Source organism: Apteryx mantelli, chromosome 29 (genome assembly GCF_036417845.1).
Source record: "Apteryx mantelli isolate bAptMan1 chromosome 29, bAptMan1.hap1, whole genome shotgun sequence".
In the NCBI taxonomy this organism is placed as follows: Eukaryota; Metazoa; Chordata; class Aves; order Apterygiformes; family Apterygidae; genus Apteryx; species Apteryx mantelli.
Window position 1 is genome coordinate 6,622,284 of NC_090006.1, and position 138,461 is coordinate 6,760,744.

Genomic DNA, 138,461 nt, shown 5'->3' on the forward strand with positions numbered 1-138,461 from the left:
CAAAGCAGGCCCTGAGATAAAGCAGCCGTGTACCACTGGAGTCCATCTGAGGGTGCTCCGGCAGGAGAGCAGCGAGCTCAGCAGAGCCTGGGTAAGCACAGATGGGCTCCCAGCTCCGCGTCCGGCAGCTCCCAGAGGGGCACACTGCCGACTGCCAGCTGGCTGGCTGACCAGTTTCCCCAGAGAAAAAGAACTGGGGGACAAGGAGAGGATGAATGACCCTCAGTAACCTGATGGTCCCCAAAAACTTGTGTGCCTGAGACATATGCACTGTCATGCCAGAATCCACAGGTGAGATCTTGGCCCTCCTTTGCTAAGGGTATGCCAAAGGCTTCTGAGGATGTGGCCTCTGCTTTGAAAATGTTATTGATCTTATTTGTAGTTCTGCTAGAAAACGAGAGGATAGACACTATAACTGGGTGAGAATTTGAGAACCGCTTTTTGCTCCTAGAGCATATATTTTGTAGAGGAAAATGATACGCTGGAGTGCAAACCTTCTGTCTTCAGGCAGTGTGCATCCTCACAGCCTGAGGTACGAGTTTAATTGCTGATGTGGTTGAGAAGATAGCTCCAGCTGTTGTTCCTCTTGAGCTCTTCCGTAGGTAAGAGTGCCTCAATAAAACTCTTAGTTTAAAACTTTTGTTTTTCTTTAAATATCACATTTTCCAGTACGAGTTGGGTGAGCATGTTTCTTGTAAACATATGCAAAGTGTGCCATACTGACCAAGATCAAAGGATGATCTTAGTTTTTTATGATTACTTGAATAAATTGATGACTAGACAGAGAAGAAGCCTGTAAAATCACTTTCCTTTTAGATTTGCCTACGAAACTCCCACTGAGACCATTTGCAGCTAGGGCATAAACACCATCTAAACTGAGATGGGAGTAAACTTCTCTGACTTGTTGTGGACTGTAAAACAACTCTACAAAGCTTCACATACGTAACTTGCGCCATTTGCCAAGAGAGCAAACAATGATTGCCAACACTGATTAGTAGAAGCATTCCTGAGAAATGTGGTGCAAAATTTTTCTTTTATTAAACAATCTTTTGCAGAACTCAGGACTATTAGTAAAGTTTCCATTACTTAAAAAAAACAAGACAAAAAAAGTTTCCTGACGAGTTTCCAGTGCAAATACTGTAGTGATGGCTTCTGAGAGTTAGAAAGTAAAATCGGTAGGAAATGGAAAATTAGAAAGTGAAGTTGTCAAGTTTTCGCTAAGCTGGGGCAGCTAAAATATTCCTAGCTCTTTTTGGTTCAGAAATTATAGCCCTAAAAATACAGGCATAAAGTTGGTCACAGGGAGTTCTCTTCAAAACCTCGCTTGCGGCTTTTAGTTGCAATACATACCAGTGAATTCAAACCAATGAAACTTGCGTTGTGCAGAACACCTTGAACCAAGAAGTTCCTGTGTCCAGGATTCGTTGTGTCGGAGCATGACCTGACCCTCACCAGTGGGAACCAGTATGACGCCAAAATCAAGGATGTTGACCACAAGCTGGACATAGCACTGATAAAAGTAGGCCCTGATGTAAGTACGGCTGATCTTGCCAGATGTGATAGATAAAGAAACAAACACAAACTGTAAGTTTAAACGTGGAGCTAATATTCGGTAGGCAGGCATCTTCCACCAAAGGAAGGCGAAAGGAGGCCTTGGGGGCTAGAGTCCCCACCACCACCTTCTGCATGGGTTTGTGCGGGCACCTGAAGAGAAGGCTTCTCTTCAGAAACTTCAGTAATGGGGATCAAATCGTTCTTTTCTTCCCTCTCATGAAGCTGCCTTTCCTGCCTCCCTCTGCTCCCTTTCCCACTGTGTGTGACAAAAAATGAACTCCACAGGCTGGGCAGTTTGTTGCTGGCATGTGGAAAAGCACATGACATAAATGTTGCTCTTCTGCACAGAGGTGAGTCTTAAACACAGAGTGGGAATGAGTATCATTTTCATTAAAAACAAACATGAAAATTACTGTTTTTGAACCTGCTTTTAAAAGCCTAGCCAGTAGCCCCCCTCCCCCCAGATGTTTTGTAAGACTGGTTTTCAAGCTAAATTCCCCATTAACTGAATCAGAATTCTACTTAAAATGAGTGGGCACTCATTAAAAATGAATGTATTACACTGAAAACATTAGAGATGATTCATACTGTACACTGATGTCTAATCACACCTATAAAGGCAGCATGGTAAAGATTCTTCCTCAACTATAAAGGGAAAGAATGGATAATATTTCTGACAGGTGTCTGAGAGTTCATAAATAATTCTTGGCATGTGTTTTAAATAGCAGAGAGAAGATGAATGTCAGGTGCCATGAACTTTAGTCCTACTGCACGATCAGGCAAGCCATATTGTGAACAGAAGTGCATTACTCTCACCTTGAGAGCATGAAGAGATTATTTTCAAAAGCTCTCCCTTAAAAACAGGTGATGCTGCTTGCATGGAATAAGATGAGGAAACTGGACTTGCTATATCACAATTTGAAAATGTTTTGTGTGGTCTGAGCTGTCTGCTAGTTCACCCTGCATGTTTGTACCCAAGTGTATTTGGTGATGGGCTCACTGGCACATTGTGTACATGCACATAACTGAGCTTACTTCTTTCTCGTGATGTCCTGATGTTGCATCCCTACAGCAGCTATTTGCTGCTTCCTGTAGCTGGACTGGTTAGCTTTCAGAGAGCTCATCCTCAAAGATTCAAAGAAAGTTGTGATCTGAAAGAGCCCTGCAGTGTAAAGACTGCTCCTCCTTTTAGAGTTCAGTGGCTGAACACTAAACCCCCTGGACCTGAGAGGTCTTAGGATTTTGTTTCAGCCTCGATTGGGCTACTTAGCTCCTGTCCCGGAGCCTGTTGGCACCAACGATAGCTGGAGGGGTTGGAGTTTAGTGACTACCCGGCCAGCCTCATTGCTCTGGCTTGTCCCCATCCTGCTCTGCCTGTGCTGCTGCTGGGAAGCTCCTCCAGCCCAGCCTCCAAGCTGGAGAGTTTGCTGTTGCACTTGGCAGTCCTTTCTCCTTGCAAAACACCATAGTGATGGGCATTGGGAGCAGCACGCAGAGAGGTGGTAAGGAGCTTGGCCTGAAGGTCTCAGACACGGAGTACGCTCAGACGGACGCTATCGTCAATGTAAGATCAAACTCCAGACACTTTCCCTGAGGGCAGGCAGCACAGAGTTCTTTGGTCAGATTTAAGTGGGATTCCTTGCTGCCTAAAGAGCGATGCCCCAGATATTCCCAGGTCTGGGCTGTGAGATCCACTCTGTAATTAGTAGCAATTGTCTCATGGGCGCCTCTCCTCTTTGCATTCACGTCCATGCAGTAATCACAGCAATACTGTACAGGGAAGTCGCATCCAGGAAGTGTTTGGTCTTAGCTGCTCTTACTGTAATTGAGCTTCTGGAATAGAGGAGAACCAGCTACGCTGGCCTAACAACAAGGAGAAGGTTTATTGGCTTAGTTTGGAACTGCTGTGACACAAGTGGCTCCGCAGTAACCACAAACTTGTCTCCGCCTGTCACTAAGGGGTGGTATGGCTCATGAGCAAAGGATCGGGATCTGCTTTGTGCCCCTCTGGAGGAGTGTCACGCTCGCCTCTATTCCCTTACCTTCTGCGAACCTCGCAGCACTCACTGTTGGGGGTGCTCTTTCTGATCAAAGACTATAGCCTCAGATTCTGGAGAATCTTTTTCAGGAAGTCAGGTTTCTGATAAGATTAATAATCTTTTTGCAGTATGGAAGTTCAGGTGGTCCCTTGGTGAATTTGGTAAGTGTCTCTCTTTACTAGCCATCTTTTGACTATTTCTTAATAGTCAGTTCCTCTCATTTCCATTTAAAATTTATTATAGTGCATCCTGATCAGGTTTTTATTGCCTCTACTGCAGACATTGATAGAATAAGAATAAAGAAGTGACGGCACTGTCACCTAAATTTAATCTTAATGTGGCACGGCCAGTTTTATCCCTCTCCCCAGTGAGAGATTTTCTACAAGAAGCAGCATGAAATTCCCCCCTCCCAAATTATCTTTGACATATTTTCTATCAATCAGCCCTGTAGACAATGGGGATGATAGCAGTGAAACTCACTTTATGTGAGAATATAATCAGATCTTATGCACATATAATCTAACTCCTCACACAATGCAAAACTCTACAGAATCTAACAAAAATCTAAATTTCTGTATCCATTTGTTGTTAAGTGAAGAAAATAACTGCACTGAGCATATTCTTTTCCAAATGCTGGGGAGCCTTCTTTTAATTTCAGAGCAATTTAAAAACTATCAGTACCTATCACAGAATGTTATTTAAATCCTGGAGATGCTTTTATATTGAGACTCAGGGGGCAACTGTGAACTCAGGGCAGATGGGTGTGAGAGAACAGGACACTATTGTGTTTCATCTGTGGAAGGGATATATCAACAAGCCTCACAGGAGGTATTCTAGCTTTGCAGGCTGATGTTTATAATGCAAAGTGGACAATATACAGGCAGGGCCAAACTTGCTAAAATGCTCAGCACACCCCAGCTGCCATTGTGACACCCAAGGCCATGTTCTGACTTGAAACTAAGCCCTTTTAAAATGTACAGCACAATAATTCAGTTTTTGGTGTATACAACTGTATATAAAAAAACTTGCACTAAGCCTTGCTCACAAAAAGTTATGGCATAAATTAGTTATGCCTCTGAAAAATACTCCCAAAGATGACAGCCTCAGTGTAGGAGGGGTCTTTTAAATGACTATTTCCTGAAAAAATTGGAATACATTTTTTGCTTCTACAGATACATAGACTTAAGAGCTCTTGAGCCTTTTAATCTGGATATTGTAACACAATACTACTGATTCATTTCTGTCAACACCCTTCTGTTGTCTCCATCAGCTACCAGTATTCAGTAGCAGGAATTTCCTTAGGATCCTGTACCATCAGAATTACACAATAGTGGGCTGATAGTAATTTTTACACAATGATAAAACTCCTCTTTTCTTTTCTCAGTCTCATCTGTGAACTGATAGCCCATGATAAGAATTTCTCTGACCTGACACTGGAGTTTGTTTGTTTCTGAAGCGATTCAAGGAACTGCTGCAGCAAGGTAGGAACCTAAAAATGACGGCTCCGGCATCGGTCTCCACATGGGTAGTGCAGAGGTTTCTTCAAAGCGTCTTTTGCACTGTTTGGAAGGAAATTTTATACAAAGGTTCACATCTCAACGCAGGGTGAATGTGCCTTGCATAAAGGACACTGCAGCAGCTGTTAGAGCATTTCAAGTTGAGACTCACATTACCCTCACACTTTTACCACAAAAAAGACACAGAATACTATCAAAGACCAAGTGGCTTAAATATGCACTTATGAAAGCCTCATTTTGCTTTCTGGAATTAGACAAAATTCCTTTCTGCTTTCAATGGGAGTATTAGCTGAGCATGATTTTGTGCCTTCTGTTAGGGCAAGATCTATCATGATTTTAGTAAGCAGCCAAGCTGTAGGTGTAAAGCAAATATGTTTTAAGTGTAACATACACTGTGTTACCAGTGCTGAGGTCAGAGAAGATGTAGGGGAAGCAGAAAAATATTAAGTGTCCAGGTATCAAGGTGGTTGAATTCTGATTATTTCAAGCCAGAACAGAGAATTCTTTTGAAGCTTCAGCTTAGTTTTGAATTAAATGGTAAGGAAGTTCTGATTCTGGCCTCGACAGACTGATACTATGTGTGGTGGTGGGGAAATGACGACTACTTTTGCCTTTCTGAACGTGAGAGCAGGAGGAAAAATATTAGACCAATACCCGAGCATCCTCTTCCTCAGTTTAATCAATGACAATCTCATATACGGAAGGAATTTGAGATCCTGCTGTTAGTTGGCAGCTGCTAGGCTTAGAACATGGAGAGATGTTAATGAAGATGGGCTTATGCATACAGGATTATTTTTTCTTTCTGACTTGCACCATTTTTTTTTTTCCATGATGGGCTTTTCAGCCCTGTTGTTCCACTGGTCTAGAGAATGTGGTTGTTTTATGAAGTAAACTCCCCACACACTGCCCTGAGACCAAATCAAAGCTGCCAAATTCAGATTGCTTGTGACCTAAATGGGATATAAATCCCATTCCCCAGAGAGGAGGAGTTGTTGCAAGAAACCACAAACCAAAACTGGAACGGGCACAATTCCCTGACAATTTGAACCTCTTTGTAGTTCCACTGAAGACAGAAGTACAAGTAATCCAGGCAGAAATTAGCCAAATGCAAACTGGAGGATCCAGAATTTGCAGAACTCTGTGAGAATGGAAAGTGTAAGTTTGCTTTATTTTACATCAAATGCTACTGGACTTTTACACATGTGGATTTTATGTCTGCTTCGGGGTCTGTGTGACTTACTGTAGCTTCTTTTTCCCATTTTTATTCAACTCACTGAGTTTTCAAACTGCATCTGGTAGGGCTTCCTCTTTTGTGTATGTGGCTGCTTGAAACTTCTACTCATTTCTGCACTGCATGCACTGTATATTGTACTCTGAAACAATGCTTTGTGCAGAGGACTGACTAGCATGCGGACGTACGAGATGTGGGATTTACTCTTCTCCAATTCTACCCCCTTCCCAGCCCTTTGATGGCTCCCGTCCATTCCCTGCAGCTCATGGGTGGAACTAAGGCTTCCATCACTAATGAGGCAAAGCTTGTATTTGGCACTTTTGTGCATTTGCCATCAATTAACTGGGGCAGAAGCTTATGAATCAGGACTAATCTTGTCACTGACATAAATATGTGCAATACCCCTAACTCCTCAGGTGCTGAGTTGATCTGCTTCATCTAAGAACATTACCAGAGTCTGCAAGTAAAGCCATCCGACAGAATAACTGTAAAACACAAATGGTTGTCACTGAATGCTTCTGAGTTTTAAAGAACATGAATATCCAACAGCAGTGAAAAGATACACAGGCTGCTGCCACAGGCATTATGATGAAATACCTTTTGAAAAGCAAATGTTATCTAAGCAAAGATCATCAAAATAGATTTCAAATGTAGCTAAGGCTTGCATGGTCAGGAATCTTGCAATTCCTGAGGATCAACTTACAGTTACTATAACTTAGTTTAGATGGTTCAATCACAATTGTACACAGTAGGCCACTGTGAAACTGCCACCCTGTGGCTGTAGAAAGTATTGGCTTTAGCTGTCCAGAAGTGATAGATTTTTCCTCATCTGTTACAAAGTCTCTGGTTTCATTACAGTTCTAGTATGAGAGATGGTGATGTAATTATTGCCATTAATGGGAAAACAGTCACTTCCACTGAGGATGCAAGCGAAGCCATTAAAAAAAGTAATGTCCTTTCAGTTGTGGTTTGCCAAGGAAACAAAGATGCCTTCTTGACTAATTCCAGATGAAATCGATGAAGAGCTTCCTTTTATTAGAACTATTTTCACTCAGCTAAGTTGGACTTAAGTTTAAGATTGAATATTTAACTGTCTAAATTTTTCACTACTAGAACAGCAAAGAGTTCATAGACCCTAATTTTTGGAAAGCAGTGAGTACAAACCTCATGTCATACCTCTTCATAACTATCCAAAGAATGAGGCAACATGAGAAATGACAGTAAGTTGGAAAAACATTTCACCTCAAGCACATAAGTAGGAGAAAAGCTGATGTACAGCAGTGTCTAGCATTAACAGTAGCTGTGTTATGTAGAGATTATGAATTTTACAAGGTGTATTAGAGAGTATTAAGTCCCTTTTATGCCATCAAACATTTCTATTTTGCCTTTCTACACACTTTTAATGGCTACCTCTCAAATAGTTACTATCACATGTCTAATCTCTGCTGTGGTCTGTCTTTGTCCACTAGCTCATGCTCTGTGACCTATTCCACAGAGCCAGCATGTAGCTATAGTACCACACAAAATGCCCTCGGCTGTGAAGGGAAGAGGACAGGAAGAAGAACAGGTAATTTTAACACAGTCCATGTACAACTTTGGAATAGTTGCAATACCTGAAGATAATGCTTTTAGAACACTACCATGCTGGGGAAGATAACAAATGGAAATCAGTGCTTCTTTCATGAAGCCTGAATTGCAGCTTTATTTGCTGCACCGTGCCAGCCTGGAAAGAATGGAAATTTATGTTCTCCAAAAAGATGCAGTCTATACTAAACAATCTAATCCAGCTTCCCTGCTTTCAATGAATAGTGAATATCGTCTTAAGCAAACAACTTGGAATTAGAGCTTATCATTTTGCCACAGAGGCTCTGTAACACCGTTAAGTTACAGAACTTTAAAGGTTTGTTTAGTCTAGTAACACAAAACCACAGGCTAATGGCCAGCCTTCCACCTCTAACTGCACCTCTTATTTGGCTGCATGTACTTTAATATTGAGAATAAGTGGAGTCATATGCTCAAACCATTACAGAAACTAAGTTCAGTAACAGCTCTCTTTCCGCACTTTATTTTAAGATTTATTTGTGTTTGTAAGGCCTAATTTTTACAGTGTTACCTGCTGAAGGGGAAAAATTCCAGATTATTTTAAACAAGCAAGATACACAGAAACGTTCAATATGTAAATTCAATCCAAGGTATGCACAGAAGAGTTAGCAGGAATAACTGCTCTGCAAATTAATTTACAGCTTTGTAAATCCATGTTTGTATATGGTAGAAACCCCCCAGAGAAGTCTGTTCCGACGCTACAGAACATGCAGAAGTCTGTCTCTAATCCTGCAGAGACACTGTTGGCTTCTTTTGGGATCAGCTCTCAGAAATTGCCTTCGCTCCTGTCAGTAAACTGTGCACCAATTGCTGCCATCACTAGGCATCAGCCCGCCAGTGATGAGAAGAATCAGATCAACAAACCACCAGATGCCAAGTCCTCCGAGCGTCAGCAGTTTTCCCACAGCTGTCCCCGTGTGGCCCAGACAGAACCGATCCACTCCAAAGCAACCCAGGAAAAACGAGTAGAGTAAAGTGGTTATAAAATAGTGTCCAGTGTACCTACAAGTGATGTGTTGAGAAGTTTGTCAAGCAGGGACTGCGGCCGGGGACGTGAACCCCTCACCCCCAGGTAAGCTCTGCCTCCGGCTTCACCCCAATTCTTACAGCCTGGCTCCCTCCAGCGGGTGCCGGGAGACTTTGCAGCCCAGCAGCCACCCAGGAGCAAAGCAGCGCCGGCAGAGCGCGGCCGCGCTGCGGCGAGGAAGCGGGCGGGTCGCCGCGCGGGGCAGGCGACGTTAAAGGCCTCGGTTCGCGGGGGAGGGGGGGGCAGCAGCGCGCCCCGCGCGGGCGGCTCTTACTTGATGCAGGGCTTGCTGCCGCGCAGGAAGGTCCGCGGCTCGGCGCACTCGATGCCGTCCAGCGCCCGGCACTGCACCCGCGTGTGCTCCACGTCGCCGTAGGCCTGGCCGCCGAGCTGCGGGGGACGGCGGCGCCGTGAGCCGCTGCGCGGGGCGGCCCCGCGGCTCCCCCCCCCCCCATCCCGCCCCCGCCTCACCTTCACGCAGCCGTGGCCCAGCTCCTGCTGCGCCGTGGCGTTCCCGCCGTGGTCCACGGGCTCCTCGCACTCCACGAACTCCTCGGGCCTGCGGCAGGGAGGGAGCGAGGGAGGCGGTGAGGAGGCGGCGGCGCCGCGGCCCCCCGCGCCCCCCCCCCGCCCCGCCACCCCCGGCCCCGCTCACAGGTAGGTGCAGAGCACCAGCGGCGCCCGCGGGTCGCTGTAGGCCCAGGCGGGCGCGGCGGCGGCGGGCGGCGGCGGCGCGGCCTCGGTGGCGTTGTGCTGGTGGCTCCGCGAGACGCCCTGCAGCAGCAGCAGGTTGGCGAGCAGCAGCGCGGCCTGCCCGCACAGCAGCGCGTAGCTCAAGGGCCAGCCGCGCCGCGGCGCCATGGCGGCGGCCGCCGCTGCTAGGAAACGCCGCGGCCCACCCGCGCCGCCTAGGCCGCGCCGCCGCCGCCCCGCGGGCAGCCAATGGGCGCGCCCGGCCTGCCGCGGGGGGCGGGACGCAGCCGCCCGTAGCCAATCGGAGGGAGGTGGGGGAGACGGTACGGTGGCGCAGTGGGGAGGCCAGGCGGAAATGCACGGGAAGCCAGGAGGCGGTTGGCTGCTATCCTGGCCCGCTAGCCAATAGGCGAAGACAAGGGGTCGGGCCAGGAACCAATGAGGTTTCTCCTGGGATTTAAAGCGGCCTGGCAGCGGGTGGGTGGTGGGTCCCTCGCCCAGTCCGACGCCATTCGCGCGCCGGCGGTGCCGGAGCAGCTCCGCCGCGGCCGCGCGCAGCCCCGGCCAGGCCGCTCCCCGGGAAGGGCGCGGGCGGAGCCGGGGGCCGCTCTCGGTGCCCCTTCGCCGCCGCCCCGGGGCGGGAAGGGGCGGCCCCGCCCCGGGGAGCGGCCGCGAGGGCGCGTCGCGGCCGCCCCGCGCCGCCTCCCAGCGGCCGAGGCCCGGGCGGCTCCTCCGGCGGGCAGCGGCCTCCGCGCCGCCCCGGGAGGCCCCGGCGCCCTCGGGCCGGGCGTGCGGCCTGCGCGGGGCCCGGGCGAGGCGGGTGGCGGCGCCTCCCCTCAGCGAGGGCGCCGCGGCCGCCGCCTCTGGCTTTGGCTCGCGCGCTGAGGAGGTGTCGCGCGTTTGCCGAGTTCTCTGCGGTGCCGCTACGGTCGGATTTTTTCTCCGACCTGTGACAGAAAGTGGTTTGTGCGTTAGATGTGGCGGCAGCTGCCTCGCTGAGCCCTTCCGTAACGACGGAGAGGCTCGCAAGCGCCTTCAGTAACAGCTCAAAGGCCCCATGGCGTGTGGGGTGGGGTGGCAGCGGGTGTAGTTTCCAACGCTAGGGAACGCAGAGCAGAAATCGAATCCAGTGCGTGTTTTTCGTTACCCTGTCCGTGTAAAGCATCTCTGAAGTGGGTATAAAGCTCGTGCCTTAGGGCCTGCTGTTTCAGAGTTTACCACATTAATTAATTGCAGTCTGCTGCATAATTTTCTCTATTAGATGCCAGCTAGTAGCCGTGCTATGAATATTTACAGGTGGGAGCTTTGAAGCAGGGGGAAGGAAACGGCTGTTGCTCAGGTAACAGAGCTGCGAGGAAAAGGCTGTGTCCTTTACAGCACGAGGTGGCCCAGGCGCGGGTACGTACCCGCAGCCCCGCACCCTGTCTGCAGCAGGCTGCTGCTCTGCTGAGAGGTCGCATGCCCGAAGGGAGATGTCACGGGTGAGAGGAGGCAGTAAGGAGACACCAGCCCAGCAGCGCCGAGGTCGCCGCCCTGAGAAAGCCCGGGGAGCTCTGCAGCCGAGCGCTGCCTGAAGGAGGCTGAGAGCCAGGAAGAGCCAAGCTGTATCTCTGTTCCTTTGAGCTCGCCAAAGTGCAACTTCGGAAGTATTTTGTAAATAAATGGGACTCTACTTCTTCAGCAGATTTCCTGTTAATAGGAAAACAGGGAAGGGATTTCAAGGGTTGTCTAGTGCATCTCCCTACCCGGAAGCTGGGTACTAGTCCTGCTTAGGTAGTCGACTAGCAAAATTGGTTTAACCTTCAGAGGCAAACGTTGCACGTATCTTGTAATCAAATAACACCTTTTCTATCCTAACTCCCACTACCCCTTATACAAAGTGATTGGCATTGGGAAACCCTATTGCCTAATCTTGGCCCTATTCTGTGCTCAAAGACCTATAGAGGTCTAACAGACTGTTTTTTGGATGGCACCCAGTGATTAAGTGAAGAGGACAGTCGACTTGGCTATATAAAGGTAGGGGATTGGAGGTGTGGATCCTACTATTGACTTTCTGAATCTGGACAAGCTGCTGCCTCTTTTCCACCAGTTTGCTTAAGCAACAAAAAAAAAAAATATATATATATATATAATTTCTGAATTTAATGGCCCCGTAATGTCTTGATGTCATCAGATTGAAAATGCCAAGCACAGTTTGAGACAGGTATGTGGCATTCATTAACTCCTGCTGGAGGCCAGGCAAAACTTGTAATTTGATAAGAATGCATTTGGAAAATGGCCATTAACAGTATTAGTAGGTGCCAATCAGCCAGCAATCACTTGTGTAGCATTAACAAGTGTGTGCTTCAGAAGCCAATTGGATTCTTGCTGGTGATGTCAGTGAAGTCCTGACTGCATGCAAAGTCCTTAGTCTGGCATATATACTGTGTTTATAAACAGACACCATGAAAATGGAATGTGGAGAGGATGTGGAAGCAGCAGGGTTGAGGTTGGAAGGAGAACGTGACACACCTGATGTTGCTATTTAAAAAAAACCTGTTATATATTTAGCTGGATTAGTTTTGAGTCCTTATAACCCTTCAGTCTGGCAAAGAGGTGTGTTCAGCTTTCACTGGAGAAGGACTGTAAGCCTAGCCTCATCATGAGGATTTCTGAGAAATTTATTCTTGCTGATTCTACAGCTTTGTTACAGGAGAACTGTGAAAAAAGCTGACAAACAGCAGATATCTGTTTGGGGAATTCATTCCTTATCCTCTCCCCTCCCTGTTTGCTTGAGCACAATATGACTCACTAAACCGCAGTCCTGCAGTGTGTATCTTCCAGCCTCACAAAGTCTCAGTGAACTTCATGCATGATTTACTCCTGATACATTGGACCATACTGTCCATGTGTTATTTCATCGGCCTGACTTCCTTTAGAAACCAGTCTAAAAATTTAAAGCATGTGGAGGAGACTGACAGTGACAGGAGAAAAAAAAAAGAGAGGAGACACCTATTTTAATAAACCTTCTTTACCACGGCAGAGTAGATGTAAAGGCCCCTATTATTTACTGTTCATTACATCTCTGGTCTTGCAGTGTCCTCTTCACCGCATCCCGTAGGATATGTGGCTGGCGTCTTGTGGTCCTACCATCTACTGTAGGCAAGAAGACTGAGTACCTATTCTGTCAAAGGATGCTGGAATGCTTGGTTTTGGAAAACACCAAATCCCCCCTGCCTTCCCCAGATGCTGCGTGAGGTCCTGTCCAACATCTACCACATAAGCCTTTGGTGTAAGTAGTTGTTGCATCTTTTTGTCTCACTGGCCCCATCATCTTCAGGAAGCCTGGCTGTGAAATCACATGGGTTACTCCTGTGTTGCCAATTTCCTGTGGAAATGAGATGTCCAGCATGCATATTTGGTTTCTACATGTGTACATTTTTTCTTAATAAGTTCACTTCTTTGAGATATTTCCTGTTTCTGTTTTTTCATAGCTATTTAAGAGAGTATCAATCATATTCAAGTCTTCAAAGAGATGAAACATCCTGATTTTAATATCCAGTAATCTCCAGTGCTCTTGTGTGCAATGGATTTTGTCACTTGGTCTTATTCTAGTCATAAAGTCTGTGCTGAACACAACTAATTGCATGAACTCCCTGTGCTTGCCTTTGAGTTTTCATTTGTGATTTAAGACATCGTGATAGTTCTGGGATTTTGTTGGTTTGTTTCACCTGGTTCTTTTCTAAGAACATCATCTGCCATATCTGAACGATAGCAACTTATATGGATCTGCTTATATGGGAACTGCAGGTGTATTTCAACTGATTGATCAGATAAGCAATGCTGCAGAGTGTTTGCTTCCAAAATTGGCGGGTTCACATTTGACACAGAATGTGTATTCAGAAGCTGTAGCAGGTTTACTGGCTTGTTTCTGGTTTGTTTTTAGAGTTTGGGACTTTGAGGTGTGTTGTCTTAAATTCCTTTTATTCCAAGGCTGGAACAGTGGTGGTGAGTGGCAGGAGAGGTAACAGGAGCATATGGCTCTTGCTAAATGTGAATCTCATGCCCCTCAGGCAGGAATCACTTATTCCTTGGATGATTCATGTTTATGCATTATTTGTACACTGCACGATAATATCCATGTTTGATCCATGGCATTAGCATAATCCATGGGAAGCCTTATACATCTTGGGTAACAGCTAGCTTCTGGGAAGCACTGGTACTACCTGACTCAAAAGTTATGTGCAATTTTCATATGGGTTGAAGATAAATAAACTCTATCCCACATAAAGTTGTTTCTAACATCAGACAGGAATACCATCCTATGTCTCACCTGCAGCATTATGTAATTTAGTGTGTCTGCTTCCTGTATAGCTTTATGGTTTGCTCCATTAGGTATGTAAAAAAATGGCTCATAAGATGGAATTGTGTTTCCTCTTTCCAACAGAAACTGGAGGTTATCTAGTTGCTGGAGCCTGGGAGGAAACCTGAGTAGCAGGTATCTTCCTATAGCTCCTGGAAAAATGGATGTAGAGTTTTGGAATGCTGTGTGGCAAATGACTGTTTCCTCTTCAATTATTCACCAGAGCGATAGCAATAAAAAATTCTTAGAATATCTTCAGAAAACTGATGGGCAGGGAGGAAGAGACGACTTGTGCCAGTTGTTTAGCCCACCATGTGCTTATTAATGGCTTTTTCTATAAAATATGCATTCAAAAGTAGTTTCTAAAACAATGTAGGTGTCAGTCAGACACCTGTGAGTGTGAGAACCTGGGTGTATAGGGATGTTTCTTGCTAACAGCCCTCAAAGGGCACTAATGTTTAGTCGTCTTTTGTTTGCATTTGTGCTGATTAGATGTATGTGGCCTTTGGCATAAGTCTGGCTCTTTATCTGCAGTGAGATACTTTCACTGAATTGGTTTTGTTCAACACCAGCACCTGTTAGGAAAAAGAATGCAGATGCTAAAAAAAAATAAAAAACCCTGAATCCATGGTGTACCACCATCAAAAACCAGAGAAGGTTATCAGTATCGAAAAGTTGTCAGTAAAACTTGATTTGCTTTATAAAGGCTCTTGTACTCTGCATATCACTGTAGTATGAGAGTGCTTTTCAATAACCTGTTAAGTAACATGACTAATGTGTCACATGTTGTTTATTTCCTCTGCTCCCAGAGGAAGACATTGTGCTCCATGTACTGTTTTGGAAAGGTGTTTAATATGTTGCTATATGTTGTTAGAGGCGGGTCAAAGCAACGTGTATGGCACTTAGAGCGGAAGGTAGTAAAGTTTGAGATGATCTTTCATTCCAGAAGGAGTTTATTTCTCTATTACTCACCTGTATCCCATGATATTACATAGTGGAGTGTTAATGGGAAGTTGTATCTCCAGATGCTTCAAATTTGTAAAGCAGTTTTTGGAAGGAAGGGCCAGGAGAATATTTTTTTCTGTGATCTGTGCTGATACCAATTCTTCTCAGCAATTTTTTTCTTTAGGACTTGGAATGACAGGAACAATAAAGCATCCTTTTTTTTTTTTTTTTTTTTTTTGCAGTTGATTTTTCCTCTAAAACAATAGTGGCAAATCTTAAAGCTAGATTCTTGCCAGTGTTTCTCAAGTGAGGATGTACTGTTTGGATATTTCTCCTGAAATAACAGGGCTCTTGCTGAAGTGTGGTGTTTCTCCATGGGGTTGCAGTAAGCCCCAGCTTAGCAACCCTCACATAGGACTCTACTAAATTTCTCAGGTGTGGTCAGGGATGGTTGATGTTGGACCGAAGTTCCTGCAATGTTGCCACTGCTGTGGGTGGCACGCTGTGACTCTTGTTGATGTCCTGCGTCTCCCCCTGAAAACTGACTCACGTAAGCATTTGTGAGCATCTTCTGCTCTGGGAGTTGCACAGCTTCTCGTAGGACTGTCCTTTAGTAAGCGTTCGCTTAGTCAGAACCAAAGTTACTGCAGTTGTTCTTGGCATACGTGAGTGCAGCTCTCAAATACATGAGTGTCTTCAAGTAGCCAGCTGAAGGCTTCGTCCAGTGTGACTTTGAGAGTCGGTGCAAAATGCTGACGTCCCCTCCTGTAGACTTTGCGATTGTTCTCCAGCTGTTCAAGCGAGACACGCGTCCTGTACGTATTGACCTTGTGCAGAGCTGCCTTTCCCCCCACCCTTCGCATTTCTTGAGGAATTTTTCTTGTTACCTGATCTGCAAGGTGATGGACAGAGCTGTTTTCGTAGGGAGCCCTTCCGAGGCTGTGGTATTTAGCGTACGACAGGCGTGTTTTGGACGTCATGCAGCCCCCTGGGCCTGCGGCCCCGACGGGAGCCTCGGCCGTTAAGGTGACAACCGTGCTGCCGTAGTGAAGCACCTGCTCGCGTTTGATAGCGGCCGAGTGCTGCCGGAATAGCGTGCGACCGTAACGTCAGGCTTCCGGGGGAGACGGCAGGCAGGAGCGGCCGGTGCCGCTGGCCGCGGCCGTGCGGGTGTCCGCTAACGCGCGGGGCCCCAGGGCGGCGGACGTTGCCGTGCGGGGTCGTGCCGCCCCGAGGGCCGGGCCGGGCCCCTTGTCCGTGGTGCTGCTGCCGGGCCGGGGCGGGCCGGGCGGCTCGGGGCGGCTCGGCTCGGCTCGGCTCGGCTCCGCCCCGGGGCGGCGCGGCGCGGCCTGGCGGCGCAGGCTCCGGCTGCGGCTCCATAAGCCCGCGGGCCGCCGGCCGGAGCCGAGCGGAGCGGAGCCGAGGCGGCGGGGGCCGCGATGCGGAGCCGGAGCGCCATGGCCTGGGCGCGGGCGGCTGGCAGCTGCCTCTGCCTGCTGCTGCTCGCGGCGCCGAGCCGGCAGCAGGGCCGGGCGGGTGAGTGCGGCGCCGCCGCGCCGGGCCGGGCCGGGCCGGGCCTGACGGACGGGACCGCGGCACCTCGCTCCCCTCCCCCGCCTGCCTCCTGCCTCCGCGGGGCGGCGCGGCCGTGCCCGGCCCCGGGGACCCCTGCCCGACCCCTGGGCCGGCTCACGGGGTGTGGGAGCCCCTGTCCGGCCCCGGGGACCCCCGTCCTGCCCCTGGGCCGGCTCACGGGGTGTGGGGACCCCTGTCCTGCCTCGGGGACCCCCGTCCTGCCCCTGGGCCGGCTCACGGGGTGTGGGGACCCCTGCCCTGCCTCGGGGACCCCCGTCCTGCCCCTGGGCCGGCTCACGGGGTGTGGGGACCGCTGTCCTGCCTCGGGGACCCCCGTCCTGCCCCTGGGCCGGCTCACGGGGTGTGGGGACCCCTGTCCGGCCCCTGGGACCCCCGTCCTGCCCCTGGGCCGGCTCACGGGGTGTGGGGACCCCCGTCCTGCCCCTGGGCCGGCTCACGGGGTGTGGGAGCCCCTGTCCGGCCCCGGGGACCCCCGTCCTGCCCCTGGGCCGGCTCACGGGGTGTGGGGACCCCTGTCCTGCCTCGGGGACCCCCGTCCTGCCCCTGGGCCGGCTCACGGGGTGTGGGGACCCCCGTCCTGCCCCTGGGCCGGCTCACGGGGTGTGGGGACCCCTGCCCGGCCCCGGGGACCCCCGTCCTGCCCCTGGGCCAGCTCACGGGGTGTGGGGACCCCCGTCCTGCCCCTGGGACCCCCGTCCTGCCCCTGGGCCAGCTCACGGGGCGTGGGGACCCCCGTCCTGCCCCTGTGCCGGCTCACGGGGTGTGGGGACCCCCGCCCGGCCCCGGGGACCCCCGTCCTGCCCCTGGGCCAGCTCACGGGGCGTGGGGACCCCCGTCCTGCCCCTGGGCCGGCTCACGGGGTGTGGGGACCCCTGCCCTGCCCCGGGGACCCCTGTCCTGCCCCTGTGCCGGCTCACGGGGTGTGGGGACCCCTGTCCGGCCCCAGGGACCCCTGTCCTGTCCCGGGGCCGTGAGGGTGGCGCCTGGTAAGCGGGACTGGACCCCCTGCCCTCCCCACGGCTGCGAGGGCAGCGCCTGGCCCCAGAGGTCCGTTAATGCGGTCGGGGACCCCCCTTTCCCTTCCCCGGGGCTGCGAGGGCAGCGCCTGGCCCTGGGGCTGGCAAGCAGGGTCCGGGTCCCCCGTCTCTTCCCCGGGGCTGTGCGGGTGCTGCCTGGGGTTGGGGGACGGGAGGGCTCTCCCTCTGCTGGGGCAGCCACGGTGACACTGCCCACGCCGCGACGGCCCGGCCGGTCACGGCCAAGTGCCCGAGGAGGTACGGAGCACCGGGCGTCGAGGCCCTGTCCCTGACGCGGGCACCTGGTGTTCAAGTTTCGCGCAAAGGGAAGGTGTCCCCCTGCTCCGCATGCGCTGGAAGGATCCCTGGCATCGCCGGCTGTGACACCATACTGAGGGGAGCGCTGTGCCCGCTCCCCATCCAGTCGTGGCGTAGCGTGTCCTGGACTTCTGGCTTTGGGAGCGCTTTTCGCGGGCGACCCTGCTCCTCCCAGCTAGTCTCTGTGCTCTGGGCAGGCGGTGTTCGCTACCCAGGACACTGCGTACCTCCTGGCGTGGAGGTCATGGTGTCTAAAAATCACAAAACAGGAGAGTGCTGTGGGTGGTGACACAACCTGTGTCCTACCCAGAAGGTTCTCTGCAAAAACTTGTGTGTGGTCAAAGTGCTGTAAGGGACCTAGAGGACAGCAGGCCCTTTGTTTTAAGAAGCCTGAAATCTGAGGAAAGCATCTCAGACCAGTGAACCTGACAAGCTCTGGCGGAGATCCAGCTCCACCTGCGCTTGCTTGTGGGCATCCAGTGAATACCATCTCTTTGCTTTCCAGCAGTCCTGTGGCGGGCTAGGTAGTGCTGTTCTTACCGATGCTCTTCCAGGCTTTCTTCTGTATTGATTGCCACCTGCATAGTAGAAGCTGGGTTGGGGTGGGCAGATATCTGTGTACCGATATCCCCAAAGTTTGGGGGTGAGCATATGCTGGGTATAACCGTGTAATTTCCATGTGCCCAGAGGATATCTTGGATGCTGTATTTCTGTATTGAGGTGGCACAGCACCCAACATTTCCACTGCATTTCAAAAGAGCATGTTCTGTGAAGAGACCCATATCTTCCCTCTCTCTTTTTAGGTAGCCTTACTCTGCATTCAGGGTATGGCAGGATACCCTGGCAAAAGCAGGCTATCATCTGCACTGAAACAGCCAGACATTAGCAGGGACTGCTCTTCGTAAAGGAAAACAGAGGTTGGCAGGGACTCAAATGCAACACAGTATAATCACTAATGACAATGAATTGACACCGTATGTTATTTTTAGGTTTTTATGATGCTGGCTCTGGTGTTATATGTACATGATAGGCTGGAAGGTCTCATTTGTCATTGTTTTCTTTCCACTAAAAAGATGTGACATACTGTGTTAAACTTGTGTGTTTATCATTAATGGAGAGTTTTATAGTTAGGACTCATTAATTCTTATTGAGTAGTATTTTCTAGCACTGATGCCTCGTGCTGAGAAAAAGCGCTCTTGTCGTGGTTACCTCACTCTGAGTGATTCTATGCTGTGAATTTCTTGCTTTTCACTTGATGTCTTGTTACTGGCGGGTGTAAACTGTGTGCTAGACAAAGGCTGAGTTTGAAAGCTCACTGTTGGCTTGTTGTGGAGGTAGGACGGCTTGTTGGAAACTGCTTTGCCAGAGCTCTGAGGAGCGAGCAGAGTCTTGAGTGATGCATCTTCTGGAAATTGGATCTTGTGCTTCGAATAGAATGGTCACTATTTTGAGGACTGAGATTTTAGTTCCTACCTAAGCGTGGGAAGAAATACAGGTTGATGTAGATGCTAATGGCTGATGGGCAATATTTCTCTCTACGTGTTGAAGTTTCTGTCTTAGCTAGTAATGCCAAATCACTGGTGAAAGATGATAAACCTTCTTTGCCTCAGATGTGGGGAGAACAAGGGGGGAGAAGCAAGTCACCTGCTTTAGTTGATCCAGACTCATCCAACTTCTTGGTTTTGGAATGTAACTACTTTGGACACTCCCCAGTAAATAGGCATATGAGACGGAAACTGAGGTGTTACCGGAAACGTCTAATTGAAAATTACTGAAAGAACATATCATATAATGATGCATAGCCTTGAGAGATGTGTATGTGTTGTAGATTTTTTTCCTCCTATTTGTGTCTGTAGGAGGGCTCAGGCTTTGGCTATATAAATTCCTGGAGGAACAATCTGGCATCAGTTTGGCAGGTACTAGGTTTTTTTACTAGTTGGTTTCTTCTCTGATACTTGGTGTGCTGTATACAAATCAGGATGTTATAGCCATACTTTACCAATTTTTAAAGGAATTTTTAAAATGTGTAAACACTTTGGTTTGAATTTTCTGGGGAGATGCAATGTTTGGTTAAGATAATTCTTTTGTGCAGCTCATGAAAAACACAGCCCTGCCTCACCCATATTCCAACAAATCTGGGACAATCATTCAGCAGCGTAGAGAGAGGTTTTTGTGGTTATCTCCTCTCTGTGAAGAATAGAAGGAGGAAAGAATTTCAATGTAGCTTCTCGTAGTGCTTTGTTTTGGGGGAAAGGAAATTTGAAATGTGACTTTGTAGTTTTTACCTGTTTCAATCATTTCTCATTTCTCAAGCTAAAACTTACAAAAAGGAAAAAAACAGTTTACTTGCTCAACTCCACGGAGTTCTGTGATTGAACTTGTATTGCGTGGTTTCCTTTGGTAACCAAATTTAAAGATGGTGACACCTCCAGGAAAGAAACTTTCCCATGAACCTTCACCGTGTGAAATGAGTTGACATCTGCACAACTGACTAGATTTGGAGGAAGTGAGTGGGCTTTATATGCAAGGAACTCATCTTAAAAACAACACGGCCCAGACTGTGGCCATTCATAGATGAAAGGGCAGAGATTCCTGGGCCACTGGCCCCAGGAGAATGGTGTCCAGGGTGAGATTAATAAACTTGCACTGGAGGAGGATAGTGTGGCTTTGGTCTGTTTCTCCTTGTAAAATTACATTAAAAGATGGAAGGATGTTAGTGATAATACCAGAGAACAAGAGTGATGGTCCTCTTTGTGGAGCAAGAGTATAGCTGGTGTCTTCCAGGCAAATTAGGGTATGGCTTTAGAAAAGGAAGAAGGAATGGTAAGAGTCTAGACAGGAAACACTTACAGCATAGGTCAGGATTTCAGCAGGAGGGAGGTGAGCATATTCTAGCAACCATTGCTGTAGAAGAGCTCAGTTTTTTCTTTCTCCCCCCTTGCTCCGAGTAAAGTACTAAGAGGATTTAGATTAAGCTTACTTGCCAGTTTTAATGTTAAAGAAGTATTCCTGGTGAGTAATAAATCAAGTATGAATTTGCTTCTTTTGCCATGATAGTTGGTCACCTTTTCCTACCTTTTAAAAAGACACTGTGACAGAAGGAGGCCCGCATGGTCTGAAGATTTAGAGCAAGGGAGGGAGGAGACAGAAAGAAAAGTAAAGGGAAGGAGTGTGCTCTGGAAGAAGAGCTTGGCTGATGTTCCCAGGTGCTTTGGAGCTGGAGAACCACCATGAAAGTGCAAGGTACTATTTAGTCCTTGAGGTATCAGAGGAACTGAAACTGGTGGCTTCACAGGAAGTGTTCCTACTTTTTGCAATAGATTTGTTAGCATGGTGTTTTGGGTAAGTCTCTAAATATTTTTAAAAGGACTTAGATAATATTTACATAGTGAAAGTGAAGGAGTTTTTCACTTCCAGTAGTCTGGAGAGTAAATCTTACTACTGCTGTCATCTTAGAGGAAAGGTCAACTGCACTTAAACATGCTTTCTCTAGTATGCAATTCATTGAAGAAATATACTGAAGGAGTAATCAGCGGTTAAAAATCATTCTGGAAGGATGTATGTAGTGCGGTTCACAGAAGTTTCTCCACAAACAGATACCGCTTGGCAATGTCCTTTATGATTTTGGTAATGGAATGCACAGAATGCTTGTTGAAGTTTCAGATGATGCCCGTCCAGTCAGAAAGGATGCAAGCACCTTGAAAAAAGGATTAGCAATCCAGTTAATGTGAACACATGAGAGAAATATCTGACATAAAGATGTGGTTTTGAAAGGACAGGTGCAAAGTGCTTATACTACTAAGATGGGCATCATTGTCTGCACAAATATGAGAGGGTGAAAATGGGATGCAAGAGCACACTGGCAGAAAAGGAAATGAGCGTTAGGGCAGGTTAAGCTGCATGTCAGTCAACCGTGCTGTCTGTCATGACAAAAATAAACCTGTGGAGATGCATGAACACATGAAGCAATCTTTCATGCAGCTCATGAAGCTTGATACTGGTGAGGCCTCACTTGAATATTGTGTCCAGTTTTGGATTCTTCAGGATAGATGTGGTCTAACTGAAGAGTCCAGTAGAGCCTAATGTGAACAGTCAGAAGTCTAGAAAATATGATCCACAAGGAAATATTGGAAGAATGGGCTTTACTTAGCTGAAGGAAAGGAGAGGGGATATGACAACACCATATCTTAAAACGTTGCAACCAGAGAGAAGGGGAGTAAACTGTCCACCTCCTTTGTGAATTGGATAAAATCACAATAAGGGAAATCTGCTGGACATCAGGGAAAACCCTTTATAAAGTGAGGAGAACAAACCACTGGAGTAGATGGCTTGCGGAGGCTGTGAAACTCCTATCAGTGAAGATTTCAGCACAGGTTAGGCAAACATTTGTTGGAGATGCTTCAGGTGGAGCTGATCCTACCTTGGGGCAGGCAGGTGGACTAGACTAGTTCATAATGTTTTTAGCACTTCTTCTAGTGAACAGCGTTCTGCATAACTGTAAAATGACTGGTGCAGTTGACTTCATCTATTAATTGTAATCAATTAAAAATATAGTTAACTTAATGAGTCAGTGTATTTAATACCTTAGCAATGTGCATCTTTCGATTCAAACATGCATATAGCTAATAGCAAATTAAAACTCTTTGCAGCTCTCTGATATTTGCAGAGTTCCTAGGTTTAATATGGTTTTGTCCAAGCCTTTACATTAACAGTAAAATGGCTAGAAGTCGTTAGTTTGGATGCAGTCACAGAATAAATTTGAAGAGAATATTAGCATTACCTTCTGTGCGATACTAAATTTTTTCCTGGCTCGGTGGGAAAGTTTTCACTCTCACTTAGGAATTCAGCAGAGTAAACTGAAGCAAGCAAACACAACTATATGGTCGTAGTGGGTATCCTGTGTGTTTAAGTTCACTAACAGAAAGCTGTAAGCAAATTTGGGTAGTATCGGAGGAATTTGTTTTGCGTAAAGAATGGGAGACACTTGTGATCCTGAAAGCAGTACGGGATCCAACAGGCTTCTGGAAAGGGCAGAGCAAAATCAAACCTCGCAGGCATTGCTGACGTTCCCAGTGTCCCTCTGTGGTGCTGGGGGGGGTGGGTGGTTTTCTGATGTTTGCCCCGCAGAATCCATTCCTCCCGTGGAGGCAGGGTGGGTTTTCGCATGTTCCCTGCTGTAGCTTGTCTGCAGCCTGAGCTGCTGTGCTGGTCACATGCCAGATGAGCTTGTTTTTATGAAATGAGTTTGTTTTATGGTGGAATAGGCAACAATCTAAACCTTTTTCCTGTTTTTTTTGTTTGTTTGTTTACACTGAAGAGTTTATCTGTGACCTCACTTTAAACAGGCCTGGGAAAGAGTTATTGAAAAGGAAGGGTGATAATTGAGATGAACTGTTTTGTGTAGGTGGATGTAGCTGTATGCTGTATTTCTGCAGCTGAGGCAATGATCTGCAGGCATGTCAAGGTGTATAAATGTAAGGGCTGCAGCTTGACTTTTGTGTCAAATATAGATCGCATCCGTAGGGGAGTAGGTACCCTAACAGCTTACCTCAAGCGTCTGAAAAGCAGTAACACCTATGACTTATTTTGATGGTTTTCAAGCTCCCACATGCTGTGGAACGTACACAAAACTCTTCCTGTGAATTCGGGACAGGGAGGGGAAGATGATTCATATCTTCCTAGTTGCCTCTGATGCTTGGTAATTAAAGCAGTCTTTAATGAGACCAGATAAATATCGTGGATGCAGTTGCTTTGTTCTCCTTGGAAATACACTCTCAACTGACATAACACCCAAGAATGAATGATAAGAAGCATATTCTCGGATGCTGTGGTGGGGAATGTGGAGAAACTCGGCCAGCAGTCTTGGCCAATGGCAGGAAGCACCTGCCTACAACTCCTGTAGGCTACTGTAAAATTTATTGCAAACTACTGTGCTTGAGATCCATCCTTATCGTATTATGATGTATTTTTTTAAGAAAGGGGGTGAGGAAAAAGCTACAAAAATGAGCTTATTTTGGGAAATATAAGTATCTTCAAACATCTTATGTGCAAGACAACTGAATATCTGAGTTTGTTTTTTCCTATCGTTTCTGCTTTTCTTTCAGAATTAATTGATATGAATTAAACCATTTTTATCTTGTACTAAAATATGTGGATGAATGTTCACAGTGACCATCTTGACTGGAAGGTAGCAATTTAATACAGATTTGATTGCGGAAACACATCTGGTAATGCCTTTGTAACATGCTGGAAGCTAGCATTTAGCTAGAGCTAGACTGCTACAATAGTTGCGAACTGCCTTGTCCTTGCTACAATTTTGTCTTGTGCTAATTAGGTCAGACTGAGTACATATTTTGCTCCCTGGGTGAGATAAGGTCTGACTGTGTTAGTCACTGGAAGGGCAGTGCATGCTAGATGGGACTGAAGATGGCCAATGTGTTGTGGGGTTAAGGTCATAGCTTTCAAGCTTTGCGTTTCTCTCTAGGAAAAATGTCAATCCCATATAGCTAGCCTTTGACAGTAGGAGGAAGATAGAGGCAGGATTATCTTTTGCCTGTCTTCTCATTTCTGCTTTGTTTCATGTGTCACTTCTATTTGACTTCCAAATAACAGGAGTCTGGTGCCCTCTTTGAGGGTTGCTAATGATGGACGAGTTGTTGCATGGGGCAGTCAGCATGGAAATCGATTCTTTATGAAGCGAGAGTAAATGCAATGGAGATACCTGCTAGAAAGAACGCTTTTGTTCTGGGGGATGCCAGCGATGGAGCGTGCTGCGTTTTCAGGGCGCAGAGCTGTTTTGTTTCCTGAGGAGAGTCCACACAAAACTTTTGTCTATTTTGTAAATAAGTGAGTTTGTGTCAATTTAATTCCTTTTAGGGCCTGGGGAGAGAATAGAGGTTTTTGCGAGAAGAGGAAGAGAATTTAACTGAGAGTTAAAGGGAAACCTGTTTGCATTAATCTCAAACTTTTAATGTAGACATTGCTGTTCTCTTTTTAGTTCAGCTAATAGACTGGAAAGCAGGATGGTGTCGTCTTACTCTTTTATTTTAACTTATTCCGGTAGAAAGCACTTTGTTAGTCAATACAAACGCTTCTTCCTCTTCTAACAAATTTTACACAAAATAAAGGGAAGAATAGCACATTGTACCTGAAATCAACTTCCAAACTGATAGTAGCGAAGTGAGGAAAGGAGAGCCCAAAGTGGGGGGAGAAGTGTCAGAGTATTCTGAGTAGAAAATTATATTCTTATTGTTGTGTTTCTAAGATGCAGCTTCTTAGAATTATATTATTCCCAGAAAATCCTCCCAGTTATGTTAGCTTTGTATGATGATTCACTCCTTTGTCTTCTGTTTCCAAGTGTGCTTTTGGAGAGGCGTACGGCTTTTGGAGTGCTGCAAAGATTAATTGTGCCCTAATGTTTTTGTTGCATGCGTTGTAAGGGTTTCTCCAAAAGTCTCTTGAAGTATCCCGTCCCCCACTTAAATAAAGGAACTTCTGGAATGGATTGGGGAAGCAACAAGTGTAGAGCAGCAATTTGCTAAAGCTTAGGACCGGATATGAACTAAAATGTGTGGTTGGAAATGACAAATGTAGAGAAGTGATTTGCCAGAGCATATACTTTTGGTGGCTCACCCCAGGGAAGGAAACAGCCCTTCCCTCTCCTGTTTTCTGGCCAAGGAGGATTGAAACTCTGTACTTTCTCTAGCCTTTGCACAGCAGGGCTATTTTGAGGAAGGTGTTTCTACCTTCTATACAAGAATCACAATAATTGATGAAAGTTCTGCTGCAATATGTGTACTGTACATTTTCTTGAGAAATAGTATAGCTCTGGCTATACTTCAGTGGACAAAAACGCTCTATTACAAGTAGGTGCACTTTAATACCTCCATGTTCTCCACAAGCAGACGCACGTGGACACTGTAATGTAAGAGAAATTGAAAGCAATCTAGTTGCTTTTGCTTCTTCATTGAGGATATTATTTTTGAAAAGAGTGCAAAATGGTCACAGTCCTCACTTGCTGCTGTGGCAGTGTCAGTACAAGGCCCATCTGTTGCTGTAAAGTAACTCTGTACTGTTGTTGTAAGACAGCTAAAAGCATTTGCAGGCTGCCAAGAGACCCCCCCCCCAGATGCTTTTGCTAACTGTGGAATAAATAAAATAGATCTGTCTTGGTGTAAATATTTTTTCACACACTTTTTTTGCATGCTGCTTTTTTTGTAATGCTCCACAGAGGAGGGCTGCATCCTTTGCAAAAATAGAATCGGTGTAATCTATGCCTCGGGCTGCTGAAGTATACTTGTCCGGATTCAGCATGAGGAGGAGATGAGAACACGGCTGCAGCAGTATGAGGATGTGGGTCTTAGTTCAGATGCATTAATGTTTTACTAGTTTCCATTAAATATTCTGCTTATATAGTGAGCTTGCGGTACAGCAGAGGATAGCATAGGAAATGGAGCAATGTGTTTTAAACCTCTCCTGATATCGCCAGTGTCACTTGGATGGCACTGAGCGTCCGAGGGTGCCTCGGATGCTGCCTCGTAGGTATGGGATTTTTGCGGTCTGCAAAGGTCCGAGTCTGCTGCAGCTGTCTGCTGTTCCGTGATCTGAGCAAGGAGATGCACTCAGCTCTCCTGCCTGAAGGCAGGTCTTTCAAAAGCCCTCGGAAGAGGAGGAAGTTTGTTCTTTAATTTGCAGCCGCTCTCTGCGAGGAGGGGAGAACTCTGTTGTCCAAGAGCACTGTTAGAAAGCATAAAGAAGCAGGAATAGTTTTTTATGCTAGTCTAACTTTGATAAATCCCCCTCCCTCATTCTTTGGGTGAATCTGCCTCCGTGGTGATCTCTAAACACACTTTGACTTTGGTAGTAAGACCTGCCTATTTAATGGTGAAAGCGTTCGTAGGAGGGCTTTCCTTACCAGGGATCCAGCAGCTGTACCTAATGTCTGAGCTGTGCTGCACAGGTGCAGCTTGCATCAGACTCCCGGATGCCCTGTCTGCGAACCGGTGCATGACGAGCGTTCGGTAAGCCAAGCCTGGAAAGGCCTGACTGGGCGCAACAGGCAGGAGAGCTCTGCTGAGGTTGTGCGGTGGGACTTGGGTCTCTCTACAGTACGTTTCTGCAGTGCTCAGTGAAGAACAGCAGCGTGAAGGATCCTGTCCTGGTGTCTGGGATTAAAGCAGTCCTGGTTTTGAAGCGTTAATCCGAGGTCGTGTTCTTAGGATAGCTCTGAAGTAGCACAGTGCTTTGTACTTGCCGTGCTGCAAAGCATCTCCCTCCCCGAGTTCAGGAATGAGCATTCTCATTCAGGTGACTTGCTCTGAGGCTGATCAGCACTCTGCTGCTGACATGAAGAGCAGTTTGAGCGAGCATCTACAGAAGTTTAATTTTCAGCGTAGTTTGCTGGCCTCAGGGGGATTTTCAAAGGAACCTGTGACACTGAAAGATTGTTTGGAGGTTCCAGCCCATTTCTCAAATGACGGAGCAGGCCTCCAGAGGAGGGTTTGAGTGCGTAGTAATGCCTTAGCATGACTTGCGAGGCCACAGCAGTGTTCTGAGTTGCAGTTTGATTTTCTGTATGGTCAAAGTTGCTGTTTTTAAAATGAATGTGATATCTTGGTCCCATTCTGAAAGCGAACGCCTCCTAAGATGTGTGGTGTTTTTTTAGAGTTAAATCATTACAAGGAGTAGAGCTATTCCCTTCCCCCTACCTTTAGGTCTGAAAGCTAGCGCTCCTCTGATGAGCTCATTGATTCCATTGCCATGAGCTAGTAAAACTGTTGCTCTTAATCCTGTATGCAATCCCAGGACAACCAACCTCCCACTTTCCAGGGGGAGTGGCACTTGAACTAAGCACAGAGAGTGTCTGTTGATTCAAAATTTGATTTACATATGCAATTTATTATTGTTTACACAATCAATGTAAAACTGTTGCTTGCAAAAACTGTTGTCCTGATTCTCATTAAGGAAACTTGGATTAGTAGAGTTTTGCTTCTTTTTGGTTTAGTCAGAGAATCTACATGATGTTGCATGTGCAAATTACTTATAAAGTTACCTCCTGCAAAAGGCTACTTTGTGTTGCATGCATTCGTTTCACCTCATTAGTTTTCATAAGGTTCTCCAGTGCTCTCTGAGAACATAATTAGCAGTCGTGACCTTTTGTCGGAGATTTTTGACTGTCATGTGCAGGGGTGAGGGTGAGTTCTGCTCAGCTGGCTTTGTGCTGTGGTACCATTAGGAAGAACGGTAACTGCTGGAGCCTCTGGGAGCTAATCTAGAGAGTCTGCATAGCCGAGTGGGTGCTTTTTTGCAGCTTTGCGGCTCAGGACACCTGGCTTTGACACTGTCTTTCTGTGTGTCCTTGAACAAGTTCTCTTTGTGCTGACCTCCTTTGTTAAGTGCTCTGGTTTCTGCTGATGAAAGATGGTGTTGTATGAGATAGATACTTCTAAGAGACTAATTGGATTGCAGAGCTTTTGATTTAAACATTTTGGTGAACTTGATGTCTTCTCTGCGATTTGCTGTGGCACTTCACAAGGCAATCTGAGTGTGTTTTGCTCTGAGGTTTGCTCTGTGCTCTCCTGTGTGCATCAGAGCCTGTGGCTCTTTCTCTTCAGAAGCACACCTTAAAGGGGATGCAGCTTTCGAAACGTGTGCTGTGCCTGGGCAGCACGGTGGTATGTTGCTTCTTATAAGTAGAGCTTGCAAGTATGCTGTCTCTTGTTGATACGTGGACATTAAGCATTGTAGAAAGTGCTTAAAATAGTGTCTGATTGCCCTGCAAGGTAGTTACCTTCTCAGCGTTGCTCTCCTTAGAGGAAGGAAGCGTTAATGCCATTTCACAGATGGAGAACTGAGGCTGGGAAGCAGCATCTGGGGATACGTGAGCTAGCTTGTGTAGTGGCAAAGGGGTGCAGCGAGCTAATTTCCTTGACAGAGCTGTAAGTTTGCTTAGGGATCTGCTTGGTGCCATGCTGTAGATCTGTACTAGGTGGCCCAACTTCAATAAGGGTCTGGGATAAGTTGGAGACTTGAATTGGAATTTCCAGAATCACAGACTGCTTCCTTCCTACTGAAGTGGCTTTTCCTAAAATTGTGTTTTCTTCCTTGTGCCTTATCCCTCTGCTTGTTTTGTTTCTTTAGACATTCTAATCTGACAGCCTTTCTCTTATGCTTTCTAGGTTTCCAGCAGATTTCCCTGTTGTCTTCCTATGAAGTTATAATTCCACAGAGGTTAGGAAGAGAACGACGAGAGGCCTCCAGTGTCTCCTCCATACAGGTACTGGGCATTCTTACAAATACTTCCATTTAGCTATCTACTTCTTAACAAGGCTCATCCAAACTGACCTTAAATTCTCACAAACTGCTGTCTGACTCACCTAGCAGCAAACAAGTATTCATCCTTACAAAAAGTGTAACATCTAGCATTGACTTTAGTACAGGTCTGGTAAATGCTTCCTTGCTCCAGAGGTTGCAAGTTGCAGCAAGGGAATTTTTATCATAGCAAGGGTTGTTAAGTACTGGAACAAGTTTCAGAGAGGTGGTGGAACTGTTATTCTGGGAAATGCTTGGAATTTGCCTGGAGAAGGCCTTGAGCAGCCTGAGCTAGCTCTGCAGCTGGCCCTGCTTTGAGCAGGGAGTTGGACTAGAGACCAGAGGTATTTCCCAGCCTAAATTATTTTGATGTAGCCACGTAATTAAAGATTGCACACTTAAAGGCATTTGGATTAAACCAACTGTTGTTTTGGTCACAAGTCTTACAAGCATTGGCAGAATTTAATGCTAACAAGAATGCCTTGTAGTTTATTGCAGTTGTGGACTAGTACTCCTGCTGTGATATTTAATATAGTGATCAGGTGATTTGGCTTATTTATGGACCCTAGTTACTGTGTGCAGCACTTATACAAGGCTGTGGAGGTACTGGCTCACTGTATGTTCAGTGACAAAACTCTGCTGTCCTTTTCCAGCTGTAACTAAGCATTTTTTTTTTCCCCTGGAAGCCTTAGAAACACAGAATAAGAAAACCACAAAGCTATTTTGAAATAGTTTTCTTCATGTGACTTCTTACCAGCTACACAGGAAAAGATGCCAGGTTCTCGAGATAGGAACAATTATAAAATAGATTTCAGGCTCACCCACACTTTGGTTATTCCTGGTCTGGGGCAATCAGCAAGGTTAAGAAGGAAAGTTTGTTAGCTCCGTCTCTGTGGGCATGATGGAGCGAGGCAGTCATTTTGTCTGCTGCATGTCTGGGAACCAAAGTAAATTCTGATGGCTGAGGTCCTGTTCTCGTTGGGAAGTCTGGTCAGCACGTTAAAGTTGGTTAGGAGCACAACAAAAACCTGGTCCCCTAACCAGCATTGTGATGCCAGCAAGAATTATGGGAGAGGCAGCTCAGATCAACAGAGGAGTCTTGCATCCCTCAAGGAGACAGTTTAAATTTTGTTGGTGTCAGCTGCATTTCCAGCACTTTGCTGCTATGGCTATATCTGCAAAGGTTAATAGTACAGACTAGTCCTGAGTTAACAGAAGGTGATAGTAGTGATCTGAATGTTATATTCATAGCAATGGAGCTTGCAGGGGCTGTCTCCTGCAAAATTTTAGTTGATTTTGAAGAATATTCTCTTCACTAACATGGGTAGATTATAACTTCTTTTTTTATATTCAGGACAAGGTATCATATGCTATTGAGATAGAGGGAAAAGAATACACAGTTCATCTAGAAAAGAACAAGTAAGTGATGAATTTCTTTATATTACTAAATTCCATTTACTGTGTCAAAATGTTAGTTCTGATTCTTGAGATTAGTTATGAGAAGTACAGTTACATGCGGGCTCTGTGAAATCTGCAGAGAAAGACAGTGAAAGCGGATTGAGTCACATGGGCTTGGCTATCAGCCAGAAATTTTGCTGAACTCCTACAACCCTGGTGATCCCCTTTCAGTAAAGGAAGCAGTAGTTTGCTCAAAAGGGATCTGGGGAATCATTGAAATTACTCTCTCCATTCACATCTAAAAATAAACAAACTGAGCTATATTTCAAGTAAACATTTTTGCTTTCTCCTGGATTTTGTTTATTGTTTTAATTTTTTTCCTGTCTCAGTAGTGTCAAATGAGGAAGCTGACTTTATATCCAAGGCCTTAATATACATAACATATAGAGAATGTAGATGTCATGTTTTATATTTGTTTTTAATCTTTTAAAGGGTTACTGGTAGCAACAGTAAGTTATCATCTATCTGGCAGTTTCTCTCTTAAAACTGCCCTCAAAATAAGCAAAAGAGACATAACTATTTAAATGTACAAGCCTCCAGGGAGCCCTTTCTGCCATTTGCCAAGCCCCTGACCCTCAGGAACGTGGGAATTCAGCTTCACTGCATCAATGGATTTACCAGTATGGGTCAGCAGTCTTAATCATGGGAGACTTTCCCAATGTACTTTCTTCCAAAACTGGGGAAGAGAAGTCATGCAGCAGACTGCTGCAATTTACCATCTTCTGCATGAAACTCAGCACAGTTTATTTTCCGTCACTTGTTTTATTTACCCTGAATGAGGTGGTTGATTTATTTTCATTAACTAGCCTGCCATTCTAGTATCTTTGATTTCGCTGTAGGGAGATTATTCCTAATGAGTACCCCATTCCCCAGTTAAGTTTTGGTGTTTTTCCTTTTGAATCTGTTCCTTAATTAATTGCAACTTAAGTGTTCATGACAATTTAGGTGAGGATGTGTCATCTTACTGCCCTTATATTGTGTCGTAGACATTTTGTGATATTTCTCTTGTATTCCTTCTCCTCTATCCCCTTTCCTCACAGAGAATTGCTGCCCAAAGATTTCACAGTGTATACGTATAATAAGGAGGGGAAGTTGCAATCTGAAAAACCAGATGTCCAGGTAGGATTTCTTTCTTTTTATGCCTTTACTGAAGGTGACTTGAACATTGAGCATCTACAATTTGAGGGAGTCATGTTAACAAATTGATAGTTTATTTTTCACATGCTGCAGTCTTCCCGGAAAGAACCCTTGATTTGGGATGTGAATCTAGCCTGTAGCTTTTCTCAGCTGTCAAATACCTCGTTATCTGACAGTGGTGCTGTCTTGTCATAAAGTGGAGTGTTTGTATCCCTTTCTGGGAACAAGTCCTGTTTCTTATGGAGGTCAGTACACACAGAGCAGAACAGCTGTCTGGAGGTTGTCTAATGACTGAATATAGCTTTTACTTTTATACACAATAGTCTTCCAGACTGGTCCAAAAGTCAAAATGAATGGTTAGTTGGCTGATCTGTCTTTTCAATTTTGCAATACTGTGTTCTAGTGACTCTAAGAATTTTGGGGGGTGACAGGCATCCATTAGCTCAGAAAGTTGGGAGCTGCTAAAAGGAGTAGACGTTATCAAGTCTGGAGAACCTTTGAGAGGGGCGAAAAGCATTTCTCAGGAAACATCCTGCCTATGCATCTTGGTTCCTGAGATGCTTGTCATCTCTGTAGCATTGGGATTGTTCTATTAAAAAAGCGTTTGCAGCCCTCTTTTCCTGTACAAGCAGGCTGCTTTCTAGTTTGCCTTTGAAAATCTAATTGCTTATGTAGAATAAGAATAGTGTGATATGAAAAGCATGAGAGTATTTCTTATGGCTGCACTCTTCTTATGTATCAGCGTTGTTCCTTTGAAAGGGGACTGTTAGTCATGTATGATTCATAGGGTCTTGTTTTTGCAAATGGAGCACTGAAATCAACCGACTATTTACTTCTTATAAAGAAGCAAGTGATTGAGTAGGAGTAAAAAGGCTTTTTCAGCAAGAGGTCATGAAAGTCGCAATGGCCCTTAAGGATTATTGCATGCCGTAAGTGCGAGTTCCCTGCTGAAACAACAGGTGATGTAATCTACCTGACCCCTACAGTAATGTGCAAAAATGCGCTTGCCAGAGAAAATCTTCTATGCTGCAGAGTGGAATGTATTTGCCTTGTACTAGTCCCCCTGTCTGGTTTCCAAAATTTATTTATACAGAGGGCAGAATGGAAGTATTCTGTCTTCTCATGGCTAGTCAGGGATGTACTGTGCAACTGAAAAGTTTGGACAACTCAGTGTCTGTTGGTGAGGATAGCAGGTGTTGGTGTTTTTCTTGATAGAGAGAGGTTACATGCAAATCAAATACATTCTCCAAAAATGTTTTCTAGAGGTTGAATGATATGTTGGCTCAAATCGATAGGGAGAGGCTGGTCTTAAAATATCTGAGGCAGGGTGGAGGACAGAACTTCAAAGTAGGATGGCTTAATTTCAAGTTAAGAAATCCGGTCTCTAGATAATGCTTCTGAGCCCTGCTTGCCTTGAGCCCTTGCAAGCTCTGACTCCAGCTTTAGGTTGAATAGGTGAGTGGGATTTTAAACTGAAATCTCTAATGAGCCACTGGCCCTGTCAGGTTGTGAAGAGCATCTGCCTGTACAGTACAGGGAGGTGGGCATCCAGTTTGAGTCCTAGACAACTGGCATCCTGATTAGCTTCTTTATGTATTAATTCTTGTGGCACTAAGACATGTGAGGAAATTTTTAGATGCACATATTAGAGGAGGAAATGCCGTTATATTGCGGTACCGCTAGAGGCAAGTTGCAAGCTATAGACTGCAGATAAAGGGCATGCTGCAGTTTTAACTTTAAGCATGTTATTGTGAGTTCTGTAGTGTATTGTCAAGCTCTAACTGTGCTGCTGATCAGTGGCAGACTGGGCAGATTACACTGGGCGTGTACTTGTGCATGGTATGTGGGTGTAACGCATCCTTATTTTCCCCTGTAGGATCACTGCCATTATCAGGGATATGTGGAGGGGATCCTGGATTCTGTTGTTGCTGTCAGCACCTGCTCGGGGCTCAGGTAGCAGAACTCTTCTTTTGTATCACAGCTGTCATGTGCTTTTAGCAGCTCACTGAACCTGAAACAAAAATCTTGCTCTGTTTTTAACTATTGTTCAGCCAGACTGAAACTCATTGACTGGAGCTAAACTGCAATAGTTTATGTCTTTGTGCAGTCTTTATTCAGTATCTTTTATTAATGTAGAGTTAACAGATATTTGCAGAATGGTTAAATAAGTTGATTAATGCAATTCGATATCAGAGTCCAGTCAGTTGTTCTTTGGCACAATTTTTGGCTTGTTTTCTAATTTGGCTAGAGAGCCACTACAAATAACTGGTACCTGATACAAAAACTGAAGCTGGAACGCAAATTTTACCAAATTGGTCATAAAGCTTATATACTTCAAATATGATTGGGGAACTTTTCTGCTTTGGGGTAATTTCTGTATCATTTGGAACATGCTTTGTTGCATTGCCATGTCAGACACCAAAGTAGCAATTATTAATTGAAGTGAAGCATTTTTGCTTAAGGCTCATGATTTAATTTCTCAGACATTGCAGAGACTCTTTTGAAAATGTTTAATACGCTGTATTTGTGAAGGCCCTTTGCAGTGAAAGGCTGCTTTCAGCCTTAGTGAAGCATGTTGTTTTGTAAGGACTAAGGTATAGATATGCGTTTAGTTATTAAAGAATAACTTCCTCTGTTTTACTATAAAAACCTGGGTATCCTCTGTGTTTGATGCAAGAATTTCTCATACACTTCCACGTTTTAGGGGTTTGGTGACAATAGAGAACATCACCTATGGGATTGAGCCCATGGATTCCTCTTCTGGTTCCAAACACATTATGTATCGATTGGATAATGTGAAGAAAGAGCCTGTGATGTGTGGAGTAACCACCGAAGGCCATGAAAGGGAACATGCGGAGGAAAATCACTATCCCAGTATGACTCAGCTGCTGCGCGTAAGTACTCCACTGTTTTCTCCACACTGTCCCCATAATGGGTTTTGTGAGTGTTCAGCTAATAATATGGAAGCAGCTTATCAGATTTCCTGGGGTTTAACACATACCTAAAGGTTTCTGAATCAGAGGGTTTTCTACCCCACTAAAAAAGCTCAGTAGGTATATCCTGCTTCAACAATACAGTTGCAATTTCCTTCTGCTTCTGCACACAGCAATGAGAGTTCAGTGGCTGGTTAGATTGTTCACTGGCAGAGCTGTTGGGGGTTGTCAGGGCAGGAATGCTACCCTTATTGGACAGGCTCATTAATAAAGTATTGCAGCAGAGGCCAGCAGAATATTATGTGGTTTATTCTGTTCTCTTAGCCATCAGAATAACAGTTTGTTTTGAAGGTCTCCCTTGTTGCTGGTGTTTGCCTGTTAGTATCTTTCCGCTCCTTTATAAAAGTGTATGCAGTCTTTCCGAAGAAACCTGTGTGGAAATCCAAAAGATACCTTGCTATAAAGCACTGGAAGTCCTTGTGTAGCTCAATTTTAGCATAAAACACTTGTAGAGAAATAGCTGTTGCTTTGATTACACTTGTTGGTTTTGGCTTGTTTTCATCTTGGCACAGTGTGCTTGGATGTGTCTCTTAAGCTGCTAGTGGTATCAACTGAAATATGACAATATAATGATGAATTTTGTTTGTTTGCACTTAAATTGACAAACTTGAAGTTGTCTAAAATTCTTTTTTCCTCAGAGAAAAAGAGCTGTTCTGCATCAAACAAGATATGTGGAGCTGTTCATAGTTGTGGATAAAGAAAAGGTAGGGGCCATGTGTCTCTTTCCTTTCCCTTTTCCCCAGGAGATGACTTGAAAAGCCCTTCAGTCTTCATCACTCCTAAATGGATTATTGAAAGACAGTGACACTAACCTAGGATATACAAATATGTTAACCTATAACTGATTACACATGTCCTATATGGTTTACTTCAGAAAAAGAGTGAACTGTCAGGTGTTCAGAGTTTCTGTCAGCAAAGATTCTAATAATGTAAGGGAAACACATGGCAAAAACTGTCTTTCCTGTTTTCTCTTGAATACTGACCAGCTGAACAGCAGCAACGAAGGTGCTGTTTTCTTGATTAGCATCTTCTAGGCAGGGGTTCAAGTTCTTATCTTCCAAGGCTGGCAAGAATGTTTTTTGTGCTGTTTGTCTTAAAATGTTTTTTTTTCTTTTTCTAAGTCTTGTCTTTCTCTCTCCTTTTCATGACCAAGCTTCTTTTTCTTGCAGTTTGAAGATTTTGGGAAGAGTGAAGCAGAAGTAAGAGAACACATGGTGCAACTGGCAAACTTCCTTGACAGTGTAAGTTAAAGCTACATTGAGCAGAAGTGGGAGTGATGCTGTATGCAGCAGACCTTCAGCTCTGTTTACTTTTGTAAACTTCCACCTTGGCGTCTGTTCTGTTACCATTTTGGTCAGAATGAAATAAAGCCTTTTATAAGGCCAGGAGCTAAACTTGTTCCCTTGGCAATGATTTTGAACTGAGACAGAACTGCGAGTTGCACCTGAGCTGTGTCTTAGCATTGTGCTGAAGTATCCCGTAGGGCAGTGCCAAAACAGCAGGGACTTACAAAGTGATGGCAGTATTTATCAACTATGGGTTATGATGAACTCATCATTAGGAAAGCTGTTTCTACCCCTAAATTCATCTGCAATTATCGTACTTGAAGCAGGAATTAATTTGGGGAATTTTTATAACCTGTGTTACATACAGTGTCAGGACAAATTATTGCAGTAGTTGAGTATGCGTAAAGGTTGCAGAAAAACTGTCTTTCAAGTTGACTATTTCAGAAGATGCTGTTTGTCAGGACCGAGGCTCCTTTTTATTTCTGTCTTGTTTATTTTTTTAATAGGATGGCCAGTGTGGCATTTAAGCATTGATCCCTTAGCCAATGAAAGTATAACTTGCAGGAAAAACGCATCCTGTTGATTTGAATTGTATACCAAACAGAAAAATTAGATCCTGGCAATGAGATACACAACATAAGACCATTTGTTCTTATCTCAAGGTCTTCAGGAATATTTCTCTTTTTTCCCTCCCTCTTCCCCGCTCCAGATGTACATCATGCTGAACATCCGCATTGTACTGGTTGGTCTAGAGATCTGGAAGCATGAAAACATAATTAGCACGGATGGAGGTGCTGGTGATGTGCTGGCAAACTTTGTACAGTGGCGAGAGAAGAATCTAGTTACGCGTCGAAGACATGACAGTGCCCAGTTTGTTCTGTGAGTTGCAGTTCTTTCCCTTTGACTTTTAAGAAGCATATTTTATTCCTATCTGCTTAGCTGCACTCTGGTGTCAAAAGCAGCAGTTGTAATTCAGTAGAGAATCCAGTGTAATCTGCTGTGTTTTATGTATTCGTGGAAAACATTCCAAGTCAAACAATTTTTAAGAACGTTCTTCTGGTCCTTGAATTCAATGTCTGCCCTCTCTGACAGATACATTGCTAAATAACAAATGTTTATCTTGTCCTGTATGTCATGCAGCTTTATATTTTCTATTGTATAAAGCTCACATCTGAGAAATTCAAATAAACCTTAGTCAGGTTGTATGTTGATTTGACTTGTAATCTAGGGCTTCTTCAGTTGAAAATTAGCATAAATTTGGTGCTGAGCATTGCAGTTTAATGGAGCATTTGCAGTTGGCGTCCAGAAGCTAGTTACAAGGTTTGAGCTTTGACATGTGGCATTAATCTGTCTTTCCCTACTTCCTTAAACTAGCGCAGAACTTCCCGAACTGTCGTCTCTGCTCCACTTCCAGGATGCATGTCTCCTGTGCACTTCCTCCTCCTAAAGATAACGCTGTGCTTAGGAAGTCACTACCCAAAGTATGAGAAAAGCCAGAGGCGAGAGCACTCTCTCACACAGGGGCAAAAGCCCAACCTGCCCTTGTGCAAAGCAGAAGCTCCCCTTCCGGCAGGCGTATAGCAGGAGCTCTTCCTCCTCTGAGGCAGAACAGCACCGTTCAGTTGATGCAGGTGTCTGGTGCCTCAAGACAGTGGCTCCTTCTGAGGTCAAAACATAACAGAAACTGTTGCCCTGTACAGGGAGAACAGCCCAGGCTTCTTGCTGAGGCCGTGGGTCTCACCTGTGCGCAACCACATCTCTGTTGCTTTGAGCAACTCGGCAGGCAGCTTTCATAACGCCAGGGAAATGCGCTCTCCCAGCACCATGGTGCTCCAAGCATGTTTCATGAATCTCTGAAAAAGGATTCATTACCCTTCTACTCTTTTATACAAAATAAAATGTGGTACATTGTGCTGTTGCACTTAAGCTTTGATAGAGGGGCTGTGTAGAAACAAAATAAGAGTAATGTATAGAAAGTCTACAAGGAAAGAAATCTGTGGAGTTTGGCAATAGTAAAAAGGCAGCTAATCCCTAATTTAAAGGCAGTGATTTTAAGGGTGAACAGTTTAGCTTTGTATATTTAGAGGGAAGATGTGGAACAGCTTGACTTTCTCTGTAAACTCTTGTCTCAATTTAAAAGAAAAAAAGAACCATAAATGGAAAGATAAAGCTGGACTTGTACAGAGAAACACCTGGAATGAACAGTAGCGCTCTTAGCAGTGCTTCTCTTTCTTAGTATTTAAAAGCTGGAAACAGTATTTTGTGCCACACAGGCAGTAGGGATGTATTGAGTGGCTTTATGGATGGGCTGTACAGTTTAAAGTCTCGTGTATTGCTGTACAGTTAGGATGGTTGACTTTTCCTCTCTTTCTCTCAATGTGTTCTAGGAAGAAGGGATTTGGGGGGACAGCTGGAATGGCCTATGTTGGAACAGTGTGCTCCAAGAGCCATGCAGGAGGAATTAATGTGGTAAGATATCATTAGTGATCCTATGAATGTAAACAAGATAAAAATTTTGCACTCCAGAAGTCTTCCCAGAAGTGCAGAATCTCTAATAACACAGCTCAGGTGGCTTAGTGGTGGAATATGTTGTGGTCTCCTGACAGTTTCTGACAACACCATGAAATAATCTGCATCACGACTTTTTTACTGTCTCCTGCATCCTCTCCTCAGCATGCAGCACTCATGAGGAAATGATAGGATTTCTCTTCAGAGATATTAAGCACCCCTGCCTTAGGAGTATTTGTGAGCTGTGTGTTCATCTGAAATCTGTCCTCAAGTGTCTGCTTGACCTCCACAGTTATGAACTCCTAGAAGAGTCCTGGCTGACTGCCCTCTTATCCTCTTATGTGGAATTACAGGGCGTTAATGAACTGAATTGCTGATCTCAGATAATTGGCAACCACAGCAATCTTGTTTTCTTGAACTAGTGACACAAGTATTGGGATTGGAATTTGCATATTTAAGAAAGGAGGTTTGGGCTGGTGTGAAGAACTCTAGTTTTTGTGCTAATGTTGCAGCTGCTGCTAACTCTTCACACAGAATAGGGCCAAATGTATTCGCTCTCACCAGTGTAAATGGAAAGACTGTACAATAGTAACAGCTCCAGTAGATTGCTCTACAGTCTGAATGTAGTAGCAGTGATGGATGCTGTGTGTCTTTCCTATATAGCATGTATTTCTAGGAGTCATGCAATGACCTTGTAGCAGAGAGCACTCTTATTTCTTGAGAAGATGTGTGAATGGAGAGATTGCTGCTAGCAAAGATGTCACTTAGTGCCAGTTGTGATTGTATGTTTGTTGCCTGAATATCTGCCCAGTAAATACTGAACAGAGACCCCCAATTTATTTAACTGGGCAGCAAAATGGCCATGAGTTGGCATTCTGTTCTTCAACTTACTCTTGATAAAGAAGGCCTTGTGGACATAAAACTGATCCACAGAGATGCTGCTGCACTGGAAAGTAGTGGCCTTTAGGTAGTGCCCCAGATCTAGTGATTAAGGGCTCCTATTACTAAGCAAATGACACACACTTTGTTAGAAAGCAGGCACAAATGGTTTGAAAATCATATTAATGTAGTGACAGAACCACCTTTGTTTTTGGCATATGTGTAAACACTGACTCTTTCTCAATATTAGCTGCCCACTATTTTTTTTGTTTGTTTGTTTTGCTCTTGTGTAGTTTGGAAGAATCAGTATACAGATGTTTGCATCGATTGTTGCTCATGAACTCGGACATAACCTCGGAATGAACCATGATGATGAAAGAGTCTGTCACTGTGGAGCAAGCAGTTGTATTATGAGCTCTGGAGCATCGTAAGTAACTTCTTTGACAAAAGCAAAAGCATTTCCAGAGGGTCAAAATGCCCCACATATATTCTTATTTAACAGGTCACCTTCATCTTGAAAGTATTCTTGCAAACAGTTATGTAATGGTTACAATAGGCTCATGAGGAAAGCAGATGTTACCCTTGCTTTACAAACTGAGGGAATGCTTGTGGGTTCACTTGGTGTAAAGATGTGCTAACGTTCTCTGCAGGGGATCTAGAAACTTCAGCAGCTGCAGTGCAGAAGACTTTGAGAAGCTAACTCTCAACAAAGGTGGAAGCTGCCTGCTCAATGTTCCGAAGCCTGATGAAACCTATAGTGTCCCGTACTGTGGGAACAGGCTGGTAGATGCTGGCGAGGAGTGTGACTGCGGTTCACCAAAGGTGTGTTTTACAAATGCTGCTTGGGTAACCATGTGTGCTCCTCACTGGAGAGAGATCTGTGCATTGATGAGGGGGTGATTTCTTGACACTCACGGTACTTCCATTTTCAGGAATGTGAAAGTGATCCTTGCTGTGAGCCTGGCACTTGCAGGCTCCAATCAGGTGCTGAATGTGCTTATGGTGACTGCTGTAGAAACTGCCGGGTAAGAGACTGCAAAAAATATTATTTGAAAGTATTATTCAGTGGTTGAGGGTAGGAGAGCGTTGGCCTAGCCAGCACATCTGGGAGAGGAGCAGTACATGCTTGCTCTGGGAATTGCCATGTACATATACAGCACCCACAAAGGGCTTCAGCTCAATGCCCATTTTGTTGGGATGTGCTGTGGGTTGGGTGCAGACTGTTTGCTGCTGTAAGGTTTATGTTTTCTGATGCATTTTCCCCCTCCCATCTCTCTCTAGTTTCTTCCTGGAGGAACTGAGTGCCGAGCAAGTAACAATGAGTGTGACCTTCCCGAGTACTGCAACGGAACTTCCCAGTTCTGCCAGCCCGACTTCACGGTTCAGAACGGTCACCCGTGCCACAACGAGGAAGCCTATTGTTACAATGGTGTTTGCCAGTACTATGATGCACAATGTCAGGATATCTTTGGCTCAAGTAAGGAAGAGCATGCTATTATAATGTTTCAAGGAGACATGTCTAAAAGAAAACACTGAGTTTATTTAATATACGTTTAGCTTTTTTCCTGTAACAAAGACCAGCTGGCTTTGGCAAAAGATTTGAAATGGTGGAATTTATGGCTTTGCCTTCCCATGTTCTTCCTTTGTTACATTTAATGCTTGTGCTGGTGATTTAAGTACTAACTTTCTTGCACTGAGCATTCCTATTAGAAAGGGAGTTCCAAATTATAGGGCTGTAAAGGAGTCTTGAAGACTTATCAAACAGTATAATTGGGTGTTAAGAGACTATTTTCTGTCTCTTCTTGCTTAGAACCTTCTAATGTTGATATTTTCACCTGTTTTTATCATTTTGATCAAGCTCTTCAGCTATCTGTGCTGCAAGGAAAAAAGCTGGAAGTGTGGCAAGGATAACTGGGCCTGGGGAAGGGAGACATGGTGATGATGTGAGATGTTTCTGTCTGTACTAAACTCAGTTCCTCTCTGTCTGCGGGTTGGGCTGTTATTTTCAGAAGCGAAAGCTGCCCCCAACATTTGTTTTACTGAAGTGAATTCCAAGGGTGACAGGTTTGGCAACTGTGGTTTCCATGGCCATGACTACAAGAAATGTTCCAGCTGGTAAGTTGAGCCTGATGCATCAAGAAGTTCCTAAATGTATCATTCAGAATTTTAAGAATCCTTATTCTAGTGCTATAGTATTCTTTGGGGCTTTATAGCAAGTGTACTGGGGAGAAACACATTATCCCATAATCTATCCTCATTTACAATATATGTGTCATTCAGATCCAAAGTGAGATGGCTTAGAAAAAATCTGTTATAACCTAAGAAATAGTTATTGGGACTTAAAGCCTTCACGCTTAGGCATTTGTAAGCTTTGTTTGCTTTTTTTATATATGTATTATCTGACTTTATCTTGCAAGTAATAGTTGAAGTGGGTGTGAATGTTCAGATGATTCTTCTGTAGCTGGGTTTGACGCTTTTGTGCTTGTGCTGCGGTTTCCTATGCATGCAGCGTTCTGTAGCATCAGGGTGTCTATGCAGCATGTATTCAGGGAGGGTTTGTTCTTCATATCCCATCATTGATCCTTCTTATCCCAAGGTCTACAGAATGTCAAATGATCATGTTTTCTTTAATGTATAAAGATCACAAAAGCATTCAGAAAGAAGGGATAAATCTGTATTCTTGCAGTACTAAAATGATGACCAGCTCTATTTTGTTTGTCAGGTTACTTCAATGTTACTCTCAAGTAATGTCTATAATCTTCCAGTAGGGAGAAAAGATCGTATCAAGTGTGTGATAGTCTTTCTCTGAATAAATTCAAGTGTCTTTACACCATTCACATGTTGGTGTTGTAGGAATGCCATGTGTGGGAAGCTGCAATGTGAAAATGTGAAAACAATGCCTGTTTTTGGAATTAAACCTGCCATTATCCAAACTCCTATCAGAGACACCACCACGTGCTGGGGTGTGGATTTCCAGCTAGGCTCTGATGTCCCTGATCCGGGAATGGTGAATGAAGGCACCAAATGTGATACTGGAAAGGTAATTAGCAACAGGTCAATAGTGACTTCTTCAAGCAATAGTTAAAGTTTTGCATGTGAATATAATTTTCAGCTATGTTGTTTCATGAACATGTATGGCCATTAACTTCTTGATGCTTGTAGTTAATGCAAAACTCAGCAATTCCATTGGTTCCACACAGTACATAGCACTGCAGTGCATGTGCAGATAAAAATCTGAAGCCTTTCATTTATAGAAGAAGCAAAAGAAATTAAGTATACCCTCAGAAGAAATAAAGTATAATGGTGTAAGAGTAAGATGTGTGTTTCTCTTAATTCCCCTAGATCTGTAGGCACTTCCAGTGTGTGAGTGCCTCTGTTCTGAACTATGACTGTGATGTAGAAAGAAAATGTCATGGACATGGGGTAAGCAATGCAGGAGCTTCCTTTCGTACTGATATTCCACTTAGAATGTTAAGTCTGTAAGTTTTGATACAATTTTGGCAATATTTCTGCACATTAAGCAATGTCCTCTTCTGTGAGATCTTTGTTATAAGAACACCAGGTTTTTAGAGCCTATGACTGTGCAAATATATAAATTGGCTTTTTTATCTTAAAGATCAAAGTACGAGCCAGTTGCACTTTAATTGTGCTCTATCAGTAGTGTTTAAATAATAATATCTTTTGCACCTATGAAGCCTGTTGCTCTTCTCTGCTTAAGGACTCTAATGTGAAATAAAATAATCATGACTACATATACCAGTGAGAGAGAATCTGTGGGGTTTCTGAGGATGGGTTTTGCTATAATAAGCTGCTTTTTAGTCCCGTTAATGAGAAAACTACCTTTAATAGTCAGTAAAGATTAGACCAAAATCATGCAATTTGAGCAAGTTTTAAAATGGTGAATAGTAACTTAGCTTTTCTGGCTTGTTAACTATGGTAAAACTGTCTTTATAAAATGGCTCTGGACAAGACAGCCTATAACATTATTTAAAAAAAAAAAATCGTTGAAAGCTCTAAAATAATATATTTTTCCAGAAAGGAGGAATTCCCAATTTTAGTATAGCTAATGTAATTTGACACTCTGCATCTCAAAAAAAGAAGCCATGCTCTTTCGGCAATAGGGATTAATAATCTTTGGAAGCTCATCCAGAACAATGCTGTGGTTGCTCAGTCATGTGAATTCTTGTGGAGAGACACGGTTTGGCCCACCCAAGGGCTATTTATTTAGATTTGACATGAGAATTAGTGGTTAAAGGTCACCAGGCTGAGTGATATGGAAGGGACAGAATAGACAGTCATGGCTACTGTGTTCTGCTTTAAAAACTACAAAAACCTAAGTTACTACATTTTTAAATATACATTTGCAAAATAAATGTATACCTGACTTCGAATGCATATTGCAATGAGTTTTCACAACATCATTTAAAATTCCAGCAACTTTGTCATTGCGTATGTAATGGTAATTCCAAGAAATGCTGTAGCCTTCGAAGACACCTTATGATGTTTCTTTGTTCTCACTGCTTCTAGTCAAAAGATGTTTTCTGTGGGGATATGCTGTAATATGTGGTTTGCTCCTGTATTTTTATTTTTCTTGTTTAAATCTAGGTGTGCAATAACAACAGGAACTGTCACTGTGAAGCAGGCTGGGCCCCTCCTTACTGTGATACAAAAGGTTACGGAGGAAGTCTTGACAGCGGACCTCCTTATAATGGCAAGTAGTGTTAAGACAACTCCAGAGCCGTGGGCCCCTCTTGCTAAGCGTGGTGCTGGGCTGAGTGCAGAATGCCTAATTGCCTTGAAGCAGCTAAATTCTGGTGGCAGAAGTGCTGGCAATTGGACTTTTACCAGGTGCCATTTGCAAACAAATGTAGTTAAGGTTTTGGGCTCAAGGTATTGCACACTCCTTCCTTCTGGGATGCTGGAGACCCAATCAAACTTAGCTGTTTCAGTTGCCTTCAGGTGACTTCTGCCACCTTGGACCAAAATCATCTTGGACTTCTTTGTATCCAAGCTGAAAACTGGACCCCTTTTCAATTTTAGATCCAAACAGAACATGAAATTTGGCTGAAGATGTAGGTTCATCTCCATATGGAGATGCTGCCTTGTGCAATGGTGGCAGAGATGAGTAGCCATCCTATTCTAGTGTCTGTATGTAGTTTAGTTGCATGTGCACCTGCGGTGCAGGCAAGACTAACATCTGGCTGAGGAGGACTAGGGCAACACAGCATGTTGAGAACTCATTATTTTATTAATGTTCATTATCTGAGTGCAGACAGTATGCTTCGTTTGGTAGTAAATACAAATATAGTCCCTGCCCCAAACATCTTACAGTATAGAAGAGAGGTATGCAATAAGGAAACGGGGAGATAGAGGTTCGTGACACTATATTGCTTGAGTTTTGGTTTGTTATTTTGTGTGGAGGGAAGAGATGAGTTGGGGAGAGAATTTTGTGGGTTTTTTTTGTAATTTCTCCCCAGGCAGGGCACTTAGGTCAGTGAATCACATGGCAAGAAGACATATCTAAATCCAAATGTGAAGAGTGGGAGAATGATGCCTGGGGCATGGGAGCACAGTTCATGTACATGAGAGACAGCAAACTGAAAAAGGCTGTGAAGCCTGCTTTTCTCACTATCAGGTTGAAGGAAGATGAAATAGGAAGCAATATCCAAGCTATAAACTGGAGCAAACTTATAAAAATTGGAGCAAAATAAATAATGCCCTTGTGAAGGTATTTGAAGAGGAGAATGATTAGTCCCTCCGGTGACCTGGAAGAGTGATCTTGAAGACTCTTCTTGATAAGATAGTGTGAGTTTGGGGGGAAGGCAGATATTATGTTTATGCAGTAACCAGCTGGAGAATCATACTGGAGCATAGGCAAATGCTTCAAACCATCAGACAAAGGGAAAGGCTTTTTTGTACTGCCTCTGGTGGAGAAAGTTGCTGTATCTTAAAAAGTGCAGAGACATCTCAGTTCTTTGCCTACAGCAAACTGGTAGGAAATGATGAAGATTTAGGATCGGAAGGAAAGGGACGGAGCTTTGTTTTTCTCTTTTGGTTGGGTTCATAAGCTCTTCAGTGTTGCAATGGAAGAAATAAGGTATTGATCTAATAATGCAATATGCTGTCATAGCCCAAGATACCATAGAACGTACAGGTCTTTCATCTTTGACAAGACAATCCCTGTGAAAGGATCAACCCCAAAGAATACATTTGGTCATATATATATTGCAGTCTTACTAGATTCTTTAGCTTTTCTGCTATGAAGAATGTAAAATAATCGTAGCATCAATCCTATCGAAAATACCTACTGCTACCATGAGTTGAGTGATGGTAACACCATTTAATACTATCTTTTTTTCTTCTCTTTCCTTCTGTCCCCATCAGACAAAGACACTTCACTGAGAAATGGCCTGCTGGTATTCTTTTTCCTGATCCTCCCACTCCTTGTAGCTACTGCTCTGGCATTTGCAAAGAGGGACAAGCTGAAGCGATGGTTTAGAAGACTGATGTCACGCTGTCATTCGTAAGTATATTCCCCTCTTTACCTTCTTTTCTGCCCTTTTGAAGTAGTCCATAGACATTTCTTTACACAAGCCAATTCCAAAGCGTGGAGGCGTATTTTAGTCCCAAGACGAGAAGCAAATATCTCTGCATCAAGTGAAGCATGTAGCTTGTCCTGGGCAATGACACAGAAAATAACCACATTTTATATGGAGGGTTCAGAGAACTTTCTTTTTACCTTCATACTTGTTGCCATACATTGGTGATGGGTTTTATATTTTTTGGGGTCCCATCTTTGGTACAAAGTGACAAAATAAAGCTGATATAGTCCTAAACAGAAAAAGGATTATGTTGTTGCTTCGATGTGCAGCATATACTATCCTCCTGAGATCTGATATTTGCTAAAATAGTCTTCTAAATCCACCTAGCAAATAAGTGTTTGGATTCATAGCCTGCTTAGTCATGCTAAAAAGGTTATATGCTCACAGTCCATATCTATTGGATTTCAGGTCCTTTCAGTCACCACCTACTAGAACAGAAGCTGAACCCAGAGACTGCCAACCCAGGGGCTTTTCACATGGCATGCCTTATGGTTCAAGAAGTGTACCCATGGTAGGAATGATCTGCTTTCCACTACTTCATTTGTTCCCAGTCTCTAAAGTAACAAATGAAGATGGTTTATTTTTGCACTAATAAAAGCTTCAAAGCTACTAACTTTGCTTTCACTTCTGTGAATGGGTTTTTTTCCTTTGCTAAGAAGGAAAGACCAGGATTGTTTCCTAAGAGGGGGAAAAAATCCCTCAGTTCTTCACTGTTAAGTACTGTACCTTGCTCTTCTTTGGGCTGCGCTTGGCTCGGTGAGCAGTTCGCCTGCTTTCTAACCCCCTTACTAGAACATCGGAAATCCCTGCACCACCTGAGAAAATGGGCAATCATTGCCAGCTCCCTAGCCCCACTCCTTTGCAGAGCAGTCTGTGTGTGGATGTAGTAACTAGTGAAAGCACAACTATAGACCAAATCAAGTGCTCACTTTTGATCAGCCCTTCTATTTTTTTTTCCAAAATACAGTACTTTCCACACTGCTGTTGCTCCCTTCTACTGAGGGTCTTAGAAGGAAAAAGCAACTGTGACATTTCCACATCTGTTTGCAAGTGGTCTTAAATGTCACTTAACTAGTGAAGCAGGCATTATTTCAATTCCTTAAGTGCAAATTTGTGAACGCTCTTGCTGTGTTTGCTTCTTAGGATATGGAACCAAATACATTTCCTGTGCCATCTTACCCAGTTAATCAGCATCCTCAGCAGGCTTACCACCAGTCTTACTACCCATCTCCACATTACCAGGCACCACAGCCACAGAAGCTGCCTGCAAGGTTTGTTGAGTTATTGCAAATAACTTATTTGTAGTTGTTTTGATGTATATAGATTGTCATTGCCTTCATCTTTATAAGCAATAGGGTATTTCATCATATATTATATGCAAGCAGGACTGATCTTGTATTGAAAGGATATTTTTTTCCTTCGTTTAATACTTTGGAACTAAAATGATGTTTTCTGTAGCATGCATGTTAAACACTGTTATGGCTACACGACATTTTGATTAAACAGGTTTCAGAATGCTGTTCAGAGGCCAGATTAGTCCTGCATACAGGTGAATAAAGTGCCTCTCAAAATGTGCAGCTTTAAAAGCTTTGAAACCCCTGCCACCATAACCCCAAATAATTCTCTCATCATCATCAAAATCTCTGATTTTGAACATTATTGTCAATTCCAAGATTTTTTCGCAATAACTACTTACCTTAAACAGCCAGTTTTTCTTTTTGTTTTTTATGTCCGAATTGTATTTCTAAAATCTTAATGCCTATGCCTTAAAATAACATGCTTATCCAAAAGTATAAGGTATATCAACAGGTACTACATTAAAATAGTTCATGTTGATGGGAGATTTGTGGGGGTCTTTAAATTGTTTTGAGAAAAGTTGTGTGTAACTGAAAAACAGTGGGAATCTCTGAGGACTTCAGGCAATGGAAAGCAGAGTCTGGATGCAGGATGTTAGAAATGAGTCTTCATTGTGGAAGCTGAGCTTGCTAGAAGCAGTGTACATGGAAAGGGGGGAGTCTGAGAGTGGCCTTAGGGAGTGCTAACGCAAAGCAAGAGGAAGAGGGAGCAGCTTCCAGACGTGAATATTAGATGTAGTCATCTGGACTCATGATGGCTTCTCTGTCCCTCTTGTAGGCCGCCTCCTCCGCAACAGAAATGTGTACCTCAGGGACCTCCTCCACCACAGCAAAAATGTTTACCTCAGGGACAGTATTTTCCTTCTCGACCTGCACCTTTGCCTCCCAAATAGCTTTGGCTTCTTTGGGGCCTTCACATGAGCTGACCTGTTCACTGAAACAAAGCTGAAATTGCATTTATCCTTCTTGCATTGAGTGGCCCATGGTAATCCCAGAAAGCCTTCCTTCTGCAGCCTTGGATAAGGCAAATGAGATATTGAAACAAGGAATGTAAAACTTTAAACTAAATACCTCTACCAAAGCTACAGGAACTGAATACATCAAACCTGTTGTTAGATCTGTCCGAGTATTGTGGCTTTGTAAACTGCAGTAGGGCTGTCCAGCTGGAAGTGGATCAGTCTGCAGTTAAATAATCTTTAAAGTACAGCACTTGGGAGTTACTTTTGGTTTCCCCATTTCTGCGATGAGCCCTAATAACGAAATTGTCCGATTTGTTGTCGTCTTTCTAAATGTACAGTGAAGAACTGAAGTAATATGTACCATTGTCAAAACAAGAAAATCTGGCCAATATATTTAAACTTGCTTTGTATGGACTGGAAAGTGTTATCCATTTAAACATAAATGGCACAAGTGAAATAAGGTATCAGTGTACTTTTTCAGAGGAAGATAAATATATTGTAAACATGTTTATGCATGTGTATATGTTTATTGATGTGTAATAATGCACTCAAATTTTTACTTTCATGCTGACTGACACTAAGCTGTACTATATGGACATGAAGTTCAATTTAACGGTTTTAAATTAGTAATTGTAAGTTGCTAAATGAGAAACCTGTACTAATTTCCACTAACATCATGAATGGGCAATAAAAATAAAGGTACGAAAAAACATGGCCATATTTTGGTTTAAAAAAGTGGCATGCTTTTGGTTTTAATTTGGGTTTAAAGACTATGAATAACAGTCCCTGCAGAAGCAAAAAATACATATTTCCTTAGATCACCTGAGCTTCTATGAGCACTTTAAATAGGAACCTGTTGATTAATACAAACTTTTCACCTAATCTTTGAATCTTTTTAGTGTCAGTCAGGATGTTTACATAGGCTAACTTGCGTTAGATTGGACTGCCATCAGTTTCTACACCACTGACTAAATCAGGTTTTAATATTGTTTCTGAAAATGAGTGTTTTAGCATTTGGTGTGCTGGCTGAGGAGGATAACCATGTTACGCTGTACCGTGGATAGAAATGGGATGATGGTGGTCATGAGTAGAAGTCTGTTACACAAACTTGCTGAAAGTGAAATAAGTATTGAAAGAAGGCTTAGCTTTTTCGCTTTGTGCTAGCCACTGAATACAAACTCGCTCTGTAAATTCCCCCATAATATTGCCAAAAAAGTTTCCTGTATATATACCTATACAAATATATATATATATATATATAGTGTTTGCATTTGCAGTAATAAAATACTTGAACTCCTGTGGTTTCCCATAAAGTTAGACTAAGATTTATAACACTATTAAAATACATGAAACTTCACCTAAAATATCACAAGATTTGTATGTGGGGGTCTTCTGTTTGTTCCAAGATAATCACTTAGTTTTTGTTGTATTCTGCTCAGTTTGGGCTGTCTGTCTGTAGCTACTTAGCTTTGCTATTTAATGAGGCAGATGTCTGTTCCTGTCTCTCCAAGCAGTTCAGGACATGAATGGCCCAGATTGGAGGGTGGGGAGGAGTGAAGGGAATCCAAGTAATGAAGTAATCCAAGAGAAAGATGTACTTAACGGTATTTAAAGCTGTATGTGTGAATTAAAACTGTGCTGAAAATGGTGCCTTCTAATAGATAAGAGTTTTTATACTTTGAGCATGCATGTTAGCAATATTTGCAGGGCAGTGGTCTAAGGCGATGAACATGCAGTTTTTCAAACTGATTTTGTGGAAAGGAAATAGCTCAAATTTTAAATGTGTTGAATATTGAAGATAACTACTGATTTTCTTTTTTTAAGTGTACATTTATCCCTGTCACCTGCCTAGATTTGAACAAATTGGAAGCTTTTGTGTGTGTCTGATACTCGTTTAAAAAGTTTGCACTCTAGACAAATGTAGGTCCGCGTGTTTTCTGTAAGCGTCCCCGGACTGAAAGCCACGTGTCACTTTTGTAACGTTTGGATTATGACGAAAGGGCTTTTCACCGAACCCGTTTGTAAGAAATAAACGAGCAATAAAGAGGCCGGTTTTGTACGAACGCGCTCTGGTCGCCTGGTGCTTGGCGGGCGGGCGGCGCGGGGGGGGCGCGGGCAGCGCGGGCCGTTAGCGGCTGCGCCGGGCCGCGAACCGGCGGCGGCGGCAGCGCGGAGCCCCGCGGCGGCGGCGGCGGCAATGGGGCCGCGCCGGGCGCTGCTGGCCGCGCTGCTGGCGGCGCTGCGTGAGTGGCAGCGGGGCCGGGGACGCGCGGGGGCTGCGAGCGGGGCTCCGCGCTCCCCCCCGCGGGCTCACGCCGCTGCTGCCTCGGGGGCTGCTCTCGCCCGCGTGAGCCGGGTCGCTCCTCCACGGGGCACCTGGGCGCGGAGGCTGCCTGTGTCCTGCGCCGGCCCTCCCGGCGCATCCCGGCTCCTGCTGGGAGCGGGTTCAGCTAATAACGGTATTGCACGGTTCTCTTTCCTGCCTCCAGGTTCACAAGTGCTTTCGCAGATCACAGTTCCGCAGAGGTTGCCCTCAAACACAACCGGAGAGGCGGTACTTCAGTAATCAAATTATTTCAGGCGTGTATTTGTAGGTGGGAGTGAATAAATATATATGCGAGAAACCGTGTTCTGCCTAGCGCAGGAGGCAGGGGGATGCGGGGTGGCACGCACCGGCACCTTAACAGGAGGCGTCAGACCTGTGTGGTCGGCACAGCCGACACGGTGCCTTTCCCTTGAAGAAGCCCTGAGTATTTGCTTGTGGAGTTCTTGCAATTTCCCCCGCGTGTTGTGCCTTGCACCGTGAGCATGCTTTTCTGAAGATGGTGTTCCTAAATGTCCCTTTCTCCGCTTCTCTGCATGCACTAGGACACGGTGTCCTATGTCATCACGATAGAAGGGAGGCCGTATACCGTTCACCTGAAGCAGCAGTAAGTGCGGCCGTGTTTTTCCTGCTCTGCCCGCTGCTGTCAAGCAGCCCAGCCGCTGGGCGGTCCGGTCTTGCCGGAGGCCTCTGTGGCCTGGGCTGGTGTCTGGTTGTGGGGGGCGATTTCTGCCTGCGCGTGTCCAAGCTGGCCCTGCTCCATGGAGCTGTTTGCAGCCTGCGCAGCGGTTGGGAACGTGTGCCGTTAGCGGGCCCATCTCCGGCTGCGGGCAGGTGTGTGCTTGGGGGGGTGTTTGTGCCTGTGGCCCTGATGTCACCGTCAGCAGTTTTCTGATCTGCAAGATGCCCAACCACCATCTGTGCAACCTGCCCTGTTGCAGGACTTGTAAGCTTGAAAAAGTTTGTGTAAGAGATGCTATTTTCAGTGTTTCACAATCCATCTTTTTTTTTTAGTCTCTTTTTATCTGAAGATTTCATGATTTACACATACAATGAGAAGGGATCTTTGCACTCTGATTCATCCCATATGAAGGTAAGCTGGGATTGCTTTGGGGTTTTTTGCATTCTAGGTGTTCTGGAGTAGTACTGCTGTTCAGTAGATGCAGTTGAGTTGTTTGGGCGACTGGTTGCAGAAGTGCATTTATGGCTGAATAAGGGATTGCTTTTCCTTTGATTTAGGATGATTGCTACTACCGCGGGTATATCGAAGGCTTCCCAAGTTCGGCAGTGACTCTCAGCACCTGCTCTGGGCTCAGGTAACCGAGTCACCACCTCTCCCTTTCCGTGGTGCACGTTGGTGCGTGTGCGCAGCTGCGGGTCCTGATTGCAAAGGAGCCGGCCGCTGCCTGCCAGCAGCATTCAGGGTGCTGCAGCCTCGGCTCTGCCGTAGCCTCGGCTCTGAATGTCACTGGTGGCGGAGCGCAGCCTCCCGGAGATGGCCATGTGTGCCCAGTGGCAGGTGCCGTTGCTGCTCGGGGCGGCCGCTGTGCTTCGGTCTCGCAGGGAGGGACCCCGGGCAGAGCGTCCGCGTGGTGTGGCTGCGGCGGCAGCTGCAGGTGCCACCTGCACCGTTTACCTTTGCAGAGGCTTGCTGCAGTTTGACAACGTGAGCTATGGGATAGAGCCTCTGGTTTATTCACCAGCATTTGAGCACTTCGTTTATCAGATGAGTAACAAGAACACAGCAGGTTTCCTCTTTGCAAATGTCCACACTGACAGAGGGAAAGACGAGGTGACAGCAGGGGACATGATCTTGAAGATCAGAGATCATGAAGTGAGTGCTTGCTTGTTTTCAAGGTAGAACTGAGGCCATGTGAGCACGTGCTGTGGGAGGGGTGTATTTCTGCAGGAAGTTCCGTCCGGTCTGAGCTCCAGGAGGATGGAGATGAGAGGAGGGCTTTTAAGAGTGCAGGTGCCTGTGACAAGTGTGGCAGGATTGTATTTAGTGTGTCCCAGTGCCTTCTGAGAGGCGTTTCTGAGAGCCACCTGTTTTATTGTTTGATTGGTAAACGTGGCAGTCTTTCTGCTTCTAATTTTCAAAAAACGTTGGGGCAGCAATGCGTTGTCTACTTGGGGCAGTTGTTCTTGTGACTGTTGGAGAGCCCTGGTTTTCCTATTAGCAAGGAGTAAATGTTATTATTGGAAGACTTCATATTTACCTTACGTTCTAACATAGGCCTTTTACATTCTGCTCTGAAAACAAAATGAGGAGATGATGCTTTGTGGAGATTTCAGTGTCTTTTAGTTATCAGAAAACTTAGGATGAGTTTTAAAATTATGCTAGTCTGAAGACATCGTCTAGGTATTGCTTTTGAATGGAAAATTTATTGTCTAGCAAACCTCAGGAGTAAGATGACTAGAATGTAGAAATAAATAGCAACAAATACCATCATTTTTGTTTTCAGCCAGTATCAGCTGCAGCAAAGTCTCCCAGATATGTAGAAGTGTATGTAGTTTTGGACAAGGCTTTGGTAAGTCACTGCCAGTCATTTTCCTTATATTTTCTTTACTTCTTAAAGCATTAAAAAATGGTGCCGTTTCCCAGCTTTTATATATATTTGATTTCCCATTTGAAAATGTATTTGTATTGTGGATTTTGAAGGAAGGAGAGAATGAAAATAAGTAGCCCACATTTACCTGAGTAGGTTTTGGCCATCATTTCAGTATTGTCTTCCTTCATCATTATAAACAACTTGTCCGTTTTAATGTCTTCTTGTGTTACTTTTCAGTACAACTATATGGGTTCAGACAGGAATGTCATAACACAGAGGATAATCCAGGTTTTTGGTTTTGTCAACAGTGTAAGTGTTACTGTCTGCTTTGTTTTGTAGTAAAATGATGTTTTTTTTCACATGAATAATGGTCACCTGTTCCCTAGTGGCTGTCAATTTTAGGAGGAGGTTATTTGAACCAAATTTCAAGTCTTGGCTCTTGATGTTCTGGTTTATGGTGTCTAGGTGTCCTAGCTTCTCTGCAGCCTGGTCTAGACTTGATAAGAGGTGGGCTAGGGATTTAATCCCAGTGGCCCAATACAAAGGCGTTGCGTAACAATTGTAACTGTACACTCTTCGAAGGCTGTACTGGAACTAGTGATAGGTGCATGCTAGAGTTATGGTTAGCCAGTTATGGTCAGTCTTGAACTACTCAGAATTAAGTGTTAAAGAGAGTACTGTTTAGCAGAAAGGGATAGGAATCTGCAGAATGCAGGACCACTGGTTTAAGCTTTGAATGATTGTATTTGCAGTGCAGTTATACCAGGACAGTGGAGTAAGCTGTCTTGCATTTATAGCTTGTAAAGCATGTCCTGGGGAGGTTTTTTTATAGAGCTGCAGATCTGCTATAAATTAACATCCATCCTTACATGGTAGTAATGTTTCATGCGGATGTACTAAATCATTGACTAAAGCGAGCATTTTGCCTTAGGACATCCAGTGTCCAAGCTTTTTGAAGCTTTCTAGATTGTTCCCTTTTCAGTGCTGCAGATCTTATCTCATGTAGCAGCTATATAAATAACCTTTTCCTATTCAGTTACTTTTAATTAACTTCTGTTCCTGTTCTTCCCCTTCGCACCATCAGGCACACACCTTTAAAAACTGTCCTGGTGCTGTTATGATGCTTACTTAATCATGGAGGTGTTTGTGCATACACCAATAATTTATTTATGAAAAAAACAAAATCTTCTTATAAAGTTGCTAGGCTTTGCTCCTTGTGTCTCTTGGTATATTTTATAGAATTCTAGTTTACTTCATTCTGTTTTGTCATACCGATGTCATACAGTGACTGCCAATTGATATTTTCTTTTTTTTCCTACTTACTTTGTTGTTTATAGAGTTGTAATTCTGCTCCACATGAAAGACATTTGAGCAGTCATTTCTTCTGTTACATTTTCAGATGTTTAATCCTCTTAATGTAACAATTGTGCTGTCCTCCCTGGAGTTCTGGATAGATGAAAATAAAATTCCAACAACAGGGGAAGCAGATGAAATTCTACAGCAATTTTTACAGTGGAAACAGGCATACCTTGTTCTGCGGCCATATGACATAGCTTATTTATTTGTGTAAGTTTCCTTAGTAATTAAAGCTACTTGGTAGTTAAACTGACATAAGTTGAACAACAAAAATTCCAATGAAAAATGAATTCTTAAATGTGCAAGGAGTTAGAGAATTAACCTGGTTTTTTTGAATTTATAATATAATTTTTAATGTCTTAGTGTTGTATGCCTTAACTGACAAGACAATAACATTTAAACAAAAAATAGTACTAAATATTTCTTAATAAGTAATTTCAAAGAATTCCTTCTAACCTGGCTTTCGGTGGAGATGTAGCTCATGCAATTGTGCCGTCCATCTCTGGAAACCTGTGGCTGGGAAGAAGAGACTCAGGTTATTGCCCTGATAGAAGGGAAAGGCACCGGCCTGAGCTCGGCCGTCACCGGGGTGGTTTGGGCTGTGGGCTGGCAATCAGCGCCTGCGCCGGCCATGCAGACTGTGGCTGCTGCTCCCTCGGGGAGGGGCGGACTTGGGCTGGTGCGGCCCTGGGGCCCCACTTACCCCAGGCTTCGTGGCTTCGACGGCTGGTGAAAATGCTTGTGTTTTAGTTACAGGGATCGGCCGAGGTACGTGGGTGCAGTGATCCCAGGGCAGGCATGCCAGCGACAGACTTCCGGCGGAGTGGCCGTGGTACGGCGTCGCGTGTCCGCGTGTGCGCGGGGAGGGAGGCAGAGCGCGGGTGGGCGGTGGGCCCCGGGAAGGGCAGCGCGTGCTGGCGGCGGGGCCGTGCCGTGCCTGGGGCGCGGGTGCTTGCCCACGGCGGGGTCGGGAGGGGAGCGCGCGTTGCAGGGCCGGGCGCTCCGCCGGCCCCGGAGGTGACGCCCCGGCCGTGAGCGTGGCGCGCGCTGCCCAGCCCTGCGCCGCGCTCTCCTCCTTACCGGGGAGCTCCGGCGCACGCCGACCGCGTGCCGGCACGGGCGTCTCGAGGCGCAGGCAGCGGGAGCCTGGGGCAGGAGCAGCCCCGGGCGGCGTCCAGGGCTGCTGCCTGCACGAGGAAGGCGACGGTGCGGCAACGCTCTGCTCTCTCTTCCCTCTAGTACCAGAGGACTGTGACCCTGGAGTCGTTTTCCATCATCCTGGCGCAGCTGCTGGGGCTGAGCCTGGGAATGACCTATGACAGATCCAGGGACTGCTGGTGTCCTGGCCCCGTTTGTGTAATGAACTCAAACGCACTGTAAGTTTTTCATATTCTCTTTCTGTCTGCAATGTTGCCTTTTTCCTGTCGGAACTCCAGTTGCCAGGTGTAGATGAGGCATTTTGGAAAGGACACGCTAGTGGGATTTGAGGAGTTGTCCCCAATGTCAGCGATGTTGATTCTGTATGCCGCAGACAGAGCCCTTTCTGTCTGAACAGTTTGGTATCTTCCAGCGAAGTGCCGAAGCGTACGCTATGCCGTGTTCGTGTTGCAAGGATCACAGTGTAGCATGCTTTGATCAGAGATGCCTTTGGCAGCCTCTCTCACACGAGGAGAGGCTGAGAGAGCTGGGCCTGTTCAGCCTGGAGAAGAGACGGCCCCGGGATCTTATCCATGCGTATAAATATCTGAAGGAAGGGTGTAACGAAGATGGGGCCGGACTCCTCTCAGTGGTGCCCAGTGACAGGACAAGAGGCAGCGGGCACAGACTGAAACACAGGGAATTCCACTTGAACGCGGAAAATGCTTCTTTACTGTCAGGGTGGTTGAACACTGGCACAGGTTGCCCAGAGAGGTTCTGGAGTCTCCGTCCTTGGAGATATTCAAAACCCGACTGAGCAACCTGCTCTAGGTGACCCTGCTTGAGCAGGAGGGTTGGACTGGATGATCTCCAGAGGTGCCTTCCAGCCTCACCTATTGTGTGAAATGGCATTCCATTGCAAAAATTACAGTAACTCAAAATAATACAATGTATTTTCAATAGACTTCATATTTGAAATTCTGACAATTTCAGGTCTCTGTTCTTCTTGCTCTAGGAAGGAAGGAGAGTAGTTAAATTAGTGACTACATTTGTAAATCTAGTTTTGCAAGTGAACTGAAAGACACCCAGTAGAACATTTAGCCTGCCTTGTGACATTTTAACAAGTTCTTGAACTGTATAGAAGTTTTAAGAAAATGAGCAGTGGTGGATGTGTTGGAACATAAACAAGTATAGACAATTAATTTATTTTAGACGTTTCGGTGGGGTAAAAGCCTTCAGTAGCTGCAGCATTGGAGACTTCGAAAACTTTCTCAAGCAAAACAGAGGAGACTGCCTTTTCAATAGACCCCAACTGAGTGGACTGTCCTACAGGAAAACTGCAGTCTGCGGCAATAGTGTTGTGGAACATGGAGAGCAGTGCGACTGTGGGTCAGTAGAGGTTAGTACTACAATAATTATGGCTAAATATGTAAAATTGTACTCTTCTGACATTTAGAATAATGAAACCTTGAGGACACAGCTGGAGTACGAGCCAGACCAGGAAGGATTTATGTCTGTTTTTAGATTGTTCCTATGTCAGCATCAATCCGGTTGCAGCTTTGTCCTCTACCTTCTCCTAGATGTTGCCCAAGTTTTGTATTTTGGGAATAAGAAGGGAGAGGAGAACTTTTGAAAGTGGATAGCTCTAGGGGAAGGAAAATCTAGAATAACATGATTCTGTAATGTGTCCTCAGGATTGTCTGACAGATAAATGCTGTACTACAGATTGTCAATTTAAGCCTGGAGTGAAATGTTCCTCTGGATTATGTTGTGATAGATGTCAGGTAAGGCATGTTTTTATAATTATCACAAGATAATTATTAATTTTTGGAGAAATATTACATTCCCATGCTTAAGGATAGAGACAACCTTTCTGTTGGAGTATGCAGACAGTCACTCTTGAAAGACTGGTAGGAGGAGCCTGGTGATCACCATGTTAGGCATGGGAAGCTGAAGCACAGGAAAACTCAGCATTTTGTGCAGATTCTTGGAAGTCTGTTGGAGGGCTGGATAGAATCAGAGCGGTTCCTGGGGTAGGGCTTTCCAGCTCAAGTCCCTAAAATCCCAGGGAGGAAAATTCCCAGGGGAAGACTGTGAACATCACCCCAATGTGCATATGGTGACCTGAGAGCCAAGGACCCAAGAGATGGTCCGCAGGTATTGGGGATGCGTTTCTGACAGTGTCAGGAGGGCCTGTGTGGGGTTTGAGAGGGGACCACACTGGTGTGTGTGTGTGTGTGTGACGGGTATGTAAGGGCCGAGAGAAGAGCGCTGGCAGGCGTGTGGGTGTCAGGAGTGGCGAGTGGTGTGCGCGAGGTGCAGCAGCTCTGCCATTCTGTAGCATTGGCACAGCTGTGTGCTCCCTCTGCGTAATCATCCAAGTCTTTGGAAAATTGCGCTGTTGAAGCATTACGGGCCATCCATCGCCTTGACGGACCACAGATCTCTCATTCGTACCTCTTTCACCAGTTTAAACAGAAGAATACCAAGTGCCGGCCCCCTGCTGATGCACAGTGTGATCTTGCAGAGTACTGCAATGGGACCTCTGCATCCTGCCCCCCTGACTTTTATATTCAGGATGGGTACGGATGTGAGCACGGCACCGGTTACTGCTACAAAGGACGCTGCCGGTCTCCTGACCTACAGTGCCAGAGACTCTATGGGAAAGGTAACAGAGGTGATTCTGTTTTCATTGGTACTGCAACCCAGTTTCAGAAAATGTTACAATAAAACAATACTTAGCTTGCGTCCTAAGTCTCTAGATCTCAAAAGTCAGGTTAGCTTCATTCTCTCTTTTTAGTCCAGTTTCTGTGCTAATGAGTTTTGTGGTTAGTCTGTTAACTCATTTCTGACACCTCCCCATAAGCCTGAACCTGATTTCAAGCAACTGTTGAATCAGGAGGGAGATTTTTAGGGATTGCACTTGAATGTGAGATGAATAACCAGGTGCAATGCTCCATACAAGGCAGAGGAAGACTTGTGCCTTGTGTTCCTGCTTCTTGTGTGTGAGTTAGGGGGCAGGAAGGAAACTGGAGGATGTAGAGGGTTATGTGGGACGAGATGCGTGGCAGCTCCTCTACTCACAAGGAGAAAAGGAGGGTGGAGTGGGGCATCAGGAAAATGCAGGACACAGTTTTAGGAAAGCATTTCAAGCTGAATTTTGAATCTGCTTAATATGCACTTGAGTAGCATGTAGCTCCCCCGATTTTTCAGAAATAACAAGAAAGCCAAAAAAATCTCAGATTTAATATTTGTGAGCTAACTTAATCAGTGAGTTAATCTATTATTTACTAATCCCATATTTCTGGAGTTCAGGACTGTTGAGTGTTTGGGGTTGGCAATTCTGGGACAGGTGTTATGTTTCCTCTAATCAGTGAACAACATCTATGTTCTACTGTGAACAGGATGAAAATTTAGAAAAGTTATTAGATGCCATAATATATATTTTGTGTTCCTTTAAATTATAATCGGTATTACTGCTAAACTTGCAGGTTCAAAAAATGCTCCTCTGATATGTTATGAGGAGGTCAATAGTCAACGGGATAGATTTGGACACTGTGGTTTCACTCCCTGGCAGAACTATAAAATCTGTGCTTGGAGGTATGTTTTAAGGAAATGACAGTTACTGTGCTGAAAATGCTTATTTACTTTGAAATTTACAGAAAAGGAAAATATTTAGACTCTGTATTTGGTAGTAATATTAATGAAGCAATAATTAGACAGTTATATATGTGTTCTCCTTGTTAGTAGTATAGCATCTCTCCTTATATCACAGATCATATATTTTACATTCCCAGACCTGCTTGTTTTTTCTTATCATGCAGCAGTCTGTATTTTTATTGTGCTGTTTAATTTTTCTAGTGTTTCATCATATAACATATATGTGTGTGTGTAGATAGATAAAACATACATCTTTTGCAAATCAATTTTATAGGAATCTCAGATGTGGAAAGTTAATCTGCACATACCCGTATCGCGTTCCACTTGCAACTACTACTGCTGCTGTTATTTATGCTCAAGTACGAGAACATTTATGTGTATCTTTGGATTATGTGAACGTATCTGCAAGGCTGAGTCCTCTTCTGGTTGAGCCAGGTACAAAGTGTGGTTCTGGAAAGGTAAGAAAACATTTCATAACCATCTAAAATGTCAGATACAAATTTTAAATTTTAACTAGGTTTTAGAAATATTTACTACTTTGCAGTATAGTTTAAGAGTACTCAGTATTTATGAACACTTCTACAATATATAGTATCATTACATTAAATTTTCAGCATGGTATAAGCATTAGACATAATGTAACCTCAGCACAGTAAATGTATCTTTTTATAAGCATTGGAGATTTTTCAAAAAAATCGTATTTTCACTCCTTTTTAGGACATATGGCTGATCTGCTGAGTATTCAGAAGGTACAGCAATGCTGAACTGGGTTTGTTCTGGTTTTTTGTTGTTGTTGTTTAGGTTTGTATAAACAACACTTGCCATCCACATTCAGTCCTGGGATATGATTGCAACAGTGAAGTAAAATGTCATGGCCATGGAGTAAGTAACACTAACAATATTGCTAATATTGCTAAAGAAGGCAGGTATTTTTGTCATAAAGGCTTGCTGTGAATTGCATACATTTTAGACTGATGCTTGCTACACAAAATCATGCCGTTGTCAGCTACTGTATTGAATAAAACCATTTAAAGTATTGGTCCCAAAACCAATGCCAAAATTAGAACGTGAGATTTTTATTCCCAAAGCTGAGAATTTGTTGATTGCTTTATTTGGACTAGGAAGGGGGGGGGGGGGGGAAGAAAATTGAAGGAACGTAGAACTGCAGGCAACACAGTTAGTGTAGATAAGAAATGTTAAGTGGCTGTAGAGAGCAAGGGGAGACATTACAATGTAATGTATAGAAAAGAAGACAGGAACTCCAGATTTCTACTTTGCTGTCTGGAGTACGTATAGCCTTTATAAGTTATTCCTGTTTTCTGTTTATCAAACAGAAATGCACACTTGTTTCACAGAAGGCTTATGCTTTATGCTTGTTCAATATCTTAAGACCGTTAGAGGCTGTACTTTATAGTTTGTTTCTTCTCTGATCTGCTTTTTCAATTGCCAGACTGCTGATCAGTGCATGCAGCTTTGTCCTAACTTGTATCAGTGAGTGAGACTGATGCCTGTCTGGACAGAAGAGGAGGGTCAGCAGGAAAGCTGTAATGCTAGTGAAGCCTTAATAATCCTTATTTTTTGCACAAAATTAATGGCAAGGTGGAAACATTTACCATTTACCCCTGGGCTTTTTAGGTGTGTAATAATAAAAAAAATTGCCACTGTGATCCTGGCTGGAAACCTCCAGACTGCAGTACTGAGGGATCTTCCTTAGGAGGGAGTATTGACAGCGGGCTCCAGATGACGGATGTTGGTTAGTACCCAGAGCAGATGTGGTAAAGCAAACACCAGTGTCCCTCTGACACACGCACCGGGCTCCTCCGTAACTGAGGAAGTGATGGTTGTAAATGCCTTAGGTAACTTTAGCAAAGGATACGCAGAAATCTGAGGTGTGTGTGATTATGAACTATGCCTATGAATTATGTGACCAGATTTTTAAGTATTGTAATATATCTGACAGTCATTATCTGTCAGGCTTAGAAAGCATAATGCCACGAGCAGTTTGCTGTCGTTGCAGTAGGGTATTTAGCAGCTGCTAATCGCCCAGGGCATCATGCTGGGTGGTGGTGGAGGGGGCCGAGGTCACTGACTGTGGCACCCGCAGCGGGCTTTGCCAGCGGTTTCAGGTGTAGCGTACAGGAGCAGTCAAGGCTGCCAGCTTTGGGATCCCTGGCGCAGGCAGGTGTGTGGGGAGAGCGAGCGGTCTCAGCTCTGTGTTCCTCCTTGCCAGGCTTCTCCTTGCGACGAGCCCTGGAGGACACCGCGCAGACCTGGCTGCTGCTGGGCTTCTCCCTCCTCCTGCCCACCCTCGCCGGGGGCACCATCCTCGTCCTCAAGTGGAAGGAGCTCGGCCGACTCTGCAGGCTGGAGCCCCCACGCGCCGATGAGTAAGTTGGCTGCTTCCTACGAAATTCATCAGACCCTTCCTTGCTGGACCTGACAGGCCACAGAGCCCTTCCCATGGGAAGGTGAGGGGTGCCTGGGAGGATGGAGGAGCCCTGGGGTGGGGGCTGAGGTGGCCCCCGGGGCTGAGATGGTCCCTGGGACAGGGGCTGTGGTGATTCTCTGGGGCTGAGGTGATCCCCAAGATGGGGGCTGAGATGATTTCCAAGGCTGAGGTGCTCCCTGAGATGGGAGCTGTGGTGATCCCTGGGGCTGAGGTGATTTCCCAGGGCTGAGGTGATCCCCGAGATGGGGGCTGAGGTGATTTCCAAGGCTGAGGTGATCCCCGAGGCAGGGGCTGAGGTGATTTTGAGGCTGAGGTGGTTCCTGAAATGGGGGCTGAGGCGATCGCTGTGGTGATCCCTGGGGCTGAGGTGATCCCCGGGCCCGGCCGCCTGGCTGACGGCGCTGCCCTGTCCCTCCTGCTGCAGCTCCGCCGCCGAGGAGGGCAGCGCCGCTACCGAGGAGTCGGGGCCGGAGCCGGGGCCGGAGCCGGAGCTGGAGCTGGAGCCGGTGCCGGTGCCGGTGCCGGTGCGGGGCGGGCGCCGCGGGCAATAAAGGCGTTGGATGGAGCCGCGCGTCCGCGCTTCTGTGTGTGTGTGGGGGGGGGGGGGGGGCGCTCGCGCGGGCGGCCGTTACCGGCGGGCGGCGCCGCGCCATGGGGCCGCGCCTGGCGCTGCTGGCCGCGCTGCTGGCCGCGCCGCGTGAGTGAGAGCGGGGCCCCCCGCGGCCCGAGACAGCCGCGACCGGCCCCGGGGAGAGCCCCCTCCGCCCACACCGACCCCCTTCCCAGGGAGAGGTCCCTCTGCCCCACACGGACCCCCGACGGGGTGATCCCCCTCCACCCTACTCCAACCCGCACCCCGGGGAGAGCCCTCAGCACCCCACACCGATCCCCCCTCAGGGAGAGCCCCCTCCGCCCCACACCACGCCTCCATCCTGGGGGCTGCCCTCAGCACCCCACCCTGCCCTGACCCCCACCGATCCCCCCTCGCTCCCTAATGCTGGTCGGACACCCCAGGCTGTCCCCAGGCAGTGGCGTGGGCCCGGTGCGCTGTCCAAGAGCTCCCCCGTCTCGTCCGCCCCCCTCGGGGCCTGACCCCTGCCAGTGCTGCCCCGAAGGGACCGCTGGCCCCTCAGGGCTGCGCACCCAAAATGGAAATCTCACCCTGGCAACTGATGTTGCACCTGGGAACACATCACACCGTACCCCCTCCACGGCCGATGGGCTGTCTGCGCCGGCCCCAGCTCACCGGGGAGCGCGACCCACGCGCCCAGCTCCCCGCGGCCGCCCCAGGCCCCCCACAGACTAGGACCCCCCCCCGCGGTCGGTGCTGTGGTTGCCCGAGCAGGGCGGGCGGCTGCGGGGTGGTGGGAACGCTGGTTGTGCACGTGTCCTTCGGCCTCGCGCCCCGTTTCTGACCTGCTGCTTGCTCACATCTCCTGCAGCCCAACTTGGCAGCGCTTCCCTGCTTTTCTTTCTCCGTGAGATTCTTCCCCAGCAGTGGGGACAGCTGCTGCTGCTCCCTGCCTCTATTTTGCATGTGGTATTTTTCAAGAGCAAACCAGCTGATGGTGGCTCCAGTGAAGGCCAGCCAAGGCCTGAGATGAGATTTCCTTATTTGGGTACCTGTCTATTGCAAAGCTAACTTTGGGCCAGGAGGGAGTTGTTCCTCTCGGTTTCTTGGCAGAGATACTTGATGACTATTTTGTCCTCCAACTGCGGCACGTGATCCATTAGGAGGAATTTTTTAGATAGGGCTTTTTGCTTGTTAGTTTGTTCTATTTAACAAATATTCTGCTATTAGGGTTTCAGGGACTTCAGCCATTGCTAAAGCCCTTTATCTCTCCTGGCACATTATGGTTGTTGGGTTTTGTTGGCCTTCTGCTAAAAGCGAGAAGTCACATGACAACTATTTTGTGGATTGCAATGCATATGCGGTGAAGCAGATATGCTGCGGCTCCTTCTGAAGTAGACATTTACTCTATGGTTGCCAATGAGTGTGGGTGACTGGCCTCTCTGAGTCCTACGTGTGTTCCTGGTACAAGTTGGATAGGCTTAACTGGATCTTGCTCTCATGCTGCCATCATACGGTATGTGTTTTCCTGGGTTGATGGTGATATTAGTCTGTGATTATAACTAAGAAGCGATTTCTTTCTCTAGGTTCACAAGTATTTTTGCACATCACAATTCCACAGAGGTTACTCTCAAATACAGCTGGAGAGACGGTACTTAAAGTAATTAAGTTATTGCATGTATGTGTGTGCGCATGAGTGGCTTTACCTGTACAGGAATACAATCTGCAACAGTTAAGGTGTGACAGGTAGAGGGACAGTTTTAGGAAACCATGTCCTGCCTAGCACAGGAGGCGGGGGGATGCGGGATGGCATGCACCAGCACCTTAGCAGGAGGTGTCAGACCTGTGTGGTCGGCACAGCCGACACGGTGCCTTTCCCTTGAAGAAGCCCCGAGTATTTGCTTGTGGAGTTCTTGCAATTTCCCCCGTGTGTTGTGCCTTGCGCTGTGAGCATGCTTTTCTGAAGATGGTGTTCCTAAATGTCCCTTTCTCCGCTTCTCTGCATGCACTAGGACACGGTGTCCTATGTCATCACGATAGAAGGGAGGCCGTATACCGTTCACCTGAAGCAGCAGTAAGTGCGGCCGTGTTTTTCCTGCTCTGCCCGCTGCTGTCAAGCGGCCCAGCCGCTGGGCGGTCTGGTCTTGCCGGAGGCCTCTGTGGCCTGGGCTGGTGTCTGGTTGTGGGGGGTGATTTCTGCCTGCGCATGTCCAAGCTGGCCCTGCTCCATGGAGCTGTTTGCAGCCTGCGCAGCGGTTGGGAACGTGCGCCGTTAGCGGGCCCATCTCCGGCTGCGGGCAGGTGTGTGCTTGGGGGGGTGTTTGTGCCTGTGGCCCTGATGTCACCGTCAGCAGTTTTCTGATCTGCAAGATGCCCAACCACCATCTGTGCGACAGTGTAGGTTGCAGGACCTCATGCACGCTGAACAAACTTAGGATAAGAACATTTCAGAGTGTTTTCAGAGCATTTTACTATCTTTCATTTCTAGGCTCTTTTTATCTAACGATTTCAGGATTTACACATACAATGAGAAGGGATCTTTGCGCTCTGATATGCCCCATATCAAGGTAATCTTGGCTTTCTTTGTTTTTCTATGTCTTTGTTGTTCCAGGGTAGCCCTGCTATTCGGTATTTTGGGAGATGTCACTCGTTATTCCAGTGGGGCAGTACTTCCTTTATTTCTCCATATTTTTTGCTCCCTAAACAAGGCAAGAGGTACTGGAGAAACATATGCAGCTTGCTTTGAAAATGCACAGATAGGTTCCTCTTTCTGAAGGCTTTAACATTTTGGTGAATTGCTCAGTCACTCAGTTTGAAGACTAAGCCTGAGCATGGCTACAGTTTGTCACCTCCCAAGTGGCCATGAAAAGAGCAATCATCCCACAGCAGTGCTGCTCAGGAGAAGACAGGGCGGGAGTTTTCTGTCAAGCGCTCCATATCCTCACTAAAGGATTTATGCCTAATTACTAGAGTGAAAGACAGATTCTCAAGAAAATCTTCATTGTGCCATCATCTGAGAAGTGTGTTTATGGCTGAATAAGGGATTGCTTTTCCTTTGATTTAGGATGATTGCTACTACCGCGGGTATATCGAAGGCTTCCCAAGTTCGGCAGTGACTCTCAGCACCTGCTCTGGGCTCAGGTAACCGAGTCGCCACCTCTCCCTTGCCGTGGTGCACATTGGTGCGTGTGCGCAGCTGCGGGTCCTGATTGCAAAGGAGCCAGCCGCTGCCTGCCAGCAGCATTCAGGGTGCCGTAGCCTTGGCTCTGCCATAGCCTCGGCTCTGAATGTCACTGGTGGCGGAGCGCAGCCTCCCGGAGATGGCCATGCGCGCCCGGTGGCAGGTGCCGTTGCTGCTCGAGGCGGCCGCTGTGCTTCGGTCTCGCAGGGAGGGACCCCGGGCAGAGCGTCCGCGTGGTGTGGCTGCGGCGGCAGCTGCGGGTGCCACCTGCACCGTTTACCTTTGCAGAGGCTTGCTGCAGTTTGACAACGTGAGCTATGGGATAGAGCCCCGGGTTTATTCACCAGCATTTGAGCACTTCGTTTATCAGATGAGTAACGAGAACACAGCAGGTTTCCTCTTTGCAAATGTCCACACTGACAGAGGGAAAGACGAGGTGACAGCAGGGGACATGATCTTGAAGATCAGAGATCATGAAGTGAGTGCTTGCTTGTTTTCAAGGTAGAACTGAGGCCATGTGAGCACGTGCTGTGGGAGGGGTGTATTTCTGCAGGAAGTTCCGTCCGGTCTGAGCTCCAGGAGGATGGAGATGAGAGGAGGGCTTTTAAGAGTGCAGGTGCCTGTGACAAGTGTGGCAGGATTGTATTTAGTGTGTCCCAGTGCCTTCTGAGAGGCGTTTCTGAGAGCCACCTGTTTTATTGTTTGATTGGTAAACGTGGCAGTCTTTCTGCTTCTAATTTTCAAAAAACGTTGGGGCAGCAATGCGTTGTCTACTTGGGGCAGTTGTTCTTGTGACTGTTGGAGAGCCCTGGTTTTCCTATTAGCAAGGAGTAAATGTTATTATTGAAAGACTTCATATTTACCTTATGTTCTAATATAGGCCTTTCACATTCTGCTCTGAAAACAAAATGAGGAGATGATGATGCTTTGTGGAGGTTTTGAGTCTCCTAGCTTATCAGAAAAGTTATCATTTTTTATATTTCGTGACTGAAATGGGGAAAGGAATAATTAACAGTGAAGAAATTTTTTTTCCAGTCGTTGTCAAGCCTCCCCAGATATATGGAACTGTATGTAGTTTTGGAAAAGGCTTTGGTAAGTCTGTGTCAGACAATTTTTGTGTTGTATATGTTTTCTTTGGTCTTAAAAGCGCTGGTGTAAAGCTTTGTCATGATCTTCTAGCAATCCGTAACTTGTGGCCATGCATCATTCCGTAAGAGCCAGTTTTGAAAGGCAATTATGTTTGGGATTCTGAAGGAACACACAATGAGCTGGCCCTGGTAGAAATTGCTGCTATTTGAAGATCATGATATGAGCTTGGGATGCTCCATTATGGTAAATAATTTAGATATAATCTCTTGTTATTTTTCAGTACAACTACATGGGTTCTGACAAAGATGTTGTGACACAGAAGATAGTTCAGATCATCAGCTTTCTCAGCAGTGTAAGTTTTTCCCACTTCTTTATGTGTTGAAATGGAAAACTTGGATGTCTTACTGCAGCCTTCTAAAGGCTAGGTATTGATAGGATTTGCCTAATTTTTAGAAGATTTTTTGAGAAGCATTATTTGTGCTTTCTGGAAATATTTGATCTCAGCTTGTTAGCTTTTGATTCCTTGGTTTAGTTTGCCGGGAGCTCCAAGTTGCTCTAAGGACTTGTCTGGACTGGGTTAGGCGGTGTGGAGAAATGAGGATTTTACTCTTTGTTGTCCCACAAAAACGCATGCTCGCAATCAGTGTTGCTCTCGCAAAAGTTAGCACCTCTTTTTAAAATCTTTTCAAGGACATATTGCCTTTTAATATAATGCTCCACTCAGTGGCCGTCATGCTCTTATCCGTGTGCAAGAATCCATCAACGCTTTTTGTCAATGTGTCTGTGTTAGGGGCTTGAATATGTTTTTCTGCCTGTGTACATAGCATATTATACTTGCCTAAGTATTTGATGTTAAATCACAGTAGATAGTGTCTCCTCCTGCCAATCTAAAAAATGCAGGCATGGACAAGTTTGTGTGTTCTGTATGTTTAATTATTTAGTATCTTTATTCATGCAGAGCTTGTCTTTTGATTTATAAGAACCTGCTTACTGAACTGCTGTGTCTTGCTCTTTTAGACGCATCATTTCTTTCTCTTTCAGTTTTATTCTTCCTACACTTTTTTCATCATACCCATACATAACAGAGGTAGATCAGTTGCCAGCTGCTCCTGTCTGTTTTCCTAAAATACATCAGCTGCTAATAAAAATAAAAAATTAAACATTGCTTCAAATGAAACATATCTGAGCAGCCATTTTTTCTGTTAAATTTCAGATGTTTAATTCCCTTAATCTAACAATTGTGCTGTCCTCAGTGGAGTTCTGGACAGATGAGAATAAAATTCTGACAACAGGGAAAGCAGAAGAAGTACTACAGCGATTTTTAGAGTGGAAACAGACAAACCTTTTTCTGCGGCCGTATGACATGCCTTATTTATTTCTGTAAGATTAAAGTTTTTCTATTATTTAAGAGTGAACAGTAACAACCTATTAATATACTTTAATGTACTGTACTAACAACCAATGTACTTTCAATCAATAGACTTTGCTACGGCTAAGATGGCTGTTGTAAAAATTAAGTCAAAAACTCAGTGAGATATTGCAAACACCACACTAGAATTTCCCAAGCTTGGTAGTTACCTGTTCTGTCTGGTCTGTGGGCTGGCAATGAAGAAAGTGGGCTTCATGGCTTCGATGGCTGGTGAAAAAACTGGTGTTTTAGTTACAGGGAACGACCCACATACATAGGCGCAACGATCCCAGGGCAGGCATGCCAGCGACAGACTTCCGGCGGAGTGGCCGTGGTACGGCGTCGCGTGTCCGCGTGTGCGCGGGGAGGGAGGCAGAGCGCGGGTGGGCGGTGGGCCCCGGGAAGGGCAGCGCGTGCTGGCGGCAGGGCCGTGCCGTGCCTGGGGCGCGGGTGCTCGCCCACGGCGGGGTCGGGAGGGGAGCGCGCGTTGCAGGGCCGGGCGCTCCGCCGGCCCCGGAGGTGACGCCCCGGCCATGAGCATGGCGCGCGCTGCCCAGCCCTGCGCCGCGCTCTCCTCCTTACCGGGGAGCTCCGGCGCACGCCGACCGCGTGCCGGCACGGGCGTCTCGAGGCGCAGGCAGCGGGAGCCTGGGGCAGGAGCAGCCCCGGGCGGCATCCAGGGCTGCTGCCTGCACGAGGAAGGCGACGGTGCGGCAATGCTCTGCTCTCTCTTCCCTCTAGTACCAGAGGGCTGTGACCCTGGAGTCGTTTTCCATCATCCTGGCGCAGCTGCTGGGGCTGAGCCTGGGAATGACCTATGACAGATCCAGGGATTGCCGGTGTCCCGGCCCCGTTTGTGTAATGAACTCGAATGCACTGTAAGTTTTTCATATTCTCTTTCTGTCTGCGACGTTGCCTTTTTCTTGTTGGAACTCTCGTTGCCAAGTATAGATGTGTTAGAACATGAACAAGTATAATTTAATAATACTAATCAATGCATTTTAGACGTTTCAGTGGAGTAAAAGCCTTTAGTAGCTGCAGCATTGGAGACTTCGAAAACTTTCTCAGGCAAAATAGAGAGTGCCCTTTCAGTAGATCCCATGCAAGTGGACCATCCTACAGGAAAACTGCAGTCTGCGGCAATGGTGTTGTGGAACGTGGAGAGCAGTGCGACTGCGGGTCGGTAGAGGTTAGTGCCAGGCTTTGCATAGATAATAAGGGATTATACTTCTGCTTCAGGGAATTGCTCCTTGAGAGTGAGTATAAGCTGGAAGTTGTCTCTGTTGGTGTTTACAGCATTTCTGTAGTAACACGCAGATTTGCAGCTTTACCCCTCTTCCTTTGAATCCTCCGAAGTATGCCATGTATTAGGAGGAACAGGAGTAGGGCAAATGGTAGTTCTACAAATGAGGAAATTTAAAGCAAATAATGATTTTTGTTCTGTTTCCAGACATGTGCGAAGGATAAATGCTGTAGTCCCCAATGTAAGTTCAAACAAGGAATGAAGTGTTCCTCGGGATTATGCTGTGAAAATTGTCAGGTAAGGTATGTTCATAATTTTCAGAAGTTAAGGTCATTTTTAAATTTTGGACAAATAGTATTCCTGTATAGTAGGACTATAAATTAGCTTTCTGCTTTTGTTTGTACAGTCAGCTTCAAAAAACTTAGTAATATTTGTGCTGTCTATTGTCTTTAGACCAGTGAGCGCTTTCCCTAACATAAAATGTTTGAACAGGATAGCTTTCGTGGTATGTACTTGTATTTTTTCCCCAGAATGCCTGACTTGGAGAGTCTTGTTCAACTAGTGTTATGTATAGAATTTAATTGGGAGAGCTGAAAGACGAAAGACTGTGGGTAAAACAATTTGCTAATGTTTGAAGGACAGGTCATATGAAACGGGTCAGAACCAGGCATAGAGCTAAATGCCAGCCTGGAGAGTTCAGTTTCTGCCTCAAAGATATGAGACATTGATAAAGAGCAGTAGAAAGGAGTCTGATAATCATCGTGTTACGGGTGAAAAGCTGAGACACAGAAAACCTCAGCATCGTGTGCAGATTCATGCAGGAAGTCTGACTGAGGGCTGGTCAGATCTCCTGGCTCCCAGGGCAGCCCTGTCATCATGGAGCTACTGTTCCTCTTTGTAGCCTTGTTCCTGCCACTGCAGGAGGGTCTCACACCAGCGCTTGGTGAGCCCTTCCTTTCTTCAGAACTTGCAGAACACCTGGTCGGTGTGAAGTTCAGTAGGCCGAGGCATTAGGGAAACGTTCCCTGCTACTGTTGCTTCAGGGCACTGCTCTCTACGTACCAGTACTGAGAAGGTTCCTCAGCATTTGCCTACTCAGGATACAGTCAGAGCAGTTCCTGGGGTAGGGCTTTCCAGCTCAAGTCCCTAAAATCCCAGGGAGGAAAATTCCCAGGGGAAGACTGTGAACATCACCCCAATGTGCATATGGTGACCTGAGAGCCAAGGACCCAAGAGATGGTCCGCAGGTATTGGGGATGCGTTTCTGACAGTGTCAGGAGGGCCTGCGTGGGGTTTGAGAGGGGACCACACTGGTGTGTGTGTGTGTATGTGTGTATGTGTGTGACGGGTATGTAAGGGCCAAGAGAAGAGCGCTGGCAGGCGTGTGGGTGTCAGGAGTGGCGAGTGGTGTGCGCGAGGTGCAGCAGCTCTGCCATTCTGTAGCGTTGGCGCAGCTGTGTGCTCCCTCTGCGTAATCATCCGAGGCTTTGGAAAATTGCGCTGTTGAAGCATTACGGGCCATCCATCGCCTTGACGGACCACAGATCTCTCATTCGTACCTCTTTCACCAGTTTAAACAGAAGAATACCAAGTGCCGGCCCCCTGCTGATGCACAGTGTGATCTTGCAGAGTACTGCAATGGGACCTCTGCATCCTGCCCCCCTGACTTTTATATTCAGGATGGGCACGACTGTGAGCACGGCACTGGTTACTGCTACAAAGGACGCTGCCGGTCTCCTGACCTACAGTGCCAGAGACTCTATGGGAAAGGTAACAGAGGCAATTTTGTTTTCATTGGTACTAACGTCTAGTTCCAGCACAGTTTTTAATAACAGTATGCCTAGTGTCATTCTGTGTAGTTCTCAGTCTCTGTCACTCCACCCGTGAAGCTGCCCGAGAAGTCTGAACTGAGTTTCAGCCAGCTTTGAAAGGAGTGGTATAGGGGCAGAATATGGCATCCAATTGCGGTGGACAGCCACCTGCTCTCTTGCATGAAATTGGGGAAGCCGGAGAATGCTGGAAGTAGGTAGTGTAGGGAAAGACAGAGGAGACTAAATGACAGATTTCCTACACTTGGGGAGAGTGGAAAGGAATTGACTGTCAGGAAGAGGAAGGCTGTCTGGTTACATGAGGATTTCAGGCTAATTTTGACAAACAGCTTGTCATACACAACTCACTGCCTCTTCAGAGATGAGAAAGAGCCAGAAAAATATCCAGATACTGTTGTGGAAGGTCTTTTGGACTTTTAAGGTAATTCCATTTGTCCATGAGGTCCATCTCACAATTTGAGCGTAAGCAGCTAGAGATGGGGTTGGAATGCTAGCTAAGTATTACTCTGACAAATACCAGAATTTATAAATGTTAAAGGCAACAGAAGTATGTCATTCTGTATTACCTTCAGTTATAATCAATATTGTTGCTAAACTTCCAGGTGCAAAAAACGCTCCTTTGGCATGTTATGAAGAAGTCAACAGTCAACAAGATAGATTTGGACACTGTGGAAATCACCCGAAAGATGGGTATCAGGCCTGTTCTTGGCTGTATGTCTCAAGGAATGGAAAGTGTTTTACTGGGAACACCTATTTAATATGTGCTTACCTTTACTGAAGATGCAGATAGTTAGAATCTGCTGGGAGGTTGCCTTCTCTGTAGGGTTTTCTTTTTGCGGGACTGCATTTTCTTCCTGCATTAGCCTTAGGCATTCTTAGAGAAACGGTTTTGATAAACTGGGCTTTCCCCCGAAGCAGATAATGCTGGTGTTATGAGGAATAGGTTCCATGTAAGGGACATTCAGGGGTGAGCAGAGTGCTCTGCGCTGGGCACGACAAACGTGAGAAGCCTCACGCGCTCGACCTCTCTTCTTCCTGACGAGCACACGCTTGTTAAAGTCTGAGGAGTATGGGAGGTGCTGGAGACTGTTGAAAGGATACATGAGAAGCAAGTTCACGAAACACCTAATTGTGCAATCATTTAATGTCCTTCTAGAACAGCTTCTCTCCTTCTATCAAGGATCCAGCTCTTCTGAAACGTAATCTGCTTGTGAATTTTTTCTTATTTAAATCTCCTTTCCCGAGTTGTGTGCTTCAGCTTCTCCAGCATTCTGATCGATCAGATGCTGTGCCCACACTTTTAATCTTTTGTGCCGATCGATTCTTTTAGGAATCTAGGATGTGGAAAGTTAATATGTACATACCCGAATCGTATTCCATTCACACAAATTAAAGGCGCCGTGATTTATGCTCAAGTGCAAGAACATCTGTGTGTGTCTTTTGATTATATGCGTGGACCCACGGTGCTAGATCCTCTCCTGGTTAAAGAAGGCACAAAATGTGGTCCCAGAAAGGTAAGAAATATTTCACAAATACCTGAAAGTGACAGATATTTAAATATACCACAAGTGTAACAGTTCTAGAAAGAGTTGTCATTTTGCTGTATAGTTTAAAGGTAGTCTCTACTTATGTTTTTGTTAATTATTATCTGTGCTTATTTACTTATTGAGCATTCTTTAGACCTAGGATTCTGTTTAAGAGTTTTGGCTAGTGTGTTAAAGAGTGATGAAAAAGCGCTCAGATGGATTTTTTTCCTTTGGGACTTTTAGGTTTGTCTGAATGGCACTTGCCATCCACATTCAGTCCTGAAGTATGATTGCAATCCGCAGAAAAAATGCTACGGACACGGAGTAAGTAACAGTAATGTTATTGATATAGTGTTACTGTTTTGACTAATATTGCTGAAGAAGAGAGAGAGTGTATTTTTCAGTGTCCACTGTGACTTGTCTGTGAATTGGCCTGCAAGTTTTTCTGGGCTGATACTCGTTCTCCAAAATTGTCATGCAATAATGAGTTATGGTGGAAGAAATTAAGTATTAATACCTAATTTACTTTCGATCCTAAGACCAAAAATAAATGAGATAAAGGAGTGTGGATTATTTGCTTGTCTAGATTAGCAGAAAGCTGAAAAAGGATATCTAAAGAGGATATAACTGAATTAGTGTCGGAAATAATGAGTATAGTTGTGGAAGGTGAGAGGCAGCATGGCATATAGCAGACTGGGAACACAGAAAGTTCGATCAGTTCTCGCAAACATCGGCGTTGAGTAGTGCTCGCAGCCTGGCTGTAACCGCAGCCGTGGGAGTCTGTGTAAGAGGGAAGGGGGTGGGCAGGAAAACAACAATCCTAGTGATGACTTAGTAGCAGTCCTCAGTACAGGTTTTTATAAACAGGGAATGTTTTGTTTCCACCCTGATGTTTGCAGGTGTGTAATAATAAGAAGATTTGCCATTGTTTTCCGGGCTGGAAACCTCCAAACTGCAAGGTTCAAGGATCTCCTTCAGGCAGCAGCATCAGCAGCGGGCCGCGGATGCTGGATGCCGGTGAGTACCCCGAAGCTGGGGCTTTGGATCCCTGACGCTTTTACTGGGTGCAACGGCAGCTGCCACCATCCTGGAAAAGCCTCACAGGAAAATCTCACAACTGAGCAGGCTGCCCTTGCCATTGCCTTGCAGTTACCCTGAGCTGCATGTTTGGTTTTCTCCCTAGATCTTATCTCAAAAAGCTCCTCCAAGGACACACTGAAGACCTGGCTGCTGCTCGGCTTCTGTCTCTTCCTCCCTGTTGTTGTTGGTGGCACTGTCCTGATCATGAAGTGGAAGCAGCTGAACAGGTTCTGCGTGAGGAAGGGATCGCAAACTAGTAGGTAAAGTAATTTTAGTTGCCTAATGTAAATCTTCCTTTCTGGGTCTGGGAGATGGGCAGGGATTTCTGGGAGCAGTGAATTCCCAAACAAGCTCATGTGAATGGGATTTACCTACTGGGGAGTGGCAGGGAATGCAGCACTTTGGAAACAATGTGGTTTGTAAACTGTGGGAACTGTTTGTGGCTCATCAAAGGAGGAAACTAGCCAACAACAGACAGACTTACAGAATATACAAATGTAGCGGAAGCAAAACTAGCAGAAGTGGATTTCATGACATCAAGCTTGCTGTCTGTGTGAACGAGCTAGAAGAAATTGGTTTTCCACTTGCTAATTCCTGGGAAAAGCAAGCCTTAGAAGGGCAAAAGAAGGATGCAGGAGAAGCGACAGGTCTCAGTAAAGACAGAGCAAGCTGGAAGGCCACACATTCTGTCCAAATGTGGAGGGAAAGAGCATGTGGGAGACAGCGCGAGGTCACGGAAAGAGCGAAGAGAAAGCATGAGTTCAGCACGCAGGTTTAGAAAGAACGCCTGCTGGGTAAGGCCAGGACTCTTGTGGGTTCTTCTGCCCTGGCAGAAATAGCATGTCCTTCTCTAAACTGTGGGTGCAGAGATGTGCAGTATGATAGCCTGTGCACCATTTACCTGGAAAAGTGACGTAATGCAGAAACAGTAGCACATGCTCCAAGAAGGGGACCTGCTGTTTGCTCTCCCCGACTGTCCCCCAAAGTGCCTCCCTTGGTGCAAGGACAGATTCCTTGCTGTAGAGAAGCGTGGTCAGGACTCGTCAGACGTTGCCCTCCTTCTGTCCCCGTCTCCCCTCGGCACCGTGGGGCACAGGGTTCTGTTGCTGATAAAGCAGAGAGTGTTTGCCTCTCCTTGGTGGGGCTTACTTGTGCACCGTGGCACAGGGCGTCCCGACACACCTTTCTTTTCCCAAAGAATTGGGCCCCTTGTCGGGCTTGCACATGTGTGCTGGGGAGCACGTGGGCAGAGATCTCGGGAAAGCTGTGCAGTGGCTGCCAGAGAAGCGAGCGCTTTCTCTGGGACGGAGTCCATCCTCCCCTGGGGGACATCTTACTCCGTGGGGCTGGCCTGACTCTGAGGAGGTGTTGTGCATGGTAGTTCAGAGACTAGCTATGAAATCGTGCTCCCTCCACCTGCCTCTAACTCTCCTTCCTCCAACGCTAGGTCAGAAGATGGCAGTCTGTCCAGCTACGAGAGGTAAGACCCCACTCTGAGACCCTCCCTGCCCCGCTAAAGACAGGCTGGCTCGGAGCGGAGCTGTGCCGTGCAGTGCCAAGACACGTTATGTCGGGTCTTGCCGAGCTGCGCTGCGCTGCGCTGAGTGCCGTGCCGTGCTGGGTCTGGCCGTGCTGAGCCAAGCTGTGCAAGTTTGTCTGTGCTGTGCCGAGCACGCTTATGCCGAGCCAAAGCCATGCTAGGTCAGGCTGTGCTGTGTCGAACCAAGCCACGCTGGCTCTAGCCGGGCTGCGCTGTGCCGCACCGAGCTGGGCTGTGCTGGCCCTGGCCTGGTTGTGTTGGCTCTGGTCGTGCCGGACCGAGCTGGGCTGTGCTGGCCCTGGCCTGGTTGTGTTGGCTCTGGTTGTGCCAGGATGAGCAGGGCTGTGCTGGCCCTGGCCGGGATGTGCCGGCTCTGGTCGTGCCGGACTGAGCTGGGCTGTGCTGGCCCTGGCCTGGTTGTGTTGGCTCTGGTTGTGCCAGGACGAGCAGGGCTGTGCTGGCCCTGGCCGGGATGTGCTGGCTCCGGTTGTGCCAGGCTGAGCTGGGGTGTGCCAGCTCTGGCTGTGCCGGGTCTGGCCGGGTTGTGTTGGCTCTGGCCATGCCGGGTCCGGCCGGGTTGTGTTGGCTCTGGCCGTGCTGGGTTCGGCCGGGCTGTGCCGGCTGTGGCCGTGCCGGGCTGGGATGGGCCGTGCGGAGCCCGGGCCGCCCGGCTGACGGCGCCGCCCTGTCCCTCCTGCCGCAGCTCCGCCGCTACCGAGGAGGGCAGCGCCGCTACCGAGGAGTCGGGGCCGGAGTCGGAGTCGGAGTCGGAGTCGGAGTCGGAGTCGGAGTCGGAGTCGGAGTCGGAGTCGGGGCCGGGGCCGGGGCCGGGGCCGGAGTCGGGGCCGGAGCCGGAGCTGGAGCTGGAGCCGGGGCCGGGGCCGGGGCCGGGGCCGGTGCGGGGCGGGCGCCGCGGGCAATAAAGGCGTTGGATGGAGCCGCGCGTCCGCGCTTCTGTGGGGGGGGGGGGGGGGGGGGCGGCGGGGGGGGCGCTCGCGCGGGCGGCCGTTACCGGCGGGCGGCGCCGCGGGGACCGTGGCCGTTAGCGCAGGGACACCCGGGGACCGTTGGCCTTCGCGCGGGGACGCCCGCGGCAGGGGACCGTTGCCGTTACCGCGGGGACACCCAGAGGACCGCTGCCGTTAACAGTGGGGACACCCGGGGGCAGGGGGCCGTCGGCGTTAGTGCAGGGACACCCCGGGTTAGCGTGGGGACACCCGGGGACCGTTGGCCTTCGCGCGGGGACGCCCGCGGCAGGGGACCGTTGCCGTTACTGCGGGGACACCCAGAGGACCGTTGCCGTTAACAGTGGGGACACCCGGGGGCAGGGGGCCGTCGGCGTTAGTGCAGGGACACCCCGGGTTAGCGTGGGGACACCGCGGGGACCATCGCCGTTAAGAGTGGGGACACCCGGGGGCCATTGTCGTTAGTGCAGGGACACCCCGAGGTCCATCACCATTAGCTCAGGGACACCACAGGGACCATCGCCCTGTCCGGCAGGGCCGCCGGGGCGATGCGAGCGGCGCTGTCGCTGTGGCTCTGGCTGTGGCTGCTGGCCGCGCTGGGCGTGCAGCTGGCCGGGGCCAGGACCAGAGTGCGGAGCCTCCCCCCCGGTGCAGCGGCATGGCTCGGGGCGCAGGTGGCGGTGCCGCGGCGGGTGGCAGCGCCCCGCGGCGCCCCACAGGTAGGCCCAGCGCTCAGCGCTGCACCCCACTCCCTGCGGCCCCCCGGGCTGGCCGGACTGCCGCTAACCCTGCTCTCTGTGCTCCCCGTGGCAGCGCGCCCTGGCCTACGTCGTCCCCATCGAGGGGACCCCCCACACCGTCCACCTGCGGCAGCAGTAAGTGGGGCCTTGGCGGGCCTGGCCGGGCTGGGAGGGGGGCAGTGTGGTCCCTCGCGTCCCCCCTGCCCCGCCGGCCCCAAACCAACCTCGGCCAGGATCCCTGCTCTCGGGACTGGGGGTTCGCACAGGGCAACTGCTGCTCAGCACACCACGCCACGGCTGTAGCAGGGACACGTCTCCTCCGTCCTCATGGAGCCTTCCTGCGCTTTAGCCCGGTCACTAACGTGGACGGGAACGGGCCCCAGCCCTGGGTGCGCGGGGAGCTGGGGACATGTACTGCGATGGCAGGTGCTGCTGTGCCTCACAGCGTGTCGAAGGGCTCGTAGCTGCGTGACCCCAGGGCTGCTCCGAGCTGCTGCGCTCGAGAAGGCTTTCTTGGGGGGACAGGAGCTGCAGGAGAAGGGGGTGCGCACAGTGATCCCTGAGGTGGCGCAGGGGGCTGGATAAAGAGCGTGGAGTCATTGCCGTAGAATAAAGAAGCGTAGCTGCCTCTTGCAGTGTCCGCAATGTGTAAGGGTAACAGCAGAATTCAAAATTTCTGTCTCTTTTTTTTTAATGTAGAGTGTTTTTGCCCAACGACCTCAGGATTTATACTGACAGCCGAGGGGGGTTTGTGAAGTCCGAACTTGCGCATATCAAGGTAAGAATTGTTTACTGTCTGCGATACCTTCGTAATTCTGAGAGAGCAGAGGTGATTTAAGTAGTGCTTCTGAAGAAACATGCTTGTTAGAAAGCTAAGATTGACTTCTATTGGAATAGTCTGCACACTTTGTATTCATCTCTGACACTTCGCTAGCAGGAACTTTCTCAAGGGAACCAAAACTTGCCCTGAGAATTTCAGATAATGGAAACAGAAGTGTTCAAATGCAGAAGTGGTTGATACCGCTCTGCCTGGCCGCCGCCTGCAGCAGCGTCTGTGACGCTCTGCCTGTGAAAGCAGGCTCCCCGGCTCGCTGCGGGGCTGATGTGACTCGCGTTCGGCCCAGCGCACAGCCTGCTGCGGTGCTCCAGAAACACCCTGCTTGTGGATGCTTCCATCTAAGCAGTGAATGTCCCAATAGGAGGACAGCTGTAGGAGGTGGTCATTTCTGGAGATGAGCTCAGCCAGGTCTGGCAATCTGCTGGGTTGGTACGCCAATCCGTTTTGTGAGGGAAGGTACTCATACGTGCCTAGTGCAGGGCCACGCTGCCACAGCAACCAAGGAGAAGCTCTCAGATGTCAGCCTGTGTCTGCTGCATGATGGACCCTGGACTAGGTGCAAGAGTAAGGACGAGGCCAATCTTGTCCAGAGTCCAAAGAGCACGTTTCCCTCAGCCCTTAGCAGGAGCTTCTGCGAAAGAGCAGGAAACGTTGCGTCGGGCGGGTTGTTCACTTTCTGGTTCTCCTCCTAAAGCACAGCTCTCCCTGGTGAAAAGCAGCCAAGCATGTGAGAAATCGCAAGGGCAGACTTTGTTTGGTTTTCTGTGGTTAATCCAGGGCTAAGCATTTAGATCCTACTCCGAGACATTGCAAGTTGGCAGGCCTAAAGGAAAGCCAGTAGCGCCAGGATTTTACTCGTTAAGATTTGCTGTCCTCTAGTGAAGAATGTCCTCCATGGGCAGCGGGGGGCTCCCCCCAGATGAGGCCTGAGAGCCTCCGCAGCTTGTGCAAGGAGCGTGTCCCTGTGGCTCAGGTGTCTGCAGTGGTGGGGCGGGTATCTGTAGCTCTTTTGACAGACTGCCAGCTCTGGCGGGATGTTCTCAGGACGGCTGCACGTCACCCCTTCAGACAGGTCTGCAGTCACCTGTCTCTTGGCATAGGGATAGTTTTAGGAAGAGCCCAAGTAGCCTTTCCTTGGGCGCTCTCCCAAGGACGGAGGTGCGGCTGCACTCTAGTGAGAAGCAACCCTTGTAGATGGTGCAGAGCTGCGGTAACTGGTGATCGAGCAAGTAGCTGGACCGCTGCCAAAGCAGTGTCTTGCCTGATGTCCTGCTGCAGGAGTGCTGCTCCCGAGGAAGTTTTATAGGTGAGGTTAAGGCGTGGGGTAGCAGCCAGACAGCTTTCCTGGTTTGTGGCACAGGAGCTCAGGGGTGTGCAGGCAGTGTGGGCACGACCTCTGACAGGCTCTACCTGATGCGGTGATTCAAACGATCCCACATCTTGTGTTGAAGCCTGTTGTGCACTTTGTGGGCACGGGCTGGCTCTGGGAGCCGCCGTTACTACGAGGCCAATAGCCATGTTGCCCGGCTAATGCAGCTTTCGGGAGGAGAGCTGTGCCGAGGCCGTGCATTGGCCTGCATCCTGCCACAGTGTGGGCTGACATGGGAAAGTAACAGGTTCCCAAAGATGCTAGTGAGCTGATGAAGGGACAAGGACCATAAGGCGATCAGGGAAGGTTTGCACTGTGTCGGTCTGTTCCTGTGGCACCGCGCTTTTGCCTGCATGCTCTGCGTGTTGCTCCTGGGAGCCTGCTCTTTGCAGGGGCAGGGGGAACGTGGCACAGGTGGCAGCAAGGTCTGATGCTGCAGCGCCATCCAGGTCTCTAGGAACAAGACACTAAGCTGTTACCAGCCGTGATGCCATCAATACGTCTTTATCCTTTTCAGCGCGATTGCTTCTATGAAGGCTATGTGGAAGGTTTCCCGGGTTCCCTCGTGGCACTTAGCACCTGCTCTGGACTGAGGTAAATCTGTCACTTGCACGTGCAGGATGAGCATTAGCCAGAGTGCTGTGGGTTGTCCGTGGTGGTTGTCCGAAGGCAGCGAAGGAGCCATTGCTGCTGCTTTGTGCCTTTGATTTGCAGTGGGGTTCTGCAGCTAGCGAATGCCACCTATGGAATTGAGCCTCTGGACGCTGCATCAGGATATCAGCATCTCATTTATCCAAAGAGGAATGAAAATGTAGAGAATCAGCTTTTTGTAGAAAACAGCTCTCTTGCACAGCCTCAGGAGATTTCGCAGAAGCTGAATGCAGGAATGCAAGTGAGTTCAGCGTGCAGCAGTTTTGCGTTTTGTTCTCTGTGGAATCAGGCATCAGGCTCGTGAGGAAGTGATGTGGACTTGGGAAATCCCTAGGCTGAGGATGCCTCCTGTTGCGAGGTTGCGTGTTGTTTCTGGACGTTGGAGCGAAGCTGCTAGCCTAGCACCTGGGTGTATTCAGGATGTCAAGTGCTGAAGGGTTTTGAAACTCATTTGTGCAAAGAATAACGTCTCTGAGCTGCCTGTGACAAGTAGAAGCTATGAGGACGGTCAAAGGACAGAGCACGACCTCAGCCGGGTGGGGGGGGGATGGGGATTTCTGGGCAGCAGTTACCACGCAAGGACCCGACCCCGCGTGCTTTGTAATGAGGTGGAAGAGACCCGCTCGAGAGAGGCGGGAAAGATGTAGCCTTTGCTGGAATTTACCAGGTGGCACAGATACGCCAGGATTGTAAAGTATTAGGAGAGCACCTGACATGTCAGTTGGCCGGTGCATGTTACTTCTCTGCAGCCAGTTTCCGGAGGTGGTGTTAGTAGGAAGGAGGGGATGCCTGTCTCTGTGGTCTGTTAGAATTTGCCATCCTTTTCTGTGGGTCAGGGGCCTTGCCAAAATGTCAGGTGCTACAGATGTGGGCTGATTGCATGGCCGATCGTGTCACGGTGTGGTTATTGTACGGAATCGTTTCTTAGACGATTGGGACCGTGTGTCCTACAGATGTAATTGGTTTTGAAGTGCCCGAATTGACTATAGACCTAAGTGTCTCTTTTGCAGAGTTGTTATAAAGTGAAGAAGTCATCCACTAATGTGTGGTTTTTTTTTTTTTTTTTCTTGAAGAGTAAGCAAGCTGTCACTAGATCCCCTCGATATCTGGAAGTGCATGCAATTTTGGACAAGGCTCTGGTAAGTCTTTTTGTACTCTCCACGGTACATTGTTCCTTTTGGTAAAAATTTCTATGATGTGCAGCAGTATGGTGGCTTCAGGGAACGTTGAAGGGAATTTGCACGGGGCCTGACAGTCTCTGCGAAATGGCAACTCAAACTGCCTTCCTCCTGGGTATGAGTAAGAACATGGCATAGCAGGGAGCATGGAGAGCACTCCCAAAGAGTTTCCCTGCACACTGAGCGATTCATCAGGACAGTGTTACGGGCCAAACGCTGTCGCCTCGCAGTGATGTGCTCCTCTGCTTGTTTCAGTATGACTACATGGGCGCAGACAAGGATGCAGTGACAGAGAAGATAGCGCAGCTTTTCAGCTATGTGAACAGTGTAAGTGGCTTGTGGCTGTGTTCAGAGTGTAGGCGCTGTGGTGTAGCGGTATAGATCAGGCCCCCTAGGCAAAGCAAGCTGGATGCTGAGGAACAGCTGGGTTCTCTGGAACATCAGGTCTGTCCTTGTGTTTCCAGATGTTTACTCGCCTTAACCTGACGATAGTATTGACTTCCCTGGAGTTCTGGACAGAAAAGAATAAAATCCCTACCACGGGAGATGCTGAGGAGTTACTGCAGAGATTTTTGCAGTGGAAAAATACGCATCGTGTCTTGCGGCTCCAGGACATAACGTACTTATTTGTGTAAGAGAAGCACGATTAGCTCCATTAGGCAGCCTGGGAATGAAAGGGGTAGGAAGCTGTCGATGTGATGTACAGCAGCCTACGTGTGACCCAGAGCCAGTTCTGTTCCGCAGGTACCGGGAGCAGCCCCATTATGTGGGGGCATCCTCTGTGAGAAGGCTGTGTCTCAAGAACTATGCTGGAGGGGTTGCCCTGGTACGGTACCGTTGAACCTGTCTCCTAGAACCCGTAACATACTCTGTGTTTCGGTGAAGTGTTGACCTTTGCCTAAAGAAAGAGGCAAGCCCCACACCTGACCTCACAACTAAGAACCCCCTGGCGGTAGAGGCAGCGCTGCCCTTCGCGGTAGGAACGGAGGGGGCGACTGCAAGATGGGCAGATGCGGAGCAACCTCTGCGCTATATTACAGAGCTAACGTGAGTGGGGAGCGCAGACGGGCCTGCCCCATGTCACGTGCGGTCCTCTGCTCCGGGCCACGCCTGAGGCTATTTGTGCAAGAGCTCTGAGGCCTCGCGGCCCACTGCGGTGTTTGCCCTCAGCTCCCGCCGAGCACCGTCACGGCTAGATCCTCTGCCCAGAGTTGTCCAAGCAGGGGTTGGGGTCAGAAGCAGTCGCAGTTTTCCTAGCTTCCTGCCCCCTCTGATGTGAAGAGCGCAAACCCCGAAATTGCAGGGCATGCACTCTGTCAGTCAGGCCTGTTTATCGCCAGATAAGCCCCTGAGAGCCCCAAAGGAGAAAAGGAGAGCCCTGTGTCCGGAGGTGACAGAAGTCCTAGGTCTGTCCTTGTTGCTGTTGTAGTACCGAAGAGCTATGACCCTGGAGACGTTTTCGGTGATCCTCGCGCAGCTGCTGGGGCTGAGCCTGGGAATAGGCTACGACGATTCCAGGAGCTGTCGCTGCGCGGGAGCCACCTGCCTAATGCAGAGCAATGCAGCGTAAGACTTCCTCCCTGACTCTCGTTGCCCGTGTGGTTTGACAAGGTCTAAGGCCCTGGGAGTGATGTAGGGCTGGAAAGCGTGCGCTCCCGCCGTGTGTCGTGTGCGTGTGTGTAGAGTAACCGTCACAGAAATGCTACCTGTGAGAGGCAGAGCAGGTAAAAAGTACAGAAGCATGCAGAGACCGGCAGGTTCGGATAGCGGCCAGGCTCTGCTGGCGACACCAGCGGAAAGCCTCCCCGTTTCTGGGGGCACAAGGGGACACATAGTCGCCAAAATGCAGGTTGTTTTTACAGGAGTGGTTTTCTGTGAATTTCAGACGCTCGACTGGTACAAAAGCCTTCAGCAGCTGCAGCATAAGAGACTTTCAGCATTTTCTCACCACTGGAGAAGGGCAATGTCTTTGGAATAAGCCAACTATGGACATCTCGTATAAAGCTCCCGTGTGCGGCAACAAAGTGGTGGAGCCGGGAGAGGCTTGTGACTGTGGTTCAGTGGAGGTTAGTTGTGGAGCCTGGGCATAGAAAGAAAGAAGTAGGCTCGGGGCCTAAGGGGGTAAGAAATATCCAGGGGAGAGGTGTGACTTGCTCCAGTACTTACAAGAGGTCTGTAGAGGGCAGAGAGGGCCAGCCAGGGGCCTCGCGGCACCTCACTCGAGCGCGGGCGCTCTGCAGACGCTCGGCCGCGGTCGCAGTCATGTGCGAAGCAACTGTCGAAGAGGGCGTCCGCTTGTGTTGCTCCTAATAGTGGATGGCGTGAGCTCATGACCAGTTTTAGCGGTAACGTGCAGTTGCCTCCTCTCCATCCCCCCTGAGGGAAGCAACCCGCAGGGGTTCTCGAGAGATTGTCACGGAAGCTGTCTGCTTTGCGATGCCTCCAATCTCATTTGGCAACGGGGTACCTACACAAAACGGGCGGGCGGTTATGACATGAGGAGGAACGGCGCAACTGCCCCTTGCTGGAAAGGCAGGGGGCGAGCTTATGCCAAGCCTCTGGTTTGCTGACAGCTTGCTAGCTAATGCGGAGTCCATGGAGAAAGCAGAAGGTAGGAGCGGTACTCTGGGTGCCACCAGAGGGCCTCAGAGGACTTGGCTGTGTCTGGAGGCGGACGAGCACGCTGTCGGTAGCTGCCTTCCCGTTTGTTGCAACGGCCTGGGTGCAGCCTAGCCTGTGCATCTGCAAGCGCTCTCTGTGTCTGTGAGGCACATCAGCTGTTGAAGTGGTTCCCCCGTGGCCTCGTAACACACAGAATGTCTTCCTCAAGTACCGTGCAGTGGTGAGGACCGAACGGGGTGTCCTGCCCGAGGAGCTGCTTTGTAGCTCCTTCACATGGGTGGTTGATTGGTGGCAGCTGGCATGTCTTGGACACGGCTCCCCTCAGGAGGATGCTTGTGATTACGGCCGCTCCTGGGAAGAGTGGCAAAGCTGCCTCTGTCGGTATCTCCTCATCCGTGAAGGGAGAGGTAGCTGAGCTGAAGTTGATCTGTTAGCTAATCATCTCTGCTGTTAACTTTCAGGAATGTCAGCGTGATCAGTGCTGTACAGTTGGATGCAAACTCAAGAAAGGGGTCGAATGCCTGTCCGGGCCATGCTGCTGGAGATGCCAGGTAAGCTGCATATCGGGAATGGTCACCTGGCATTCCCTGAAAGTGGGCCTCAGGTGGACATTGCTAGTTTGCGAGCCTCATTGGAAGAATGTGCATAATGGGACTTGGTAGCTAAAAATGGGGCTGTCTTTCCACCTGAAAGTACCCCTTATAACTCTTACGAGAAGACTCCGTGAGATCATAGGAAACGGAGTTGCCCGAAGCACTATTGCCAGCAAAGTGCCTGTGTCTCAGGATGGTGTTTGTAGGGAGCAGCGACTTTGCCCTCTTTCCAAGTACTGTCAGTCAGACCGGAGAGCAAGGAGACCCCTTACCTTAACTCCACATGCAAGGCTTGTAGCATTTTCCCCATTTTGCCTTGCAGCATGGGCCGTACCGAGCCGTTAGACTCCTTTCGGCGATGGTGTGCAGTATCATGGATAAATCTGCGCCTGGCCCCCCAAGCATCCAAAGCCGCCTGGATGGGCTCGAGCCACAGCGGGGGGCTGCATGATGGGAGTGTCGCGAGAGGGGGATTTGCTGGTCTTTCGGATGGGAGGGCTGGAACGAAGGTGCAGAAAGCTGACTGAGAGTGTTGCGTCATGGCGGACTACCTAGGTGCCGACTGTCCTCCGATGTGTAAAAATCCCGGGGGCCTGCGACTGGAGGCACAGCTCCTGAGTGAGCGCGACTGTGGTCTTGCAAGTGTACTGCATGGAGAGAGGCAAGGTTGAGCACTAGCGTCAGAAGCGAGCGGAGCTGATATTCCTCTCGCTCGGGGCCATCCGCTCTGCTTTCTGGAACATATCTGCTCTAAACGGTGTGTATAGAAGGGCAGCTGGCGGTAGCGTTTGCGAAGAGTTGGCAGACCATTTTCTCAGTGGCTGATGTAATGCTCAAGAATGTCAAATGCTGTGGTATGCCTGAAATCTCTTTCCTGAGAGTCTGGATTTCAGACATCTGGAAACTCTGTGGTGGAAAGACCGTAACTCAGCAGGCATGAAGGTGAGACAGTTTGCTGAAGAGTATCAGTGTCTTTGAGAAAATGGTGGGAGAAGAATCGAGGTCTAGTTAGGTGGCAGCCCCGATGCTACGTAGCTGGTCAAAGGTAATGTGACGAGAGAAGTTGCAGATCGGATCCGAGCGCTAATCTTTTGTAGGGGTCAAGGTGGTTTGTGGCGAACCTGGAAAAGATACTGGTGTTTTTCCCTAAGTCTGGGTGAATCTGGAAAGCCAGCACGTTCTTTTTGCCTAGTAACAGTGTTAATCTTTTGCCTGTACGTGTGGGTGCTAAGCGTAGCTCCTCTCGGTCTGCCTCTTTCCCCTAGTTTCTGAAAAGAGGCACCTTATGTCGAACCAGCCCTGAGGATGAGTGCGAGCTGAAAGAGTATTGCAACGGTACCTCTGGGCAGTGCACGCCGAACTTCTGGGTCATGGACGGGCATCCCTGCAACAAGAGGAGCGCTTTTTGTTACCACGGAGTTTGCCAGATGGCCGACAAGCAGTGTCAGAAGATCTTCGGGAAAGGTAACGGCGACAAACGGTCGTGGGGGGGACGATCCCATAGCGGGGAGGGTGCTTTTCATGCACGCCAAAGCTCTAGTGTGAAATCATTGCGTCGGGAAAGCCCAGTTGTGACGGAAGTCCGACCCACATGTGCGTGAGAAGGAAAAGGAGGCACGGAGGAAAGCAGGGAAGCGAGCGTCGTGAAGGCTGTTAATCAGCCTGCTGTCGTAGCCCGGGGACTGGCTGAGGAGTATGTAAGAGAGAGCGCGGGGGGGCAATCAGCCTCGGGGAAATGGAATGGAACTAGCCTGGCCGTGAATAGAAGAAGTGAAGTTGTGCTCCCAGGTTGAGTAAGAGAATAGGTGCTGGGAGCAGGGAGCAAAGCAGGTTTGGGAGAAAGCGCGCATCTCTGTGTGAATGGGAACGAGCTGAATGAACATGAATGGAGACTGTCTGCCACCGTGAGCGACAGATGAGGTCTCTGAAGGATGAAGGAGGGAACTCCAAAGAGAAAGGAAAGTGCTGTCCGAAAAGGAGTGTGGAGGCAGAGAGTGAGAGCAACAGAAAAGAGGTGAGGAAAGCTGCTGCGGCTGAACGAGTGCCCGTGAGAGAGCTGTCAGGGGGGTGAAGGGGGTGTTGTGCAGCCCGTAAGCGAGGCAGCACCTGCTGTGGCTTCGCGATCGGCAGCTCCCACGAGCTCCTGTGCTGGTTTGCCAGGTCATGTGGGGCGCATCGCCGGTCGGTCCAAAGCGTCCTACAAAGGCAGGTGGGGGTGACGAGAGCCGGCTCTCGGTACGCATATTCTCGCTCGGGACGCCTCCCGGAAACCGCCAGCCTGGGAGATGTGTCGCGTCCAGGGCGAGATGTAGTGCCGCGCCGGCGGCCCGGTCTCACCTATGGCTCGGTCACCAGGGTCCCAGTGCTTAGAATAATGTCTGATAAGGAGCGTACGCCTTGCGACTGCAGGGCGACATGTGTGCAGTCGTTTGTGGCGCGGATGGTGTTGGGAGTCCTGTGTTAAGGACGGACCTGGATGTAGTGCAAATACCTGGCAGGAGAGGGAACTGGCAGGCCGTGGCACACAGGTCGCGACTGCCTAGCAGCGCGTGCCTTTCTGTCTGGCTAGGCGATACTGTGTCGGGGAGCCGTGGGGAGCAGATGGCCCTGTTCTCTGGGATGAGAATCCTAGCAATGTCCCTGAAGGCCTCGCAGTTGTGTTGGGAGAAGCCTGGCTTTCTCTGCATTGCAGCAAAGCCTCTGTGTGGGCTCCAGTGAGGATGTGAAGCAGGTAGACTAATGTATAGGAGCAGTTAGTTTGTATTGAGCGGAAGTGTGAAAGCTGTATTCTCTGGGTTCTTGCACAGCCACGCTCCCGGAGACTTGGGAGAGAACAGAGTGCCTGGCTGAGGTGCTGACGTGTCGCATGGCCCAAGTTGTGGCTCGCCACGTCTGCGTGGAGAGACCTTGGATGGAGTGCAAGTAAGTAAGTGATGGCCTGTGTCCCCAGGTGCCAGAAATGGGCCCTTGGCCTGTTACGAAGAAATTAACGGCCAAAGGGACAGAATGGGACACTGCGGCTCCAATCGGAGCGGTTACCAGAGTTGCGCGTGGAAGTAAGTCAGTCACGAAGGAGCGGTGCTGCGGTTTCCCCAGCTGCAGCACGGTCTGCCACGGAGCGGGAAACCTCGCGAGCCAAGATGTGGGGCAAAATGGTAGCGGAGCTTGTTTCTGAATGCTGCCGCTCGGTCGCGGAGGAGCGAAGCGTGCTCTCCTGGTGGTAGGGGGGTGGGATCTGTGGAATCTCTGCCTGTACGTGTGTGGGCCGATGGCGGCCAGGAGGGGAATGGGAGGTGCCCGTGCCGAGCCGTCCCGGGTGAGGGCCGTGAAGCAGAGGTGAGAGAGAGGCCTATAGGGGACCGAAGCGTGAGCAGGAAGTCCTCGTGCTGGGGAGCGTTTGTACGGCGAGCAGCTCACGACGAGCCGGCTCGGCGTCAGCGAGTCACACGGTAAGGCGTGGGAAGGGCCGTGGCGAGGACCAGCGGCCTCGGAACGTCCTCTCGATGTGTTTGTAGGGATCTCCGGTGTGGGAAGCTCGTTTGTGAATATCCGGGTCATAAGCCGTTTATTAAGGAGAGAGCAGCGGTCATTTATGCACGGGTGCAGAATTCGTTGTGTGTGACGTTAGACTACATGAAGCCTCCTGCGGAGAGGGACCCGATGCTGGTGAACGACGGCACCGTCTGCGATGACCACATGGTAGGTGCTCATTAGAAATGCTGGTGTTTTCTCTGTGGATGGAAGAGCTGTAGAGGGTCGTGCCGTGGTAGCAGCCGCATTTCTGAGCGGCAGTCTTCCGAACGGGTTGGGATCCGTGCGTGGACGGACTTGTTGTTGGACAGGGTCTGGGTCAAAGCCTGTCGCTCTGGGGCGGGCTCCTGAAAACCCTGTGGCTCTCCAGAGCAAGGTGGTGCTTGTGACTCTTGTGCTGTCTGCTGAGCGGGTTTTGCCTGTGTTTGTTTGGGTTCTAGATTTGCATGAACCAGAAGTGTGTGTCTGCTACCGTCTTGAACTACAAGTGTGAAATAAAGACAAAGTGCCACAATCACGGTGTAAGTAATGATGCCCTGCACTGCTGTTTGCAGACCATGGGAATTGCCTGAGCCCTCCCTCGCACAAGCGGCACGATGTATCCAGAGGGAGAAGGGGCTGGGGGTGGCTGCCTGGCAGGGGAAGTCCCAGAGTGTCTCCTTGTAGCGGCTACAGAGCAAACGTCTCTCTTCTATAGGTGTGGGAGAAGCAGCAGGCTGGCGGGCTCAGCTCTGCCCCTGCAAAGTAGAAAGCGGCTCGGCCTCTCTGGAGGCTGGGCCAAAATGCCAAAGATGGGACAGAAGGTGATGTGGCCTCAGGGAGAGCACCCCTGCCTGTGACGCTGGCAGGGCGAAATCACCTCGGTCCTGGCATCTCAGCGTTTCCACTTGCTCCTGCTCCTCTGCAGTGGGAAGTGGCTGTGGCACTGGGTTGCTGAGGGCCCTGCCTACAAACGGGTGTCTGTGTGTGAGCGTGTGCACGTGAACCTTGGGCAAGTTGTGTGTCCAAAGGCTTTGCCTCATGCAACTTGCCGTGATGTCTATGCCAAGTGTTTGGAGGTGGTGACCCCTCGTAGCTAGCTAACTAACTAACTAACTGTTGCGTGTTTTCTTTGCCCCTTCCTTTGAGATGCAGGTATGCAACAACAAAGGGCACTGTCATTGCCTTCCCGGTTGGAAGCCACCCACCTGCCAGGAGAAAGGGAGCACGATGGGAGGAAGCAGCGAGAGCCTGTTCCGAGGCGGTAAGCAGAAAGGGTGGCTCTGGTTCTCGGTTCCTTCTCTACTGGGAAGAAGGTACTCCTTGTGTGGGGTGAAGGGAGGGAAAAGCAGCGTGTACTGTGCATTAGGCATGGGTTAAAAAACACCAGTGTGTATCTTGGGGCTGTCAGCGTGCCCAGGTCCTGTAGCCAAGGAGCGGGCCCGAGGCAGCTGCATGAGAGCTGTGAGTGCTGGGAATGGGGCATCCTGAGTGTCTCTCTCTCTCTCTCGGGTGTCTGAAGAAGTAGTTGTGTCCTCATGTGACACACAGCTACAGGTCTGCCTGTTCCTGTGTGTTTGGAGAGAGGGAGAGGGAGAGAGAGATCTATATATAGACATAAATGGGGGGGAGAGAGAGATCTATATAAAGAAAGAAAGATATATATATAGATATGTATGGATATGGGGGGAGAGAGACATCTATATAAAGATAGATATATAGAGATATACAGATATATATAGATATATAGAGAGAGATCTATATATAGATGGATGGGGGAGAGAGAGAGAGATCTATGTATAGATATATAGAGATATATATGGGGAGAGAGGGGGAGAGAGAGATCTATATAAAGAAAGATATATGTAGAGAGATATCTATCTATCTATCTATGGATGTAGGGGGGAGAGAGGGAGAGAGAAAGAAAGATCTATATGTAGATGGATTGAGAGAGACGGCGAGAGAGGGAGAGGGAGAGAGCGAGAGAGAGCGAGAGAGCGAGAGAGAGATGTCCAGCTGTGCTGCTCTGCCGGTCCATGTAGGTAAGCATTCTTGTCCCAAGGACTCTGCTTTGTGTGGTTAAGAAGGCCATTTCTGTCCTTTATCTAGATGATGTGGCCGTCCCGAGCAGGAACGTGGTGAGGAACTGGCTCCTGATAAGTTTCTGTCTCTTTCTGCCCGTCCTCGTCGGGGCTGCCGTCCTGGTAAGGAGGCGAAGCGAATGGTGCGGCCGCCTCGCTCCGGAGGAGTCACCGTGTGACGAGTAAGTTAGCCCGGCTCACGGAAGAATGTACTGAGAGTAGTGTGTGTGTTGGGGACCGGGGGCTCCAGTTGCCCGTTGTGGAGGAGGATGCTGTGTGTCGGCTTTCTGTGCATGGGAGATGAGTGAGGAGGGGAGAGCCAGCGTGGGAATGTGTCGCGGTGAGGGTGCTGGGAAAGGCATAGGTGACGTAGCTGAGGCCTAGCAAAGGGGCCCCCCGGCAGAGGGTGCCGACCAGGCCGGTGCCTGGCATTAGCTGGCCACAGGAGCCGTAGGGAAGGCCGAGTGCTGCTCCGGGAGTACGAATGGCGCTGGGAGGAGGGCGGTGGTGCGTGCCGAAGGGACTATTTAGGGTTTGTGGCTGTAGCTGTAGCACTTGCAGGAATGCCTCTGCTCATGCCACTCTAGGTGTGTGGATGTGGACTGTGCAGATGAGCCAAGGTGGGTGTCCAGCATGTAATAGTGTAGCCTGCTAAGAGGTCAGTGTTGGCCAACCTTGCTCAGCTCACGGCGTGTCCTGTGCTGAGCTGGTGTCTGTCCAAAGAGGGCCTTTTTGGTTAGTTAGTTAGTTAGGTAGTCTGCAGCAGATGATAGATGGGGGTGTTCTGGGTGGTGGGGAGCAGTCTGCATGCCATGATAGTGGCCTGGGAGTGGTGTTTGTGGAATGTGGTAGGATGTGTGAGTTCAGGCAGTATAGGTAGCAGAGTGGAGAAGGTGGTGGAGCCCTGGTGATGCTAGTGGGGGGGGGGGATCCTGTGTGTTCTGGGAATGCTACAGCTCTTTGGGGTAGTGGTGCCTGCTGCTTGCAGAGGGGTCTGGAGTGGTGGGGTATCTGAGTGAGGAAGCAAGAAGGTAAGAGGGGAAGGAAGTAAAAAACTAAGTAAGTAAGTAAGTAAGTAAGTAAGTAAGCGGGGCCAGGGGGAGGCTGGAGTGTCGCCTCAGGAGAAGGAAGGTGGACCAGGGCAGGGCAGAAGCGGTTGTGTGTGTTGGCTGATCAGTGTAGTGGTGTGTGGCTGCTCATTGCAGGGGATGGGGAGCTTGTGCTGGCCCTTGTTGTGGCAGAGGGCAGGAGTGGCTGTGAGTGTGGTGACAGGGATGTGCCAGTGAGTGGGGTGACTGTGAGGGGGTGTTGTGGCTGCGGGTGCCAGCATGTTGGAGGATTTGGTGGGCCGCATGCTAGGTGGAAGTGGGAGAGGTGGCCTGGGAGTGGTGTGTCCCACACCTGGTGGTGTGGAGTAATGGCCCTTGCAGGAGTGTCTGGCTGGAGCCTGCCTCTACCTGGAGCGGGTCTGGTGCTGGGACAGATGTGTGTCTGCCTGGGGACTGTAGCAGGACACGCTTACCTGGGTGCAGCAGATGGCCTGCAGATGGATGGCAGGCTGGCAGTACCGGGTGGTGCCACTGTGCCAGCCCCCTCTGGGAATGAGGTGAGGTGTGTGCAGCTGTAGGGTGGCCCTGGGGCCTGCCCTGTGCCTCTCCCTTGCTCTAGGTGTGTGCCCGGAGGGTAGCTGCTGCACGTGCAGGGTCCTCTGCTGTGCTAGTGCTGTGATGGTCCTGTCGGCAGGTCCTTGGGGTGGAAGGCTCTGTTGGGGCTGTGCCTGTGCTGGTGAGGTCTGGTGGCTCACAGGAGTCTCTGCTTTGTGTTTTTCTGCAGTGTGTAATGAAGAAACAAACAAACAAACAGGGTTGTGCAACGTGCCTGGCTGTGTGGATCCTGGAAGGTGGGGCCTGGACATGTTCTGTGCAGCGCCTGAAAGGAAGAGAGCGAGTGGGACATGGCCTGTTTGGGAAGTGTCCTGCTGGGCCGGGGCCACTGAAGAAGTGAATGCCTGCCCTTGGGGGGGCTGTGTTGTGGATGACTGTGGTGCTCTGCTGAAGGGAGGTGCAGAGCTTGCTGTAAGTAAGTAAGTGCCCATGACTTGTGTTGGGGTCAATAAAAGGTCTTTCTTTCCTACTGATGTTTGAGTCCTGTGATCCCTCTGGAGTGTTGTGTTGGTGCTGTCTGTGTGGTGAGAGATAATGAGGGAGCAGGGCTGCCTGTGGGTGCCAGGGTGGGCTGCTGTGGGAGCACGGCCTCCTGGTGTCTGCTGCACATGTGCCTGCTCCAGGAGAGAGTGGTGCTGTTGGAGGGCATAGGACTGCAGTTAGTTGTGTGTGGGTGGCCCTGAACAGGGGTGTCTGTCTGGGGCAGAGCTAGCCAGAGGGGTGGGGGAGAGAGAGAGGTATGTGGCAGTGTCACCTGGAGCTGGAGGTGTTTGTTGGAGCAGAGCAGGGGGTAGCTACTTGTGGGACCTCTGGAGTGTCTGGATATGTGTGCGTGGTGGGAGGTGGCAAGGGGCTGGTGTGGGGATTGGCAGTGTCCCTGGTGGGGTAAGTAAGTGAGTAAGGAAGTTAGTTAGTTAGTTAGTTAGTTAGGTACTTAGAAAGTGAGTGAGTAGGTAAGTAAGTAGGTAGGTAGGTAGGTAGGTAAGTAAGTAGGTGGTGTGTGCTGGTGAGGAGGGGAGCGTGTTTGTCCCTGCAGGTGTCCTGTGGTGGCAGCTCTCCAGCTGAGCCTATGTATGTCTGGTGTTTGTTTGCCCTGTTGGGGTGGAGCTGTGAGTGGGTGAGTGAAGAAGTGTCCCCTTGCATGGAGCCTGGCAGCAAGGAAGTTGTTAGGTGGGTAGTTGGTTGTTGGTGGGTGTGTGGCAGGTGGTGTCTGTGTGGGAGGCCCAGTGTGTGGAGCAGCTCCTTGGCTGAGGGGCTCCTCTGACTGCTATGTGCAGCCCTGGGATGGCCAGAGCCTCTCCTGTGTGGGGCTCCCTGCAGGTGGCCTGCCTTGCTGCTGCTGTGATGGATGGGAAGACCTGTGTGTGTGCTGGCAGCTGGTGAGTAGGGCAGGCTCTTCAGGAAGATGATGGGCAGGAGTGGGGCTGGTCCTAGCCCTGTGAGCTGAGTGCTCTCCAGGTGCCCTGCCTGGTGGGCGGTGGTGCTCAGTGAAGATGTGCGGGCCCTGGCCCTCTGAGCTGGCCCTCCCCTAGGTACCCTGCCTGGCTGGAGGTGTGATGATGGGTGGTGAGCCCCCTGATGTGTGGAGGAGGCTCCAAGGGAAGCTGTGCTGGAGTGGGATGGGTGTCAGCTCTTGGGGCCTGCCCCCAGGAGTGGTGATGGGCAGTGAGGCCTATGTGTGGAAGACAGATAGATAGATGATTGATAGATGGGTCTTGAGTGGTGGTGGGGGCTCCTAGTGAGTGAATGAGTCATGTCTGAGTGTGGCTGTTGGTGTTGGCTGGGGCTGAGGGCCTGGTGGGGCCTCCCCCTTGGGGTGATGGAGCTACCAGCTCTAAGTAAGTAAGTAAGTAAGTAAGTAAGTGGAGTGTGTGGGGCAGACCTGAGCCCTGCTGGGTGCGCTCTGGTGGGTCAGGCTCCCCTGGTGGTGGAGGCCTGGGTAGAGTGCGAGGTGCCCAGCCTGCCTGGTGGCCCTTCTTGGTGGAGAGCTGCAGGGTGCCGAGCCCTGGCCAGCTCCCCCTGTGGGCAGAGGTGGGTGGTGCTGGACGAGGCTCTTAGCTGCAGCTCTGGGTGGTGGTGGAGAGCGCTGGGCCCTGGCCGGGGTCCTGATGGGGCTGCCCAGCCCCAGGCAGCCTCCTGCCCTGGGGGCCCGGACCGCCAGGAGCCTGGGGCCAGAGCTCCAGGGAGCAGGCCTGGGGACCAGGGGCTCGTGGTGGAGGCCCGGCCCAGGGAAGGGCCCCCGAGGCTGGGCAGCCCCGAGGCCGGGGCCCTGTGGGGGAGAAGGGAGCCTTACCTGGAGGAGGAGAGGGGCCCTGGCGGCCGAGGTCTGCCCAGGAGGGCTGCAGGAGCTCGGGCAGAGTGGCGGGCCCCGGCCCCGCTCCCTGCCCCCGCGAACTGCCACGCTAACTGCCCCGTTTGCTCGTCCCCGTTCGCTGCGCTCCCTCGGTCGCTTGCTCCCGGCCCCTTTTGGGCTGCCTGTCTCCTCCCCCCAGCGGGGGCCTCCAATCGGGGCCCAGGGAGCCCCAGGCCCATCAGGCCCTGGGGCCACCCACCCCTCCACCTCCCAGAGCCCACCCCCACCAGGGGAGACGGGGCCAGAGGGCCCCTCATTGGCCCCTTCTTTCTACCTATCTACCTGTCTATCCATCCATCCATCCATCTCCAGCCATGGGGCCAAGAGCCCCATTGGCCCGTCTCCCAGGAGGCCTACCAGGGAGCCCCAGCACCCCCCACTAAGAGCCACCACTCACTCACTCACTCAGCCTGCCCCCTCAACCACAAACTCCCTAGGGACTAAGAGCTGCCGCCACCAGCACTTCAGCTCCTCACCCTCAGCAAGCAGGCACTCACTAACCAACTAACTAACTAACTCACTCACCCACCCACACCTCCATCCAGGAACACTCCACCTCCACACTTGCCAGCACTGCCCTGCCCTGCACACTGCCCCTCTTCCCCCAGGAACACCAGGCAGCACCTCATCCACACCTCCCACTCCAGCTAGCAACCCCTCCTTCCTCACATCAACTATCTATCTCTCCACCTATGCATCTCTCCCTCCCTGGCCATCCAGGCACACAGAGCCTCCTGGCCATCATCTGGCCACTACTCACCCAGGCAACCTACCTGCCCACACACCTCCCTCACTCAACTCAAGTCAAGTCCAGCTCCCTCCACTCCGGGCCACTCTGCCTCAGACCTCACCACACCACACCACTGCCCTCCACTCTCTTCTGCTCCACTCCCCACATCTCCTCTCCTCACCACTCTGCCCCTGCCCACCACTCACACAGACCCAGTCCCCTTCACTCCACCCCCTGCAACTCTCAGCCCCACCACACCACTCTAGCCCACTCCCTCTACACTCCCTGCAGCACTCTACTCTCCCCCTCTAACTACCTACCTACCTACCTACTTACCTCTCCTCTCCTGACCACATTCCTACACTGCCATTACAAACTCACTCACTCACTCACTTACTTACTTACCTGCACAGCCCAGGGCCAGCAGGGACACCTCCAGCACTCCCTACACCACCAAACAAACATAGAGTCCACGAGGGGCCAGAGCAGGCAGCACTGGCCACATCCTGCAAGAGAGAGCCCACCCAGACTCCACGGCACACCTCCAAGCCCTGCTCTGGCCACCTTCTCCAGGCCTTGCTCCTCCCAGGTCCACACAAAGGCTCTGTCCACATGCACTTCCACCAGAGAGTGGGGAGCCCAGGAGGCACCCAGGCTGACAGAGAGACAACTGCACCAGCCAGCACCTGCAAAGGAGAGCCCACCCAGACTCCACAGCAGAGCCCCAACTTCCTTCTTCTTCTCTGGGCATCTTCTCCACACCTCACTCCTCCAAGAAGCTTCAGGCACACACAACTTCTTCTTCCCATCCAGAGTCCAGCTCTCCTGCAGAAAACAAACACAGCACCATCACAAACAGCTCCCACACACAAGACTAACTAACTGACTGACTTCCATCACAAACCAACTCTGCCTCAGTACCCTGGCACCACTTTCCAGGGCCCACACCACACCCTGCCCAGCAGCCTACTACTGCTCCTCTGCCCTCCAGAGCCATGCACAGCATGCAGCTTCCACATCCAGACAGAGCACCGCCTCCCCCACAGTCCTCCGGAAAGTGACCCGTCACAACACACAACACATACATACATACATCACCTCCCATCCTACAGCACATGCTCCTGGGCTCCATCTTCCCAGAGGCAGCTTGGACCCTGAGAAATCACCACCTGCAATCAATCAGGGGCACACTCACCTCCAAGGAGGACCTCACACCACCAGGAAGCAATGCACATCCTTGCTCAACAGAAACAGCAACCTGAAAACACCATTTACCCCATCATTGTGGCAACAGCCCAAGGATTTCCAGGCAGCCACACACCTAGCAAGTGCAATCCACCCACAGCAGCCACAACAGATCCCTGGCACAACACACACACACACACACACACTCTTGCAGAAATACACATACATATACATACATACATATGAGCTTTTCCAACAGTGCCTCTTCAGTACTCACTTCCCTCCACTCACTGCCCCAAGGGTGACAGAGTGGCACCCAGCAAGACAACACACCTAGCGTGGGCCACAGTGACAGCAGCCAGACTCTGCAGAGCAGCTGCTCTCCTAAACACCACCATCCTCCATTTCCCAGGGCCCGTGCTAGCCACAAGTCACCCCAACAGTGCATTGCTCCCCATCCCTTACAACAAGCGCTCAGGTTCCTGGAGAGCAGCTCTGCCTCCCAGCAGCACAACCACAGAGAGCCCCTCAGGTGCAGGAGCTCTCCAACAGCCTACCTAGACCACAGCATCACTCCCTGCAGGGCCAGCATCCTTCCCAGTTCCAAGTGGGATGGGGCATACACTGCTTTCACCCTGAATGACAAAGGGACACGAACCTCCAGTGTAACATCAGCCTCAGCACTGCTGCCAGGAAAGGGGAAACTGCACAGCCCTGCTTCTCTTACAGACAAAGGCTCCTCATAGCCCCCAAAATGGTTACCATCCACTGCAGGACCATCTCCTACATCATCTGCACTTTAGGAGCATGAGGGCTGACAAACAGCACACCGCACTGCTCCACAGGCTCTGGGGCACTGCACTTCTTTACAAGGGCAATGAGCTCCAGGGCTCTCAGCTGCACAACCACTAGGAACCCCTTGAGACCACCTAGAAAAGTGCCTACCCACACTCACCCGGCCAGGCAGAAGGCCTCCCGGTCTCACTGGCTGCTGCACACCTAGCTCTGACCTCCCCTGCAGCTAGGGAGGGAAAGCAGACCCTCACTGGCAAGAGAGGAGGAAAGACACCCACCTGCTTGTCTCCAGGCCACCTTCCTTCCCATGGCTGTGGGGCGCAGGGTGCCACAAGGGAGTGCGGGCACCACGGCAGGCCTGGCTGCTCTCCCATCACACGACGCTCCTGCCCGGAGCCGCTGTCCAGGGTGATGATGCCACTCTGGGGGCTGGCGAGGGCAGCCCCAGCTTCCTCTCCTGCACATCATTACCCCTGGCCTGCACTTATGGGGCAGAACAGGCTTCTCCATCCAGCACGGGGGGGGGGGGCAGCACAGGCGTTCCTCCCTCAGCGCTCCTGGGCTCCCAGCAGACGCCACACGGCGAGCCACCTGCACAGCAAACAGCAGCACCCAAATTACACCATACGCACAGCAGCCGCTCCTCGCACCCGCCAGACCGCTGCCCGGGCCACAGAGGCCACCCTGCTCTGCACACCCGCGAGTAACACATCCACTTCACAGGCCCTCTCCGCCCCATCACAGCACCTCCCCGGAGCTAACCTGGACTGACAGAGCACAGCCCCAGCAACACATCACATCATTGATCCCAGTCCCTCGGGCCACTTCCCTCGCCAGCCCTGCCCCAGGCCCCAGGGAACACCTGCAGCAGGACCCCGAGGCTGTGCCAGCACGCAGACCTCCCTCTCCCTGCTGGGGCTCCCCAGCTCTCCACCCCATCCAGCCACCCAAGAAAACACCACCGTTAGCCAGCACTGCCAGGCTGTCCCGCCATCAGGGACAGCACAGACACCCCACAGAGACCCGAGCGCTGGGTGCCAGCAGCATTTGCCTGCCCCCATGGGGGACAGGCTGCTTCCCCAGCAGCACGGGCTCATCCTCAGCTGCAGCCAGCAGGCCACCAGCACGGGAACGCCCAGAGCAGCCCAGGCAGGCTGCTCCTCTACTTCTGCATCACCTGGCCCAGCGCAATGGGCACCTGCCCTGCCAGCCACTGCCTTGCACACACAAAGCCCCGCTCCTGCTCCGGCCACTCTGCCGACCCATCCCGTCCCCACGCTGTGCCCAACTCCTCTGCATTGCTGCCCCACACAGCAGCGCCTGCCGCTCCTCCTCACACTGCTCCCCTTGCACCTAGAGCCTGCCCCGCACGCTGGCGGTACCTTACTGCGCACTCTCGGAGCTCCTGGGCCTCCTCCCGTCCTCATCTACGCCGACTGCATCCTCGCCAACTGGAGGAAACGGGAGCCTCGCAGGTAGGCAGAGCACAAGGCTTCACTGCAAACCGGCCGGTCAAATCCCATGTGGTGGTCCAGTTCCTCAGCTGGTCAGAGCTGCTTGGTCCTGCAGAGCAACAGATGGAAAGATTTTAATGCTATTTTCTCCTTCTCTTCCCCTCTGAACTCCTCCACTCTGCTCTGATGGTGACTGAAGGCCCATGGACATAGAGTAAGTGCAATGACACAGTACCAGGGGACCAGGACGACCAGGGAGGTCGCCAGGCTGTGCATGGCCTGCACACAGCTCCACTAGGGAAAGGGCAGGTGTGCTCGTAGGGGGACAGCAGTGTTCCCACTGCACCGCCCAAAACAAGGGTGCCACACTCCACAACGCACCCACGGGGCCAAAACAGCAGCCCCAGACCATTTGTGAGCGGACAGGTAGCCGGCAGTTGCCATCCAGTCTGGCTGGACTCCCCGTTCAACTTGTTACCGCCAGGGCGGCAGGGGACTGTCCCGGCCCCTGCGGCTCCTGCCCCTGAGCTCCCACTGCAGCACCAGCCCGCACCTTCGTCGCACCCACCCGCCTCCCTGGGCTGCCACCCGTCAAATAAAAGACACCCCAAAAATGCTACACCCTTGCTGAGAGGACACACTTTGCAGAATCTGCACCCACGGTGGGTTCACACAAGAACAGCTTTACGCTGTGCAGAGCACCGACAGCATCTCGGCACACCTGAAAGAGCACCGAAGCACTCCCCAAGGCACCACGGCACAGCACTGACCTGCTCCTTGCGACCCTGTCTCTCCCCGCAGGATCTGGATGTCCCTTCCCCGGTGGGGACAGCAGCAAGTGCTTCTTCCTCGTGTCCGTGCTCGTGCAGGGAGCAGCTGCGCCTGGACTCAAGGTACAGAGCGGAGCGGAACCGGCCGATTGCAGCGGCACAGAGCAGGTGATGCTTTCGGCCGGGCACGGCCACCCCGGGATGGGGCTCTGCTGGGTGCAGACAACAGCAAAGGGGTTCCCACGCTCCGGGGACCTGCCAGCCGCTCTGGGGGCACATTTCACACTGTCACGCCAAGACCGCATGGGGAAAACAAATCTCCACTGGAGAGGCCAAACGCCCACTGAGCTGCGGCGCTGCAGGAGGTATCGGCCACAAGGAGAGGCAGGTCAGCCCTGCGCTTCAAACCACTGTCAGCACAGAGGCTCCCACAGTCCCCAAGCGCTGCAGGGCAGCACTGCTGCAGCCCCCAGACACCCGCGATCCCGCTGACCTGCCTCACGTGCAGCGCGAGAACACACTGCCGATGCTGCCGGGCTGCTCCCTGGCACAGGGGCCGCAGGCAGATGCACCTGGCACCAGCACTGGCACATTGACGTGAGGACAACAACATGCAGGAGCAGCGACAGAGACCCGCACCAGACTGCGCAAACCAGCGGCTCCGCTGCCCACCCGGAAGCTCATCCCAAAGTGCAGGATTTTCTGGAGACGGTGGCACTGGCGCCACCTTGCCCATAAGGTAACCCCCGCTGCTGCGCTGGGGAGGCACCGCTCGAGGTGGCAGCAGCGCTGCACCGCGTGCAATCACTGCTCCAGCATCTCCGTCGCGATCCCTGGGCCGCAGCCACCAGCCCCTGCTGCACTGCTCGCCCTGGTCCCGGCTCCCTCCCGAGGAGAAACACACGGGGAGCAAAACCGCCTGATGGGCAGGGAGGTTTGCTGCTGCCCACCCAGCTCAGACACCCGCAGACCGGGTCATGAGGACAGCCGGAGGCCCCAGCGCCCGCTGGTCACTCCCTGCTCCCAGGGCCACGCGTGCAGGCGCCGGCACGCCGCAGCACATCCTTCCCTGGCGCTCCTGAAAACAGCCCTCACGGCTACCACTTCGCTTGGCACCGGCAAGTTCACAACAACATCAGCTCGCGTTTGCTCATTAGGAAGTTGGCTGGAAATGCGGAGAAAACCGTAAGCGAGAAGACACGCGGGTGAGGACGCTCGGCTCCCTGCCAGGCGGTGCTTCCTTCTGCGGCAGCAACTTCGGCTGCGGCTCCCGCTGCTCCGGCTGTGCCGGGCACACAGCTAGCACACGAAGCGGCAGCACCTCCTGCAAGCTGCCGGACCCTCGCCGGAGGGAGCCTCCCTCAGCCGCCTCCGTGGCTGGATGCCGATGGAGACGGACACTGCTGTTTGCCCGGCGGATAACGACTTATCAGCAACCTTTAACCGTGTTTGCTCGGACCCCCGGCCATTGGGCAGCGCGGGCGCCGCTCCCCCCCGGGACAAGGTTCGGCCCCGCGCCGGCCCCGCTCGCTGGCTCAGCACATACCGGGCGCTGCAGGGAGCGGGCAGCGCCGCGCTCCTCCCGATCCCGGTCCCGATCCAGGTCCTGATCCTGGTCCTGATCCCTGTCCCGATCCGCTGCCGGCCTGGGGAGTCCCGACTCTGCAACCGGCCGCCTGGGGATGGCGTCGAGCGGTGAAAACGAGGAGACCCCACTGCCGTTCACGCTGAGCAGGTTTCAGGTCTCGGAGGATTACGGCTTCCTTCTTCCGAATCCCCTGGTAGGAACCGACTGTCACTGCGTCATCATACTAAAAGAAACATAGGACAGAGAAAAAGTGGGGTGAGCGAACAGCCTTCCACTTGGGTTAAAAGTTAACATTATTTTACAGTAATTTATAAAAAGCAGTAAGGAATGCATCCGGTACTTTGGCTTAGGCAGTGCAAAGGACACGTTCCTCATTTTTGCAGTCGTTGCACTGGTTGCAGCAAGTGGCACAGAGAGGAGGAGAGCGCTCTGCAGTTCAGATGTCGGTTTAGGGGATTTGGGCAAGCAGGAGAGCTCAGGCTGCGGGTCCCGCGTGCCCTTTGCACCTGGGGCTCCCTCTCGGGGACAGACAGACGCTTGTTCGTCAGTCGTTAGCTCACGATTACGCAGGCTAATGCCACAAGCGGAGGGACTGGACGCAGCCCTTCAGCGGGCACCTGGAGCACAGGAGCCAGGCCAGGGGCCTCGGCTCCCTTCGCTTCCCTGGGAAGCGACAGCGCAGCCCTGGCAGATCCCCAGGAAGACCTTTGCGGAGGCGAGGCAGCGGGACAGCAGGCGGCACCCAGGCCCCCCCGGCCGGGCAAAGTCCCCCCTCGCCGGCACCCTGGCTCTTCCCTGGGATCTGTGATCCCCAGCGTCAAGCCGGTGTCCCAGCCCTCCAGGGGTGCCAGCAGCACCCCGTCCTCGTCCCGGCTCCCTCCAACCCCCATCCCACAGCTTCCCTGCATGTCCCCGAGGCTGCCGGTGCTCCCTGACTCCCCAGTTTCCCTGCGCCTCAGCCCAGTTTTGCATTGCGAGCGTCCCCCCAGCACCCGGCTGCATCGGGGCCGCGCTGCTGGGCCGAGGACGCGGCCTCGAGCCTCCCTGCCCCGGAGGCGGCGGGATGCAGCCTCGCGGCACGGAGCCGTGCGGGGCTTGGCGCCTCACTGCCTCTCTCTCCCCTCTCTCCACGCCAACCGAGATGGAGCTGCCGGCTCCCTACGGGCCGTGGATGGAGATCGCCAGCAGCCTGCCTCAGCTCATCGCCAGCCGCCAGCTCCGCTCGCGCCTCCACCAGGTACCCTCGCGGATCCCCGGGGTTTTAGGGCTAAAGAGCATGTAAAGCTGCAAGCACGGAAAAGCAAACCAGCCCTCCCCTCCCGACACGTCCATGTGGGCAGGAGCCTGCTGTATGGGCAGCTTTTTGGGCTGCGGTGCGCTTTCGCTGCTTTAGCCGGTCCCGCCGGGTAGCTTTGCTCGCTTAGGGACAGGTCGGCTCCCAGGAGCGCGTTGCCCGAAGGGACAGCGCTGGGAAACACCCTGGCAGACCTGGCTCCTGAGCCTGGGGACCTGGAGCAAGGACGCTCCCACCAGGAAAATGTGCCACGTACGCAGGCCGGCAAGGCCCGGGTGCATTTCCAAGTAAAACGTGATGCTCGTGCCCCCGCAGCTGGGTTCGAGGTCAGCGCGGGTCACTTCGGCTCTGCAGGAGCAAAGTCTCTTGAGCAGAGTCGCACCGAAACAGCCAACAAGACAAATCCTAACGCGTATCCGCCGCCAAGGAGAGGAAAAGATTGGAGCGCGCTGCAGCCTGCGGCGGCAGGGACCCCCTCCGGATGCCCCGAGGGCCGCGGCTCGGCCGGACCGCGCTGCTCACGAGGGTCTCTTTGGCAGATGCCCCAGCTGAGCGCCGGGGACCTCAGCGGGCGCGAAGAGCTGCACTTGGCTCACCTGGTGCTCAGCTTCCTCACCATGGGCTACCTCTGGCAGGAGGGCGAGGAGGGCACCGTCAAGGTAGGAGCGGCGTGGAGCGCGTTCGCCCGCGCTTGGGCATCCCCGGCCGACGCTGCCCCCAGCAAACCCGCGGGAGCAGCCGGAGGGGGACGAAGCCTTCCCGCCTGGCGCGGAGGAGGAGCGGCCCCTCTCCCGGCCGGCCCCGCGCCGCAGACGGGCACCGCTGCTCGGCCTGACGGCGTTCCTCCTCTCCACGCGGTGCCTTCCAGGTCCTGCCCCGAAACCTGGCCGTCCCCTTCTGGGAGGTCTCGCAGCGCCTTGGCCTCCCCCCCATCCTCAGCCACGCCGACTTCGTGCTGGCCAACTGGAAGAGGAAGACCCCAGGCGGGTAAACGCGCAAAGTCCGGCCTCCGGGCCCAACACAGCTTTTCCAGCGGTCGGGTTAAAAGCGATAAGCCTCGGAGCCGAACGGGGAAGAACGGCCCCCAAACCACTCCTGTTTTGACTCATATGCTGATGAAAAACCATTTAAAACCAACCACCACTCGAGGCCTGTCTTAAGGAGAAGGCTCCTTGGGAGGGTCTTGTCAGGACGGGGGAGAGGCGATCTTTCGGGCCCCCGTCAGCGCAGACGTGCGTGCGCATGCACAAACACACGGGAAACTGGGCGCCCCGGGAGCGCCAGGCTTCGGGACAGCACTCGGGAACGCGTGTATCCCATGCAACACGACCCCTTGCTAACACGATTTGCAATGTCTCTTTCTCCTTTTCTGGTGCCTTTGCTGGCAATGCCCGAAATGCCTTCAGGCCTCTGGAAATTGAGTAAGTATTCAGGATGCTTATTTATTTTTTAACAGCCTTAGCTTTGTTTGACTTGGCTTCGCGGCTCCAACACTGCAGGGCTCTGCTTAGGTTAGACCCAGCTCCGATACACAAGCACAACCCGACAGCTCGGTCTTTGGCACGCGCACACCACTGCCTGGACAACGCGACGACGGGCCGGGTCTCCAGCCCGGCGGGCGCGCGAGGAGGGTTAGGCTCCTGCGGAGGCAGAGCCCTGCGGCTCCGCGGCCCCCGTCCCTTTGGGCTCGGTGTCGGCACCCGATGCAGACGGGAGACTCTGCAGCCTTCGGCTCTGGGTGCCCCCAGGCTCTCCGGTCTGCGAGCTCGGGGTCTCTCCCACGCCTTGGGGCAAGGGGGCCGGGAGGAGGATGCACGGGGCAAGGATGCAACGGCATGGGCTCCCCCAAAAGCACCGCGCACCCTAGTTTGGGGGGCAGGGGCAAAACGACCTAGGCGGCTGCTGGCCACAGCCACAGCAAAGCCTCCGGAGACCGCAGGTCCCGACCGGCCCGTGCCGCTGCCCAGCCCGCCCCTGCGAGCACCGCGGCTGGGTGAGCGCACGCGGGAGACACGGCGCGAGCACCCTGCTCACCCCGCTCGCCCGGCCCTTTCGCCGGCCCTCTTTGCAGAAATCTGGACCCCATCATTTCCCTGCCCGGCGGAGAGAGCCTGAGAGGGTTCATCCTCGTCACCCTCCTGGTGGAGAAGGCAGCCGTGCCCGGGATCAAGGTACTGCGCAGCTGCAAGCCGGCGGGCGCACGTGTGCGCGCTCTCCCTTGCTGCTGTCACCTTGCACAGAGAGCAAACCGGTCCCAGCCCCTTCATGGCTCTCCCTCCCCTTCTCTCGCAGGCGATCGCTCAGGCCATTAACGCCCTCCTGCAGCTTGACGAAGAGACCCTGCATAAAGCCCTGCAGCAGCTGGCAGGGGCCGTTGGGGACATGAGCAAGGCTCTGAGGCGGATGCACGGTACTAACGAACCTCCTGCATGCATGCGCTAGCTCCTCTGGATGCAGCAGCCCCAGCGCCCCGGCACTCGGCCCGTAAAGCACCTCCGGGGGGACGGAGCGGAAGCTACCGCAGCAGCAGGAGAGAGTCAGGTGGGAGCTAAGCGCTCCCGGGCGATGGATGGGGCTGGTGCACCCCAACAGCGACCCCTGCTAAAAGCTGGGGGTGTTTTCAAGACCTGCGGAGCGGAGCCCCCAAACCGCGCATGGCGCGGCCGAGGGCTGCCGCGGGGGCACCGCCGGGAAGGGGCGACGGCGGTCCGCCGCGCGCCGCCCGCCCGCTTCTCCCGCAGCGGATTCAGGCCGCTTCCCAGCTCCGGGGAGGGGAAGTGCCGCCGGACGGGAAAAGCTGACGCAGATGTAACTAATTGCCTTTCGCCCGCAGTACCGTTTATGATCTGATTTCTCTCCTAGATTATGTGGATCCAGCAGTGTTTTACTCTGTGATCCGGATCTTTCTCTCCGGGTAAGTCGGCGCATTTTCCGCTAAAGTGAAAAGTCAGCAGTTTCCGAGGGTGGGGAGGAGCAGGGAAGGGCAGATGGGGGCCGCGGCAGGAGAGCCGGGCTGCCCGGACGAGGAGCAGGGCGGAAAGGCTCCGTCCGCCTCCCCTCCCGCTTCTCGGCATCCCTTGCTTGAACCTCTCCCCAAGCCTGGTCCCTGCGCAGAAACAGCCCTGCCTGCGCGAGAGGAACCATTGCTGCCCTTGGCTCAACAAGACTAAGTTCTCTTTGCTTCGTGCACGGCACGCACACGGCTACGGGGCTGAGCGCGGTCCCTTCCCCCAAGTGCTGCTCTCTAAGGCAACGTCTATAAAAAGCCTCCTGCTGTCGTTTTACTACAATTCCATTAATTAAAAAAACATTTCCCCCAAGTACTCAAACTGTCAGCTGGGCAAGGTAGAAACAGGGTAATGAGAGGCCAAAGCTGCGGTTTTTGTTATCCCTCATCTTCCCTGTGGAGCTGCAAGCATCCCAAACTACTCTGCTCTTGGGCTTCTTGGAGGGTTTCTATTTTTATTTCTGTTCAGCATATCTCAGCATTCCTAAGTCAAAAGGCTCCACACATCCTGATTAGCTTTCCTTCATTTTTTATCCAAGCTGACCTTGCCTTGATGGTCATCAGCCTGCAAAAACATGCCTCTTAAACTCCCTTCTGCTTATAAGAACTTCCCACTAGTAAAGGTTACTATAAATACATCCCTGGGACTGCTAAAAATAATAAGGTATTTGATAATGAAGCTATTTTCAGTTTGTGCAAAATCTGCTCCTGCAGTTAAACAGCCTTAGCAGCCAGTACTGAAAGCTTCATGAAATGGTGCATCCTCCAGAAGGTCAAGAGATATTTTTGTGCCAGGCACATTTTCTCTCTAAAATTATAGCTTCTCTTCCCACTCGTAAGAGCGCATTTATCCGGCTTAGCACAGCAGGCGCATAAACCAGGACGACACAGACCGCGGATTAACGGTGCACAGAGAGGGGGAGGCGAGAAACACTGCCCCGGTCCTGGGCTCGCCCAACGCTGGCGCCTCTTACGAGAGGGAGGAAACCGCACTACGGCACTGTCCTCCGCCGAGGCAGACGGCGGCAGGCCGCCCCGCGCCGCCCTCGGGGACGTTTCTTAAGGGCGGCAGCGGCAGAGCCAGACGCACAGCGCAAACCTCCAGGGCTGCGATGGGCGTTCGGGGGACTGTCACCGATGCAGAGGTGGCCTGACCGCTCCCAGCAGACCGTGGCCATTTCAAGGCATTAATTTATTGGGTACCACTACGTTATTCCGGCCAGGAAAGCCACCACTCCCCTCCTCCCGCTCGACGCGAGCACCAGGACCGGCGCTCGGGCATGTGCCGGCTGCCCCAGCTCCGGCAGCCTGGGCGGCGGACGGAGACGCTGCCACTGCCACCGCGGGAGCTGCCCTGGGATCTGCCCGGGGCTCACGGCAGCCTGCAGAAATCCAGGCGTCTTTTGCTCATAGGCAAAAGGCAACGAGCGATTTCTCCTTCCACCCCTGACCTTTCGGAACAGCTTCCATGGAAGCTAGTGGCTCGGCTCCGGGGTGGATGGGACCTGCGGCGGCCACCCGGCACGCCGGCACAGAGCCCAGCCATGCTCCCCGGCCATCCCTGCTGTCCTGACCCGGACACCAAAGGGGATGGCAGGTTTCCCGGGGGGGGTCTCCGCTCCCCGGCTCGTGCCGAGGCATTGCAGCCTGCAGCCGGGCTCCGCATGGGGCCAAATGCCGGGGAGATGCCGTGCCGGCGGCATGCACCTCGCCGCCACCTTCCCTTCCCACGTTCGTTTGGCGCGCGAGGATGGCTGGGGAGGCTCGGCGAGGAGCAGGCGGCGCACGGCCGGGGCGGGACGGTTGCGCTCAGCATCCGCAGCCCGGTGCAGCGCGGGGGTCCGGCCCGCGGGAGCCCCTCGCCCACCGCCTGCCCCCTCGCCCAGCTGGAGGGACAACCCGGCGATGCCGCACGGGCTGGTCTACCAAGGCGTCTCGGAGGAGCCCTTGGCGTACTCCGGCGGCAGCGCGGCGCAGAGCTCCGTCCTCCACGCCTTCGACGAGCTCCTGGGGATTCGCCACAGCGCGGAAAGCAGTGAGTCAAACGCGCCTTTGGGTTTTTTCCAAACAAAGGAGCGCGGGGGGGAGAACCCGGCCAGCCAGCGCGTTTCCCATGGCCTCGCGCCCAGCAGATTTACCGGCAGATAAAGCCCCGTGTGCATCTCCTGGCCTCAGGCCGCGGAGCCCAGCCGGGGAGGCTCCGCTCAGCGCACCGGGGAGGAAGTCTATAAAGCGGATGCTGGCAGGCGCTTCCACTCCCTTATAAATCCCTGCGCGGACAGGCTGCTTTATCTTTTTGGCGCTTCAGATTTTTACGGCGGTTATATACGGGCGCGGGCGGGAGGGAGCAGAGAACGCCAGCGCCCTGCCAGGAGTTTAGCTCAGCCTTTCACATAGCTCCAACTTCGCCTTGCCCCCGGCTGAAATATTTATCAGAAATTAGTGAAACCGCTCTAACGGCAAAAGAAACGCTGCGAGCGCGGGCCAACGCCTGCCTTTTAGGGCAGGCACAGCCGTAAGGGCGCGCTGACCTGACAGGGGTTTTCTGCCTCGCTTTTGCTGCGCTGCGGGCAGAGGGCTGCCCACGGGCAGAGCCGGCGTCAGGCGCCGCCGCGGGGCTCCCGGCACCCGGGGGTGCCCACGAGCTGGGGCTCAGCCCGGGCAGCCAGACGGCACACCTCCTGCATGGTTTTCCATCGTGGAGGGAAACCCGGGCAGCCCCACATCCCAGCCGGGTCGAGGGGCGGTGGAACGTCTGGGTGAAGAGCAGAGGGCCGTGGTCACCCGGGGCAAGGAGCCGGACCGCGGCACCCTCCAGCGGCTCGGCAAACGCCGGCTGAAAGCCACACGGGGCTCTGAGAGCATTTGCACTTGGCTGCGGACAGGGCCCCTGGCAGATGCTGCTCCTCGTCTCATTGCTTTACGTTACAGCCATTCTTAAAGGTCCTCTAGTGGTTTAACATTAGCTTTATTAGCTTTTCCAGGTGCATAGATAGACCTTCAAAGAGCCAACATGAAGTGGAAAGCGATCCAACATTTCAGTCTGAAGGAACGCCTGGCATCCACATAGATTTCCCACACACCCTTAGCCTACCAAGGATATACGTTATCAACATACGAGAGGGTATTAGACACGAGGATACTTAACATCATGCATTTAAGAAACACAGACGCGCTGCAGGGTCTTTAGCACGCCTCACAACAGGTTTCTAACAACACCTATAGTTGCATGTCACAGGTAAAAACGCCTGGGCATGCAGCGAAGGAGGAGCTGTCTTCAGCCAGTTCTCCTGCAGCAAAGCCAGGCACATCCCCGCTGCCCTCGGCGCGCGCAGGCTCCAGGCAGCACATCTGCTGCCAGCACTGCGGTTTTTGGCAGTCAGTGGAAAAGGCTGCTGGAGAGCGGAGCCGCTCGGTGCAGCAGGCTCCCTCCAGGACGGCCCATGTAAGCCAGGGCCGAGCAGGCTGACCGGGATGCGCCAGCATGGGTTGCTGGAGGAGCTGGCGGAGCGTCTGTGCAGCGCGCAGCGGGAACAGCCGCTGCAGCCCGTGGACTGCGCCGGCGCCCCGGCTCCAGGCTGGCTGCTCCCCGCGAGAGGGTCCGACTGCTTTGGACCCAGACCGATTTCCTCCTCTGCTGCTCTTTTGCAGCCGCGTTCCTGCACAGGATGAGGGACTACATGCCCCCTCCCCACCGAGCCTTTGTGGAAGAGATCCAGCGCGCCCCATCCCTGCGGCAGCACGTCCTCTCCTCCAGGAACGGGAAGCTCTGCGCTGCCTTCAACCAGTGCGTCTCTGCCCTGACGGACTTCAGGACCCACCACATCGCCATCGTCACCAAGTACATCACCACCGCGGCCGCCAAGGCCAAGGCCGGGAGGGGGGAGCCCGCCGACGGGGCCGGCCCCCCGCCGGGGAAGCCACCTTCCTTGCTGGAAGCCAAGGGGACTGGCGGTTCACACATCTTCAGGTTCCTCAAGAGCGTCAGGGACACGACGAGGGAAGGGATGATAAGTGCCTGACCCGTCCTAAAGGTCTCCGAGTCACTGCTGAAAGCAGGTCGAGGGGACCAGCTGACTCAGTTTAGTGTCTGCAGAGCACGAGCCCAAATCTGACTGCAGTGACCCTCACTGAAAGCTTCATCCTAAATAGCCCAATCCCACTTGTGCCGGTCGGAGGCACCGGCACCACGGTGACTTGCTCTTCATCAGAGGCAAAGCATTTGCCCCTCATCATCCATCCCCACCCACGCCAAGTCCAGGCGTCGCCGTGCCTCGGCCGCCCCTGCCCAGGGCTCTCTGCCGGACCCAGCGTGCCGGGGCGCGCGGGGCCGCCGTGGGGGTCTCAGCCCATCGCCGCAGGTCTGCCCGGGCACGGCCAGGACGGCAGCGCTGTCCTCCCAAGGAAGCCCTTCGCCCCGGGGCAGACGCTCGCACGACGGCAAACACAAGCATCCCTGCTCCCGGAGGTTTCCCTTCCAGGCCCGGGGAATTCCACATGCTTAGGAGCAGGTCCCTTCCTTCCCCATTTCCACGAATGCACATATTTCTCTTGATTGCTTTCCCGTGATTTTACGGTTATCTTTTGGAGATGGCCAGCGCCATGACAAGCCCATTAGAGGGAGGGGAGCACCCCTGCTCACAGACACCGAAAAGCACCTGGGGCGCACAGCACCTTTCGCAGGCTCCAGGCAGAGCCACGTTCCTCGCAGCACCGCTTCCCGGCCCCCGCTGGACTGGTCCCGCTTTCCAATCCCCACCCTAGAGACTCGATCCCCGAGAAACCACCAGGAGCCAGAGCACGAGCAATTCGAGATCACTTGAAGTAAATTGACTAATAAAGTTGGAATTCCTAAAAACTATCTTCTGGCCTCGTATTTCCATTGCAAAGACAGATTTTCAGATTCTGCACCCTGGCACAACCAGCCGCCCACACCAAGACATCAAAACCCGCGCAGACAGTTCAGGGCACTTCTCCCATCACAAGGTGGCAGCAGAAACCTGCTTTTCGCACTGATGCTGAAAGGCACCTGGGTCAAAGCTGGATAAATCAGTGGCTGGGAACAGTCATCACTTGCAGCAGAAGGTCAAAGCGTGGGGAGAGGACAGAGTTAACAAAATACTAGTTTCTGTTTGGGGAGCATTGCGAGGAGCGCTGCGGGTCTGCCGGGTGCGAGCGCTTTGCGAGACGGGGTCTGCAGAGCCTTTCTGCGAGACCCCAGAGCCGTCGGCATCTCAGACACTTCTGTAGCTGTTAGATGCGACTCCTCTCACCCCCACACCAAACTGAATCATGTCACTTTAACACCTGGAACAACACATGTTCCTTAAGTGTCCAGAGCTGCCAGACATGCGTGGGTCCAAAACTATCAGGGCAATCTCTGGTCACCAAGTCTCATCAGATCTCTCAGCCTGAACCTCATACTTGGGCTTGAAACAACAAACAGTCCCGCCTAAAAATAGGACTCCTTATTGCGTTTCATTATTACTTGCCTCTGTATGAGACAGTTTTGTCTACTGAATTGCCTACTATCAGTTGGAACAACAGGCAGAGGCCTTAACCAGACGGTGCATCTGCATCTGGAACATGATTACTCACAGGCTAAGTCTGCTAACAAACACTAATTATCCAGTCACCGGAATTATGCCGAAGTCACTCAAACCCAGCTGGAAAGAGGAGAGCGGATGACGGCGGAGGGGAGAAGGGAGCGGACCATGTGGGAAGCAGCGTGAGGTGTCAAGGAGGCTCGCGCTACTTTGGTGATGATATATTAAGCAACGAGGATGCGCTGCTACTCTCCATCGCGCCTCCTGATCTATTAAGGGTTCCAGACAAAACCAGGGTGAAGCTGCCGCTTCGGGGCACGCACAGGCTTCTCCACCTCCTCATGTTCCACCGAGGACCTCGGTTCTACTGCCGCCCACCTGGCCCTTGCCCAGCCTGTGCAGGGCATTGCCGGTGTCCCGGGCACCCTGCCCTCCCTCTGCACCGCTGCCACCTCCGCGCCGTGGGACAGACGGGGAGATCTTTGCACCGAGAGCAGTGACGAGGTCTCTTCGTAATGCCGGATGCCCAAATGGCTGGAATCTTTACAACCCACAGATTCCTTGGAATCGGTCGGTGCTACAGGAAGTTGGGATCCTTAGGGAGATCCAGCCATAAGCACCCATGTCTCCCTTGCCCGGGTTTGCTGGCACGGCCACCTGCGACAGCTTCACGCCCGGTCCGTGTCTCCGTGCAAAAATAGCTCTGGCAGTGCCACTTCTCCGGCACCGTAAGAAGAAAGTCAAGGTCCTTTGAAACGAGGCTTCATTCCCAGAAGGGCAACAAAAACCTCAGCACACTGCAGCTTGAATTATTAAAGCTCCTTGCTAAATTTTATGTGGTGCCCTCTTTTGAAAGGCAGTTGTAAAACTGGGGCTTAGAAGAAGATATCTACAGTAAACAACCTATAGGAACATGTCAGCACCTCTAAATCTCTGCCAGGCAGCCCTCATTCCACTAGATCCTCGTTTCTGAATAGCTGCTGCATATTTTATGTAGGAAATATTTCATACCAGTGATTGTCTTGGTCTATTACATTTCAGACCATTTCAGGAAAACAGCATAAACTACCAAAAAAAAGAAGTCGCTCTGGCTACGTGACAAACACAGTACAGAGTCTCAGCGAGCGCACGCGGACAGGCGCCGCAAGAGAGACGCACGGCTGCCCCGCTCCACACGCGCCGCCCGGCAGAAGGACAACGCGGAGCAGCAGGGATGATGATGCCAACTGGGGAGGAGGAAGGGGAGCAGGGAACCCAGGCAGGATGAGGGATGTGGGACGGCTTTGGGGATCAGGGAGCACCGCCACGGGTTCCGCCGGGCCCATCCCTCCTCCGCGGCAGGGAGGACGATGCCTCAACCTGCCCGGCGCCCCTGGAATCGCTTCTTAGTCCACAGCTTTTCCAGCCTGGCACGCTACGTAGGAAGGACTCATCACATTTGACTGCAGTTCACCAAACACCTTGCAAGAGAAGCATCCAGCTACAGCAGACGCATTAATCGGCTGCGGCTCCTGCACAGTCAGACTCGGAGGATCCTATCGTGTCTCAGCGAGCACAGGCCCCCCTGCCCTGCTTCCCGGCGTGCTGGGACAGCTGCTTCTCGAGAGCTTTGATTCATCCCTCTTTCCCAGCCACGATGTCTAATATTGATCACAGGGCGCAGACATCTCTGGTCTCGGGTGCACTGTGACTGGAGGCACATAGTTAGATTTAAATTATTTAGCAGGCCCTACATCTAAAAATACCACAACACATTTAAAAATAACACAGCGCTTGGCACTCGCTTCGCAGCCGCCGTGAAAGCCGGCACTGCGGTGGGCTGCCCACAGCCGCCCGGCGCTGACTCCCGGCCGGTTTCTTCCAGCCGTGATGGATGGGACCTTTCCAGCGACACACGCGATGACGAATCATCCACTCCAAGGACTCGGAGCCGTGGTCTCCTCCCGCGCTGTGGGAGCAGCGATGCTCGGTTTGCCCAGCGTGGGCTGCGGCGCCTGCAAAGGCTGCGCTCGGTCGCAGCCGGCCCCAGAGCCGCACGCGGGGTCTGCGCGGCCACAGCAATGGTTTCTCTCGTGTCACCTAAGGCAGACAGCACCAGCACTGCAGGCAGCAGCTGGGGCTGTCGTATAAAGGCATTTCCCACAAATTAAACGCCTGCCTAGGAACCGCTGTGCCTGCCTGTCCCTCTAAAGGAGCCACACGCGGAGCAGCCGTGTGCGGCCTCTGCTGCTCTGCTCCCGCACGCGCTGCTTTGGGGCGGCACCTTCGCACCCTTGGTCCTTCGCGAGACAGCGCTGCCCTTCTGCAGCCGCGGGTGATGCAAAGCGTACGGGGCATTCAGGAGCAGAGCTATTCCCACACGGGGCCGGGACGCTCCGCGTGCCCTTTGGGTGCCCTTCCAGACGTTGGCTCCCAGGTGCAGGCTTTGCATTAGCTGCGACGGCAGTGCTCGCTGGAGCATCCTTATCTACCCAGGCTCTAACCAAACGGGAGCGGGGTCCTGCACCACTGCTCGGACCGCGCCGCATCGGCCTGTCACGCTGGGAAAGGGCTCTGCCGGAGCCGACACAAGCATGGCCGGTGTGTCGCAGCCCCGGCCGCAGCCCGAACGCCAGCAGAGACGCAATCCCCGTTGCCACCGCCCGCACGGAGCTATCTTATCAGCGCAAACACGTCCCTGCCCGGCTCGCGTCTCCATCACACGCCCCGTGGCGTGGAGCCGCCCCACTGTCACGGCACACTTCGTTGCACCCTCAGTTAAGTGCGGTTTCCGTCCACGAAGTCCAACAGCCCCTTAGGCTTCACCTTGACCCTTAGGTAGGTGAAGAACGAGGGGCAGGCATGCGCCCGCGGGGCAGCGCACAGCTCGCCACTGCCTGCAAGCCCCCGGCGCCGCGGCCAGGCCCTGCCGGCGATTCACCCGGACTCTCTGTGCCCCCCTCGAGGGCTCTGGCCCCTGCTGCCCTCCTCTCCCTGCTCGGGGCTCACTGAGGTTTCCTTCCGCCCCAGCGAATCTTTGCAAACCTTCCCGAAACGTTGCTCCGCGCTTGCAGCCACCTCCCCGGGCGGCCGGACTCCCAGCCCAGGCCCCTTCCCCAAAGCCGAGTGCTGCGCTCTGACTTCTGCCACCGCTTTTGTGCTCGTGAGCATTTGAAATCGAACAAGAATATAAACATTTGGATTCTAGGCACTTCTCAGCCTCGACCTTATTTATCATGCTTGGCTCTGTTCCTGGAACCGGGGCCAGAGGAGCCTCCGAACGATTTAGGTTATTTAACATGCTGTGTATAGATCAATCTTGCTCTCCCCTCCAGCCACAGGTTCCCCTTTGTGGTTTTCAGCACAGTTATTATGTCCATCAATATCCAAGTAATTAAAATCCCCCATTATCCAGGTCCTGGCTGCCTTACAAGCTCCTCATAAGCTGTAAAACATTTCATGATCAACTTTCCTAAAGTACCGGGGAGGTCTGCAGCAGCAGCTCAGATCCCTCGGCTGCTTCTGTAATCCTAAAGGTCCCATCTAGACTGTCTTCTCCTCCTGCCCAGAGCATGTCTGGCATTCATCTCCACATGTTCCCATTCTGTGCCAGCATTGCTATTTTTCATCCCAATTTTTCTCTATCCACTAGCTAGCGTATCTCAGAGCAACCCACCTAACTCCTGCTTAACGCACAAGGCAGGAGGCTCGTACCCGCACCTGCCAGCGCGATGCACCCATCAGCTGCAGGTCTCTGCCCATTTGCATCCCCGATTTTACCCCGTTCTGCTATTTCTATCCTGGAAAAGTGGCTCCCGCATCACTGCACCCTGCCCGCGAGCGCTGCACCGGCACGGCGCATGCTGCCGGCACACCAGCGGCGACAGCATTCCCGCAAATGAGCCCTCGTCTCCTCTCTCCCGCCTGGCTCAGCCACAGGCCGCAAAGCGATCTCCCGATAACAACCAAGTTTGCTTTGCCGTCCCCACTTGGGAGGAACAGAAGGGCACAGAAAGCAATTGCCTGAACCACCGTCCCAGTGCTGCCGCCTGCCCAAGCCCTGGCTTTGCACCTGGTGCCTGCGCTGACCCCGGTCTTCCTGCATCCCCCGAACACTCGACCTGGCGAAAGCTCAAGAAACCCGGAGGACTTTACTGCTGCCTGGGGAATTCTTCGCCTTGGCAGGAGCGCCTGCAGCCCCGATATGATTAAAGGACATGACTCAAGCCAAAGGCTGCTCATTACAGCACTGATGAGGCAGAGGAGAGAGGAGCTGCTAAATTACTCCTAATATGGAAGGGCAGTTAGGGACGGACTGAAAAGCCGTTTCCGCAGACATGACGGACACGGGGCTGTCTCAGCCCAGGCCGCCGGCACCGCGGGGCCGAGGACGTCCGGACACCACGGTTCCCGCTGCCGCAGCCGGCGCCTCTGCGAACGGCTTGCAGCCGACCCGCTGCCTGGCACCGTCGGGTCCCTGCAGCGGGCTGCAGTCACCGCTCGCCATCGCCCCTCGGCCCCTGCCTCCCCCTCGCTGAATCCTCACGCTTTCCCCCGTAATTTTTCAGCTTGCTGCTGCAGCGAGCGATCTATAAGGACGCGGTGTCAGAGCTGCAGCACGGCTGGGGCACAGCGGCGGCGGATGCGCACGCGGAGCGCCCAGAGTCATCGGCTCGTTCAGCCGCGGCTCTCAGCACCTTCGGTTTCTGAATAGCGGGAAGTTAAAATGACAGAGCAGCCCGTGTCAGAAGAACATTGCTCATGTTTTCCGGTGGACGCTCTGTGCTGGGAAACGGCACCGGCTCTAAAGCGAGTCACCAGATGGAAAGCCACCCGGAGGGACCTTTGGGAAAGGGCTTGGTTTCAATCTGTTAAGTCCCTGATGCATGGACAGCGTTTACAAAACGCTGCACTGCTAAAGCTGTTTGGAAACAGCAGGAACCAAGGACTGAAAGGCAGCAGAGCATCAGAATAAAATCAGTTTTGCATGGGGACAAATGCAGTTTGGAAAGAAGCTGGAGCCAGAGACGCGTCTTGGCCAAGGTCCCTGGCCTCCTTTGGGGATTACGGGCACAACTGCAACCGCACGCTGCATTGCCTGCAGTCCAGCCCGGAGCCCTCCACTGACAACTTGCATGACTTTGTTGGCAGCTACCGTTTTATGGGTTTCTGGGACACAGCAAAAATCTTTCTTGCGCATAAAACGTACACCAAAAATTTAGTGCATGACAGGAAATAGGATTCGGTTTGCAGCTTTGCTTTTAGGAAACACGCACCCGATGAGAGATGTTTTGTACTATCTCCTTCTCCAAAGACTGAGTGTTAAGTATATATATAAGACTGTGGCCTAGAAACATCCTTGTGTGTACCAGGGGCAAGAAACCAGCAGCGATTATTTTGTTGAATTCCCCCTTCTGGGCAGCCTTGCTGCTGCAGGGAAGCAGGGGAGGAGGCCGGGGTCCCGCCGAGCCCCCGAGATCGCGACAGGTCGCCTGGGGGAAAGGGGCACGGCGGGAACGCGGTAGCTGTTGAGCCGCGTGCACTGTCGAGCTGGCGGCTTAGCACGGGAAGCGCTGAAATAAGTGCCTTTCGGTGGCACGCTCTCTGCGGCTGGAGCTGCCTTTTTCTGTATTTACTCAGAGCCAAGCGCAGCAGGTTCCTGGTTTATGATGAGGCGCTAGGGCGATCTAAATAATAGATACCATAAAGGAAGTGCATTATTATGAAATACAGATTTTTAAAGTAAAAATGTCATGGCCACTATTTGCATGTATAATAGCAGAAGAATATATTCAGGTCAGTGGGTGCTACTTGGAGTACCTGTCTGTCACCAAGGCTTGCAATAAATCGACATCCCTTTCCTTTAGCTCGCTTGTTATTCTCGCTGTTTCAGGATTAAAACAGGCAACCGTCACCGCCTCAGGCAGAGCCCCGTTCCCAGGGTGAGCGCCATGGGGAAGGCGCCGCTCCGGGCGCGGATCATCCCGCAGCCGCCCCGCGGACCTCCAGCCCCGGGACATCAGCGGCACCGACGTCAAATCTGGCAAAGCGAAGGTGGGTGGGTGGCTGGAAACAATTTCTCTAAACAGTTGGAATGGCCTTGCGTGCCAGGAGCCAGGGTTTTAATCATTATCTGCACTGGTGGCATTTCGCCGCTGCCATTTGGAGGAAGCACCGCATACGCGCTGACTCCTGTTTGCAAAGTTAGTCACTCAAAACCCACAGTTGCTAGACCAGGGTAAACACGAGCAAACAAAGACGATTGCATTTCAAACAGACATGGTGAGTCTCTGAGGCAACGCGCACCAAGCTTCCCAGGAGCTCCGTCAAACCGAGTTCTTAAAAAGAAAAAAAAAAAAAGAAAAAAGAAAAGAAAGACTCAGCTATTATTGCAGTTCGAGGCTGTCTCACGCTGGGCTCTGCTTCTAAATATACTCTGTGTTTACTGCATGCAAGAACAGTAGGAAGCCTTCCGAAAAGGCGCTGGGGTTGCTCTGATTTTTTTTTTTTTTTTTTTTTTTTTAAGCAATCATGCCTGGCTCAAGCCACTTTTATCCTGACAGAAACGGAAAATATTTCCCTGGTTTAATTTCTACTGGTCAGAGAAGTTTCCTCAACAGAGAGGCGCCCTGTGGCTTCATGGGGAGCAGGAGCTACAGAGGAAACAATTTCACTAGCAAGAGCCCAGGGTGGCTCAGGATGCAGCTCCGGCAAGGCCAGGAGCGACGAGCAGGGCTATTAATCCTCTCTACCCCCAAGTAATCTACCGCATGGCAGGAAATCCCCAACCTCGAGCATCCCGAGGGATGTGACCTGCTGCACGGTCCTCCACACAAATGGCCCTTTTGCGCGTTACGGAAAACGCACGCAGCCCCACAACAGCATCGCGCATGCTGAGGACGCGCTGCAGCCCGTCGGCTGCTGGGAAGGGAGCGCGGGAGGTCGCATCCCCGCGGCTCTGATGCCATCCTCCTTTTTTTTTCCATCCTCCTTTACAATACTTTACGCGCTGACCAAGCTGCTCAGTGCTCTGGACCTGGGCCACAAAGCGATGAATTTGCGCTTGCGGGAAAGCTACAGGCATAGTCTCTGCCCGAATCTAGCCCTGCCGCACGAGCGGCCGCTGGCACTTCATCCGCGGTGAGAAGGAGTCGGCGCTTTTGCCTATATGATTTAGGCCAGGCTTTGCAGCTGCGTGACCTGCCAGAAGGTCTCTGCAGCGTATGCATGACAGTTTAACCTACTAAATATAAAGCATAACCTACACAAAGGTTCGCAGTTAGGTAGTCGAGCTTGTAAGACGAAATACACAACTGGGAGGATTTTCTCTTCCCAGAGGCTCTTTGCAGGCTAAAGGGGCAGCTTACACAGCGCACGCTCCCTTTCGGCTAAACCAGAGTCTCAGGCAGACGCTCGTGATGGGTGAATTCCTATTTCCAAGGCAAATGCTGATCTGATTTACTGCTCTTAGGCAGATGCTGATAATTTTAGACTACAACTGCAAAACAGGTTGCTTTTTAGTTTGATGCTGAAGCTTTCACAAACCAGAACCAAAGCAGGAGGAGTTACGTTTTGTGCATTCAATTAGCAGTTTGCTATACAGCCATGTTGTCGCCAGGAAGGTTGCAAAGTACTTTTTAATATACTTATATATACATATATATATGCACACACATAATCTCTCTGCCCTTTCCTCCCCTCCAACACAGCACTGAAATAAACTCACAATTCTCAGACCATTCCTTTTTGTTTGAACTGTGAGCATAAATAAACCAAGGTAGAGAGACCAAAACACCCATAAAACAGAACTGACACTTGACAAGGATTCAAGGGCAGATCTCTGGAACAAAGACAAGACTTCCCTGTAAACAAGGCATCGGCCTTTTCGATTACAATATTTAGGCAACACAATCGTTGGGAAACTTCTAGAAAGCGCCACTGCAAAACCTAAGCGCATGTGGGTGCAGCTACTCCTAGCGCGCCGCGGTTTGCAGAGCCGGAGGGGTCTGGCCGTGCCGCCACGCGGGTGCAGCCTGAGCATCGCCCGCATCGCTGCTGCAGCAACCCGCCTGGCCGGTGCCGCCTCCGCAGGGACTCGAGCCGCGGGCAGGCGCTGCCTCACCTCTGCTCCCGGCGTGTTTTACAGCCCTGCTATTGCTCCTCTGAGGGCGGCTGACGCGTACTGCAGATTACAGTTTACTGGGGAAAACAGCACCTGGCAGAGGTTCAGCAACCTGCCGTAACCCCAGAAATGGCAGCGATGGTCCCGCGAATGGCCGATCGGCTCTGGACACGCTCGCGCTGCTGCCCATCCCCGTCCCACTGCGGCGGTGGCGGGGTGCCCCAGCACAGTGTACGGGTCTGCTGCCGGCGGGGGACGTGGGGGTCCGGCACCGCACGGGGCACCGCCAGCCCTTGGCACTGCGCCCGGGCGGCCTCTGTAGGAGGCGATGCTGAGCCCCGGGGGACATGCAAAAAGCATGCAAAAAAAAAAAAGAAAAAAGACTAGGGGCACCGTGCCCAGGTCTCGGCGCACCAGCAGCCCCGCCAGCTCCTGCGACTCAGGCACCGGCTCTCACTGCCAGCGCTCCCAGGGGCTCCCCGCCAGCACGGGATGGCAACAGGGACCACGGCACCGGCTCGGGGCAGCCTGGCAGCCGTTAGCACGTGTGCATGCTGCCATGCGTGCGAGCATACACAGCGCTGTGCCTGCAGCCATGCATGCAGCCATGCACAGCGCTGTGCATGCAGCCGTGCATGCCGCGTGGCTGCTCTGGGTCGGCACCTCGTTGTGCCCAGAGCGACTGGCAGGGAGAGGGGATGCCGGGGAGCTTAGCGCGGAGCCAGCTGAAGGACCTGCTTCTCCCAGGTGGGCCGGCATCCCTGTGCCGGCGAGGGGAGTGATCCCAGCAGGAGACCCGCAAGGACGAGGCCATGGGGCTCCCCTGCGGCCAGCGCGGCGGCGGGAGGACGAGCGCGGCCACCGCTTTCCTGGCGGGTGCCAAGTGAAAGCTGTCAGGGTGTGAGAGAGGGTGACGGGGAGCCAGACACCATCTGTTTTCTCCAGGGGACTCTTGTTACTACAGCAATGAAATACAAGGCTGATAACACCATAATTTCAGCCTAATCTCCCGCATGATTCACATATCAGTTGATTCCCTGATGAATCTCTGCACCGCATGGCCGGGTGTTTTCCTCCGCTCTGATTAGCTTTCTCCACTCGGCTCTTCCTGAGCCCTGTGCATATTGCTGTCATATACACACTGCTCTTCCACAAATCACACCCCAACGGCGGCTACCACGCTCGTGCGCCTGCTTTGCTTTGCCACAAGATTAAGAAACTGAAAACAAAAATTCCAGGTTTCCCGCTACAGCTTCCCTCTGCGACCTTGGCCAATGCGTCTAACAGCCCACAGCCCGGCTCCCCTCTCCCTGCGGCGAGGCGAACGCGGCTTCCCTCCTCACCGGGGAACTGCTGCTTTAATTTGTTTCTGAACAGATCACAAACCAGCGCTGCGTTTTGCAAGCCGGAATTGGGAAATACCTCCAAAATGGCAGCGGCGCTGCTCATGCTTCAGAGCTGGGCAATGGCCTTATTGCCGCACACCGCAGCACCCGGACGGGGCAAGCGAGCAGCACATTGCGGGTCAAAACTGACTGCAGGCTGAATGCAGAGGATGAAGGATGCTTGCCATTTTAATTAACTATCTTCCATCACCGCGTGACTAAACAGTCGGTTTTTGGGGCGCTACCCCGCTGCTGGCTCGCTGACACACTCAACTGCTCGCAACGCTGCAGGGTTCGGGAGAAGTCCCTCGAGCTCTGCTTCGTGTCGCAGAGCCTGGCAGACCACCAGCCCCAACCTCTGGGGAAGGAAAGTGCTGTCAAGCTCAGAATCTGGTCTGGATCATCCCAGGCCCTTCGCAGACAGCTCAGACCGGCTAACGGTCCCGGGGACCGCCGCACCTCGCCGCCGGTCCGCCTCCATCCTGACAACTCTCGGGATGCGCTACGGGAGGTAGCACCACGGCGTTGGGAAGGGGACCCTCCTGCTCCAGAGCCTTCAGGAGGCACTAGAGGAGGCTGACCCACGGCGTTTGGGGAGGCCGAGTGCTCGGCTCCAGCCCCGGCCCCATCCCCGTCCCGGCTGCAGCCTTTGCGGCTCCGAGGAGCGCGGGCGGCACCGCGGGCTCCCGGCGCTGGGAGCACAAAGGCGCACGTCCTGTCTGCCGCGGAGGAAGCGGCTCCGCAGACACGAGAGACCCCGGCGAGGGGCGCTGGAGACGCGGTCCGTGCGCCTGGCGCGCTCGCACGCGGGCTGGGCTGCAGCCCGCGCCCCGGCCCCGGGCAGGATTTCCCGCGAGCCCGTCCCCGCGGCGCAGACAATGCGCTGCCCGACAGCCGGAGCCGTCCTGCCCTCGCCCCTGCCGGCGAGGAGCACTCGGGGACCTGCAGGAAGAGCAAACAGGAAATTCGGCACAGAAAGAAAAAGTTTATTCATCCTGGGAAGTCTAAACTTTCGTTACCAGGCTCAGACTCTCCGGCTTGGGAGGAAGATGCTGAAGGCAGTGCATTAAGTGTATCGTATTCCGCTCCCGTGCAAAGAGCGGTGCCTTGTCAGCAAGTCTGCAAACGGGGCGGCACCGCACCAGGGCGGCACCGCAGCCAGCACACAGGGCCAGGAAACCTCCTGCAACGCGAAAGTCCCCGTGGCCTCCTTACGCAGCCTCCCGTCGCCCCCGAACGCCCTGGGGACGAGCATTTCACTCCAAAAGTCCTTTTGGCCTCGGCTTAGCTTTGCTGCGCGCAGGGTTGCTCTTTAAGGGTACTGGCTTTAAAAAGTGCCAGAAGTTTCTGTTTCCGATAAGCTTCTCTACTTGGAAACCCGGCGTGATTTACTTACTGTAACTGACTATTCGTTATGTCCCGCGCTGCGTTATTAACTCAGCGACTGTACATTTAGCAGAGGATTTATGGGAAGCGAGGAGACATTAATAACCGGTAATACCACAAACTTTACTCTTATATGGTCTCCGCGCACAGCACGACGGCGAGCTGCTGCGGCTACACAGCAGCGGTGCCACGGACCGGCAGCGGCGGCAGCGCCGGCTCACCCTGCCCGCGCGGGGCCGCGCTCCGCTGCACGGCCGCCGGCACCTGGCGTAGTCTGCATAGAAACGTATAAAGAAGCGTCTTGAACAGACATGGTGGCACATTTTTTCCCCATTAAAAACTTTTCAGCTGCAATTTAACCAGCTTAATCATGTCTTCCAAGGGCTGAAGAATGATAGTTTTTTTCCCTTATTTTTTAAGCAGGCAGCTGTGTGAGCAGATTTGTCTGTGGAAATTAACTGATTTTCTTTTTTAACTTTTCGGCAATTGAGTTGGAGCCGAACTACCATTAAAATCCATCACGTTCCACCACCCATCTAAACCTGAGACCACAAGACAAGTCACAGGGAACATGCGCAGCCAAGTTAATTTTTCACGTTTTCTAAGCAAAGAGCACCAGGCACAGCTTTGAGCTCTGGGGACAAACGCTCCCAGGCGCTCTATTAAAGAATCAACAACCAAAAAAAAGCCCACGAGAAACCAGGTGGAGCCTGTGCTGTAAAAAAGAGCCAAAACTGCAACGCGCTGGCACCAGATGCCAGCCGCAGTAGGAGGGAGCTGGAAAGGTGGCCAGGTACGGCCATTCGCACGCCCTGGGTGTCTGACAAATTCCCGGGAATGTGGATTCCGCGAGGAACATGACGAACTGGTCCCTCTTTGCCCCTACAGAAATCTCACAGCTGTTTCTGCACTGCCAGGCACTAGATCTAGATCTCCAGATACATCTCCCTGGCGAGAGCAAGTGTACCGAGAGCTGTAGTTATCATTCCCGGGAAGGGAAGGATTCTCCAAGCGGCAAGGAAAGGGGGAGAAGCGAAGGCTGTAAGTGACTCAGATCTGGACCCCAGACCTGATCCTTCCTGAACCTCCCCCTCCGGCCACGGCTTGCTCTGACCGCCAGGCCTGGAGGATGCTTTAGCCCGTCCTAAATCACAGGAGCTTCAGCTTCGAAAGCTTCAAGGCCATGATCTGGGACAGGATGAACGTAGCTGGCAAGCGGCACCAGCAGTTGCTATAAAATGAGCCCTCTGCACCTTCCAGCCAAGAACAAACCTGCCCGTCCTCAGCCGGAGGAATTACGATAGCTGGCGCGTCACGAGCGAGCCCCGTTTCCGAAGCACGCTGCCCTTAGGGATGTGGCTAACCTAGTCTGCGGAGACGGTGAGCGCAGGAATTAGGAGCCTTCTATCAATGTGTGAAACAGAGCGTTTATGTTTCAAGAGGCAATTACACACTAATAGGAGGAGCGCTGCGATAGAAATCGCATCTTGTCTAAAGACTCACCCCAACGCAAAACATGAATAATTCCTCCTAGGCGTCACTGGGAAAGCACTATGTAACGAATTATATAAACAAAAATCACTGGAAAAAAAACAGATGAGGCATGCTTTGTCCCTCAATCAGAACTGAACTCAACTAAATTTATACTGTGTGGGAAGAGACACTTATACTAAGGGGCAAAGACATTTGTTACTGTTCCGTGCAAGATGAGCTCGCAAGAAAATGCATGCTTGGTCTTGGCAGCTTTCTGATGTCTTACTCTTAAAGCATCAGCTTTATTTTTGGTTTCCATGGCACACACTTCTCTGAGCTTGTATCTTCCACAAATACTGCTAATTTATTCTATCAGCCATGTCTCTGTAAATACCTGCAGAATAAGTCCATGTGCAGTAAGAGCTGTAAGAGAATAGGCATATGTTAACATGCTTCAGCTCTAGTTTCTGACTAGGGGAAATCACACCTTGCAAAAGAAAGGCTCGTTTCTACAGCTAAGAGATCATTGCTGATCTCCTGGCACTATTTTTTGTTCTAAGTTGTTGGAAAGCGTACTTATCTGCCCAGTGAAGCAAAGTACATTTAGCATTTCAGCCAGACATTTTTAACACACAGGTTTTCCCCTCGCACAGGGCTTCAGGCAGCCCTTTGCCTCTGAGCAGGAGAGGAATAGCTATGAGGTTAGTCCTTCCTTCTCCTGCTCCCCTTCGTATTTCATTTTGATGAGGAGTCTATAAAACACGAGGCTCTTTCACAGGCAGAAACCCAGAAGCCAGCCACATCAAAAGATCCTATTTTCAGGACGGATTTACCAGCCCTGCAAACATTGGGCAAACACTGTTTGCAGCGTAATTCTCTCAGATTCAGCGAGACGACAGTAAAGTAAGAGATGGGTTTGTCTGGCAGCAGGAAAAACTCAAGGTTTTTCAAAAGTAGTTGTCTATGCACTAAATCATGTACTAGCTAACACATACAAAAGAGATTTGGACAAAAATGCAGTCGGTAACCTATACAATGAGAAGAATGCAGAACCGGTGGAAAAAACCTCCCGGCCCCGTGCAAGGAGAGCTCCTGCAGGTAACAATGGTGCCGAACAAGTCCCGGCAATGCAGCCGCGGGAAAACCAGCTGTTTCAGCAGGATGTTGGCTGAATAAAGGGTGCAAGGTTGAGACCAGGGTGTGCCTCGCACTTTTTTACGATTCCTGAAGTCCCAGATAGGAAAGTGGTGGAAGAGTTAAGTGCAGTCCGCTCCCTTGGCTCAAGATAAAGCCTGGCGAGCCCCAGGCGGCAGGAAGCACCCCGGCCCAGGCGCTGTCTCGGCGCGGGAGGCTGGCGGCTGCCGACCGCTCTGCCTCGCTGCGCTTACTGTTCAATAAGCAACACTGCTTGCATCGCAACCTGTCCTTTTCCGTGCTCGCACAAATACCGAGCACGTGGACTTTGTGTGCTCCTGCCTCCTCCACGACTTCACGCCTGGCTGCGGAAGAGGGCATTTGTGCTGCTCTCCTCATCACACCTCTCCTCTCCCCTCTGTCTGAAGGGACAGAAGCTTTCAAAGAGGAGAATAAGGAGCCACCAGCACAAGATGACATTACTATGGATCTGCTCTTTGCTGTAGTCATGTGTCACCTCCACGGGTCTCCTGCAAATATGGGAAAACCCCTGAGGGCCATTAGTTAAACTTCCTTGGGACAAGACCTGTCTGCGGGGTTCTTCAGCGAGAATGAGTAATAGGGGGATCGTGAACACAACTAGTAAACAACCAACCAATTTTCCAAAGTGCCTCAGCAGCATCCGGCTGCAGGGCAGCTGGGATATTACCTAAAATATTCTTAGCTCTGGCTCCCTGGCCTCCAGAGGCTGTGGAATCCGCTGGCCGTTCTGGGCCATATTTAACAGGGCTCAGCTCTCAGGCGTATCAGACACCTACAAACTTTTGCAGAAGTCTGCTTATTGGAAGGACACTGCTTAAATCCTTTGCTGAAGAGAAGCTGAAGCACGACCCCACCTATTACGCGATGTCAGGGACGTCACGTGGAATATCAGCACCAGGGCAGAGGTGTAAAACGTTGCCTTAATCAGCTCTATTTATAGGTGGTTCTGGGCTGGCTGAGCCACCTCTGCCCAGGCCAGCGGGAAGGGAGGCTCCGGCGGTCGGCGGCGCGGTGCAGAGTGCCCGGCGCTGGTCGGGGCGGAGGGGTTTGACCTGCCGCCCGGCTGAGAGCCCGGTGCAGCGACGCGGCAGCTGCAGGGCTCGACACCAGGGTGCTCCCCTCCGAGGACGCCCTGACCAGCTGCCCTTTGCAAACCCCTTGCCACCTAGGAAATGCGCTAAACAGCACCTGGGTTGTCCGGGAGGCAGCACAGGCGTCCCACACCCGGACCCGAGCAGCTTCGCTGTGCTTCTCTCCAACCGAGACGTAGCCGGGCACACGTCTGCCTGCCCCGGCTACCTGGCGAGCACTGCAATAGGCTGGTAAATGCCTCACCTGGACTTTCGACTTTTTATTACACGCAAGAGTCCGGTTTAGTTGGCAAGGCTTGCGGACACAGAGCTTTTCAGGGCATGGCGAAGGCTGTGTGCACAGCTCGAACTGCACCAGCTCAGAGTTGCACAAGGATGTTTGCAGCTGCGTGAAGCCTGTTCCGCACCAAGGCAAAGGAAAGCGTCCTGCTCACTGCAGAAACACAATCAGCTTTTCCTCTCGGCCGTATAACAGAGGAAAGTTGGCAGCTTAACTGTTAAACTCGCCTATGACTATTCAGCGTTGACATCAGCATGATCTCATCACTGTAACCTGAGCCCTCAGGCTCTCGCCCCAGACTGCCTTTAAATAGCAGCGCGCAGAGCCAGCACCGCACCATCCCTCCGACCAGCGCCGAAGGCGAACGCCAGAGCATCGACAGATGAAAGCAAAGAGGGGCGCGAAAACCTCAGCCATGTCCACATCCTTGCGAGTGAGCCCCTCGGTCCACGGCTACCGCTTCGACACAGCCCTGCGCAAGAAAGCCGCGGCCAACATCTTCGAAAGCATCAACCAAGAGTCGCTGCAGAAGCTCTTCAGGAACTCCGGAGACAAGAAGGCGGAGGAGAGAGCCAAGATAATCCTCGCCACTGATCAGGACTTGGAGGAGAAGACGAGAGCCCTGATGGCGCTGAAGCAGAGGAGGAAAGACAAACTCCTCCAGTTCCTGAAATTTCGGAAATATTCCATCAAGGTTCGCTGAACTAGCAAAGGAACAGCAATACAAGGGAATATTTCAGAAGCAGACTGTTCGCGACATCCTACGAAACGTGGCGTTTCCCACTGCCTTGCAAGCCACCGGCAGGACAAGCGGACCTGACGGACTGGCCGAGGGATTTCTGACCCGGAGCGCACCCGGCACCGGCAGCGGGCACGCGGCGCCGCCCCGCCGGGGGACACAGCCGGCAGCGGGGGTCCCGGCATCTGTCCCGGACCGCCCAGGCGGCACCACGGGCACGGCGGCTCCGCGCCCCGCGACACCAGGACTCCTTAAGAACTTGTTTACTGACTTCATCTGTTTGCTCTGTCTTTTTAAACCGGTTTACTTAGAATTTAAAAACTTTCTAAGCCTCGCTGTTTTTTGCTAGGATGAAGGATTCTGAAGTTTGATCAGCTATTGATCATCTATAATTCTGCATTTGTTAAAATGCGTTTAAATGCACCATATGGGTGCAGTAAGTTCAGCCTTCAGGGAATGCATTTGCTCTGGAGGCACACTACATACCTGTATCTTTTCTTTCTCAAGCAGTATGTGTACAGTATAAATCATTTGCACAAAAGCAATAATAATGACATTTTTCCCTGAATTTACTGTGAAGTTCCTTAATATTTTGTTCACTTCCCATTAACACTAAATATCATAATTCCAGTTCTTATTTGTATAGATTACAATAGATATTAGAAAAGTATTCCATGGTAATATTTTATGACAATGCTATTATTATACCAACTATAATTTATTGCATATGGCAATCTGAAAGTTTAATAAATTATAAAAGTAATATAAATTTTCTTGTCTGAAATGTTCAGTTCTCCTGGAGGAGTGGGGTCATGCTTTCCTGGTCATTTCACATGGGTTCTATCTGAAGAACAGACCACCTAGCACCTCTCCTTAATTACCAGGAATGCCAACATGGAAATATATTCCTAGGGTCTACAGTAACACCTGGTTTCCCTGAAGTTCTGCAGCCCAGTACCAGAGTTTTACCCGTGGCTGCTATGCTGCCCTGGCCTTCCCAGGAAGATCTGGCCAAATTTAATTATAAATCAAACCCAGCCGTTAGCTTCTCCTATATAATAAAAGACAATGATGTGCTTTGCAATACTGCAACCAAAAAAATCAATTTGGAAAATGAATAGTTCCCAACAGCAGCTAGCGATGGGGCTCCTCGGGCTCGCGTTGCTCCTGCACAGCAGGCAGGCAGCAGCACGCAGCTCCCGCCGCCCAAAGGGGCCGAGGCCGATCGCGAACCGCTCCGCTGCCAGCCTCATACCCCGTCTTGCTACAGGTTACGCTGCGCCATCACGACAGCGTATGTAGAAAATATTTTAAAATAGCTAAGACTAGTTATTTATAAATATGCCCTCTAATAACCTGCTGGCTCGGAAAAGGAATGTTCCCAGGGATCTGCTTAGCGCAACCAAGTTAGAACAATTCGGAAGAATGATAGCCCAGACGCAATTTTTTTTCCTGCAGTAAAAACTACAAATTGCCTATAAGCCAGGGAGACTAGAAAACATCCCTTTAAATTACTTAATAGCATGGATAACTGTAATTATTTATAGAGTGACGAAGCGCACCCAAACATTCCCCCGGCGCGCGAGGTTTAACGACGAGGCGCGCAGCGAGCTGACGAGCAGCATCGGTTCTCTGCGAGCGGCCCCGAGATCCCCCGGCAGGCACCGGCCACGTGGCCCTGCCGCTATTCCCGGGCGGCACTGGACTCCCTAAACGCTTCTTCGGGGCGGCCCCGCTCGGACAAACCCGACGCAAGGGGAACCTGCTCGACCGGGAGCTGCCGGGCTCCGGCCGCGTGGTGCCGACTCGCTCGGCGTGCAAACTCGCGGCGGCGTCTGCAGTGGAACAAACCGCTTCCATGCGCCTGCCCCGCTCCCGGCACCCGCGTCACGCACGGCCCCGCGGCCCCGTCCAGCTCGGACCTTCACCTGCCTCCCTCCCCCCTGCCTGAGCATCGCGCTTCCCCGAATGCATCTTCTGCACCAGACTCGGCCGTAAGCTTGTCACGGTCCAGGCAGTCTTTTGGCCCCAAACACCCAAACCGCACGCCCAAGCACTGAAGGAGCTGAGGGGCGTGAAGGAAAGGCCTGAAGTGCTTTGGCATCCCAGCTGAGCACGGTGTTTGGGATCAGGGGGCCCTGTGCAGGACACGCGCTCCAGCCTGGAGGGCGGCAAGACTGCGAGAGACGGGCAGAGGCGTCTGCAGGGCAGAAGGATGCTCCTTGAGGACAGGCAAGCCGCGTGGGCTTCCCAGCATCACCGTCCCCCCCCCAGCCCCTTGCATGTATAACCGCGAGCTGCTCCGTTAAGCCGCGCACCCGGAGAGATGCACGCCGCAAGGTGCGAGCTGGCACGTGCACCGACCGGCCAGCCGCAGAGCGCCGCAGCCGGATGCATCCCCGGGCAGGAGCTGGCACCGGGGCCTGGACCCGGAGCGGTCCCGGACCACGGCAGAGCAGCGTCCCGGCTCGTGCACGCATCTCCCATATCCCTACAACCACCTCCGGCCCCGTGCTACCAGCAGTCAGGGAGAGCAATGTGCATCATCTGACAGTTTTTTCCTTGCACAAAAAACAGAGAATCTGAAGGAAGCCGTGATCGCGGCAGGCTGAAATCAACACCAATTAAAGCAGTTGCTGCTGGCACTTCCTACTGTTGCCAAGACATTCGTGCTCACAAACATTTGCATAACGTGATTGATAAGATCCTGTGACTTAGGGAGTTTATAGTCCCTCTTGTCTCATTACATTTAAATTATCAGCCCAAGTGGCTTTCCTGATGAATAAAGGCTGCTCACAAAAGAAGTGGCTTGCTTACTTAATTTCTACAGTTAAAAAAGGGAGTTTTCCCTGGTCTCAGCCCGTATCCCCTTTGGCGGTTCGTACGCTATGAGCAGTAGCGCAGCTTGCAGCAGGTTCGGTACGAGCTGCAATGCACCATTGCGAAACATTCGCCAGCGCGAGTTTGGGGCACAAGCGCCCGAGCGCCGCGAGCCGCCTCTCGCTGCTGCGGCGTCGCTTCCCGCTGCCGTTTCACGGGGAAGCGCGGCAGGGCCGGGCGTGCCGGCATTGTGCCGGCTCTTCCGGAGCGCTCGGCGGCGCAGACTCGGCGCCTGCCGGCCGGGGCGCACTCAGCTCGCGGGGCCGTGCCGAAGCGCTCCGGCCGGAGCCGGCGCCCATTGTCCGCCTGCCCCGCGCAACAAACGGAGGAAGGGCTGCCGGAGGCATTTCCTCCCGCTGGAGGCGTTTCCTCCCGCGGCGGCCCAGCGCTTCCATTAATTCTTTTCTCCGAGTCAGGCTGGCTGCACTGGGCGTCCCCTGCCGCGGCATCCCGAGGGACACGCGTCCCAACAACTAATTTTATCCAGCGCCTGCAGCACCCTGCCCTCCCTGTCCCTCTGCCCTGCTCCGCGTCCTCGCAGCGCCTGCGGAAGCCAAGCGCACGTTGCATGGGCAGAGGCCCCCAGCGCCTGCACCGGGGTTCGTGCCCGGCGGGACGCGTCGCTCCGGTCTGGGGCAAGGCCTCCCGGGCGGGCTTCCCCGCAGCACCGTCCAGCAGTGAGGCAAGTTAAAAATTCACCTGCCGAGCTGGCAGCCACGGTGGCTTCCGGAGCAGAGCAGAGCCCACGGAGCAGCCTGGGGAAAAGGGATGCAGTGACACCCAGGCCCCTGGGTGGCCACGCACCGGGTCGCAGCGAGCTGCCGAAAAGAGCTGCCGGGGGTTCAAAGCAGGGATGCCTCGCACGCAGCAGGACGATGCTGCGGCGCCGGGCTCAAGCGCTCAGACACGGCTGTTCATGGGAAGAAAGTCTCGGAAACGCTGTTGCCAGCAGGAGGTGGCACAGCTGCCATTGATCTTGGCTAAAACGTAAAAGTTAAGCTATGACCAGAGTCTTAATACAGTGCATGTTTTCCCACCACACAGAAAGCCCTGAAAAGCCCCTCGTTTCCACTGAACAGGTGAATTGGTGCCCGCGGCACGGCACGGCACAGCCTGCGGGAAAGCAGGATGCTCCGCTTTAGCAAAGAGCGGAGCCAGCCCTGCCTAAGGCCAAGCACTCGGGAGGCCACCTCTTCCGAGAGCTCCGGGCAACGGGACATTCCCAAGGCACCAAAACCTAAACGCAAGATCAGTTGCTCCATTACACGCATTGGCAGGTGAGTTTTCCTTGCCGCTGCTCCTTCCCCGCAGGAGGCTCTCGGAGCCCCCGCGAGCACCCGGAGGGGTCGGAGCCGGGAAGGGCCGGAGCCGCGGTGGCAGGACGCCAGCCGCCCCTAGTCTCCTTCCTGCTCACGCAGGGATGCTCCAAGTGACCAAGCGTGGCCCCGGAGCGGGGCAGGATGCAGCTCCGGGAGTCATGCCGAACCCATCACTGCGCAAATCGCTAATTGCGGGAACGAGGCGGCTCAGCCCGGCGCGGCCCGGCGCTCCCCGGCGCTGTTTGCACAACAAGCGGCTTTGCTTATATTGCTAAATCGCAGCCGTTTCCTGCCTCCCTCCCACGGGCGCCCGGCCGGGGAGCCGGGACGCCGCTCCGGCACCTCCCGGCCACAGGACCGTGGGCGCCCGGCCGGGGCCGGAGGTCACTTCCGCGCCCCTCAGCTCCTTCCCAGGAAAAGGCATTCCCAGGGCAGCATGAAGCCGTGTGACTGCTTGGAAGGGGCCGCGGAGACTCGGCAGCGAAGCTTTTAGGGGGCAAAAGGGTCGGAGAGGTTTCCTACTCTGCCCGCCCCAACGCAGAGCCCCTCCGGGAGCCGCACCGAGTTTTGAGGTCAGGTTGGGCAGTATTGGGGTCCCCGGCTTCCCCCCACGCCCCCCACCCGGGCGTCTCCCCACCGAGCCTGAGCTCCGGAGGGGTCGGACGAGCCGGCTCCCGGACGGCAGGGACAGGACCTCCCTTCTGCGGAGCTCGCCTCTGCCCGGGCGCGCACCGAGGGGTCAGGCTGCTTTTTCCAAAATAAAGATGCTCCTATGCCTCAAAAAGTAGACCAATGCTCGCATACAAGCGTCTCACAGTAACTTGGCGAGGCTCAAGGCACCTTCCCCACCTCCTATAGATTCTGCTCTGAGAGGGCTACATAGATACCACAGGACGGAAAATAGAACATATGCACTTAAAGTGGGTCCCCCCTGACTTATGTCATCCAAAGGAAAGGAAAAATTGTGTAACCGTGCTTGCCGGGCTGGACGTGCTCTTACGCCGGGTCGCGTTCACAACCCACCCGCCGCCCCGAACAGCACAAGTTCAAATCCAGAGGCAGCTCTCTCCTTTCCTCTCTCTAAACGATAAAGTACAAGACTCGGTTTATCATTTCACAGATGTGATACTGAGCCACCCGTCCCTTTGCTTCTGCCAGAATTTCTGGAAGACTCTGATTTACATCAACCCCCCCCTTGTCTGAGCAGCATTTTTGAGCCCATTTGCGGAAGGACTGCCCAGGACTGCCCAGGAGTTCAAGGATCAGCCCAGAATTCAAAGGCTTGGCAAAATCTTGACCCTAGTGAAGTCCGTGACAAAAATCCAAACAGCTCAAAGGATTTTGCCTACAGAGGTAAAATCCTTGAATGTATTCTGCAGAAAATGCTGCCAAACATACGCTGTTTTTATCTCAAATCTAACGATAAGTTTTTTCCTAAACTGTGTGTTTTAACTGCAATAAAAATTATGCAAAAATGCATTACTATGCTGGGGAGACATTCATTCAAAGCCAAGAACCAGGGATGCTCTAAGTTTTCCCTAGATAACTGGCCAACTTATAAAATAGCTTTTTAAAATGAAAGTGAATAAAACATTATCTACCTTGTGAAGTCAATTATCTGCAGATCAGCTAGAAAAAATGACCCACACGTTACCTTTAACCAAAACCCCTCAAAGTTCCACAAGTATTCTTTAGAGAAAAAAATCTATAGATAAATTTCTGCTTGCTGAAGTATTTCAGTATCTTTTAGGCACATGTTTTTTAAACATGGAAAATAGGAAATATTACATGAAGTGGCTTGATAAAACAGAATTCTGGCATCTGCTTGCAGAGGGATTCAAAGCTCTTCGCTAATTCATACGCACAGACTGGGCCTGTCTTGGGGTGGGTAACCAGAATAAAGCAGAATTCAGACTTGCAGCACCAATTTACAGCTTCTCTTCAGCTTAGGGAATGCACAAGCAGACCAACTCTCCAACACAACCCCATCGACACGGCTTTTCCTGTGTGCTTCTATGCACTTACACACTAACAACGATGCCTTTATAAGAGGGCTCGCGTGCCAGGGAGCACCGCAGACATGCCGCGCCGGCTGGGAAATCAGCCCAAGTTATCACAGTTCTGCTGAAAACGTCACTGATTTCCCTCTGCGAGGCTTCCTGCGTGCGGGGTCCAGCTCCCTGGGGGTACCCACAGCACGCTGCACCCCGCAGCACGTTACACCCTGCAGCAAGCTACACCTTGCAGCACATTACACCCTGCAGCAAGCTACACCTTGCAGCACGCGACACCCCGCAGCACATTACAGCCTGCAGCACATTACAGCCTGCAGCACGCGACACCCCACAGCACGCGACACCCCACAGCACGCTGCACCCCCCCGTAGCGGCCGCAGACACGGGCAGTAGCGCCCATTCAGAGCTCTGCAGACCGGCACGGCCTCTCTCGACTTGAGCCGAGCGCTGCACGCTGCTGCACGCCTGCGTTGCAGACACATCGCTTCTGCTGCTTTCGGGACGGTCCTTCCCCTGCCGCCACAGCTCCTTTCGGCATTCGGCCCCCTCCCTGTGACGCTGGCTGTTGCTGGTCACCGCCTATCAACAGCTGTTCCCAGGCACGCACGTCCGCAGAAATACAGGGCGTCGTTTCTATCTGGTTCCCCATTTGAAGGGATGTCCAGCACGAGTCACAAGTACCCAGCAATTAGTACTCAGATTAGGGCATTTGAATCATGTGTTTCCATCTGCCTGCATGAACTGATGCACATATATTCCCTGTCCATTAAAGCTAAACATTTTGTAGTTCTTTTACAATATTTTTCTTCTATCAGTTCGTACCAATCACATGCTCTTGCTCAGCCGGATCGCACGCTCTGGAAAACCAAGCCTGCAACGCAGAGGAGGGGACGCGCACGAGGAAGCCCGTGCCCTGCGAAGCGCGGCGCTCCCCGCGGAGACGTGCCCGCGCGCGGAGCCCGGGTCCCGGGGTGCAGAGCGGGGTTATCCCACCCCAGAGGGGCCACCGCCGCGGTGCCCCCGGGACGCCGCAGGTTTGCAGCGGTCGATCCCCTCCCGCATCCGCCGCGCCGGCCAGGAAACCCTTCGCGGCAGGGAGGCGAGCTTCGCGGCGGGCTCCCATCGCCCACGGGACGCGCTTTTGCCACGAACCTTTACACACTTGACTGCAGGGCTTATAGTCTGCCGTAAGTAAATAAATTAGGAATAATTTAATATTTGATTGTAAGATTTACTGTTCTATTCTTTACAGCTTCTCAGGTGAATGCTCAGTAATTGAGCTAAATTAAGAGCCCATTAATTCTTCTGGCAATGCAAAACGGCTGGATATGCAGGCGGTGGGTAGGCAGGGAAATGGCACAGTTGTTAAGGAAACCTTCTCCTTCCATAGCCTCTTGCCAAGCCTTTTCTCTAGGCCTGTGGGGCGGGGAAGTCATTCTTCCTCATTTTAAGGAGGGAATTACTCCTCTTTGCCTCAAATTAACGAGTAAGTGTGTACGTCACAGTCACATGCACGGTGGAGAGCCCCATCCAAAGAATGACTGTACATAAATCCAAGTTGTTTTTTCACAAAACCCAGAAGTAATCTGAGATCAACTGTTACAGACTGAAATTTAGCCTTGCTGTTGCCCTTGAACCTTTTATTTTGAAGAGGACAAACAGCATTAATACCTTATTAAAAAAAATAAAAATCAGAAGCTTGCAATTGGAAAAGAGTTCTGATATATTTGAATCGCTTCCAAGCGTTGCAATCTGCAGCACTGTGTTTGCATCCTCAAAGTATGGCTTACAGGCGGCTTTTACCCCTCTTCTGCTTTGAGCTATAGCATGGCAGTTTTGGTTACTACAAATTTAACGTTTTCACCCTTTTGTACTATTTTAGGTCAAGTGCTCCTTCCAGTTCTCTAATCATGTTAAACTCTGTTGCAACACTGTTCTCTGCAATCCATTGCGTAATCTGCAAATCCAGGCCCGTTCTCAGAGCTGGTTCAAACACGCACCTTTAAAATGACCACTAAGAGGACCATCCTACGCGAAACCGTATTTTTGGATTTGCAACACGATCTCCTCACACATAACTACAAATAAAAGCGAACAAATATCAATACCAGAGGGAAGCCAATAAAATAATCCCCAACTAATTTTTGAGGGAATTCCAAATTTGCGCTTGTTTCTTTTTTTCAGGATTTATCTAGTTCAACGTGGACATCAGGCTATCTCGTCCCGAATGCTGCCCCTCTTAGCTTTACACCAACTCTTTGTTGAACCTTGAGAAGCGACCTCAGGGGCTCGATCGGCTCCGAGTCCTCGTGCCCTTCAGGCACATCCCTTTCTCCGGGAGCTACGCCGGCACAAGCGCGCATGGCAGCGAAGGCTGCTGCCGACAGCGGCTCGGGCAGCCTGGCGCGGGGCCACCGAGATGCGCCGGGCGCGCGCAGGCTCCGCTTGCTTCGCTCGTGAAACGGCCACGTGTCGACAGATGCGGCCGAGGCTTTTTTTAAACCCATTCCCGAAACCCTCATGACTAAGTCATTGCAGGGATATTTATCAGAAAAGTCTCATTTAAACTAACCAAACAAGCCTTCTCTGAAGGCATTAGCCTTGCTCTTTCCTGGCTGAGCTTTGACTAAGCAAACCAAAGTTATCTTTAGCTGTGCAAAACACCACTGAATCTGTTTTGGCCTGGACTTACCCTTACCCACCCCTTACGGAGGCGAAATCCCATTTACTTGAGCAGGAATTCAAGTTAAATACTGCCTGAGCACTGAACACTGCAGAGCACAACAGCACATGACCAGCGATTGCACATTTTCCTAGCTTTTACATAAATTGGGAGCGTTTTGCATGAATTTCTTTGCATGAATTGAAGTCGATATACATGGGCTCCTTGGGCCCTGCTGCTGGGGTGCCTTCAAACCCCTGCCCACCACCACCGCCGTGGTAGCCACCACACACTGCTATCTGCTACCTCAAAAGCAAGGCCCTGCTTCTCAAAATCGTCCGATTTTGGCAAACACACAGCCACACTGCCCTAGTCTTCTGTTTCAATGCTTTTTCAAGCTGTTATAAACATGCAACCAAAACAATAAGTAATTTAAATCTTTTCCCCTCCCCAAGTGATATTTAGGACTGGAAATACTTTTTGCATAGAGTTCTCAGACATATGAATATTGTGTTAAGTCAAAGCATGCCAAGACACCCTGCAGTAAATCTTACTCATAGACAGGTCCCAGCAACAGCAGCCCTAAGTCACCTTGGCTTTCCGGCTCCGTCAGCCTGCCTAACGAAACAGCTCGCAGTGCTGCTGGAACACTTCATGATTTTTCGACCTTCCTTTGGTACTCAAAAACTGATTTAGGGGGATAAATTTTGGGTTGAAAACTAATTAACATTTTCCCCTGGAAGTCATACTCTTAACGCAGCCCATGCAAGCTACTAAGGAAAGGAAATGCTATAATCACCTCTTCTGGTTTGCTGTTTAGGACTGCTTTGCCAGTAAAACAGAGTTACCTTGGGATAGCCCAATAAACCACACATTTGTACCATATTTGGGGCAGCGGGGCCAGTCTTGGGGCACCGGGATACGAACAGCTCCAGCTGCAGCCCTGGCGAGGCAGCGGGTCTCGGCAGCGAGGTGCAACGCATCACGTGCTGCATTGCGCGCTGCATTGCATGCTGCATCGCGTGCTGCATCGTGTGCTGCACTGCGTGCCGCATCGCGAGCAGCGGCCCTGCTGGGCTGCGCCAGACCTTGCAGCGAGCCGCGGCACCGCTGCACCTCGCAGAGAGCTGCGAACACCCACGTCGAGCAGCGCGGCCGGGCCCTTCGCTCTCCTGCTTTTGTTGCTCCGCGCTGCCTGCGCGAGGCAAGGGAGCTGTACCCAGCCACTTTGCTCAGCGCAAAGGAAGCATTTTCAGCTCATTTAAGAATCAATTAATTTCCCTGCCGCTCTTCTGTGCCGGCTGACAGCTCCGCGGGGCTCCAAAAGCCGTGACGGCACTGTGACATCCCGGGAGAGCCCAGTGCCGGTGCCTCCGCCGAGGAGCGGGGCCAAAAGGGGATTTTCTGCTTCTGGCAGCGCTTGCTGGGAGTGCGGCCTGGGTAAAGCACCCTCTGTACGCTGACACGTACACCGAGAACCGCGGGCGAGTATTTGAGGGTTCCCCCTTCTCCCTTGCAGCAGGTTTTATTTTCTGGCAGTTTGGGCAAGCCGCAAACGGCATTTTTACAGCTCGCAGCACCGTCGCCCTCCTGCGGCTGCAGGACTAATCGAGTTGCCATAAACCCAGCTTAAAAACCTACCGCTACGGCTGCGACTTTGGTGTGCTGACGCCAGACGGGCATCTGGAGGCAGAGCAGGTCAGCAGGGCTGCTGGAAGGGGCTCGGACGCCGGCGGGGTTTTCGGCCCCGGTTACTGCCGTGACCTTTCAAGTCAGCGACGTGACTTGCAGATACTGTGCCGCTGCTCAGAGTCAAAGCAGCTTTAAGACAGAAGCTGTGTAGGAGGGACACGCGCTAATTTGTGACTTTCACAGCACAGAACACCTTGGGATTTTACTCATTGTTGTGCTTTTGTGTTGTCATAGTGAAATTTATGCCGGAGTAAAAACAAACCTTAATTTTAAAAATATTTTGAATAGCATTTTTCCAGGCTGCATTTCGCACAGACTAAACCCGTCACACTGATGCCTCGCGGCATCTCTCAGTCTCACACAGAGATGCTGCCCGCTGCTTCCGCACCTCCCGGGACGGATCCTGCGCAGCGAGATGAAACCCGCAGCCGAGCCCGGAAGCGCTGCACCAAGCACCGCTGCTTGCCCGGTGAGCGGGTGCCGGTTTCAGTGAGTACCCGCAACCCGAGCACAGACGCAGCTCGTTGCACCGTGCTGTTGCTCACACGCAGCCCCCACGTACCTCCACTGCAGCTTCGCCAGCGCTCAGTGCGCAGTGATGGCCCTGGGTCCCGCTGCCGCCCGACCCAGCAGCAAGCGGACAACACTTCCACAATTAACCACAGATAGCTATTCCAACCTCATATCTTTTGCTTCATCAGAAAAAAAACCCCAAACCCTTCTAGTAGCACTGAGGATTTCCCAACATCTTTGGCCCCAGTCGCACTGGGATGCAGCGGGCATGACTAGCCAGTGACACTCTCGTGGTCGCACTAGCTCCCACCCCGCGTTGCTGACGCCGCACAGCCCATGCACGCTGCAGGGCTACGGGGGAAGGATGCTGCGGATAAACACTTCACCCGGTGACTCACGAACCTCCCGGGCTGCTCCGGGTTTCCCCGCTGTGCTATGGCAACGGCGAGTGCAGCACATTTTTGCGCGCTGGCTCATCCGCAGCCCGTGGCTGAAGCACCCGGGCACGCCGCCACCGGAGCCTGGCCGCGCTCGCTAGCCCCAAAGTCGCAGCAAAAAAACCGCCTTTCTCCGATTCGTCTCCTCTGCTTCCCACGTAGCGGCTGGAAACAGCTCGCTACCAAAATGGTCCCAGAAGAGGCCGGTAAGTTTTGTATATTTTGAGTGTAAACCCCCCAAGTATATTAGAAGACGCTTGAGAAATCAGTCACTAACCAAAAACCAGCACGTGATTTCTGCCCTTACAGCACCGAGCAAGGAGACGCCAACCCTTTTTTTTCTAATAACCCTCTGAATTTCCCGTTCTGTGTAGAGCAGCGTCAGCACCGCGCAGCTGACGGCGCCTGGGGATCGGGAATGCGCCCCATGCCCTCGCGGCGGCTGTGCCTACGACATTCCCACTGGAACGGAGCGGGCTTCCTGGAGCCACAGCACAGAGCCCAGCAGACCAGGGAGCCGGGAACGCCCCGGCCCCACTGCGTCAGCGGCAATATTTACTGCAGCGATAAGCCAACGCTGCCAGCGCATGGCTGTCTGCTTCACATGTTGTCTATTCGAATAAAAATCAGTCTCTAATCTGAAAGGAGTTTCACTGTCACCTTAGGCACAAAAAAGGGACCAGCCGCACCCATGCAACCTCCCATCCTTTGGGTTCCTGGCTCCCTCCTCGAGCGCCCGGAGGGACTTTGCTCTCGGCACCGGGTGGCACATCTCTCTCTCCAGCAGAAACCGGGACCGGCCACGTGTAACCAGCAGAAACACCGCTCCTTTGAGCACGGCCAGAGCACGAATCCTTCGCTTGCCTTCAACCTTGCGAGATAGGAGTGCTCATGGGAAACGATACGGGCGCGCACCGAGCCACACGCGGTACGGAAGCATGCACCTACCGGAGGAGCGCGGCGCCGCTGGGGCCAGACGGGGCTGCGATGGGGTGCAGGAGCCTTCGGTGACACCGGCGACGCACAGCTGCTTGGTACCTGCAGACACAAGAAAAAGTGCTTATTTTT

At 51.1% G+C, this 138,461-nt stretch overlaps 7 protein-coding genes across 7 annotated transcripts; 6 read left to right on the top strand and 1 right to left on the bottom strand.

Annotated features, from left to right (window-relative positions):
- Nucleotides 1–8,390: 8,390 nt before the first annotated feature.
- On the bottom strand, nt 8,391–9,887 carry TM2D2 (TM2 domain containing 2). Its single transcript, XM_067312461.1, has 4 exons — nt 9,626–9,887; nt 9,442–9,529; nt 9,245–9,360; nt 8,391–8,945 (listed from the first exon to the last, which is right to left on the bottom strand). Exons 1-4 carry the CDS (start codon nt 9,829–9,831, stop codon nt 8,732–8,734), a joined length of 624 nt encoding a protein of 207 aa, XP_067168562.1. The 5' UTR covers nt 9,832–9,887; the 3' UTR covers nt 8,391–8,731.
- A 6,459-nt stretch (nt 9,888–16,346) lies between these two features.
- On the top strand, nt 16,347–50,430 carry ADAM9 (ADAM metallopeptidase domain 9). Its single transcript, XM_067312391.1, has 22 exons — nt 16,347–16,486; nt 29,058–29,155; nt 30,545–30,609; nt 31,689–31,767; nt 33,662–33,738; nt 34,490–34,679; nt 35,417–35,482; nt 35,948–36,019; nt 36,774–36,943; nt 38,452–38,533; nt 39,745–39,878; nt 40,102–40,273; nt 40,384–40,476; nt 40,733–40,928; nt 41,461–41,566; nt 42,305–42,491; nt 42,794–42,874; nt 44,057–44,162; nt 45,836–45,974; nt 46,462–46,564; nt 47,197–47,324; nt 48,187–50,430. The coding sequence occupies exons 1-22, from the start codon at nt 16,390–16,392 to the stop codon at nt 48,299–48,301; spliced, it is 2,556 nt and encodes an 851-aa protein (XP_067168492.1). The 5' UTR covers nt 16,347–16,389; the 3' UTR covers nt 48,302–50,430.
- Nucleotides 50,431–50,564: 134 nt separating this feature from the next.
- On the top strand, nt 50,565–62,395 carry LOC106487767 (disintegrin and metalloproteinase domain-containing protein 32-like). The gene is made up of 20 exons (XM_067312280.1): nt 50,565–50,610; nt 50,857–50,921; nt 51,236–51,297; nt 51,705–51,783; nt 51,930–52,006; nt 52,335–52,524; nt 53,156–53,221; nt 53,480–53,551; nt 54,642–54,808; nt 55,349–55,430; nt 55,838–55,974; nt 56,948–57,134; nt 57,430–57,519; nt 58,205–58,403; nt 59,227–59,335; nt 59,670–59,853; nt 60,197–60,277; nt 61,031–61,148; nt 61,626–61,782; nt 62,269–62,395. Exons 1-20 carry the CDS (start codon nt 50,565–50,567, stop codon nt 62,393–62,395), a joined length of 2,295 nt encoding a protein of 764 aa, XP_067168381.1.
- Nucleotides 62,396–63,656: 1,261 nt separating this feature from the next.
- Nucleotides 63,657–76,234, top strand: LOC106487781 (disintegrin and metalloproteinase domain-containing protein 18-like). The gene is made up of 21 exons (XM_067312281.1): nt 63,657–63,931; nt 64,002–64,066; nt 64,428–64,489; nt 64,904–64,982; nt 65,480–65,556; nt 65,885–66,074; nt 66,632–66,688; nt 66,966–67,037; nt 67,899–68,065; nt 68,346–68,427; nt 68,835–68,971; nt 69,099–69,282; nt 69,544–69,633; nt 70,908–71,106; nt 71,768–71,876; nt 72,496–72,679; nt 72,935–73,015; nt 73,591–73,708; nt 73,875–74,031; nt 75,219–75,251; nt 76,015–76,234. The coding sequence occupies exons 1-21, from the start codon at nt 63,916–63,918 to the stop codon at nt 76,232–76,234; spliced, it is 2,379 nt and encodes a 792-aa protein (XP_067168382.1). The 5' UTR covers nt 63,657–63,915.
- A 590-nt stretch (nt 76,235–76,824) lies between these two features.
- Nucleotides 76,825–91,973, top strand: LOC136994451 (disintegrin and metalloproteinase domain-containing protein 18-like). The gene is made up of 17 exons (XM_067312282.1): nt 76,825–76,905; nt 77,090–77,151; nt 77,716–77,794; nt 79,741–79,817; nt 79,938–80,115; nt 80,948–81,013; nt 81,308–81,379; nt 82,482–82,618; nt 82,938–83,118; nt 84,136–84,225; nt 85,533–85,731; nt 87,075–87,189; nt 87,783–87,966; nt 88,239–88,319; nt 88,933–89,041; nt 89,887–90,040; nt 91,692–91,973. Exons 1-17 carry the CDS (start codon nt 76,825–76,827, stop codon nt 91,696–91,698), a joined length of 1,872 nt encoding a protein of 623 aa, XP_067168383.1. The 3' UTR covers nt 91,699–91,973.
- An 8,458-nt stretch (nt 91,974–100,431) lies between these two features.
- On the top strand, nt 100,432–108,735 carry IDO2 (indoleamine 2,3-dioxygenase 2). Its single transcript, XM_067312402.1, has 10 exons — nt 100,432–100,590; nt 101,539–101,634; nt 102,231–102,350; nt 102,560–102,678; nt 103,098–103,112; nt 103,763–103,862; nt 103,984–104,101; nt 104,554–104,605; nt 106,585–106,733; nt 108,350–108,735. Exons 1-10 carry the CDS (start codon nt 100,492–100,494, stop codon nt 108,718–108,720), a joined length of 1,239 nt encoding a protein of 412 aa, XP_067168503.1. The 5' UTR covers nt 100,432–100,491; the 3' UTR covers nt 108,721–108,735.
- Nucleotides 108,736–125,478: 16,743 nt separating this feature from the next.
- On the top strand, nt 125,479–126,601 carry TCIM (transcriptional and immune response regulator). The gene has a single exon (XM_013952854.2). It carries the CDS (start codon nt 125,519–125,521, stop codon nt 125,837–125,839), a length of 321 nt encoding a protein of 106 aa, XP_013808308.1. The 5' UTR covers nt 125,479–125,518; the 3' UTR covers nt 125,840–126,601.
- Nucleotides 126,602–138,461: the final 11,860 nt, after the last annotated feature.

Excerpts from the sequence above, each read along its gene's own strand:
- TM2D2 (XM_067312461.1), bottom strand. The coding sequence starts at position 9,831 with ATGGCGCCGCGGCGCGGCTGGCCCTTGAGCTACGCGCTGCTGTGCGGG. Across the intron at positions 9,361-9,441 it reads TGGGCCACGGCTGCGTGAAG|CTCGGCGGCCAGGCCTACGG; the intron begins GTGAGGCGGGGG and ends CGTCCCCCGCAG. Across the intron at positions 8,946-9,244 it reads GGCAGCAAGCCCTGCATCAA|GTACACTGGACACTATTTTA; the intron begins GTAAGAGCCGCC and ends CATCACTTGTAG.
- LOC106487781 (XM_067312281.1), top strand. Across the intron at positions 64,067-64,427 it reads CAAATACAGCTGGAGAGACG|GACACGGTGTCCTATGTCAT; the intron begins GTACTTAAAGTA and ends TGCATGCACTAG. Across the intron at positions 75,252-76,014 it reads AGTCTGTCCAGCTACGAGAG|CTCCGCCGCTACCGAGGAGG; the intron begins GTAAGACCCCAC and ends CTCCTGCCGCAG.
- LOC106487767 (XM_067312280.1), top strand. The coding sequence starts at position 50,565 with ATGGGGCCGCGCCGGGCGCTGCTGGCCGCGCTGCTGGCGGCGCTGC. Across the intron at positions 54,809-55,348 it reads GACATAGCTTATTTATTTGT|TTACAGGGATCGGCCGAGGT; the intron begins GTAAGTTTCCTT and ends CTTGTGTTTTAG. Across the intron at positions 58,404-59,226 it reads CCAGAGACTCTATGGGAAAG|GTTCAAAAAATGCTCCTCTG; the intron begins GTAACAGAGGTG and ends CTAAACTTGCAG.
- TCIM (XM_013952854.2), top strand. The coding sequence starts at position 125,519 with ATGAAAGCAAAGAGGGGCGCGAAAACCTCAGCCATGTCCACATCCTTG.
- LOC136994451 (XM_067312282.1), top strand. The coding sequence starts at position 76,825 with ATGCGAGCGGCGCTGTCGCTGTGGCTCTGGCTGTGGCTGCTGGCCGCG. Across the intron at positions 81,014-81,307 it reads CAATTTTGGACAAGGCTCTG|TATGACTACATGGGCGCAGA; the intron begins GTAAGTCTTTTT and ends TGCTTGTTTCAG. Across the intron at positions 83,119-84,135 it reads GTGACTGTGGTTCAGTGGAG|GAATGTCAGCGTGATCAGTG; the intron begins GTTAGTTGTGGA and ends GTTAACTTTCAG.
- IDO2 (XM_067312402.1), top strand. The coding sequence starts at position 100,492 with ATGGCGTCGAGCGGTGAAAACGAGGAGACCCCACTGCCGTTCACGCTG. Across the intron at positions 102,351-102,559 it reads GCGAGGAGGGCACCGTCAAG|GTCCTGCCCCGAAACCTGGC; the intron begins GTAGGAGCGGCG and ends GGTGCCTTCCAG. Across the intron at positions 104,606-106,584 it reads ATCCGGATCTTTCTCTCCGG|CTGGAGGGACAACCCGGCGA; the intron begins GTAAGTCGGCGC and ends CCCCTCGCCCAG.
- ADAM9 (XM_067312391.1), top strand. The coding sequence starts at position 16,390 with ATGCGGAGCCGGAGCGCCATGGCCTGGGCGCGGGCGGCTGGCAGCTGC. Across the intron at positions 16,487-29,057 it reads CCGGCAGCAGGGCCGGGCGG|GTTTCCAGCAGATTTCCCTG; the intron begins GTGAGTGCGGCG and ends TATGCTTTCTAG. Across the intron at positions 42,492-42,793 it reads CCAAATGTGATACTGGAAAG|ATCTGTAGGCACTTCCAGTG; the intron begins GTAATTAGCAAC and ends TAATTCCCCTAG.